Source organism: Electrona antarctica, assembly GCF_951216825.1.
Source record: "Electrona antarctica genome assembly, chromosome: 22".
Lineage (NCBI taxonomy): Eukaryota > Metazoa > Chordata > Actinopteri > Myctophiformes > Myctophidae > Electrona > Electrona antarctica.
In genome coordinates this window covers 33,610,547-33,753,866 of record NC_136805.1, presented here as the reverse complement: position 1 = coordinate 33,753,866, position 143,320 = coordinate 33,610,547, and the positions used below count along the sequence as shown (strand labels likewise).

The window sequence follows — 143,320 nt, the reverse complement described above, 5'->3', positions numbered from 1 at the left end:
GTCAATGGGAATTTTATGTTTGTGTAAGACAATGTTTGTGCACACACACACTAAAAGCTGGACATAGGTGTTATGTGCTCTGTGTTGTTTGTGATGTGGGTGTTGAACTAGCCCTGAAACATGATAATCATCATGACAGCTAGTCATGACGCAACTGCAGCCTGTTTTACGCGATCGCTACATTTACAGTCCAAACGTGTATATAAACATTCCGTTTTCAAATATAAAGTACTCACAATTTGTCCCACGGGTGTTAGACATTTGCTGGTACAGCAATTAGCATTGCTGCATCCCGCGTTGTTTAATAAAAAGCATTATTATCCGAGCGCCCCGGCTACTTTTCTGAAACGGGGTTCGTTTGGGAAATACAAAGTTGCACACCGGGAGCGCACTCGCCTATTAGTCTGTATTGGCAGTGCGGTCAGCGTGCCTATATCGAACACACCGAGTGCCACACTCTTCCCGACCGATAGGGGCGCGTAGTTGAAAGCCAATGGCAAAAAAACAGCTCGGATAAAAATGCTTTTTATTAAACAAAGCGGGATGCAGCAATGCTAATCGCTGTACCAGCAAATTTCTAACACCCGTGGCACATGTGACGAGTACTTTATATTTGAAATCGGAATGTTTATATACACGTTTGGACTGTAAATGTAGCGATCGCGTAAAATAGGAGGCAGTTGCGCCATGACGCTCGTGAAGTACGAGCATCATGTGAACCATGGCTAGTGTTGAACAGACTGTGAAGACGAATATCCTTCGGGACAATAAAGATTATTAGCCCCTCAAAAATATACAAGCATAATAATAAAGACTCACGCCAGTCAACACATCTGGTGGCAATTTATGTAAGATCAGAAATATTAGACTAGAGAGCAGACACACATATCTGAAAAGTGACAATATGTTAGTAACATGTTTGTTAGTAAAATGTAGCTTTAAACACTTAAACCCTACTTCCTTTTAGCCTGATTATTATCAGACTGAAGCTTTCTTGAAGTGCTCAGAGAGTGGGCGGGGTCTTTGGGCTTTATTTACCTCTACACCAAATGTCTTTGCCAATAATAATAATCATCTTTATTGTCCTGCATGAAGGATATTTGTCTTCACAGTCTGTTCAAACACCCACATGAAAAACAACACATAGCACTTAAAAAAACATTTACAATTCACAATTTTTTGCTGAATGTTAACGTATTTTCACAGAATGATAACTGGTTTCCATAAGGTAACATAACCGTTTCCTTTCCATTTTATTTTCACATTCTCTTCGTTTGATTGGTTCGCGGCCGCACATTTGAACCGGAAACTGGTGTCATGTCCAGTTCAAACCTGCTGCTGAAAGGTTTAAGTGTTTGCTTTCAAAATATCCCTTTTAACAACACAACTATACAAGGTATGTGCTATATAGGAGCACGTGGTATAGTTAGTAGCATAGTGCCATGTTTAAGCCTATGTTGGTTTACAACTCCATCTTTGTTTGAAGCCACAGCGTGATGGTGGCCCTTCAACCCCCATTTTCTAGAAGCTTAGACCTCGTTGTTTGATGACGGCTTATCCCCCAGCTGACATATTATCATTGGACAGGCCTCTAGCTGTGCCAAAAGAACAAGCTACGCTAAGGATTAGCCTGCAGACTTGTGCTAATGCAGTCAAACTGTCAGAGAGATCAAAGCCGCTCACTCCAGATTAAGACCAATTAAAGCAGGTGGCCCTCCACAAATTAATAGCCGGAGCACTCACCTGTTTAAAGGGGGATCATGGCACATGGGAAGTGTCTTGGTTCATTCGAACGAAGTGCTGATATGAAGGTGAAAAGGCCTGGCTCACTTTCATTTCTCCCTGATAAAGCTGCCATTACGTCTGTCACTCGCGTATCTATTGTAAGACGCTCGCATACTGTGGTACTCACTAGTCACACAACAAACAATAACAATCATTCAGTGCAAGGTTGTGTATGACTATATTGGTATAATGAAGACACCCCCAAGTGAGTCCCAAGTATCACAAATGTACTGTTAAACCCAAATGATAGAAAAGCTAACATACCTCTATTATGTTATTGCCGTCTTTATTGCAGCAATTTAATATAAATATCACTTTGCTTAGAGGCAACCTTCCCTTTATTAGCCTTTGATGTAGCTTTTACAGGGTAGCACTTTCTGTTAAATAATGTTCATACCCCGTAGAGTTTTGAAAGCTTGCCAAATCCATTATATTTTAGGCTACATTGAGCACATCTCATTCCCTCTTTAACATTTACTCCAAAGTGTAGAGTTATTAAGGCCATATCTCGTGGTCAGACCCAATTTGTGTCGGCACTAGAAAAAGACACTGACAGAGAAAGGAAGTCTTGTTGAGTCTTTAGAGCCGAAGGGGTTAATGGTCTCGGTTATTACAGTAATGCGAATGTCTCTGACTGAGGCATCTGAACCACAGCTGGTCAGATAGACTGCAGGTCATGCGAGGGCCAACGGAGGCTCTGCTGATCAAGGCCTTAGCTCACGACAGGGGGATGAATGATGACTGCAGAGTAAATGCCAAAACTATAAATTTCATCCCACGCTGACCCAAAGCCCCTCTAAAGTTTATTTACATTTTCACATAGCATCCACCCTTGAACGTTGATGTCAAAGTATTTCAAGGCAGGATGAATTAGTGACCCGTTGCATGCTCTCTAAAACACACATTGCTGGGAAAGTTCATTTTGCTGTGACATGTCCGTTGTGTGCGCGCCGCTGAAGAGTAGCCTGAAAGAATCTTTCATTAACTTGTCTTTTTGCGTTACTTCGCCCCGAATCCGGCTTTCGACTTGATCCAGCAAAGCTGAGTAGAACCGGGTGCAGTGTCAAGCGGCTCTTGAAATACAGCCTGGGCCCATAAATTATGACACTAATGAGTGAATGTCTGTAAAAGAAATGAAAAGAGAAGAGGAAAAAAAAAAGGCTGCTGCACCCTGACACATTTTTATATGTGGAAAATAAATAAATAAGCTCAACACCCTGTGGTTAACTTTCCAATGGACTTTGCAGAGTGCCCCTGTTTGATGTGGACGCATAGAGTCAACTGTGTTTGGACAGTCGTGGGGCGGAGCTGCCAGGCTTTTAACTGCTCCAGAGAACATAGACCACCACAGAGCTGCACACAGGGTTCCCTCTATCCCGAGGCGGGACACATTCTATCACCTGAGAGAATGAGAGAGAGCCACAGTGGGACTACTTCCTGTAGACTGTAGAGGCCCCGGGCCGGCGGAGTCTACTTGAAGCAAAGCACCTAAAATGGCGACTCTGTTCAAACATTTCAAACGTCTGAGGAGGCTTCCCAAATGTGGTTCTCTGAAAACAGGTCTGCCGTCTGCAGTAAAACGTTAGGGAGACATGAATATTTACGTATTCTTTTCAAAACATCTAATTTCTCAATACCCGTCTGCCCGGGGTGGGTTATATAACCCGGGCCAAGCAAAGACAGCAGGTGTTATGAAATAAAAATGATTTCAACAGAGAACTGTCAAAGTTGGAAAATATATACTGTAATATATTTTGCAAGGGATGGAAAGAAATCATCACTCCCCATTTTGTGGTGTGGGAGGGGATGCACGGGCTCATTTGAAAGCGGGAACATGCTTAAGTTATTACTGCAGGAAGGCAATCTGTCAAAAGGCGGACGGTTTTGGCATGGCGCATACCGCTGCTGAGATCAGAGAGTCAGATTCTGCTTGCAATTACTGTTGAAGGACCTTGGATGCAGGCGGCCGGCCATTAATTCTGTGTCTGGCCCTGGACACTCTTGACATGTCGGAATTCTCACTGTCCTCGGTGCCACAGCACTGCACTGGGGAAATGGGGCTGCACTGGCCAAAACCGCACCACCACTGTAATTGATACCATCATTAATGTAATTAGTTTCACCAAGTCAGCGGTTTATTATGACTTACTTGGTGCCTTGCTGCGTGGGGGAATTTACAGGGAAGAAGGCGAAACTCTGAAATGTGTGTCCTGACTGGAATTTTTATGTACTGGGGGTACCAGCACATAAAAATAAAAAAATGTTCTATATATTGAAATGGAGCTTAATTAGTAACAGCCGACGATGAAAAATGTTTAGCTGCAGACTACAGTGGCCAGCAATGCACTTTAAAGAATGATGGGTTTTCTCAGTGTATCCCGTGTCCTTTCAATTGATATCTATCAAAAGAAGGCTCTTGTAGCCCCCTGTTCTCTCTTTGTCCCTGTCACAAAGACATGTTGTTTACTGTACAAAGGTTGTGCCTTCATCCAAGTAATAGCAACTCTGTAGCGCTGGAAAAAAGATCATCCTTCAAAGGAAGGGAAACATCATCACGTGTCGCCACGCCCACCTGCGCAAACACCTACGCATGACTTTGATCAGCTCATTTAACTGTTTAATGTGGTATGGCGTTTTATCCTCACCTTAAGCATCTTAAAGCAGCGTGTTATGATGAGCAGAGTCATTTGCGTGTCATCAAATACCTTAAAGATTATTTAACCTTCTGATGGTTTAGACACGAATAAAGAAAGTAATCCTTCCAGAAGAAGTATGAGGAGAGCATTTCCGACCTATAGCACTAAATTGCTTAGCATCAAACATTCAAAGCTTCTTACTAGACGTAAGTTTGTTAGACACATACACTGCAATGATGAGAAGTTAACCATCGGCGGCAAAATGTGCAAACCCAAATACCTAATGAGTCCATGCTGAAAATGTGGAATATGCTAGCAATTGAAAAGGCACTTGACATGCCATAAACTGTGGCAATAAACATTCTGTATTGCATCCAAATATTCTGCACAGAGGCTCATGTTATGCCCCGGCATCTGTGTCCGATGCGAATAACTAGCATGACTCCCGTGCAGATGGTCACAGGATGCGACCATCTCATATCGCCTGTTCCCATCAATCTACCAGTAAATAGCTCCTTTGACACCCAGTGCTTGCTTTTTTGTCCTGGGAGTCTCACATGACCACGGCCATCTCCAAAATACCACAAAGAAGTGCAAACGGGTTGAAGGGCCCTTTTTTTTGTCTTTTTTTCCCCCTGCCCCCGCCGCCGCCAGTTGCAAAACACCACACCACAAATACCTCCCAACCAGAACTTTTGACCCATTCCTGGCAGGTCCGTGAGTCATGAGTTCGTCCTCTTCGCTATCGCTCCTTTGAAATCTTAATGTCCACCTGCCCTTCTGCCTGGCCCCTGCTCAGCAGCTAATCTTAATGTCCACCTGCCCTTCTGCCTGGCCCCTGCTCAGCAGCTAAATCAGATTTATAACTACTGTCACAGGCGGGGATGACAGACAAATTCATCTTCCCTTCATGAGTTTACATCTCGGGCAGCTGGACTGCTGATCTGGCCCCTAACAAGCACAGGGGTCTCAGCGAGCTGTCTTTTAAAGTTGATGTGTTCATGGCTGGAGACGAATGGCTCTGTCATAGGAATCTATTTATACAGCAGCAGCTATAAGACAGTGCCACCAGATCCGGGACATATTGCGCTTTCCATGAGGCCATGCAGCAGCAGCACCGGCATCTGTGTCTGTCTGATGTATACTTGGTTGCACATGCATGTCGCGCACCAAACATATAGCAGATCTACAAAGCTCGCGACTCGTTTGCAATATGCGACACTGTGTGAGCTTGTAGATTGACTATTTTCGGTGAGCGACACGACGTACAACCAAGTATAAATCATTAGAGAGAGTCTGCCTCTCTGACAGTTCTCATGCTGTGGTGTATAGCGGCCATTCGCCATGCGACATGTCACTTACTGTATGATAAAACATTCCCTGAGAGAGAGAGAGAGAGAGAGAGAGAGAGAGAGAGAAAGGGGAAACATAACATGATCTCCTCATTCATCACTGTTGGGGGCTGTACACGCGCGCGCACGCACGCACGCACGCCACGCACGCACGCACGCACGCACGCACGCACGCACGCACGCACGCACGCACACACGCACGCACAAGCACATGCACGCACATGCACGCACATGCACACGCACACACGCATGCACACACATCTCTATTTTATTCATAATAGATAGTCTACAACAGTGGTTCTCAAAGTGGGTGCCGCCCGTGGCACCTAGGCCTAGGGTGCCGTGATGGAAGTCCAGGGGTGCCTCAGAATACGTTGATAATATTTGGAATGTATCAATATGACTTCAGTTTAACCACTTATATACCCTCTATATACTCAGTAAGACGGAACACCAAACCTCGCCAAAAATAGCCGATCTACAAGCTCACAACGTGTCACAACGTTCCGCGTTGTGAGCTTGTAGATCGGCTATTTTTGGCGAATCCCTCAGACTAGGAATGCTGGAGTTCAAGTGGTTAAATGTCAAGTATATGAAGTTATTTTCAGTCTGTCGTAACGGAAATGACTATTTACTGACTATTTACTATTACTATTACGAGTTGTGACACATACTGTATCTTAGGGGGAAAGATTTACAGGTACATACAGTAATATTCAGGGGTGCCGTGGATGAAAACGTTATTTACAAGCGTGACTTGAGACAAAGAAGTTTGAGAACCCCTGGTCTACTCTCCGCACGTCACAAAGTCAGATGAACTTGTGGACATCAAAGTCATTGTAAAGGTGCGGTAGTGGAGAAGAAGAAGACCACCATGGCGGCAGTATTGAAGCATGTCGTTGTTAGACCACCCCCGCTCCACCCCAACCACCCACCTACCACACCGCCGCCTATCCACATCACACGCATCCTCACCACCACCACCCTCCACTGCCTGCTCAACAAAAGAGTGCTTTGAGTGCACACTGCTCTTCATGCACACACAGAGAGGGAACAGCGCCACTCAAGAGGAGAGGCGCTTAACACACGGTGAAAGGATGCATGTCATGAAAGAGACGACAGCCAATTGTGTATGGGACAAAGATTCAATTTACATGTTTTAGAATAGTGGTTTTCAACCTGTGTCATATCAAGGTCCATTATTTATTATTCAGCATTTGAGCCAGAGACCACCATTTGATGAGATTTAGCCTCTCAGACCCAACACTTTGAATACTTTGTTATCCAATTGCTGTATTGATGTGGCAGCATAGGAGTGCTAACAGGCAAATGTTCAAAATAACAATTCTTCTACATTTAGTAATTGTGTAGACTTCTAGTAAATTAAGTAATGCATCCTATTTACTCTCAAGAGTATCTTGAGATCTATTGGGGTGATCTATTGGGGTGCATTATGTTACTACCACCTGGAACCCCCTCAAGGACCACTGTTGGTCCCCGGACCACTGGTTGAGAACCACTGTTTTAGAATATAGTTTTTTGTGAGGTATGTTCAAGATCATTGCAAAATCTTGTGGCTTATGCATTTGTAATAACTTACACTATGACGATTATACAGTATGAACAGTAGTGCCGACTGTTCCTAATAGTTAGGTGAATGCAGACGACAAATTTCCTGTATGTGCAAATGCACAGTGACAAATACAAAGACACAACAAAGACACAACAGTCTTCATTGGTGACAGTGAGTTTCAAGATGTACACACCTTTATAGTCATCATCGCCCCAAGAATCCTCTGTAGGGCTTTAAAACTTCAAACAGTGCCTCATGAAAAAGTCAGGAGGTGTCAGACATGTGTTTCCCCACTGCACTGCACCCCCTCTGGATCTGCAAACACAAAAGGCCAGAATTGATTTTGTGTGAAGCAGGATGGGGCTTCTCCTTCAGGGATCACCTGCCTGAAGCCAGGTTTATACTTCATCGTACGTAGACACCAGTGCCAAAAACAGCCTCACAATGTGTTGCGGATGGGACACGTTGTGAGCGTATAGATCTGCTATTTTCGACGGAGCACAAAATATGCATAACCCCTGCTTGTGGCTGTGATACAGTGAGTGAATGGCACATTATTGAATCTGTCTGATTGCTTATCTTGAGTGTCTTTGCATTGCCGAGTGTGGGTTAATGGTGGCATTTAGGGAGCTGGCTCACACAATATTCAATTGCTTTCGTCTAACCAGTCTGTACATCGCAAATGTTGAAAATGTGAAGAAAATAAAGTGGATGTCCCGCCTCCCCAACACCTTTTTTTTGCCTTCGCTGAGTCAAAGCCTATCTAGCTTACTGTTTAGCAGAAATGGGAATTCAAAAATACATCTTTAAATATATTTCCGTGAACGGAAATTATGAACAGATGGCAGGTTCCTGTCACAACCTTTTGCGAGGTCGGAGTTACAGACTCTCATTCAATTGAGATTGTGGAAGGGTTTTATGGCCTTGGAGACTAAGACGGAGTTGAAATTGTCGAGCAAAGTTAACCTCACTCTTAACTCCATGAAGATGATCCTCATGTATGAGCTAATAAAGTATGGTTTATGGAAGAATCACAATACAGATTACCTGAAGTAAGGCCATTGGCCTGTGACTGAGCAGGCTTTAAAGTTAATCCAGCTGTATGTTTCAAAAACGCAGTGCACAAGGTCAAACAGGAGTCAACCTAGATACAAGTCTGAGGTAGCCCTCTTGTACCCTGATCCAGTTACGATCCCAGTTAAATTAAACATTTTTCCTATTTGTGTTCATGCGCTTGTTTTGCTTTGTAAAAGTGCACAGGTAGTGCTTCTTATTTTCATACTAGATCACCAAGTATACTAGGAGTTGACTTACATTACATTACATTCACCCATTCATACACCGATTGCGGCGGAAGCCATGCAAGGTACCAACCCGCACATCAGGAGCAATTTGGGGTTCAGTGTCTTGCCCAAGGACACTTCGACATGTAGACAGAAGGAGTCGGGATTCGAACCACCGACCCATGGATCATTGGATGACCTGCTCTACCTCCTGAGCCACAGTGTACAGTCATTATATTATCAAGGAAAACGTTACGTACTCATGCGATTATAAAACAAATAGTGCTGGGTAAGAGACTGTATTTAGAATAAATGGTGGGCATTATTTCCATCCCAATTTAGGTGTTAAAAGATGGAGCTTGCCAGGTATGACTATATGTTCTTCACCCGATGCCAACATCACAAATCTAATACTTGTGTCAGTAATTCACACCTTGATAATTGGGCAAAACCCATGTCATAAACACATGACAAAATAAAATCTGAAAATAATAAAACACATTTTCAAAACAACATAACGAGGAACTAATATTTAATTGTGTGTTTTATTCGCTGGGCCACATGCAATTTACTCACCATAATAAAGAGACTCTTAAAACATAGCTTATTGGAGCCGTTTCCACTTTCCAGACTTAAAGCTATGGGAGTTAACGTTAGTTAATGGATTCTACAGGCTTCCATTTTCCATGTAATTGGAAATGTGTCAATTCTGTCAATAATTCCCATGAGAATTCCATGATATATTTGTGTAAATGACATATTAAACCACCCATGAAGCGAAGAGGACAGCGCATGAATGGAGAAATGACAGGAAAATGAGCGGCTGCAAATACGTCTTAGAACAGGGTACAGTTGGGTGCCACCGATATTGTCCCTTATCATTTGACCCATTTAGGCCTGACCTCAAAATTTAAAAAAAATCCTTCTAAATCCTCCAGTTTTCTGAAATAAATATTTTCACGATTTTTCAAAAATAGCAGATCTACAAGCTCGTAGCGCGCCACTCGGTGGCGCGCTATGAGCTTGTAGATCTGCTATTTTTCAATAGCTAAATTATAACATAATGTTTAAAACACCAAAAGGGGTTCCCGCCCAAAATGGGTCAACTGTCCTTTTGCACAGATCACGCAAACCTCAGCAAAAAGAAAAGGACAATATCGATGGCCTCCAACTGTATATGTTTTAAGAGACATTGTATGCTGTAATGCTGTGTGAGACTTTACTTCCTGTTTTCTTTTGTTGAACAGCGGGCACTTCAGCCACTGGCTTGGTGTCAAACATCCTTTCTAATGGACAGCAACAAAGCTGACAGGCACTAAATCACTGCGAGTATAGAAACCCATTAGTCCGGGAATACGCAATAAAAAGAGGTAATGGTCCCATAAAGCCAGCAACACCACGCCAGACATTCTGATTCTATATATATAAAGGGTTGGGCCGCCGAAGCTTTGTTTGACTGAAAATAAGGAAACTGCATTTTCCAATCACATGCGCTATTGTTGTGTGTTTCACGGAATCACGGCCTGTGATCAATGCACAGTAGCCTGTTGCCTCGAGAGCTTATTTAATTACACGGTAATCTAGCTGAGTGAATGTAATGAAGGAACATTGTGATTATGACGCGTTTCTGTTCAGCTACATGTTACAGATGGCCCATTGATGCAGTGACTGAATATTTTGTCGTGAATGCCAGATGTGCTGGATATATGACCGACAATCTAGACTGGCGTTTGCAACAAATTCTGAAAGTCCAGTCACACAAAAAAATGAAGTTAAACAACCTAACACTGAGCTAAAGCCTATTTACGTGTCCTGTTCTCAACACAACAACAGGGAACAGAACAGCAAGGCCTTGAGATGGAATTGGACGAGAACTATGATAAGATTTATTGCTGCAAAGTGGAGGCAACAAATGTGCTGAATCACAAGAATTAAAGCTCACGCCATCTCCCTATGGAAAATAAATCTAATTTGCCTGAAAGAACATTAATCTCTCTGAATCTATGCCAAATTGTTGTAAGCTATTCAAAAAGGGATGACAAATGTCTGAATGATTCAAGCTAGAGAAGATCACATGGCCACCAAATCAAACCTATTCCCCTCTCAAAGGATTAGCAGTCTTATCAAAACCACTTCAACAGGCCTCTCCATAGTTACAGTATAGTGCAGCAGCTGGAACTCGCCCGAAGACAATGACAAGCTCCTCTTGTCTGTTGTCACTTCCCATTTCCAGGCAGACCGCTATCTCCTACTGGCTTCTGCCAATAATAGCTCATCAAAAACAACACAACACTTCTTGGCACCAAAGTAAAGGCAGCGGTCCACGTCTGTGCCACTCAGTTGTCAATTAAGAGTCCCCTCAACACCAACACTTTTGACTTAAAAGAACCAGTCAGGAATGTGATGAATGTGAGCCGACAGTTGGGTACGTTACAAGCTGCATTGCGGAGCCATAATGTGCCTCGGATGCGGATAACAACTGACACTGCTGGCAGGTCGTATGAGGTTTTGATTTCACTTGTCACTCCTGTCAGGACGCGATCCACTTCCGTCTTTTAGTTCCCCCTCTCTCTGTCTCTCTGTCTGTATACTTCCTCCATCATCATAATCAGAATACCTAATTGGCTTGTCTGGATACATTACTATAACAAAACAGCCATTTAAAATGCAAACCCAATGGGTGGGATGCAGGTATGCTCGCTGTCATCAGTATGGAAATTATGAGCGATTCTCTGCTTTATCAAATACAATATCAGATGGTCAAATATATATATACAGATGAATCACCTCAGGCAATCAACATTGCGCTAAGTATAGTAATGACAGCAGCGATGATTGCGGGGGCGATTGTTTATCCCATGTACCCATACTGTAGCCTTATTTATTCAGAAAGACAAATGAGCCTTATTGTCAACAGGGAACTGCCCTGGCAAACAAATGGCAGCACCACTGCTGCCAGGACTGTCCGACGGTCTGGAGAGAGACTTGGTTGAAGATATGGCAGGTGCTGCCGACTGCCTCGCCGTTGCATAGCCATTCTGTGAACTGTCACAGTCTCGCAGGCCAGGTCACGTTTTTTTCTGCTCTGTATTGGTTCCTTCACGCCAGGATAAACTTGTATCTCCTCAGCCGAGACTTTTACCACAACATATGCAGCAAACGAATTTCAGACATGTTTGTCATGGTGAGTTCATTCAGCAGTGAAGTTGCTTTTGGTAACAGTTCACTGTGCAGTGGTACTTTATAGCTTGCGCTGATTGGTCGATTGACATACAGACCTTGGGTTGATACTGTATGTATTTAGCTTAAAAGGCTGATTGGTTATCTGCCGGTACCTGACCAATCGAGCTTATCACCCTCTTGGTCCTTTCATCAACCCGCCATCCAGGGCAAATAAAGGCTGGGCGTAGGATAAAAATATACCCACATATTGTAAGAAGCTTCAAACATTTTTCACAGTATGGAACAACAGTAGACAAAATGCATGTCATCGTCATGAGCCAAATCCGACAAAAACAACAACAACCATCAAGTTACTAGGTATGTGATTAGTAAGAAGAGAAGTATGGCAGCAAGTGTCCAAGGCTGTCTTCCCGAATAGCGTGCCGTGCATGCTTGTCTCCAGCTAGACTACTACGTGACAGTAATTCCTGACTGAAACGCTCCTCATGCATACCCCTAATCCTCACTGTGAAATGTGACAAGATCATTCTTTAGGGCTACTTTAGCCTGAATAATCTGCCCATCACAGGCGCTCATCCCGACCTGCATAGGCCCTGCACGGTGTCATCATAACATGCTACCTGTGTACATTTTCACCCTGGCTTAAGCTCCATAAATTAAATCTAGATGACACCTGTGTGAAGGATCAGCAAAACCGTGTGTACGGTACGTGCGTGCATGTGGTATGTGCTAAATATTGCTTTTATACGTTATGCTAGCAGAATCGGCTCAAAAAGGGCCCGTGTACATGATGTCTTTGTACTCATTCCATAGGGTGACATAGGCGTTCGGCCTACAGTAATATCTCAAACATAGAATATATCAGGGAAGCTAGTCTAGTCAGGTCTGGATCAAAAGGACAGGACTGCCTTCAAACCGTATGCCATGCTTTGATGTCATTAAAAGGAGGAATTGATTCCATTTCCTTATTTCCTAAGGGTATTAGACGAGGAGATGGGTCTTAAAGCAGATTTGTGAAGTTTCCACAAAGTTCTGAGGGCAGTAATATGGCAGCTGTCACGTTGAATCGTGGCAGCTGTGATAGCCATTGGTTCCGGTGCTAACAGGGAGAGAAGGTGAAGTTAACTCCACGCAGCAGCATGACTACATCACACCAAGATCCTCAACCCACCTGGCGGAGAGTGGACGACAGCATAATCTCCATACACTTTACTCCCTAGCAGCTTTAACTAATTGAGGAGACAAAGTGCAAAAGAGCCTTCACTGACACGATCTTGGCCGCAACTCAACTTTTCCACCGCCTGATTTATGCTCCGTCGTACAAAAGTGTTGCGCCCGCCACGCTGACAATAGGAGATCTACAAGCTCACGACGTGTTGCATACACGACGCACGGAGAGCTTGCAGATCTGCTATTGTCTGCATGTGACACTGTCATACGACAAAGTATAAATCAGGCATTACTCTTCTTTGTCATGCTGCTGTACTCTGTAGTCTGACTTCCGGCAAGATAGTGGAAGTATTTCATGTCAAGTTGAAGTTAAAGTCTTTATTTTTTTTAAATGACATCAATGCAACAGTATTTGGAAGAGAGGCAAAAATGCCATAGGTGCAGCCAAGGGGAATGGGGTATGACTTAGTATCTCAAATGTCCTGTCCTAAGAACACAATATCTGAAATACTTCCTGACACATTCCCTGAACCTCTTCTACTCTGACAGCTTCAGTGGGGCTGTTTTCCTCCACGGGCGTATGAAGAAAGCAGCCCCGGTTTCTTGTCAGTTTGGCTGAAAGGCATCGCTCAACTCAGAGTCTAATTTCCTCCACTTAGAGACACAGTCCACATGCAAGGTGCATTTACCATGCTATCAAGGCTATTGGAGCAATTTCAAGCTGTCAGTCAGTCAGTCAGTCACATAGATATTTCAGAGGGCCTTAATGTCTAACTGTGCCCTGGTAAAAAAGCACTCGTAAATCCACGGAGAGCACAATCTGAAGCCTATTCACTCACACTATGTACTAGTAAAAGTATAGTATCCTGTTCTACGTTGGATGGGTTCAGGTTAGGGTGTAAATGATACAATCAGTGAGAACACTTACGTTATACAGTTTCCTTGCAGGCCTCTAGTCTATGGCGTCAACATACAAACCATTTTAAGACATTCCAAGTAACACATACCATGTGACCATGGTGTGAGCACTCATATAAAGTCATGAGTGTATTGCCAAGTAAAACATGATCTCAATAATTAATCATAAAGAAGTCATACAACAATGTTGAGAATGTCAGTATAAACAAGAGCAGCACTAACCTGTTCTACACAGCCGCACATCGCATGCAGACACATAATTATATCATAAAAGCACATGATTAAGCAAACGTTTTGTTATGTCGTTTTGTTTTGTTTTGTACCTCAGATGAACATGCACCATACACACTAGTTAGTTAGGGCTGTTAATTTCCTGATAAGCAGACCACTCTGGCTGACACAACGGGTCACGTTTAACAATTATTAATGTGACAAGCCTCAGTGCCAAGCAAATCAATTAAACGGACAATCACTGTATAGTCTGGTTATACGAGGTGTTTTCATGTGACAAGGAGGAGACTCCATGGTTTTAGCAGGCCTCTATTGGGACCTGACAAGTCACGAAAGAGATATGGAACAATAGAAGCTTTTAACCATCATCTCCCCTTTTCACCTGTCAGATCAAGTTGGCCTGCTTGTCTCCCCGCTGAGCTGGCACACCCTGTGCTGCCTGCCTGCCACAAGGTGAATTTTCATGTCAAGTGGTGGTGCGGGGAGCTTATTCCATTTGCTCTACACTACAATGCCACATTTCCACATTAGCCATCAGACCATTTCTTGAAGCCCAGCATGCAGTGGCAGCATGTTTAGGGCTTCCCTTATACAAAACTGGACACCAATTATGGGAATGTCAATAGGTGAACACAACAATACGTTGCAATTTTTGGCTAAGAGTTCTGGTGTTGAGGGGGAAAAAGGAGGCGACCAACCAAAGTATAGACCGGTGCAGGACCCGGTCAACATATACGTTGGATTGGTGAAACACTTGACTATAAATTATTTCTGTAGATCTTTCACCACAATTACCACATTTACCGCTAAAGAGACCTTCAGAAGACTGCATGAGGAAGACTTTCCAAATGAAATTTGCTGGAATGTGAAAATTGCACGTAGAGAGTGTATTTATAATATATCCATTGTAAGTTTGATCACAGCATTTATTTTACATTTTTAATGAATGAACTGCAAATGACAAATGTTATTTACAGTCAATGTTCCAAATAATCTCAATATTGTTGCTGTCGGACAGAAACTCTTATCTCCATATTTCAACTTTTTTATTTTTTTTTATTTTTTTGAGGGGGACTAGCCCCTCCTATATAGAGCTCACTTCACACGGGTGTGATTTTTTTATTTTATGAATGCCCTACTTCATCATACAAGAGCATGTCGCACAAACGTATAGTGAAAATAGCATCTACATGTAATTGCGGCTTGTAGACAGCTTGTAGAAAGCAGAGATAATGTTTTTGTTCATATTAAGTGAAAAGTAAACTGTTTTGGACATATAATATGAGGTTTCCATCCATAGTCCACCCCACAGAGACATATAGGAAGTAGCCTATACCAGCTATAAGGCTATTATGCCCACAACACTAAATAATATTATAAATAATAATACTATTAATAGTTGCCTATACAGAGAGTTTAGTTTACCCAATTGCCATGTAAAACATTGTATTTTGGGAATTACCAAACAACAAAATGAATTGTATCTAAAGCAGAAATTAAAAAATGTAGGCTATTCACATTATGAATGTGTGAAAAGCCTATAGAAAATAGGTTAGGCTGAGAAGAGAATGACAAAGTAAGTTGTAGTCATGCAGCCACTAGGCCACTAACATGGTGAAATATGTCATTTATAGAGTAAAGAGGACTTGCATGTTGTAAATAATTATATTTGCATGGAATGGGTGATTCATAAACATGTCACCGTGTGAATTATTGAAATTTCTAAACTTTCTGTTTAAACGTAATGAATTATGGCAACGAAAAAATGTGCACCCATTTAAGGATAATGCGGAGTATTTGGTGTCTGGTGCAACGGGCCATCCATCACGTGGACAATAAAGGAGTTTTTGCCTGACGTTTAGAAATGTATGGCCGCCCTTCTCTGCCCTAATAACTCACACACTGTGTCACTGCCTGACAGCCGTTGCCGAAAACAGCACCACTGTTATCAATCAAAAAAGAAAAAACAGTTGCATATGTTTAACTTTTGCCTGATCAGCAAGACATTTATAGGCTATTGAGTAAGAAGTGTATTTGATTGTGTTTGTGTGGGAGATGAGGTGATTAACGACGACAGCGAGGCACACAGGACAGTTTTGAGACATTTCTCGAAAAAGTTGATTTCTGTGACATTTGAGGAAAATATTGACCAAATGTATAGCCTATACAGTATAGCCTATATTTTCATTTCTACCACAATCAATCCTCCCGTTTTCACTGGCTTCCCTTACAGTAGCTGACCCGAATCCATCTGACTGCAGCCAGAGAGAGAGAGAGAGAAGCCTGACAGCTGACAGATAACTGGCACGCAAAACAGAACCGACAGATGACAGGGAGTGTGATTGAGAGGGGAACGGGCCCTAACTTATTCAAAATGTGGAACATGCACGATTATAGCCGAGCACTTTAGGCCTCCGATAGCCTGTGAGAACCTGAATGACCCCATCAATGGTTTAGGTAGGCTATTTACGTGTGTCAAAACAGTGAGTTTACCTATATATGCTACATAATGATGAATCAAAAGGTTAAGTTACCGGTACTCACATTAAGGACACGTCTTGGCAAAAACATTCAATAGGCTATATATCCCATGTCTATGATATTGATATAGCCTATAAGCCCATTTGGTTATACACTCTCGGATTTATTAACTCTGGGGGGATTAAAATGTGGTATATGTTCTAAATGAGTGTCGAAGCCACCCTGCAACTAACTATCATAAATAAACCAGCAGCACGCATGCGTAAAGGCTCGAAATATGCATAAACGCGCGCGTAAAACAGATAAGTTAAAGTGCTAGGAGTGGGCGAAATACACGCCCGTCTGATGTAAGGAGGAGGAGAGGAGGGGGCACGTCACATTCCCTTGACCCTCCAATCACCTCGGGGTCTCATTTGATTGGAAGGCGGCAAAGGCTTTAATCTCGGGACTAATTCAGATGCTGCTGAAGGGAAAGGGAGTGTTTTTTTCCCTCCCTCCCTCTCTCTCTCTCTCTCTCTCTCTCTCTCTATCTCTCTCTCTCCTGCCACAGCACAGCGACACTGTGAGCCGACGTATTAGCGAGGACGCGCTCGGACCCACTGCCACAGTGCACAGCGACACTGACAGAGGATGAAGCCACACTACGGTCGCAGCTGCTACAGCGATATGTGCGGATGTTGTTATTGCTGACACCCCAGGATTATTTAACCAAAAGCTTATACATTTGCTTCCACTGCGTGATAATAAGAAGGAAACAAGGGCTTTATATTCTGTGGGATGCTGTTTGACTCTTCTGGGTCTTTTTTTTTTTTTTTTTTGTAATAATAATTGACTGATCGCATGTCTTTTTCTACAAGCTCAATGAGAATTGGGTCATGATCACATCGCCCGCGGTCTCTTCTGAACTGACAAATAGCACTGCGACTCGAGTGTGGGAGAGGAGCGACGGTTCTTCCACTGGAGAGAAGAGGGACGCGAAAATCAACAAGCTAAAATTCGTTCACTCCGTTTCTCCTTCGGACCCTTCACGGCAAGCTAATCGTCTTCCGATCAAGGTTTTGAAAATGCTCACGGCACGGGGAGGACACATTTTACACCCGGAGTACCTTCAACCCCTTCCGTCAACACCTATCAGTCCCATTGAGGTAAGGAAGCGCTTCTAAAATGTGCCTGACCTGACTAGAGTGACAACATCGGACACATTTGTATAGACGACTGTACCGTATCAGTTTAAAATGTCCTATACACCCCAACATGCAAAATGTAGGCTACTTTACTTTAATGCCTGGCATTTGTTGTATATGGGACAGCCGATGAGTAGCCTAGTAGTGCTGTTTTCGCATTTCAACGTGAGGCAAGTTTATGCGCAATGCGTTAAAACCCCGTGCGTATTAACGCGGAAAACAAATTGTGGATTTCCCAATAATTCATATACAATTAGGCCATACGAGGTATAGGGCTATACAACTAAAACACAACGAGCAGAGTGCTTCAATCAATGGGCCTACTATATGTTATACTAATATTATGTGGCGTTTTATATTTTAACAGCTGGATGCCAAGAAAAGTCCACTGGCTCTTTTGGCTCAGACGTGCTCTCAGATCGGCAAACCAGACCCGCCATCCTCCTCCAAGCTGTCATCTGTAACCGGCTCAAATGGATCTAGTGACAAGGAGACGAAATCCGGACCCCTGAAGATGAGTGATATCGGAGCCGAAGACAAATCGAGCTTCAAACCCTACTCCAAATCATCATCATCATCATCATCATCGTCAGAGAAGAACAAGGACTCTTCCAGCAGCAGAGAGAGCAGAGAGGATAAAACTAGTTTCCGAGTGCCTAGCGCCACCTGCCAGCCGTTCACTCCAAGGACAGGCAGCCCCAGCTCGTGTACCTCCGTGTCCCCGCTGCCGTCAGAGGGCAAGGGGGACAAGGAGGACAAGAAGGATTCTGACAGCAATAAAAACAGTACGACGGAGAGCAATGGCAGCCATAGGATAAGTGGGATTAACTCCGACGCGAGCCAGCACCATGGGGAGAACAACACATCTGGGGGCAAGACGCTCACATCAGACTCGATATCTGTGACCTCGTCATCATCCTCCGTGCTGGGGTCCGGGCTGGTGGCGCCCGTGTCCCCCTATAAGCCCGGCCACACGGTTTTCCCCTTACCCCCTGCTGGGATGTCCTACCCGGGCAGCCTGGCAGGTGCATACGCCGGTTACCACCAACACTTTCTCTCCCCGGCGGGAATGACTTTAGCAGACCACGCCAAATCGAGCAGCCAGCTTTTGAGTGCACATCAGTTCGCCAGTTCACTTGCATGCAGCAAGGCCGGATCGAGTCCCCCTGGCCTAATGTCCGCCAGCCTGTGTCGAGACCCGTACTGTCTGAGCTACCACTGCGCGAGTCACCTGTCCAACGCGGCCAACGCAGCCAACTGCGCCTCGCACGACGCGGCCGCCAACGCTTTAAAAGCTGGATACATGATGTACCAGACGCACCCCGGCATGCACGGCGTGCACTCGTCGTCTTTCGGCGGGCACCCGCTCTATCCGTACGGCTTCATGCTGCCGAACGACCCGCTGCCGCACATTTGCAACTGGGTGTCGGCGAACGGACCCTGCGACAAGCGCTTTTCCTCCTCCGAGGAGCTCCTCGGTCACCTACGGACTCACACGGCGTTCGCCGGGACGGAGAAGTTGATCTCGGGCTACCCGGGCTCGTCGTCGCTGGCCAACGCCGCCGCGGCGGCCGCCATGGCGTGCCACATGCACGGCATGCCACCCAACGGAGGCCCGGGGAGCCCCGGCGGCGCGCTGCAGGCCCTCCGGTCCCAACACCACCCGCTGAGCGGACTGAGCGGCCGCTATCACCCGTACTCAAAGAGCCCCTTGCCCACCGGGGCGCCGGTGCCCGTGCCCCCTGCCACGGGGGCATACTATTCTCCCTATGCCCTGTACGGACAGAGACTCACCACAGCATCGGCGCTTGGATATCAGTAGCAGTAAAAAAGAAAAAAGACAAATTAATTAATTATACGAACGTTTATAAAAAAGGAGATTTAGGCCTAATGAGTTTTATATTGTACTACATTCATGCAGGGCGGGATCCAATGTGGGCTCAATGTATTTATTTGCGATAGCTCCAAGCGTGACAATAATAAAAAATAATTCTAATATAATTTGCAAAGGCCTCGATGTGCATCATTTTATATATGGATCATGTGGTATAATGAGTTTTGTGTGCCACCACTGTGATTTAAAGGCCTTGTTTGTTTTTTCCCTTTCAGATGTTTATGGGCCAGTAGTAGGCCTATTAGGCTATATCAGAATGCTAAAGTTTCACACCAGTTTTAAATTAAGAGCAAAATGCTGCTAGCCAACTACAGGTTTTAGGTGGGTTGTCTATAAAGTATACCGGAATTAGGCTATATGGGAAATTAACAGGCCAATGATGAAAACTGCATCTTCCAAAATAATTGCATTGCCGTGCACGGCTGCACGCCATATATGTGGGACAAGAAAAATGCATTTCATATAAAGTTATTTGCGCTGTTCATATAGGCTGATAACATTTTACTTTTTATATGGGCTAGAAGTGTAAAATATGCCTACACATCCAACATGCCTGAGTCATTAGAACATATAGGCCCTACTGCGCATGTGATCTATAGGTTAGCCTATTATTAGGCCTACAACCATTAATAATATAGCCTCGTCATATGCGAAAAATGTCGGCTTATGAAAACAACTCTTTGTAAGGGAGAAATAGCCTAGCCTAGCCGATAGCCCTATTCCCATTTTCCTCTATTTATTTTATTTGTGGATGCGTTTGTTCCACTGTGCTATTAACACGTTTGTGATGATTAAATTAGACCAAATCTCTGCAAGGACACGCTGACATGCAGGAATGTATAGGCCTATAGGCAGCAAATTACTGAACTAAGTGATGTCGGATTATATTAATTTTATTGTTATTATTCATGCACATATAGACAGTGTAAACGTATGTGGGCTATATTGTAGTATATAGCCTATATGCTACTATAATGCACTAATATGTCTACAAAAAGCGCCCATTAAGGCTAAATAGCCTATTTAGCCTATAGCTAAATTGAGCTAACTGTCATAAAACAACTGATTTTATTAAGGGAATAATATAGCTACAATAACTAAATATTTTAGAAGGGGCTATTTGTGTTGAATAGGCCTATACAGTAGCTGGACTCCTGCAATATCTCTGCAACTCGGTGTGTGTGTGTGTGTGTGTGTGTGTGTGTGTGTGTGTGTGTGTGTGTGTGTGTGTGTGTGTGTGTGTGTGTGTGTGCATGTGTGCGTGTGTGTGTGTGTGTAAGGGCCTGCATATAGTGCACATGCAGCGAAGATGTAGACCTATTAGCCCATATCAAGGTCTAATCAAAGTGTGTTTAATTCTGTCAACCATGAGCTCATGGATGATCAACAAAGACAAATGGGCAACTGATATAAATGGTATGCATGTTGCATGCTAAATAATGATTGAAGATGACACACAATGTGGGACATTTCCACAGCTTTTGTGATTGCTGTAATGATGCTGCAAAGCAAAAACCATGAAATAATGCAATGCACAGCAATTTAATTATCCCCTTAAACAAATCAACTAAATCAAGGCAACATGCAGCGTTCATTACACATTCATGGTAAATCGATAAAATCAAGATCATTAATGTCATTTTCATAAAATGCATCCCCCTTTCTTGTAGATACGCCCTGTAACATAATAACTAAGTGATATATGGTCATAATAATCTCACATTTCACCACTGCAACTAGCCATGAAGTCAGCTTGATGCTTTGATTTATTGATTGATTTATTTGAATACAAACTGCACATTCGTGAGATGTGAGTGAATAAACTGGTATAACACCCCATAGCACATTATTTCATACACCTTATACAACTATTAATTTTAATAGGGCTTGTATCACTTTATAATTATAGGTTATGGGAGGTATTCATATGGGTTTGTTTATATGCTATACATGGTATAGACTTGTGTAATAACAGATTATTAGCCTATATGTTAAGCTATATTTGGAGAAAACCCCAACACAATCTAATACATACACAAGTTAATCTATGAATTTATGCCAATTGTGGACATGGACTGCATGTGTATACCATTCTGCTTATAGTGCATTGCTTCAGCCAGTGGACTCAATGACCTCACAGTGCAATATATTATTTTGTTTATAGCCCATCAATCTCGCAGGAGTTAACAGATCTCTTTTCCACATGCTCAAATGTAAAATACTGGAGGAGCATGAGAGATTGGACTGCTTTGTGACTCCACGCTGAATCGACAGGACTGCCACCTGTTCCGCTTTGAACTTCAGCATGAGGAAGATTTCTGGCCTTTCAAACCAAAGGAGCAGATCAGTGCAGCATGAACGGTCACGGACAAACGTTGACATTAAGAATGCTGTGTGTGTGTGTGTGTGCGTGTGCACGTGCACACTCGCTTTCGTGCACAGGCACGTGCGTGTGTGCGTGCGTGTGCGTGCGTGCGTGTGCGTGCGTGTGTGCTGTGGCATGCCCATCACTTGCACAGCTGCACAACATGTGTTGCACACTCACTGTCTGGGAGGTGCTATTGTTGAAGACACCGGACATCACTGAGCTGAACCCTGACGCTATTCTTTAAAACCCTGGACGCCTTAAAATGGCCACCGAGATGTTCAGCACACAAATGGACTTCTTCTAGAGGCCATGTGCACTTCCACGATGACGTGCTCATACATTCTGAACAACACGTGTCACATATGTTTCCAGAACCGTATACAAGTTGTTCTACATGTTATAGTCTTATAATGGATTTAACGCAATTTTGTCAGATATATTAACGATCCAATCAAGAGATTCCGAGTTGTTACATAAACTTCTGGTGGATTTGAATAAACGCTCCACAATGCTTATGTGACTCTAAGCCAGCCAGTCAGTCTGATCGCTGTTTACGGAGCCGAAGGAAAACACATCATGACCTTTTGCATGTTCAATCAACTGCGAAGCGTGTCTTCCATCATCCAGAGAAAATGCCGTTTATTTTTGCAGGAGAATGGCTTTGCTTCTCCAAACAAGCCCCGTATTTATCGTCGCTCCATCATTTCCTCCCTCTCTGACAAGCAAAGTAAACCGTACAAGTACAAACTTAAAGCTGCTTTTTACATCCCTCGGTTCTGAGCCACTGCATGACCTTTTGAAACACGTGTTTCTTCTGTTGAATTTAAAGTAGAGGTTAAGTGATACTATGCTTAGGCCTGGCAGGAGGATTTGGGGTTTGGTATACTACCATACATCTCTAAAACCCTGACAAATTATCCTGAAACAAGTGTGGTCTCTTAATCACAGTGAGCTTATCTTTTTATTCCACACCGTGAGGACTGAGTAGTGAGTACACAGGGTTATAGAAATAAGCAGTTTACTCTGTCAACACTGCTTGTGTGTGTGTGTGTGTGTGTGTGTGTGTGTGTGTGTGTGTGTGTGTGTGTGTGTGTGTGTGTGTGTGTGTGTGTGTGTGTGTGTGTGTGTACTGCTGCATAGCATTGTGAATATGTGTAGCCGATGCACTTACAAACAAGCAGGTACAGTGTGTCTTCTTGAGAGAGTGGGAAATGGAGAGTGGGGGAATTTTCCCTTGAAGAAAGTCTGTCAACACGGAAAGCTAAGGAAAGAGCAACAGAGAGTCGAACAGTGGGCCCTTGTCTGTCAGCACTCAACGTGCCCTATAATTTACACGCCACTGACAGGGGCCATTTTGAAGTCCGTCATAGGGAGCAAACTTTTTGTCTCCAAACGTCTTGCTCACAGCGAGCTGACTACTGGTAGGGGCTGGGTGATTAATGACTTATGGCCTTATTGTGTAGAGGTGGCTAATTAACTACAGGCTGAGCAAAGACGCACTATGAAAACCTCCTCTGATAACCCACACTTTTTTCCCCCTGCACATACTTGGCATGTGGAAGCTCTTACTGACAAATTCGCAAGAAGCAGACCAAAGTTGAGTAAGATGAATGGCCTCCAAGAACAGTAAACAGCCTCTAATTTAACAGTATTTAAATGTATGACACACTGGCATTGTGCTCCGTAGCTGTTCGTGCTCTCTGGTTGGAAAGAACAGCCAAAAGTTCTCCCTGCTGTTGGTTTAAAATTAGGCTTGGCATATTCATGTAGGGAGTTTCTGGGTACCAGGACTGGCAAGCATGTGTTCTTTTCCTCTCAAAGCTTTCAGCAGCTCCTTCAGTCTGTTTTTATCTGAGACAAAGACAATCAGCTTCTTTAGCATACGAGTCAGAACTACTTTAGCTTACTGAAACAGGCTATCCATGTGGAAGAAACACAGGCACTGATGCAGTCTTAGACACAAGAAAGATACTTTTATACTTTTATGAACAGTGGCACAAAACCCAGAAACAATGTGACCGTATACACTAACCGACAATAAACCAAACTGGAGATGGAAGCCATAAGCTCTATTCTGAAACAACCCCATAGACTTTATCACCCTCTTCCTATAATTAGGTTTGTTAACATATTGCCATGTTTGCAGTCATGTCAAGAGGGTAACTTAATCACGTTACCATCGAACTTGTGTGCTTCGCCCCCAACGTGACAGTTTTAGTGTCAGAATTATAGCCTTGACCTATGAGAGGAAATTAGCTGTGGACACAACTTGGTGACTTTCCTTCCTGGCCGAAAAAATATCTACCAGGCCAGTAGTGACAATGATGGAAAATCGCAGGGAACAAAAACCTTCCTGCAATAATGTAGAAAATGAGAAATGCTGCTCGGACCCAAAGTGCTACAACATGCATAATGCCAGCTGGCAGACCATTACAGGTGATGGACATTTCACTTACCTAAGTCAAATATAACAGACTGCTGTTCATTAATATACGCAGAATCAAGCCTGCCATCTGGTAAAATCGACAGAGTAATCTACGGCTCGTGATTAGGTCTGAGGAGCAGAACTTCTCTTTAATCTTTTTCAGCTTTCAAAAAAATTTCCATCTGCGCCCATGTGGCACATCATTTTTCTTCAAGACGAATGGACTATTTTCTCACGATCCAAAATTAGATCAGCAGAAAACAATCAATCTTGTCGAGAGGTCTCTGGGAGAAGAATTGAGACTCGGATTTCATTTCTCTCCCTCTCATTTCTATAGTGTCAAACCTCACCCAACCCTCTCTCCGTGCCTGGCACAGTGACGATGACTATTACTGCCCCATGGTGCTCTCTGCTTAGCACCATCACATTGCGTACAGGGCCCTGGAATAACCATGAATATCAAAATGTGACTCCATATAGTGATGCGTCCCTCAGTGCTATAATAAAGACCCCCTCCTCTCTCTCCTCTCTCTCTCTTTGGGCATTCCACAACAGATGGTGGCCTGTGTGTGTGTCTATGACACCAGTGCCAAAATCTACACTCAGGCAAAAAAAAGGAGAAAGAATAAGAAAAAGCATTTCAAGTCACCCAGACTGCAAATTAGAGAGATGACACAATTGTCAGGTGCCAGCCTACTGTGACAGTTGTCCCCCCCATTACAGGAGCAGCGATGCTTTCACCGGCGCGACAAAAGGGAAATGGCTCTGTGTGGGTTTTTTTCTTTCATAGGAGACCTGTCTGTCAGCTGGCTCTCAAGTCATAACAAATCACCAGCACTCAGCTGAGGCTGAACATTCAGGGCGTCAGGAGGAAGACGGATGACCCGCAGGCCTTTGAAGTGCTCTGGCAGTTCAGATGGTTCAGCGCCGCTGACAGAGAAATATACACAACAGAGCAACCAATAATGAGGACATTAAACATTCCAGCCACCTGACAGGCTGACAAAAACAGCCTGGCCCCGCATCAATCATCCTCCCGAGACGTAACCTTGACAATTAGTCCCCTCTGATACTCCCGGTAACCCCTGGGCCCCCGCACTACAGTGTGACTCCACTTAAAGACTGCAAGGGGGGGAAGAAAAAGCAAAGGAAAAAGAAAAACAAAACAAAGAGCTTAATCTAATTCCTTAATTCTGATTGATATGGATATGCTACTGACAGACACAGTAATATATTGGCTCAGCAAGATTGATGGACATAAGATCATTTGGCAAGTTCTTTGCAAAAATAATGGGTCTCCCCAGATCTGTCTGCAAACAGAAGGACCCATAATACTGTTAGCTCGATTGCTTATCCGCCTGCCTTTGTAGATGGCATAGTTAAGAACATAAAAATATATCCACCATATGTTTACGGTACAACCTGCAAAGTTATGCGTATTAACGATGCCTCAAAGGCACTTGGAAGCCACATAAATACTTCCAGTGGAGCCAACACTCACGTTTGAGTATAACTAAAGGGCTCGATCAACATAAACAACATGAGTAGTTCCTTAACGTGCCTCTAACAAGGTTTATATGTGCCATGTACATATGTATCAGTAAAAGCATGCGCTAAATGTCAAGTCCGCTATTAAAAGACTCGTAAAATTGTGCTTTTCATAAATTCAACATCATTAATGATCCCAAGAAATGAACCCAACCTCCACAGTTTTTCCCCTGTACACAAACTCCTCATTAACAGTCCTGCCCCCGCACGCGCACGCGCACACGCACACGCACACGCACACACACACACACACACACACACACACACACACACACACACACACACACACACAATAAAGCAGTGCCCAGCCTCTACAGTACACAGTAAAAGCCTTCTTAATTTAACTCAGAGAGTGTGTAAATGGAACCAAATGGCTCCTTATTGGTCTGTAATCCAGAGACCCTCACAGGTCCATTTGGTTCCATTCGTGTACACTCCCAGAGTTAAATGAACACCGAGCACTTCACCGTGTACATTGCAAGGCTCAGGTCTGACGCAGACACGCAGTTGACCCCGGGAAACTGCAAGGGGCCAATGTTGTCAGCGCTCTATTCGCTCCCACCTATACGCTGTTACCATATGACAAATGAGCCATGCGAAATGACATTTCCCTTTTGCCTTCACACCTGTAGAGGGAAAAAAAAAGAAAAGCACAGGTCATGACAGATGGATAGATGGCGTCTAGGCCCCCAAACCTTAAAGCCCATACTGTATCTCCTGACTCCTGCTCATTTGGTGAAGTAGTTAAGTAAAGTAAGCCGGTCCCTGCCTGCCAAAACCACACAGAAAAAAGGACTACCTGAGACCGAGCCACATAGTTTGAAGCCCGGAGGATGATGAATGTCCTTCCTAACCCTTTGGGACTGCAGACTAAATGAGGACGGAGCTAATTGCCGTGCGAAATGCTTTGGCATGAATGGAAAGAAAACGCAGGCGAGCTCTCGCCAAAAAAAAAAAGAAGGGGGGGAAAAAAAAAGAGCGGGCCCAGTTGCCGCTCTGAACTCCGAGTTGGCTTTTGCCTGCGAGAGTTCACTCGGCGTCCATAAATCATGGACTGCTTACAGGCGTAACTGCTCTTAGTCATCAACATGCAATAGTCTGAGTGACAGATCCCATCCTGACTACATTAACCCCCCTAGTTCAAACGAGGCTCCCTTTTTTTTTATTTAACTCTCCTACCATCATGAACCTCACAGGAAATGAAAACCAGATGGCTTAAGATTACTGTGTATAACATAAAGCTGCGCTCGCATGGGAGAAAGAGACACACAAAAGTTAAACAAAAAAAGAAAAGAAAAGCATATACACTGCCGAAGGGAATGACAGGGGTCAATTTGAGGTATCCTAGGCGTTTAATATGATTTAAGTGCTAGTTCCAATATGGCTTCATCCTGAGTCAATCCACCCCCACAGGTGAGCACAAGCTCCAACTTATTGACTTTGTTTCCTATACTATACAATCATGGTCTGCCAGCCTATCCTATTAAAAGAATTGCAGAGAAATTGCAGATCTGCAGGCTCACAGCAATTCGCATCAGAATGCATTGTGAGCTTGTACTGTAGATCTGTTATTTCAGCATTATACCAACCATTTCCGCTTTCTCACATTATTAAAAATCATTTTTAAATTGTTGAAATGTTTTAAAATTCTTTGGCCTAGTGAAAAACAGGGATGCCAGGTTCAAAGTTGTTATGCCCCAAATGACTCAAACTCATAATAAAAATGATGGCATCCTACAATTTGTATACATTACGGATATAATCACTATTGTCAACAACAGAATGTGGAGGGGGGTTGTCCATTGGGGTTTTTCTTTTTTGATTGCTAGTTGTTTTGTTTTTGTTTTTTTGTTTGTTTTTCTTGTCTCTTTCTTTTGTGTAAGTCATGTGTATTTTGTATGCTTTATTGTAAAATCAATAAAAAAACTTGGCATCCTATAAAATCTGTCAAATCTGTCCACATCCTGCTTTTCTGTAGAGGTTCAACCTCCAAAAATGTCCTCACTTCTCAATGTCCAAAGTTCTCAGCTTTGGGTTTTGTGCATACCTAACATTACTTCTCCTTTGTCTTTTGTAGCTGTGGTCAGATTTTTCCTTTTGTTCACTGACCTCTGGTATGTTGAGGGATACATTCCTGGCTTATAGACTTGATGTCCAACCCTTGCGTAACAAATAAACTCCAGTTTATACTAATACAGCCATGCTATAATTTTCATATCGAATTGAATTCAAAAGGAAGATTAGTTGAAAATGACTACTAAATAGAAATCCTGACCTGCATTGACCTGCATTATGCTGAAAATGGTCAAACCTTTTCACTGTTTTCTTACGCTTTTTTCCCCCAAATGGCTCACAACGTGTTGCAATACGCTGTGAGCTTGTACATTGGCTATTTGTAAGAGGGCTTAAGAGGTACATTTATAACGTACAAGCCTGCTAACTTTGCCAAACCTAGTCATTATTAGGTACACAACACATCCATTTGAACCAAAAGTTCTCAATTAGTTGCTTGGCCAATGGCCACATACCGTATGAGCTAAAACTGTAAGAGTGAGTTAACTACAGTTTGGGGGTATAAAACGCCTTGTTAATATTAATTATATTAATTAGAAATGCACCTGGGGTTCAACATATCTTATTCTAGATCCCTCCATTCTTGATATGACAATTATGTCATTTTGATCTTGACCTTGATTGTGAATTTGTGACCTTGAACTCAACTGTCTCAACGGAGACAGTTGAGAGAGACAGGCAACGCAGTGAGAGAGAGGGAGAGTAGTGGAGTGACATGCAGCAAATGGTTGGCTGAATCAAATCGCTGTCAGCGCATCTGAGGCCATGTAGTTATGTGACTTACAGTATTCACTTGGTTATTATGTCACCCTACCATGACCATTGTCAACACAAACGTAATCAGCTCTTCGGTGAAGCCTAGTATTTAACTACCACCAAATTATTGAAAATCTGCCCTTCCGTTCCATGTTGGGGTTTTACTGTGACCTTGACCTTTTTCAACCAAGATTTCTTATTATTCCAAACAAGTTTCACAAGAATCCGGCCATCTATTCTCAACTTATTTTGTTCACAGTCAAACTCTCACACGGACAACCAGGGACAATTACAATATACAATTGTTGTGAGCTTGTAGATATGCCATTTTTGCTCTTCATTACACAACATAATAGGAGCTGCAACCGTAAACAAGCAAGCTAATCTATAGTCCATAAGAAGGCTAGCACTTCTTCGTAATCTTTCATGCAAAGAAGGAGAAAACAACATAACATTATGTCAAGTCTGTCGCACGCACGCACGCACGCACACACGCGCACACGCACACACAATGTAATGCCTGTACGTTTTGGTACATCTACTGTAGAATATGATAGTCGCTCTAATGTAGTAAGTCATTAGAAGATCTGTCGTAGCATACAATCCTTTCCAATAAACAGTTTTTAATTGCAATATTCTTTCAATAAACTATCTCTACATTCCACATACTGCCCCAATATATTTCTGCTGAATCATCAAGACAAAAACTGAAGCAGGCTAATGAAAAACAAATCCACCAGCCCCTTCATGCTATAACTTATTTGTGTTTCATGTGAGAAATGGCTGTCGGAGACTCATTTTAAATTCAACGGTACGAACTGGAACACAATCTGTTTTTGATGTTCTCTGGCACCAGCCGAAAACACCTGCCCTCTTCTCACAGCTAATATATGAAGTGGTAAGTGCCTCAACAGATGTTGCGGGGTCAGCGGGGAGCCCGAGGCCTACGCACACATGACTGGCTGCTTTTAGAGCATGCCATATTTGCCGAAGCAAATCAGAAGCCAATGACATGATCTGTCACCTCCCTCAATAAATCACGCTTTTACACACATAAAAGGTATATTTCTGAGCTAGGTGTGTGCACCACTTGCATAGCAACGACGTCTTTCATTTTGCGGACCTCTATAAATCGTTATGTCGGAATGATCAGGTGGCCTTTATATGATGTTGTCTATATACAGTATACGACGCTAGGCTAGTTATTGGCCTCAACTTGACGATAGTCACAGGTGCTGAATATTCTTATTATTGTGTAATCACATGGATTCTAAACCCATGATACCGGCAAAATAATCCATGAAACATCTACTTTCTGTCCAAGAGGGATATTAGGAGATTATTGGGATATTATATTATGGGATATTATGAGATTCAGGCAGGGCTACTGTGCTACATTCACAGTTCATTGACCTCTGCCCCACTGGGCCATCTGGAAGAGCCCCCACTGTCTCTACCTGGATTTGAACCCAAGTCTCCCACATGGGAAGCGCAACATCTGCCACTCATACTAAATGGAATCCCCTGGTAGCTGTTGGCCAATATATTAGGCTTCTGGGCTACAGGCACACAGTAAAATCCTCTGTATACATTTCATTCAGAGAGTGTACAGTTTGTACAGAGTAAAATGAACTCCGGATTTTAAAGTGCTGATCTACTCGCTGCTATACGTACCATAGTATTAGGAAGAACAAAATCCAATCCAATCACTAAGGGACGTTTTGGGGAGCAACATTCTGACACTTGTACAGTAGGTCTCTTGCACTGAGCAAGCAGATAGGCGAGCGAATGCCCGCCACAAGTAGCCGACAGCCTTGAGCTATGCATGCCGTCTGAGTTGGCAAATGTTAGTGGGCAAGATACTGTAGCTTGCAACCTAATATACCTAATGTAAGTACTGTACCATGGCTTCAAATTTCAATTCCATCCAGCCAAATGGAGGACATTGTAGCCAATGAAAACAATAGGGGCGTGGTTTGTGAAATCTTCTGGTGCAAAAGGCATACATGCCTATCAGACTCAATCTGCTACTTTGTGTTTGCTTTGCTTTGCTTTGTTTTGCTTCACTGATAGAGATCAAAGCCCAGGCTAGGGGCCTTGGTGTCAGCGCAAGACATGTATGACATCTTCCATTCACGCCGTGTCTTTCCCCTCACGTCTCACACGCACTCACTCATCACTTTCCACAACAAAGAACGATGCCCCAAGTTATCATCCATCAAACCAAGCCTTTCATGGCCCCATCAAAAGACAAGGACCTGCCAAAACTGTGTTTGTAACACAATGTGAAAGCAAATACTCCAGACAGAGATTGAACAGTGTTTGAAAGGAAAGGGCAAGGTGATATTTGGGTAATTGGTAAGAATTTGGTGATTATCATTTGCGAAGGGAAGTAGCCTGCCTACGAATAGGTCCCATCCCCTCCTGAGATTTCATACATCTCAATTGAATTTCACTTTGAAGAATTTAGTTATGCTACTCATAACCTGTGATTAATTCCTTTCCAAGCTGTCAAATTACTTCAGTCATTTGTCTACACTGAAACTACACACTGAGAAACAAAAACAGGCACTTCCCCATGGCTTGAATGCATCCCATTTAGTCCAAAACAAGAGGTGTTTGAGAGTTTGGAGTGCTATTGGCTCTGAATGTACAGTAGGTCTACATCTTTGCGTACAATATAGGACATGCAATATAAACCATCAATGGGTCTTTGTGCATCACCTCCCATGGCTTAAAATCCCTCTCAAGTCAACCATCAAACGCTGTTCGCATGCATGGCGGCAATGTATGCACAGTTGTGGGGTGCAGGCCAGCCCCGGTGCACTCCCGCCACGCTGCGTACAGATTTTGCTGAACCACTCGTTTGAGGGGTGAGTGAAACGGGATCCCGCCATGATTATACCGCATCCCGTCTGCTTCTGATTTATTGTGACAGAACGAAACTCCCTGCAGAATCCATGTCGTCAGGTGCTATGACTTGTGCTTCGGTGCGGATATGCAATAGGGTCCTGGGTTTCAGTCATGACCTTCTGGAAGAGTCCCCCGGGAGGCTGGTGAGAACACTCTCTAAACCCTCATTACTAAATATACAGCCACATTACTGCTAATGTGAGACGGAAGAAGGCCATTCACATTCAACTTTGAGAGACCTAACATCTGCAAATTACGCTAATTTCACGTGTTTAGTCTATATACTGGATGTGCTCGCAACCTTGCTCCATGGCACGCCACAAAACATTAAAGGCATTGAAAAGATAAATACCGGTAGTGTCATCAGTAAAATACATTTGAAGGAACTATGCTTTCTGTTGCTTGAAGTATTTCCCTTTGTGTGTATGCCAGTGAAAACCCTGGATCCCCAGAATCACGTAATTAATCAGGGAGTTGAGCTCTGAGTGTAGACATCAGTGATTCACACCGGTCAATCTCTTGTCAGGTCAGGTACAAGGAGGTTGCTGACAGAAATGCCTTAACCATTTAAACCCAATATAGTTGACTGGAGTCCCCCAGGGCTCTGTACCCGGTCCCCTCATCGTTTCCCTCTACTACACCAAATGTCTTTCCCGAAACTAGTAGCCGATCCTCAAGCTCACAATGCGTCGTGTTGTGAACTTGTTGATCTGCTAAATCTGCCCCGTAAAAAACGGATGCATTTTGACAGTGCTACCAGTGCTATGCCCCCTAAATCCTGGCTTTTCAGCTTTAGTTCTCAGGACCCTTGTCGACTCCCAGAGGTGCAGACGATCAGCTGTCAGACCCACTTCTGGAGGCAAGACAGTGTTCCTGATTCATGTGATCTTCTCCCATGTATGGAACATCTCAATCATTGCTTATCACCCCGCTGTCTCACAACGCATGATGTTATGTTATGCACCACTACTGTGAGCTGTTTCAGACGGATTGGATCGGATGCTAGATTGTTTTGGGCATCGTTGCAATTACATCGCTGCATCAGGAGAGGGATACAACGGACACAAAACCTATGGATTGTAGCTTTAAACTGCATTTTTTACATTCCGGTTCTCGATTGCACTTTAGTCAAAATTTCCATAGGAAATACAACTCTAAATCTTTTATTAAACACTTCTCTATCTAATAATATATGTGTTTGCTTGGTGGGTACAGATAAATAAACATTATTGGCAATGGTATGTTGTGAAGTCAGCAGTTTGAAAATGAAGGAAGACATTATTGAGAATAAATGGTTTATCAGGGAGTCGGCATAAATGACTAAATAAAACTATTAAGCAGGCAGCCACTGGTAGCCAACAAGATTAATCGCAGACATTCGAGCTTCACGGTTGGATTTATTTTCTCTTTTATTTCTCCTTTAATGACTAGCCGCGAACACCAGTCTTAATATATAACCCGTGTCCTGAGATTACCAATGACTAATGAACATTCAAAATGGCCGTTATCTACATTAATGTCTTTGTATTTGAAAAGTCAATACCGTCTGAGAGTGGCTGAGAAAGAAATATTCTTGTGTGTGCAACCCTTCCATCGAGGCATCTATTATCAGGCCTTCCAATTAAAAATCCTTTTTGGAAGAACTCCTTTGCTGAACATAAAGGTACACAGGTCATTTCATGTTAGCAGGGTGTGTCTTGTACAATCGTATTAATGAATTTCCCGCACTGTTGACATTACTCATCTAGCTAAGTGCCAGCTTTTGCCATTCCATTCATCACCCTGATCCACTTAACTTTCATCAGTATATTTATTATCCCACCAACTACATCTGAATTATTAAAAGCTTAACAATGTAGGCTCTGAGAATGTGTTGTCGCCTATTTTCTCTACAGAGGATCAATGTTCTACATTAGTGGGATAAATTAAGTAATACTTTAGCCGAGCGCGTTGCTGTTTTCAGTGTGCTTCTCTCTTTTTTTTTCTCTCCGAAGGATGTATATTCTTGGTGGAGGGCTCCCAGAGGCCCTGCCGGAGCAGAGATATAGCTCATTTTAATGAAAGAGTCCGACTTAGTAATGACCGCTGTGATTCATATATTTGTAAAGGAAATCAATCCCACATCAGCTAAGAGCGGAAAACGGGATCTTTCGAAGACTTAAATCTTAGCATTAGGTAATATACACTGAACTGTATATTGCATTAAATCCGAATCGTGTCATTGACATTCAAAATAAGACGAATGGGGTTCATTATTGAGCTGAAAACGGCTATGCTCAGATGCAGACAAAACACCCGACTCCAGTAAATGGCTCTTACAGAGAATGTAAAACGCATGCCTCAGGCGTTGCTTTGTCACTATTCAGACTGGACTGTTGTTCCCCCCATCTGTGATTTAGTACAGCAGAGCATAGCTAGATAGCACCCAGGAGAGGACTTGATTTTCATGTTTGCCAGTCCTCTTTTATACCTGCCCATAGTGGCCATAAATAAACTTTTATGCCTCCCGGAGAAATTATTAAAGGAGCGGTTTATCCAAGACTTGCATGGACCTGGATGGCAATATTCGTGATTAATGACAGAGGCAAAGTTTAGAAGATGCCCCAGAGAGTTTCCGAATCTCATCTATTTGGCATTTGAAACACAATTCCTGCAAGTGTGTTTACGTGGCATTTGGGTGTGTCCTTTGTTCTGGTGGTGTGCTAATGAGCGCGAGCTTCCATGGAACCCGTGGCCTTCACAGAGTCCAGAACACAGGGGGCTGTTGAGTTGTGACTGCCATTACGACGGCGGAGTGGAGTTCAGGTGTGCAAAACAAGGAGAGGAGGACCCTTATACAATCTGCACTGCTGCGTGGGCACACAGTTACCTTCTGGAAACTGTGTCCGTAAGATTTTATATTATTCATGTGCAGTTATCGGGTTTACCTGTTCGATAACACTTTCTATGAAGCCCAAGTTTAAATTATAAACACATTATAATCTGCTTATAACACTGTATCTGCTGTAAATACAGTTAAGCACTCATACATATTCAATAATTCTAAGCACATTATAAAGCACATTATAATGACATAAGGTCAAGTATCATAATACTCATAATAACTGCTAGTCACTAACAGACTGTTTTTGGTAACACATACTTTGAAGCCCATTTCTATTATAATTTATGAACACATGATCCATTATAATCTGCTCATAGAGAGAATAAATACAAAATAAAAAAGGATACATGCGACACCCACAGGTTACTAATCTAAGAGAGGCACTCATGCCAGTGTCCTCTGATCGTAGATGTGCACCTGTCCTGACAGAACTACGGCCAGGGTCTGTCATCAGTCCAATAAATCCATTCAATGAGAGATCCAGTCTGCACATGAATTTGTAGGTCAGATTCCTCAACAGAGCCATGAAGGTGGTGAGACCCAGTGTACAAAAGAGTTCACTGGCTCTAGTGCTCCTGGGTTTCTTTAACAGAATCCTAAAACAGTCATTAGGCTACTGTACTTGCAGCTTGCGTAAGCTCTCCCTCTTGTACTTCACCCACAGCTGGGCTGTATAGAGAGGGGTGCATTATAACAGGTTAATCAGTAGCACAGTGGTGAAATTTCCGTACCAACATATTGGCTTGTACATAGAGCATTCTCCTCTGTCTAGACATATCCTCGTCATCCTCTAGGGTGTCTGTAATAATGTGCCCAAGATATTTTGTACTTTTAAGCCCAAACCACACCAAAGGGTCGGGTTGGGACAAAACGTTTTTTAAGGTCTACCTTAAAAAACGTTTTTTCCCAACCCGACCCTTTGGTGTGGTTTGGGCTTTAGACACACACATGGTTTGACCAGACAGGTAAAAAGCAGGAAACTTGAGTTCAAGGTCATCCTTAGTTCTACAGATCAGGACCATGCTCTTCTTAGCATAGTTAATATCAACGTCAATACCATAATTTGAACAGATATTGAGCAGCTGTTGGAACCCACTGCTACTAGGGGAAAGTATGGTAAGTGTAAGGTCATCTGCATACATAAAATGATTTATTAGGGTTACGGTATCTCCAATCATACAACCTGTTCTGCACCCCCCCCAGCTGCATTGACACTAGGCCGTCCATATATAAATTGAAGTGGGCTGGGGATAAAATCCCCCCCTGTCTACCCACCCGAAAGGGGGTGGATAATGTGCTCCCCCATTTTACCTGCATTTTCTGTACCAGTAGCCTCGATACCCAGGCTTTCATTTTCGTGCGCAAAAAATAAAAGCCTGGAGGAACGCTTTGGCCGCTCTGGGCTAGAAGTGCTCCAAATGTAACGTAGCGCTGCACTAGGGGGGAGGGGAGGGGCCGCAGGTGACTGACAGATCGGTGAGATCCAATCAGGGCTAGAATGCGTATTAAGCAGCTTGGCACACCCCTAAGCTTGATCTTATTAAAAAGCTTGTAATGATGTAGGCGATCAAAAGCTCTGGATGTATCAATGAATCCAACAAGCATATAGTAGAGCCCTGCATTCTATAGTCATAACCACTGTTACAATGTAGTATAGCAGTATAACAGTGGTTTTCAACCAGTGGTCCGGGGACCACCATTGGTCCTTGAGGGGGTACCAGGTGGTCCCAGCTAAATGGAGAGTTGGTAACCAAATGGACCTTTATATATAACTCTTAAGTGTGTAAAATGAAACCAAACGGACCTGTACGGGTCCGTTTGGTTTCATTTTATACTCTCAAGAATTACATTATTGTTAAACATCTGCATTACTTAATTTACAAGAAGTCTACATAATTAGGTAATGTAGAAGAATTGTTATTTTGATCAACGTTTGCCAACAGCATGGAATTGTGTGTCAACAATAACAAAATATTCTTTAGTTTTGGGTCTGAGAGGCTAAATCTCATCAAACGGTGGTCCGTGGATCAATTGCCGAATAAATAATGGGCCTTGATATGAAAAAGGTTGAAAACCACTGTTATAAAGCATGATGAGTATACTGTATACTTGTCAGTGCTTATAAATGTAGGCTAGTTCATGAGTATTGAGAAGGTGACATAGGGCTCCGTTTCCTGTTCCGTAACTATAGGAACAAATTAAAAAGGGACGTAAGTCACGTGACTGGACAGCGGACGCCAGGGATGCGCCATGTTGACACTCATGGGCGGCACATCTCACACTGGAAGTTCCATGAAATACACGATTCATTGTGACCTTTGTCATATAAATCGGTTTAGGGATACAAAAGAAGCAGGTTGTTTTCTAATAACTTGCCTTTCGAAGTGCACAGTACATCATTTTATTGAGGCATTTAAACAGCGACAGGTATCGTTTCTGTCTCGGAGTTATCGCGAGATTTGGTTGCCAGACAGGAAACTGTGGACAGTCTCGCAACACGTGGCATGTTCAGAAACTTCAGAAACGTACTTTGTGCTCTTTAGATAGATACCTCTATAAAATTACACAGTGTACACATCGAAAAGCAACACAGCAGGCAATGATGTGTTATACTGTATGAGTGTATGTCTTCTTTTATTTGCCAGTAGCGATTATTTTACAATGGTCTCAATCATTCAGAAATAGTGTTTGTTCATATGCTTGTCCACTCAGCTCCATTGACTCCGATGTATTCCACCAGAGTTTCGGCTGCAGTTTGCCACAGTGTGTGACGATTCTGACGGCTGAAATTGCAGGGTAGAGAAAATGACGTTGCCGACACTTCCTTCATTCTTTTGTTCCTAGTTCCGTAACAAGTACTGTGTGACACCTTCCTGTCTTTCTGGTTCAAATCTGCTGCTGAGCCAATCAAACGAAGCTATGGGAAAGGAACCAGAACAGTATGTAGGCCGTGCACCTTCTGGAAATCCAGGAATACAGTTATGTATGTAGTGTTATAAAGCATTATAATGCATTCATAACTAACCTTACAAGTCATTATAAAATGCGTTATAATTTACTATGATTGATACAAATCATATGTTGTGTGAGTGGTGCAAGGTCTTATATAGCCTGATCAGCTGTGGTCTGACGTAATGTCAGTGACCATAGTAACCATGCTCATTTTTTGGGTCCCACGTACAGGTACACACACGTACAGGTACACACATACATAGATACAGACAAAGCTGGTTGTTGGAGTGGTTTGCACCACTCAAAAATCCCCAAAGCCAGGGATCAATAAGGTTTTATCATATATTAAACCTTGTGTTGATAATATATCTCAAAATTTGGTAGCTAAGTGTGGTCACTGAACTCAAATAAGCCATAGCTTTAACGGGAACAAATATAAAAACTACAATTTAATTATCAAATGGTATAACTGATTGAGATTAGTTCAAGTAAGTAAGTAATGGTAATGCACTGAAGGTAAAAAGAGGAAAGCCACAATATTGTGTATGTTCTTTCTCAAAAGCTTTTTGCCTTCAACTTGAAATGTGTATATTTGAATGAAGAATACAGATTTAGAGTAAATGACGGATATAAATTGTCAGTGCTGTTAACACCTTGCCACCTGCTTAACCCCCTCTTGCGCTGGACTGGCACTTATTCTGTGGGGTCTTGACTGTAGGATGAAATGAATCCCCGAAATAAAACCCAGTTGAGCTATACATAGAAAGGAAAGTGCCCCTTTGCGTCTTACTGGGGTTGATATATGGTTGTAGCGTGACAAAGTGGACTCCAGTTTAAGCCCTTGGACATGCCCAAATACCTCACACACAGTCATGTCTAAACTAGCAGCCACCCATTCATTGAGTTTCATGGGAGGTTGAGTCAGTAAAGTGATGTTTACGAAGAAACTCTTATCTATCCAAACCATGCTTAACTGTACTTGCAACGTATTTATTCTTAAGACTCTCATCACCAGCCAGATACGCCCGCGTGTCACCACCTTATTCATATATCATTTAAGACACGATGAGATGCTTGGATTCAAGGAAAGCTATTTTTAAACGTGGATTTGAAATCCATAACGACTGTCATCGCTGTAAACCGAGGCCATGCTCAGTGAAATTACACTGTTATTTATTATAGGAACAAAAAAAGCCCACAGAGTAACGATGTCATCCCCGATATGAGTCGGCACAAATCTGCACAAATCCTGTATTAGGGAACATCCTAGACTGGAGTGTAGGATGTCTGAGTGTTAACAAAGTAATCACACAAAGTTTCAGTGTCAGAGTAAAATAAACGGTGGATGAATTCAATATTGCCTTGGTGAATGTCCCAGTGTCACCCAGTCTGTTCTGCCAAGAAGATGTGACAGAGGTATTGACACATACTAGAAGTGCCCCTCAAGCAGGCTCACTGGGTGATGTGCAATAGAAGGTGACATTGGTGCTCTGGGCCAAATGAACGACATTGAGCAGACTGAACAAGTGCCCTTTATCCTCATCCAGATAGATATGCAGTAATGTAACATTTAGAGTCATATTACACAGCCTTACGCTTTCCCGGTCAATAAACGAGATGATTGGCCGGCAGTGGCGTGTGTAGTTAGCAGGACATTGTTGCTCTTGACATTTATCGTAGCTGCAGGGTGGTGAACTTGAAGCTAAACTGCAACCGAATCGTTAAATGTGAGCCACGGCAGTCTCACTGTCTCTCAGAGGAATCGACACAAGTGTTTTCACGTTGAAATGAGTGACTAACTTGTACGCTGAACTAAACACATCTCTGCTTAACCACTGGTCTCGCTTAGTCAGCTGATCAGAGATCTCTGCCTATACTGACAGGTCTGGTGACATTTTAATTCAGTGAAAGGTCTAAAAATGGAAACAATTTGGAAGAGAGAGGGGAAAAAGCATATCATAAGCAATGCAAAGACTTTAGGGTGGCCCTTCATATTGGGACGTATCATCCGTTTCGTTTACAAGTTAGATGTTTTCAGACATATCGGTTGGTGGGGATCTCTGATCGTGCCAGCCTACTTAAGCACTTGCCTGTACACAAGACCTATATACTTTGCCATATGCCGAATAGTGAAAATAGCAGATCCGCAAGGTATCGCATTGCGATGAGTTGTGAAGCATATGGTTGAGAGCATTACAGAGCATAAGGCTCTTAATATGGCTCTCGCTATTTTTAAATATTTTGAAAAGATTCTGAACATTTTTACCCAAAATAGCAACAACAGAACGACAATTAATGACTGGGACATGATATGCTGATAGGGAGACTTCTCTTGCATTGACAAAATGATGGGCACTTGAACAAGCAGATTATTTGGTTGTATCTGATATGAACGCAGTCACAGATAAATATCTTTCCAAGGATGAAGTCAAATATTTTCTCAAAGGAGGCTGAAGGATTCCTATTTTGATTCAATGAATCAAGCACTGCAACACTATTCGGTATTAAGCCTGATGTGCCATTTTTGCGCTAAAAGGATGGCATGTTAATACTCACCCGTCAATTATCAGATAGTTTATTCTGAATGTATATTCTGTAGCTGAATCAAACAACTCAAACTCATTCATTTTCCACTACAAGCTCAAAGAAAACACTATAGGGTGCTCAATAAAAACATGTCTCTTGCCCTCTCTGTTAAAAAAAGAAAAAAAATCAATAGCTAGAGGACAAAGAACCTATAGTCATCACTTAATTCTCTTATCACTGTGATTTAGGGGACAGGGAGGATGTTAAATAACTGTAAATCCTTATCTTTGACTTTGTGGGTGGTTTATGGCAGTTTCAACAGCAGTTCAGAGACAGAATGTCCATACCTTCAGCAGGATACACGATTTATAGCTTTATTACTCATTGTCTAAAAGAGCAGAGAAACATATAATTGAAAGGACAAGATAGCAGCCAGCCACTGGAAAGGCTGGGAGGTGGGGGTCGGCAGTTGGAGGGGAGAGGCTATGGTATGATCATTGCTAGAGACATATCATAGTGACAGTTTTATGGCTAAAGAAGCTGGCCCTCCATTTTTGGGATCCTCTTTATGAAATGAGCAAGATCCAATTTTCTGATTCATCTGCACTTGGTGGTCCAGTTAGAGTTTAATATTCCCAGGCTAGCCGTGCACAGTACCTGCATGAGACCAGAGGTCACTGGGAGGACTATAGGAGTGTTGAAGTCATGGGTTTGTGCTGCTCACACACTGACACGGGTCTGCTCATATTTTTTGCCCTCAGTGACAAGAGGCCTATTGTTCCCACTGATAAGCCCTTCAATGTGCACAGTAATGGGAATTAAGCAGAGCATAAGTCACCGAGAAATTGGGTGACAGCAGATCAATAGATAGTGGCGAACCCTAGGGGACCATTAGTGGAGAGGACCCCTTTGTTTGTCAGATGGTGGAGAAAGTAAGAGGCTGCCCGGGTCAGAATTAATTGTGTAAACTAAAGACACGGCAAGCTCATAACACAGGAACAAAGCGAAGAAGATCCTGAGTCTCTGCTCATACATAGACTTTCAAAATAACAGCAGGTTTTAAATACAGGGTTTTAAAACAAGCCTTCCTGTTTTGCAAGCAAGCAACATGATTTTGTTACATGCTGTAATACCAACAATAAATAGGTGATCAAACTGAGAATCAATTTTCCATGCTAGTAATAATATTGTGTTCAATCTGTACAGTGGGATTATGTACAGTGTGGCATATGCTTTGCGGGACTGTGGGAAAAAGGCTATTCCGCCATTGGAAAAGCCCCCCAAGCCCCTACACTAGGAGCTGGAGGATGGAAATGCATTAGCCCTAATCTTTACAGTGTTCAAAATGATTAGCTAGAGCATGTGACAAGTCCAATAAAACAGATTAGCCATTAAGTTCTTAAGGCAAATGCATATTGTGGCCATCACTGTGAGACTTTCCCCACTTAAATGCACAGATAATTTGTTGTTGCATTGCATTATTCCTACCCCATAACCAGACTCCAGCTGAGTGAGCAATGTGCCAATGATAACGAGAGATATTAATTAGTATATTGTGATGGCGGCACATGCATTTTCACAATTAATAAATTCCAACCCATCGGCTTGTGATTTAATTATGAATTATGTAAATGGTTGCCATGAATCATTTAGGGCTTATGCATTTTATTAGCTAAATGGGAAAATAGAATGCAGGCATATCACAATGATGATGATTTAACCTCTTGAGTGATGACAGCAGAAGTAAGAGAATATTTAGTGCCCAGATCACAACTGCGTGGAAAGCCTCCCGCTAATGGCAAAACACACTTCAGAGATACATTCATTATTGACAAAGGAGCATGTCTAATGGCTGTTATTACAATGTCAGGTTTACCTATAGGTCATTGGTTTTAAACAATATTCAGAGGCAATGTTAAGGTTCTAGTAATATATTATTAAAATATTAACACAAAGACATATGCATTATATATACTGTGTAAGCATATATATATACCATAGGCTTAAACATGAAGTCCGCACTACAGTGTCAGACTGTCGGTAGCTTCCTACAGAATGCCCCTGCGGGACTGTTGTTGCTCCACCAGTTGAGGAAGTGCTTAGAAAGCTTCGATCTTGTGCCCCCTTTCAACTATCAGAGGGCACAAGAAATGATCGGGCAACCAGGTTTTTTGACAGGCACACGTTTAATGTTACAGCGTGAAAGATGGATGCAGGATAGACACATAATGGTTGGACTTGTACAATGGCTACCTTGGTATATATATGGGCCAATTTCATTTCCCCCCCCCTTGCACTGAAATGTGTATTAGAGTACAGAGCTATCTACATCAATTCCCCCCCACCCCCCACCCCCACACTCTCTTCTTGTCAAGTTGATATAGTGCCGGGAACAAGGAGTATATTTAGTTTGAAGAGGACTGTCAAATCAAACTGTCAGGCTGCACTTTTTGATGGAGTCGTATCGCTCGCTCATCTGTCAATCAAGGAGAAAGGCTGCATGCTGCCAAAGTCAAATTCGAGAGTCGAGAGGGAGCAGAGTTACAACACGACTAGTCAACGTTTCACAGTCTGGGAAAGCTGAGCCGTATGAAGGACGCCATTAAAACACAAACATTTTTAGAGCATTTCGTGCTCCACTGTACACACATTGTATTGTTCAAACCCCACGAGTGTATGGTTTTCATTCTGCCCAGACACTTTGCCATCGTTAAATTCTAAATGAACTATAAAAATAAAAAACATACCACGTTGACAGATAATAAAACATCACAGGTAGTGCAATCAAGAGGTGTGAAACGGAATATTGACTCATCACGCAAACAGTACAGGTCTGCTCATTCCAGAATGCATTAATCATACCGGCATACCATAAAACACTGTTCTTATCATGTAGAAATGCCTCGGATAGGCTCATAAAATGTAATCATCAAAACGCTGCCCGGCAGTGTAGCCGGCAACACTTCTGCAACCGACATATCAGACAATTCCCAACACAAGGTGTGTCTATCTCTGCAGGACTCTGTGCACCCCCCCCCCCCCACCCCTCAACCCACCACCACCTTTTTTCCCCCCTCTCTTTTTGTTAGTTATGGTGTTTACTCACACAAGAGGGGTGCCCCCAAGGCGAGCTCCCTCCACACCTCACTGGCCCAGTTGTGAGTTTCCCCAGTCCCCTGGAGAAATACTCTACCCTCCCCTGCTGTCCAGAGTCTGTCGGTAACCAGCGGCAGCTGCAGGCAAGCAGCCAGCCAGCGCTGCATGCCCTGGGAACCGGAGCCCACAGCGGCAACGTGTATATAGACAGCCCAGCAAGCTATTCATCAGATTGAGCGGGGATGAATAGGTGGATAATGCAGACAACAGCACTGCTCCAAGACTTGCCAAGGTGGGTCTTTCTCTAGAGGGGTGAAAGCCACCCTATGTGTGGCTGTCACTGTTCGACAGGGACCTGTAGCGTGTCTAAAGGTGTGACACTGTCTGGGGCAGAGATTATCATAATGGTTGAGCAGCTCAACAATTATGATAATCTCTGCCCCAGATATTCAAAATCTTAGATTTAATGCCTCTCAATGACAGCTCAACTTGAGCGGTCACAGGGTGAGAAGTTCAGTCACACGAGAGAGACTCAGAGTTGATTCGCTGCTTCTTCGCCTGGAAAGGAGCCAGCTTAGGTAGTTTGGGCATCTGGTTAGAATGCCTCTCGGGTGTCTCCCAAGTAGGGAGGTCCTCAAGGCACGTCCCACTGGGAGGAGACTCCGGGGCAGACCAAGGCGCAGTTGGAGGAAACACATCGACTCACTATAGCATTGGAGCGTCTCGGGATCCCCCAGGAGGAAGTCACTAATGTTGCTCTGGAGAGGGAAGTCTGGAGCTCTCTGGTGGAGCTGTTGCCCCCGCGACCCGACTACGGATAAGCGGTTGAAGATGGATGGATGGATTCCTTCGTAGGCTATGACTTGGTTGTTAAAATAGTGATAATAATAATAAAATAAAAGGCTGAAGTTAAAAGGTTAAAAGGTCACTTTACAATCAGACTAAGACAACCATATAGATAGAACAGTGTTTAAGAAATCTTTAAGAAATGCCAAGCAAGTATTCATTCATAGAAACCGTGTTTTGAGGTTATGTTGTGCTGTTGTGCATTATTAACAGACCTAATGACGTTATGACGGCAACTGACAAATACTCATTACACAGAGCCACCCGCAGAATGAGGTAACACGTTAAACGCATGAAGCTTTATATATTCAACATCTGCTTTTGCCCTCTTGGATCATATGCCACGTCGCTGACCTCCCTGAAGTCAATTATCTACACAGCACTCTCCTCTGACTTCATGGTTCATAATGTGAGCTACTCTTGACCTTGTCTGAGGATGAAAGAGATCGACACAGTCCCTTATGACTGGATTAACAGCAGACATGATGATGTATGTCTGGAGCAAATGCATGGTAAAATCCTCCTCAGTGTTCATTCTGTACAGAGTGTAAGAAAAATTACCCCTAAGGGTCCATTTTGGGGTACAATCATGGGAGGATTTGTACCGTGTAGCCGGTGGGTGTGGTGTCTGGTGTGCCATGTGAACACACACACACACACACACACACACACACACACACACACACACACACACACACACACACACACACACACACACACACACACACACACACACACACACACACACACACACACACACACACACACACACACACACACACACACACACACACACACACACACACACACACACACACACACACACACTAATCAACCCCTATCACATGTTTGGCTTGAGGTACTGGCTGCTCTTTCACTTTAGCTCCAGATCAGTGTCACCATACAATGGGTCTGTTCTTCCTCACAAAGGCTGCATTACATTATTTACTAACATCTTAAACATGTCACGTTTTATGCAGCACATTGCTTGAGCCTAGCACTTGATATAACTCAACCGCTGAATTTTGTCAAAGTTCAAATCAACACAAGTTGCCAATTTGAAGGCAGTGCGAAGCCTGGTGACATTTGTAAACAAAGAGATAGTGTGGCTCTAGCCTGGGCAGCGTTCCATTTGGGGTTTATGGTCCGGTCGGGAGTGGATGGTAACTTTCGTCATGTTGTAGTCAATGATTTGTAGTTTTCTTGCAGGAAACCACAAGGCGGAATCAGTACTATGAATGGGTACTTTCTTATTCCGCCTTGTGGTTTCCTGCCTGATGACTACAAATCTGACTACAACAACATTTTACCATCTGCTCCAGACCAGTGCACACAGCAATTTTGGAACACAGACCAGGCTTTCCTCTGAGGTGGAAAAAGCCTGGTGACCGAAGTTAGTGTGGCTCAATCTGGCATCAGTAGATTCAGCAGACAAGTCCGTTTTCAGTTTCATTGCCACAACAACACTGCCCCTCTGTGTATGAAAGGCACTATTACAGCTGTTCACATCTTTTCTACATGTGGTATCATCATGATGTAGATATTCATGATATAAATCTGAAGCTACAGAACATAATACCTATTGTCTATCTACTCTAGAATTAATTCGGAACCGGGCGAGAGGGCACCTGATAATCTGGGCACCATTTTGTGGGGGGCTTTGGGGGGAGGCACATATCTGTCTATATTATTTTTTACATTTAAGGCCTAATATTTCTACAATTTCTACAACACCTGTGGCAATAAACAAGAAGTTAAGGGTAAATTTAGGTCTGATAATAAACTTTTGCATATTTAAAATCATAACTTTACATTATTTCTAGCCATTTCCCATTGAAGTGCCCAATATTTAGGTTCCCAGACTTCCTGTATCCATTAATTCTATCCTTCTATTAAACCTTTTGTATTAGCCTATTACAGGACACTTAAAAAAGGTTTATGATCAAATTAATATGAAATAATCAATATGTGCTCATCATGAGTCACTCACAGACATAGGCGGATCATGATATGAAGAGCACCTGGGCCATCAAGATTGAAAAGGCCTCCGCAGAGCGGACATTTGTTTTGAATTATTATTAGTTTTCCCGATGCGGAGCACACACAATTATGACGGAAGCTTGCAACATTCACCTGCATTTTAGCAGAATTTACAGCAAGGGATTGCTAAAAATAAACAGCCAAATAAACCTGTGTGAACTGAGTGGTGTAAGGTCTTATATAGACTGATCAGCTGTGGTCTGACGTAATGTCTGACGTAATGAAATCACACCCGTGTGAACTGGGTGACCATAGCAACCGTGCTCATTTTTTGGTACGAACAGACAGACAGACAGACACGTAAACTAACAAAGCCAGTCGTAGGAGTGGTTTACACCACTCAAAAATTAGCATACGGTGTTAAGATCTCCCTCGGGCCCTCACTTCACATGGGTGTGATTTTTTAATAAATGATTCATCTCATTTTACTTTATCTGTTATAAATAGGGCAGGCCCTGGTTTCTTGCAAGAGTTGGGCCCAATACATTTGCTAAAAAAAATAGTTTTTAGGTTTATGTAAGCCTTGTAAGGAATCTCACTTGTCCCAGCCAGGTAATTAAGTGACCCGTTGCCGGGAAGGAACCTCCAAAATATTCATTTTTCAGGAAATGAAAAAAAAGAGGAAAAAACAGGAAATGAAGAAAACCTTATATTTTGAGAACAAAGCAATACTGCCTCATCAATGTTGGTGTTGTGACTTATATTGTCAATTACTTGCATGAGAGGGGGAGAGGTGGTGGAGTTAGTTGCTTTAGCACAGGGGTTTTCAATGGATTGTGAACGAGGGACAACCACCCTGACATAAAAAGAAACAACCTGGGAACCACTGTTGTGTTGGGTGGGGACAACATGGGCTAAGATTTTGTAACACTTGCTGATACATCCCACTGTTTCTCAACCAATGGTCCATTGACTACTAATAATAATGACTCAACCAGACAGTCCAGTGCACTTCCCTCTCTTGAGATTGTAACTCCCTTTTTGCCCAAAGAGCTTTTTACTAGGCTACTTTTCATTGGTTCAATATTGTTTTAACCAACACACAGACATAAAGGGTGTTCAATAGCATTGATTATGCAACAAAATCACATTTGTGTGAAGTGAGGGGCGCTCTTATCATCATACATCAATTACATCATCATATCATCACATTCCATGCTCAGCCAATCAAAATCACATTCCGTGCTACAAACACACACAAAGCTGGGCATAGGAGGGGCTCAAAAATAAAATAAAATCCCACCCGTGGGAAGTGAGGGGCGCTAATATAATAAAGTCTAACTCATGTTGATTAGGTGATGTATAAATGGTGATGTAAAAACAAACGGTGCAAACACAAACATTAAACGCCATTAACAATAAAGAGACAATATGATTATGTATGCATGTAAATGTTCTCGTCATTGTCAATGCATTTACAAAAAACAAACATTATGTCACGGGGCAACCCGTGCCCTATATACAAACACATGAAACTGTTTCCTATAACATGCAAGGACTATTGTTTTAAACTTTATTGAAATGGTAATCACTGATTGGTTAGTTGTCTCTCCTGCACTGCCGGTGGCATTTCCCTTGATGAGGAAGGGGCCAAGTGCAATGCAGGAGAGGGGTGTTTCTTCCTATGCTTTGAGTTGAGTAATTGTCTGAGTTTTCATTCTGATTTATACTTGTTTAATTAGTGTGGTTGCCCTAAAGGGCAACCAGACTATTGTAATTAGTGTGGTTGCCCTAAAGGGCAACCAGACTATTGTAATTGTAACACTTTATTTTTTTTATTTTACTGGAGTAACCCTTTTTTTGAAACGCTACTCCTCCCACAGTTTTAACTGTACGCACTTGACCCATATGTCAAATTGACCGGAAAAATCGGAAATGGTGTGCTTGCTCATTGCTAAGAGAAATATTGTATAGTTTAATTGATATGAATTTATTAGTGAATTAAATTTCCCCATTGACATGAATGGGAAAATGCGAAAAATCACGTTCAAGTATTTTTTCCTCGGAGACCGTAAGGGCTATAGTTACAAAACTTGGAGGGATAATTCGTAATACTTACTAAAATTAATGAACTTATAATTATATCGGTCGGCCTCATGGTGGCGCTATAACAGCCCACTTTACGTTTTGGCTTATAAGTCTTGAACCGTAGGTCGTAAATTCAAAATTCCTTTCTCCCTGTATTCCTTGGGCCATGACGCATCTCCCCATATAGGCCACGCCCATTTGCGTCATGATAGATTTTCCGCCATTTTGAATTTTCTCCAAAACACACTTTTTGCTCCTCCTCCTACAGATTTTGTCAAAATCTCACAAGAATTGGTACACATGATCTCTGGACCTTTCCGATGAAGACACCACAGGCGGAATTTTGATAGTGCGTATCGTTCGGCCGTAATCGGCTTCCGAAGTTAGTGGGATGGGCCTATTTTACAAAAAATGCCTAAAATCCCGAACGAAATGTCCGATCCATCCCAAATTTGAATCACATGTCGCGGGTGGTTAAATCAACCAAGTACCAAAAGCAATTCCATTTTCATCCATAGGGGGCGCCGCAAATGCGAGAAATGTAACCGTTTGTCGCAAAAACATGATTTTTGGGGGATAAATCCCCTCCGAATTACTTACGCATGATCGCAGGGGTGACGCAACATTGTAATTGGCTGGCAATATCAGTGGGAGGGGCATATGTGAGCCACTGCGGCAACCACACTTTGCAATTTTTTAAAATTGCGACCTTTCTAGTTGTAACACTTTATTTTTACTGGAGTAACCTTTTTTTTGAAACGCTACTCCACCCACAGTTTTAACTGTACGCACTTGACCCATATGTCAAATTGACCGGCTTCATCGGGAAGGATGTGCTTGTATTTTTTTAAGAGAAATGTTGTATAGTTTAATTGATATGAATTGATTAGTGAATAGAATTTCCCCATTGACATGAATGGGAAAATGCGATTTTTCGCATTTTGTCACATTCAAGTATTTTTTCCTCAGAGACTGTAAGCACTATAGTTACAAAACTTGGAGGGTAGGTTCATAATAATTACTAAAATTAATCAACTTATAATGTTATCGGTCGGCCTCATGGTGGCGCTATAACAGCCCACTTTACATTTTGGCTTATAACTCTTGAACCGTAGGTTGTAAAATCAAAATTATTTTTTCCCTGATTTCCTTGAGTCATGACGCATCTCCTCATATAGGCCACGCCCATTTGCGTCATGATAGATTTTCCGCCATTTTGAATTTTCTCCAAAACACACTTTTTGCTCCTCCTCCTACATATGTTGTCCAAATCTCACAAAAATCGGCACACATGATCTCGGGACCCATCCCATTAAAACACCAACTGCAGAATTTTGGTAGTGCGTATCGTTCGGCCGTAATCGTCGTCCGAAGTTAGTAGGAGGGGCCTATATCACAAAAAATGCCATAAATCACGAACGAAATGTCCAATCCATCCCAAATTTGAATCACATGTCGCGGGTGGTTCAATCAACCAAGTACCAAAAGCATTCTATTTTCATCCATAGGGGGCGCCGCAAATGCGAGAAATGTAACCGTTTGTCGCAAAAACATGATTTTTGGGGGGATAAATCCCCTCCGAATTACTTACGCATGATCGCAGGGGTGACGCGACATTGCAATTGGCTGGCAATATCAGTGGGAGGGGCATATGTAAGCCACTGCGGCAACCACACTTTGCAATTTTTTAAAATTGCGACCTTTCTAGTTGTAACACATTATTGAGAATGTTTAGGTTACTTGTTATTCAAAGTATTTATATTAGTGAAGTATTTGAGGAGAAATGTGCTAATTGAGTCTGTGCCCAGTGGTAGGATCCACTCCTATTTAAAGGAGGCGACAGTGACAGGCTAGTTAGTTAGAAGTGGGCAATGACACAGGTAACATCCCTGAGGGAGAGCTACAGGGCCTTGTATAAGCAAGGTACAGTCTGAAGAGAGCTCTTAGCCAGTTGGGTTTTGTTCAGTAAGTGTGTGCTCAAGTGTTTATTTCATTCTTCAGTATTATTATTATTGTTGTTTTCATACGGTGGAATCTGTACTGGACTTTGGTGGAGGAGTTTTGGGGGAAAATAAAGACCCTTAAACTGCATTTCTGACTGTTCTTGGAGCCTTGGCCGTTCGGGCAACTTCACATGTGGTGGCAGCGGAAAAGTAAGAACAGTTCAGGATGCCTCCCAAGAAACACCACCACCAGCAGCAAGCCACAGCCTCAAAGGAAGAGGGTGCCACAGGGGGAGCCATCGATGGAGAGATGACTTCCAGCCCAAGGTGGACACAACCACTTTCCATGAGGCGGCGTTTGTCAACAGTGCCAAGTGGTTTGAGGCCTTCATGTGGTTCAAGAGGAGTCATGAGGAGAGGCGTGAGCAGCAGCTCAACGTGGTCAACCCCAGCTCAACAGAGTCGACTCCCAAATCAGCCAGCTCCAGTGGACACTGAGGCATCCAGGGCACAGCCAATGGCGCCTACAGAGCAGCAGAACCAGCCGGTGGCAACAACGGGACGGCGGCAGCACTGGTGCCAGGGTGAGGCATGGCGATTTGAGACAAATGGTTACTTTCGTTTGGGTTTACCAACTCTGTGGTCCTACGGAACTGAGCCAGAACTGTGCAGCGGACCTTCTTTGGAGGACGCCACAGGGGGCGTCTTCTCAAGGGGGGGGAAATGTCACGGGGCAACCCGTGCCCTATATACAAACACATGAAACTGTTTCCTATAACATGCAAGGACTATTGTTTTAAACTTTATTGAAATGGTAATCACTGATTGGTTAGTTGTCTCTCCTGCACTGCTGGTGGCATTTCCCTTGATGAGGAAGGGGCCAAGTGCAATGCAGGAGAGGGGTGTTTCTTCCTATGCTTTGAGTTGAGTAATTGTCTGAGTTTTCATTCTGATTTATACTTGTTTAATTGTAACACATTATTGAGAATGTTTAGGTTACTTGTTATTCAAAGTATTTATATTAGTGAAGTATTTGAGGAGAAATGTGCTAATTGAGTCTGTGCCCAGTGGTAGGATCCACTCCTATTTAAAGGAGGCGACAGTGACAGGCTAGTTAGTTAGAAGTGGGCAATGACACAGGTAACATCCCTGAGGGAGAGCTACAGGGCCTTGTATAAGCAAGGTACAGTCTGAAGAGAGCTCTTAGCCAGTTGGGTTTTGTTCAGTAAGTGTGTGCTCAAGTGTTTATTTCATTCTTCAGTATTATTATTATTGTTATTTTCATACGGTGGAATCTGTACTGGACTTTGGTGGAGGAGTTTTGGGGGAAAATAAAGACCCTTAAACTGCATTTCTGACTGTTCTTGGAGCCTTGGCCGTTCGGGCAACTTCACACATTAAACCTGTGTATAGGAGGCGCCCCTCAAAAACACACCATGTTGTCACCATGAAACATCCCCAGATTAGCCTACTTACACGAAGACAATGATTTATTGTATTACATTTTTTTGAGTTTGTTTTTAGTTCAATGTTTGTTTTAAACACGCCATTGACATTAAATGCCATTAACAATAAAGATAATCTAATGTTTGTTTTGTCACCGTTTGTTTTACATCATTACATCACCTAATCATAGCAACATGAGTTAGACTTTAATATATTAGCGCCCCTCACTTCACACGGGTGTGATTTTTAAATATGCAAATTTTGCCCACTCAATTCATATTATCGTTCCAATTTTGGAGCTCTGGCTCAGTCATGGACTATAACCAAAAATAACTGAACCGGTTTGGGAACCAACCAGTGGAAAAGGGGTCTCTGTGTCCTCCCATTCTCACAGATCTGCATAGGCCTATTAAATAAAACTAAATTTCTGTCTGTCAGACCAGTGAGTGAGTCAAATGCAACCAAATAGCCTAACCGTCTCAATTTTAAAAGACTGGAAAATGCACTGTCATACTTTATGTAAGCTTTTTCCTGATCTTAAAATAAAAGCACTGTTGGATGATTTGCTACATTTTGCATGCATCAACGAATTCCTGGTATGAGGAGAGGCGTGAAGCTCCAGCTCGTAGCATAACAGCAGCCAGCAGCCTAGTTAGACGATGGTCACAGGCCGACATTAGTCATAAGTACATGGTAACTTCAACTGCATTCAGTGATTGACCACGCTCCCAAAACCTCCCACATCCAATAGCCATTTTTAGCCAGAAGATCGCAGCGCAAGCGAGGCAGAAGGGTATCAGGTGGCAATCTGAATTTCTTCCATCACGCAAAGTGAGTAGTCCTATATTCTACAGCAAAATGAAGGTAGTTAGTGCACATTGCCATCATTATTAGATATACAATATGTTCATTGTCCTATTTGTCTAGGAATATAGCATATTTAGAAATAAGCTTTTTCCTTATTTGTTTCTACAGGTTCTCTTTAGTTCCTTTGAAATCGAAATATGAACGTGATAACATTTATTGCATTATCGATTAAATAATGTAGTATTTGTCTCATAATTTACTCTTTACCTTATTTTTGTTGTTGTATCATGCTTGCAGTCACATGATTGTACTAAGATGTTTTTTTAACCCGCAAGTTTGTAATATAAGCGCAATGCAATTCGGACTGCTTTGTAATTACCGTTACCACGACGAGACAGCTTCGAGAATACTTCCAACATTACGGTAGCATCATACTCCTCAAACAAGGAAATAATATTGCAACAATTGGTTACAAGGTTAACAAACCAAACGTCAAGTCAAGTCCTTGCTGTGTCAAAGCCACGAGTAGTTGTCAATCATATAAAATCATAATGTATTTTTATAATATTTCTAAAGAGGCATTGATTGGATCCGCCACACTGGGAGTGGTATTTGTCGCTGGTTATTACATTGGTAAGGTAACTTAATCAGTCAAGAGTCAAGACTATTTATTTAACCGCCTCCAGTAATTTGGCAAGTATTTGAACTTTTAAACATTATGGACAAGACAAGACCTTTGTAAATTATGTGGTAAAGGATCCATCCAAAGTAGTAAAGGAGCCGCAGATGTGCTGAATTAGCCTAAGATTTAGACTCGTAGGTGTATTTTTTTATTTTATCGAATTTGACATTTTCAATCAGGCCAATCAACACCGAACATGTACAAATGCAAAATATAAAGGTGCTTACCCTCTTGCCCCAAATGTTAGAGATGCCGCCGGAGTTCTTCTGCAATGTATAGTCTGTAGTTTTCAATAAAGAAGTGTTTTAATCCCAAAGTGGCGAACGCCATTTACCCTCCTCGTTTACTTCCCGTTTACATTGAGCGCAATTCCTGATGCGCCTGCTGCTCACTACCACATTGGGATCCCGACAGAATCGACCACTTACGGAACTAAAACACTTCTTTATCGAATACTACGGACTAATACATTGCACAAGAACTCCGGTAGCCTCGCTAACATTTGGGGCAAGAGGCTAAGCACCTTATATTTTTCATTTGTACATGTTCGGCGTTGCAGGATCTCAGCTGGTGTCTCTGCGGTGTCCACAGGGGGACATTGAAAATGTCAAAATCGGTCAATTTTGGGGTATAAAATAATTGGGGTATTAGATTAAAGTAACAACAACAGACTGAAAAGACAAGATGGAGAGACACACTAATGTATAAAATATGTATTAAATGTTTACTGGTATTAAGCCAACACTATCTTTGAATCAATGACCCAGTGTTTTTCCCTCAACTACCGGTATATGTCAAAGAGCTGACTGTATGAAACCCTGACACAATCAAGCAATGACTCTGTATTTTACAACATCTGCTGAAAGACTACAGATGACTCAGTTCATATAATACATACAGAATATATAATTTCTGGTGCCACCATGTCTACCATGCTACTACATTAAATGATTTTGCATCCTCTTCCAGGGAAAAGGAAATCCACACATTCCAGTATGGACATATTCAAGAGTCATGTTGGGGCAAAAGACAATCCAATCATGCAGTATGTCCTTAATCATTCAATGAGAGAACATCCAGCCCTGAAAAAGCTCAAACTGGTAAGGAAGTCCTGTTATCTTATATACCCATCATTTAATACATTTAGACCTATAATCTTCAAACGTGGGCTGGTACACAAATACAGTAAATAGACTTTAATTGTGTGTGTTTTTATTTATTGTGAAACTAATACAATCTGTCTTCCTTCGCGTCTTTCAGAGGACAATGGAGGATTCGTGGAATTTCATTATGGTTGCCTGCGAGCAGTCACAGCTCATGGCTAATCTGGCTAGACTAATACAAGCCAAGAAAGCAATAGAGATCGGTAATGCCATAAGATAACCATCACATGTCATGTAGTACATCTGACTCCCCACTCCCCTTTCCTCGTATTCCTTCGTGTCTGTCATCTCTATTTGATAGATGCTAAATATGGTGGTTAGTGGTTCCCTCACATAGTCACATATGCTTTTATTGTTTAGACATGTTTTTTCTGAAGCCACAAATGCTAAGAGAATGTTATTTAGATTGTATGTTGTTTACACAGATGATAGGTTTGATGTTTACCTGCTATAGTTTTTTTTTGGAGTGCCAGATAGTTTTTCTTTGCACTCTACACATGTAATTTAGTTGCAGTATGAGTGATTTGTTGACTAGTTACTTATAAAACATTAGGCCCAAGTAAGTTTACTAGGGTTAATGCCATTTACTCCGATCTCACATTTAGAAAGTTGCTCTGGATAAAAGCATCTGCTTTTTTGTTTGCTTAAATTGCTTACATTGTAATTGTTTACGCTTATGGTTATTGATTAGACAACTATCCTCTACTTGGGGCGGTAGTGGTGCAGCAGGTAGAGTAGCCGCCTGGGAATCAACCGGAACTAATCTGGAACTAATCATTATGTGACCATTATGGCTTATGGTGTTTGCAGGCGTTTACACGGGTTACAATGCTCTGAATATAGCACTAGCTCTGCCAGAGGATGGAGTTCTGGTGGGCTGTGATGTCAATGAAGACTACACCAACATTGGAAAACCATTCTGGAAAGAGGTACTGTTGGATGTTTGGTATCGCTACGTCATTAATATTATTATTTTTAAATAAACAGTCATATATTGTGTGTTAATTAAACTCAGCGAATGTACAAAATGTAAACAAACAGACGCTTATTTACATTTGTACACGCTCTGATATACAAATGGATAAGTTAACACTGACTGTGCAAGTAATAATGGGTGTACTTGTACTGTATTATTCCCATCTTGCCAAGTGCTGATCAGTGGAGTTTCATGCACCGTACAGGTAATAGGCATGGCTCTATTTAAAACTAGTCTGCACTTTACATTTGCATTTTATTTACAGACCTGATTGAAACTAAGTGTGTTTCGATGATGGTCAGAGAAACATCCATGCCTTCACTTTTTCCCTGGCCCCTTTTTTCAGTTTGTACATCTATTTTTGCATCTTAAGAGCCTCAACATATTTTTGTTATTGTGCAAGCATTTTCTGTTCTGAACTGTATAATGCTGGCCTCTCTCTCACACCTGGCTCTATCTTTGATAAACCTTGAATCTAGACTAGAGCACAAACCTTTCTAATTGTTTGGCTATTTAATTATGTGGTAAAGCCATGGACTATAAAACATTTAAAACATACCTGTCTAGGTGTCACCAAAGATATATAAAATAAATGTATATCTTTTCTTTTTCTTCTGGAAACTGAGTTCAAGCTAGCCAGATATATCAGTCTTCACTTTCTCAGCCAGCTTGTCCACAAACACATCATAGAATGGTTAATGTCTATAAAGTATGAACAAAGTATTATGATTGTGAAGTGAATATGTATTAATTTAGTCTGCAACAGAGCTGTTACAAGTGCGACATCTAGTGGCTGAATGTCATCTATTGCATATTTAAAGAATGGCCTGATATAGAATGCTACACATTTTATACCATTTGTCATGTTAACAGAGAGTACTTTTTCACTCCTTGTGGCCAATCATCTTTTGCCTGGTTTAACCAGGCTAAATCATCTTAGTAGTATCATGTTTTAATGGTGTTACTCTTCTGTTGGTTTACATTACAGGCGGGTGTCGACCATAAAATCGACCTACGCATACAACCAGCATTGCAAACTCTAGGTACAGTATGGAGGGTTTTCTGAACTCATTTCTTTACAGTTTTACGTGTGAGTTATGGATTGGTATTGTTATTTCGGTTTGCGATGCACTGTGTCATCATCCAAGTAGTTTATCCTAAGACGTAATACTAGACATATGCCACAGTATCTCTAGACATGGTATTCAATATACATTTCAAAACGAGCCTGGAATTGATACAGTAGGCTTTGGGTCCACCCCTAGCCAGCCACTAGGGTTCATTAGACAGAAAGAATCAATTGAAGATCCATAGCAATTTGAGGGTCTGTGATAACCTTTGAAAACCCTACCTTCATGCAAGGGTGGTCTTTATAAACTCGGCCAAGGAACCTTCGACTGCTATGCTGAGTTGGTTTATTATTGGAACAACGGGGTACGCTTAAAGGAAAGAAATAAAAATCCCTATTAATAGATTTTCATCATTCTCAATAACCTATAGTATCTGGATCTTTATTCAGCATAAATGTTCCATTAGATGTATAAACTGAAGGCTGTGGGCCCGTGCCGGGGCCACTGCATGTGGGTTATCCCCATCAGTTTTTAACTCATTTCATGATGAACTAGCCATCAAAATTAAGGCTTTTTCACCAGAAAAGTGCCTTGTTTTCTCTCTCTCATTTGTTATACTTTATGCAGTTTCGTACCTTCCACCACTCATGATTCTCTCCATTTTGAAGCTCCATATCGGCATCAGGCTAAATTACATGTTTTGCACTTTATAGCTTCCTTTTCAAATACATTTTGTATTAAAAAGGAAAACACTGCTCACCCGCCATATGGCTTGAGCGAGACAAAGAATATGAGTTAACTGAGGAAAGACAATCCTCACACAGATCTGTGCAAACCTTTGGTCAGAGGCTTTGTTCAAGGCATACACAGCTGTATAATAGGCTTGATCAACCCTAATGCAGAACACATGTGTGATCTTTGTCAATCACACACACGCATAACATCAATAAAAGAGATGCCCTGGGGAAACATCAGGCTTTAAGAGTTATGATTACCAGAGCCCAATAAACTGCTCGTAATGCTCTCTGAAATACTCTTATTACAATTGATTTATCAAACCCTGTTTTGTTTGTTATAGGTAGTAACCAAAGATCTTGTATGCTTATTTTTCTTCGTTTTTCCTTGCAACAAATGACTAATTTCTCACCGTCCTTCCATTGTTTTCAGATGATCTCATAGCAGCTGGGGAGGCTGGAACATTTGACTTTGTCTTCATTGATGCTGACAAAGCAAATTATGACAACTACTATGAAAAGTCTCTGCAGCTGCTGAGGAAAGGAGGCATCATTGCCATTGATAATGTAAGTACTTTAACAACTACTAAAGCATGTTATATTAAATTTACTCACACTTGTCATCATTCTACGTACATGATCCCACTTGTGATTATCCTCGTTCTTGGTTGTCCTGTAGGTGCTGTGGAGTGGGAAGGTAGTGAATCCAGCACCCGATGACGTGGACACCCTGGCCATAGACAAGCTCAACAAAAAGCTGCACCACGATGTTCGAATCAACCTCAGCATGCTCACTGTGGGCGATGGCCTTACGCTAGCGTTCAAACTGTAGATGGGATAGAAATATTGCACCATTTTGCTTGATGCTGGAGCTCAGGTCAGATGCCAGTGTTAATCTTTCTTATTTGTGTAGTGCACTCGTGTACTGGTAGTAGGCTTTGATTTGACCTCGGCTTCAAACCAATTTCAGTGATGAGTTAAGCTGGGGTTCTTTTAGACAACTTTAGAACTTTAATAGCATTAACATCATTAATACCAATTAAGTATTCATATCCATTATAATGGCTCTGAGTCTTTATCATAATCTACCAAAGACAAGTCTGAAACTATGAACCTGTTAAATTTTAAAATGGGGTTTTGACCAAAATCAACTGAAATGTTAATGTTTACAGTTTATGAAACACATGCAGTTAAACTGATTGTATCAGATATATTCATGATGGAAAATGTCAGTTAAAAAGAATAGTTACTTAGGGTGCCTGGTGCATAGACAATGTGCCCCTTGTCCTCCATGTGAGAGATGTTTCTTGATTTGTTCTTTTTTGTAATCTCAATGATTTCATAGAATCTTAGGTTGAATGAATTTAGCTTGAGAACCTGCACATGGTCTAAAATAAAACAATGGCAAAAACAAATTTGAAACAAAGTTACAAGTTGTGAAATACTTTACCATCCACCACGCTGCTCATATAAAACTGCAAAATAAGCTTAAACATCACACAGACAACGCTAAAGGTGATTTATTTTAAGTCTTTATTGCAAAGGTAGACTTGCATATAAGGTCCCTGGCCCCTGAATAATTTAAACAGCTATGGGAAGGGGAAGTGGAGGAGTCGCTCATATTGTCGACTATACTAGTAACACTAGGGGAAAGAAAATCCATTTGGCATTTCTTGCAACTTCAGGATATTTCATAAACTCAGAAGCAGTAACTCATGACAGCAGAGGTCTGAAAGTAACCAGTGTGGTTAAACATCCCTAAGATAGAAAATAAATACATAAATAAATATAGATCCACCAACTAGTGTGGTGTACTTTAATAAGCATATATTGTAGGAGCATTTGACAGGCAAAGCATCGCTGCAAAATACAAGTGTGCAAATTAAACACGAAAAAGGGTATAAATACAGGTATATGCTACTGTGCAAAATAACATCTTCCTAAGACAAAGACATCACACTTGAATTAAAGGACAACTTTAGTTCTTTTCAACCAAGGTTCATGTTTTAGGTTGTTATTAGAGAAAGTAAAAGATGAGTGTTCATCTTTTTTTCGTTTTAGGGATTTTAGCTGTTTTTGACAGGGGGGCAGGGGCATTCGAGCATGGGGCTAAATATGCATTTTCTTTTACAAAATCTTATAGCGATTTATTTTTCTATTATTTACTATAGTCCTAGACCCCAAGAAATTACATCTGGCCACAAAAGATCACGGGATCTATACTGATTGTCAAACTGACATTGAGCCTATGACACAGTGTGGCTTCCCCCCAGTAGGCTACCTTCATTCAGTAGATGATAAAAAAAGAAATTGCTATAAAATCTTGTAAAAAAAAAAAAATACACATTTAGCACCATGCTCGAATGCCCCCGCCCCCCTCAAAAACAGCTAAAATCCCTAAAACGAAAGAAAGCAGCAAATGAAAAAAAATGAACTCATCTTTTACTTTCTCTAACAACCTAAAACATGACCTTGGTTGTCCTTTAAGTAAATATTTTCTTGGAACAAGTCTTGTGTCTGTCAGACTGAAGTTGCTAAAGTTAAACATACAGGCATCTCTCCCAACCAAAGTAGTGTATATTTTACAGCAGATGCCAGATGGTGAAAGGGGTATTGACTATTGCCTGACCTAATGCTACAGTATATCTGGAAAGAACCAAGTTAAGTACAACCTGAAGGAAAAGAGCAGTAGCAAAGTGTCTGTCCTAACAGCACTTTTAGAGCTGAATCATTTATTGTCGTTTTGGTATCATCTCTTTGAGAGATCCCTTTCCTGGCCATGTAGGAAACACACGCCAGATTATGTGGACATTCCCCAAACTTATGTCATGGCGGTGCAGAATTCTCATGCCTCCAGCTCCAGCCCCAGGCCTAGTTTGTGACCACCGGCATTGATGCTCTTTCCATCCACTAGCGCAGATAGTGTTACTTTCATACCTGTAAGTAATGCATAATACAAATTAGAATAAAGTATTCTCCACACTCTTTGGAAGTTAGTTCAAATTGCATCATGACTGAAGAGGAAATGGTTCTTACCAGGCCGCAGAGTCTGGGTGTAGCCAATTCCCACCAAGCTGGCGTTATTCACTTTAGCCTGGAATAAGGCATCGGTACAATCGAATTAAAATAATTTGACATTTTATCATTGCAAATTCTGCGTTTCTAATTATTCGATCACATGATCCAGCGTCATAATTTCACTATTAGCAGAAGACCCAGAAATACAGTGGAAGACACACGGTAAATCCTCAGTATTATTAAAAAATAAGTATACAAATCATGGAACCAAATGGATCCTTACAGATGTGTAACTCACAGCGTATACATACCGAAATGGAAGCACTGGGGTCTAGCTGGTACTTGGCAGCGATGCCAAAACGGGTGGTGTTGCTGCCTGCTGTCCAGGCCAGGTTCACAGCCGTCTCCAGATCGTCATTCACCTTCTGGTAGATTGAGCCACCAACCTCTGAACCGTCATTACTGGAAGAAAAAAAAAAAGCATTCTCATTCAATTTTAATACATAGAATTAATAATCACTAGAGCGGTGCCCGTTGGGCACTGGCCTACTTGGAACGATGCAAGTTGGAAATGCATGCCCCACCCAGATATTATGCGTTGGAGCCTCTACAGCGGTGCCCGTTGGGCACTGGCCTACTTGGAACGATGCAAGTTGGAAAAGCATGCCCCACCCAGATATTACTTGCGCAAGCAGAGCACGCAAGTATTGTGGCTGCTTCGAATGTTATCAACCGATAATCACCAATATGTTTTTATCAAGCCCATGCATGCAATGGAGGCAATATGGACATTTCCACATACTGCCTACCGCGAGTAGGCGACTAGGAAACACGGAAGTGAAATTACTGCCGCCGAAGCAAAAACGTCATGAAACTGCACTATACAACAACTTCGCTTTACGTTTACTTATGTAGCCGGTTAAGACTGAGGTTAGGGTTAGTAATATAGGATTAGTAGTCAGACAACGCACCAAACGTGACGTCGGACAATGGCTGACAACAACGTCAATATAAGATATTATTGATTACTTTTAAAGCCCTACATGGTCTAGCTCCCAGTTATATAACAGACTTGCTGGAACCCCATAAGCCTGTGTGCACCCTCAGATCGGGCCCTCCTAGTTCCTCCAGTAACTCGCCTTGTCACTTGAGGGGACCGGGCCTTTGAGGCTCGGGAACCTCTGCTCTGGAACTCCCTGCCCTTGGGCTAGCAGAGTCAGTGTCTTCTTTTAAAAACACATTTTAGCTGGGTCTGAATTCGTTATAATCGTGCACTTGGTGACAAGTCTTTGATTTTTGGTATGGTGGTAGGTATGGTTATAAGGTTTTCAAAACCCATCGCAAACAAGTTGGGAGCGCCCCCTAGTGGTCTGTTTGCAATGAATCTAATATTAATCGTTTACCCGCCAGGAACATAGGAATATTAACACGTAGAATCTTGTAGCCTGCCACAAATGGAAAAGCCGTTTTAACAGCGATGTATTCATTAATGCATGTTTTAATACGATCGTATCGAAATCTACCGTCCGTTAGCTTTGTTATGCTTCTGACACAATGGGCGCGGCCATTTTGAAAATGCGCGCGCATCCACTAACATTGCCGGCTCTGTTTTCAGACGGCTTTATCTCACAGAAGCGACATTGCAGAGGACGCTTTGTCCCAGACAAGCGTTTTCAACGGCCTGTAGCAGGCGCTGTGATACTCGCGGTCCACTTTTTCCACCACCGACCGAGAGAACGAGCACCAGCTTCGTCAACACACACGGAATGGTTTCATAGTAAAATGCGATACGGATATTTGGCTCTTCAAAGTAAGTGTCACGCGTGATTAAACCATGGCAATACGCAATCGAGGGATTAATTAATGGCGGCAGGCTAAGAGTTAAATGGGTCAGTCTATGGTTAAAAACCATAATAATTGATAAGAGATTTTTCAATGGATTCTATTAGTATTGGGTGTGCTAAATAACATACTAAAAAATTAGGAAAAAATAACTTCTGGAAAGGCATCATTTTCAAGATGGCGTCCACGATGGCTGCCGGGGGCTTAAAATGCCTATAAACTGGGATTTAATACATACAAAATCATAACAATTATGCACTTGGTGACAAGTTTTTGATTTTTGGCATGATGTTAGGTATGGGTATAAGGTTTTCAAAAACCATCGCAAACAAGTCGGGCTCGCCCCCTAGTGGTCTGTTTGCAATGAATCTAATATCAAATGGGCCAGTCTATGGTTAAAAACCATAATAATTGATAAAAGAGATTTTTCAATGGATTCTATTAGTATTGGGTCCCTGCATGGGCAGCCTTTCCTGAAGTCACAGAAACCCTCATTGCAATCACCCAAGACCCGACCAGCCTCACACTGGAATCAGTCTACATGCAATGTCTTGAACACTGGACTGTACTCATGTACAGTAAGAATTGCAGTGCAGTCTCAGTGAATGAAGCAAGGAAGCTCCTGTTCACTCATAGCCTCAAATCCCTGGATGTGATACCCCCAACCCAGCACGCTTTATTCGAGCATGGGAAACGTGCACTGCATACTGCAGCTTTTGTCTGGAAGCAGTCCCTCTGCAAAGATCCCAAGATCCCAGACCCCAGTAAATGGGGTTGGGAATGGAATGCCATAACCAAAGTGTGGGTACCATATTGGACAGATATGGTACCCACACCTGGAAGATGTTCATTCATTCAATATGTAGGAAATGTCCATACTGGCTCCATTTCATGGTCTTGATTAAGGGCTGATGACGGAGATTAAATCGTACGATACACCCGATACCGCTACTTCAAATTGCCCCTTGCTTAGTCTGAAGTAAGACACCCAGACAGAGCTCCAGGAAGAAGATGTTGTTAAATGGCCCGGCTACTGCTGTCGAGGGTGGAGGTCGGATGTTGTGCACTACCATCAGAAATTATGTTATGGAAACAAGATGCGTGTTGCGCTCTAGGCAGTGCTTTTTCTTTCTAACAGCCGGGCAGGGTGAACACGACCTTAGCGGTTACTTTCACAGTCAACATTTTATTGGGTAGATAAAGGTTAAGGGGTCACCATAATAAACAATAGGTTACTTCCTTGCGGGAGCATGATGAATGTGTGCACAGCCAATTTCATGGCAATCTGGCCATTACTTTACATTAGGAGATAAGTTAGTCATACAAACAAACAGACCCACACATGATGGGATCCTCTGACATTAAATTAAAGCTCAGTCTCATCCTGCTTGGATCCTGTAGTAGGCTGCATTTATACTTGTACTAGGGCAATTCATCGAAAATACTGTATGCCATATATATAACATTTAGCACCAATAACTGACTTTCTTCCTCGTGTTCTTCCAGAAGCTGATAGTGTGGGGGGCTATTTCAGTAAAAGCATTGGATATTGGAAATACTCAAGTAAAGTACAAATACCTCAGTCAAAACTGTACTCAAGTACAGTACTTTCCACCACTGCATTTACACTTACACGTTAGTGAGCAGCTGGAAGTCTCCAGTCCTGTAGCCAACGGCGATGTTGCTCTGGGTCATTTTGGATCTGGCCGTGTCAAAGGTCATCTGGTATCCCGCTAACCAGCCCTCGTAGCCAGCCACCACCGCTCCGTGGATTGTAGGGCCGGCGAAGTCGAAGTCTACATCGACGCCCGCATTCAAGAATTCACGCTTATAGGCGGTCTTGACTTTGCCGCTCTTCTTGCTGTGAGATGAAGAAAATGAATTGCGAATATTCAGATCAATGCCATCATATATATATATATATATATATATATATATATATATATATATATATATATATGCAAAAACATTACTTTCAGCTTGGACAGGCTGACTGCAACGTACCCTGTGTTTGGTGAAAATGTAGTTTCAAATTGAAGTTTCAGTCCCTTGGTAATCTAAAAAAAAAAGAAGAGGGTAAACATTTAGCCAAACTAGTTTAACCACAATAATAACCACAATATTAATCACTGAACCCATTAAGGCTGATTCTACAAATGCCTTCTAAATCAGTAGTTCTTACACATTTTACCAGCAAAATCTAAAAAATGGCAGATGCTTTCCCAGATTTAATGAGTTCAGAGTTAACCAATATGAACAAAAGGTTTCTACATTATTTTGAAAATAGCCAATCTGCGAGCTCACAAAGTATTTCATATTGGGCATTTTCAAATGTTTTGGACTATAATGAATGACATTACCAACAATGCAAGGGCAGGGTTATTCATTACCTGATCTTCAACACAGATCTCTGTGCCCAGTGTATTGTCCGTGGTCCACTTCTCTGTGAACACCAGGCCATATTCTGACCACTTGTACTTGGTTTCCAGGGCGCCATTGACCTTGCTGGTATCAGTGTTGGATGAGCCAGTGGTTTTAAATTCCTACAAATGGAATTCGAGAGGGTTAGGCTTACATTAGCCTGGCCCAGCCTGTGTGATTTCTGGTCTAGAGGGGCGGGTGCCGGTCGAAAACAGGCGGTGGATCCTATTGGTTCACCAATCTGAGCGCCCGCCCCCGCCTCCCCGGTAGAAAACATAGGAGTTTCACCAAACTCCTATGTTTGATTTCACCAAATTTGGAGCAACGTGCATCTGCACTGCTATTGGTTAGCGAAATATACAAGTGGGCTTCCTATGCCAAATCTTCCAATGGGTTTCCCCAGGCTTTTCTTATTGAGCCGAATGCGAACAAAATTAAAAGCCTGGGTACAGTATATGTAATGTTTATTTTGTTTTATGTGTTGGTTTAGTGTCTAACTAACATACTATTTTTTTCCATTCTTTGCTATCCTAGAATGATGTATGTGTTGCCCAAGGGGCATTGTTAAATAAGACTATACAGTTTTTATTATTGTGCAGAAAGACATTTCCTATGTAAACTTTCAAAGAAACGCAAAACTAATAAATATGATACAAATCAAGCCAAATCATGTGTCGGTAGCCCTTTTTTTAAAAAGGGTGCATAATCGTGCATATATTTTGCAACTTCCTGCATATTTTACCACATAAAACGCCACATATTACAACATTGCAACTTTTCGCTACCTGCAATTTCACCGCATAAAAAAAAAAACACATTTTATCACAAGGGTCTAGATTATGACATTTTACTTGATTAATTGTCACATGATTTAATTGTGTAGCTTTTAAGCCCTAACCACACTAAAGGGTCAAGACGGTTTTAGCGTTGTCCTTGTCCCTGCGGTGTGATATGTCTTGTTGCACGCTGACCCAGGTTGACACATGGAATTCAACGGTCCAAACCACACCAAAGGGTCGAGACGGTTTTAGCGTTAACTCCTGGCAACCGTTTTGACCCAAGGAGTTGCAGGGTGACCCTTTGGTGTGGTTAGGGCTTTAGGGCTTTGAAAACAAAACTTGCATGGGGGCAGAAATAATTCAGTATTTAAGTCAGACGTCATTTTGTAGTGCTACGTTACGTCCGGGTCCAAGTGGCACCAGCTCCCGTCCGCATCTCATTGTAAATAGAATATCTAAACGCGTGCATCTTTTTACAATTACGTTATTTTTCAGAAAGGAAGCCATTGAGGGTTAAAATGGGTCTTAATGCTTCCAACTCGAGTAGAATTATTAATGTTTTGTACAAGTTTCCATGACAAAAAAAAATATGATGTGGAGACAATAAAGACTATTATCATCATTATTATTGAAGGTGGTAACAGTCCATTTGCTCAGTAAAATATTTCGGGGGCATATTTAGAATGTTTGCAGGCTTGAGTATGTTGAATCTAGTTTGCATTAATGAGGATTTAGTTGACACAATGAAATAAAATGGCGATAGTATTCCGTGTGGGGCAGACGGACTGTCACAGCCAGATTTGGGAGAGCAGCGCAGCTTTGTTGTTGCGAGGAAAGCGGTAAAATGAGACTTTCGTGGTAGTTTTCGTCTCAGATTTAGTCCGACGGAGCGTCACAGTATAACTCTATGGGGACACAAAAGCGAGACAAAAGTAGGACCCGGAAGTATCTCACGTGCTCGCGCTCACGTCACAGCTAAAATACTGAATTGCAATTATCTCTAATAATTACGATTATCTCTAATAATTGCGATCAGGCAATTATGTAATAATAATTGTGACAGGCCTAGGTGTCTCTATGACAACTTGCATGCATAAATTGTGTATAATAACTCACCACACCACTTGAAGATTTGGTCTTTACATCAAGTTTCACAAGTCCAAAACCTGAAAGGATATTCAGTGAGGATTGGGGAAACAATTAGGCTTTCAGCCAACATTATAGTCATTAGTCAATATAGGTTCTTATCAAAACTGTCTGCTTTATCTTGGATTTTCTTACCATATCCTTTGTTGAATATGTCCTTGGCAGATTTCCCAAGGTCAACATATGATGGTGGGACTGCCATTGTTCCTGTGATTAAAAATAAATTGTGGGAAGTTTACAAAATGATAAATATTTGACAGCTATGTGCAACAGTGCAATGTGTTTCACTTCAAATCATTAAACTTCTAGGGATAAGGATCCTTGACTAAAGAAATGCTTGGTCAACTAATAGGAATTTGACGACTAATTGGTCATTTGCTGAACAAATACTGTATATAAATTGCTTGTGCAGAGAGTAGACCAGCCTTTGCTGGTTGGCGAGGTTGGGAATGGGAACTGAAAATACCAATGTTGATTTCACTAGAGCTGTGCTAAACTACAAACTGGTAGAAACGTTTCTGCATGGCATTTATAAGAGATGTACTCATAATTTTTCCAAGCTATCCATTCAGCAAGCAATAATGGAATAAAATAAAGGAATCAAAACGACTAATCAACTTAAGAGTCCTCACATCAAACTAAGACCAAAGGGACACATTTACCAATATTTCGACTATGAGGGAGGGGGGACCGATGGAATTTGGTTTGATTTTAATCGTTCCCTTCATGTAGCCTAAGATTTATACCACACAACTATAACTCGTAGTCACTGAGGTTAGCTTGTCAACTGCTTTCCAACCTTAAAGCTGTCAACATTGTGCTGCTATTGTTGACATGTTAGCTTCTTAAGCTAATAAGCTACAGGCCACAGAGGCTACTGGGCTAACAGCACACCAGATGCTTGTTTAATAAGCTTATACTCCACCGATTGTACAAAAACACTGTGCACGCTTTGCGCGGCGTCCCGTTAAGCAATGTACCCTATGCAGTCAAATATTCACTTTACTTACCGAGTTATACTTGACGTTATAGCCAACTTAATTGAACGCAAAACGAGCGTTGTGTAATATGCAGTGAAACACAGCTGGAGGGCGATGAAGGATAATAGGAGATCAGTGTTGCCAGGTTTTACGAGAGAATCAAGCAACCCGGTCTATGAAAACAAGCCCAAAAGCCCTTTACCTTTAAAGTTAAACATTGTAATTGTACATAACATACTTTACATATGCCATTTGAAAACAACATTTTACAAAATCTTGTATGGGGGGGGTCATTCCAGGGTCACTCCCTGGCATAAAATGTTTTTAGGCATTTCTTATATATCTATGGGTCTGCTCTAACCTGACTCCGCCAGATGGGGCAGCAGAGAGTACACTGGGTTCCCCCCTCCTGCTCCCAGTGTACTGTGTTAGGTCTGCTCCGCAGACAAATATATATTAATTTGGGGGTCCAAACAACTAATAATATTTCCAACTTTCCAAGTAGCTTTGGTCCATACACAGCTCTAATGCTTGAGTAAATTTACAAGCATCTTTAAAGAAAAACAAGGCCAAGGTCGCTTATATTAAGCGGACATGGCAACATTGGAACATCCCTTCTGACCTCGACGCCGCAGGACCCCAGCTTATAGCAGTCCGTTCTGTGCCCGTTTAAAATACTATACTCGATGTGCATTTATCATGCATTTTGATTGTTTTTTTTGTTTTTTATAATGTGGGGCTCGTTACGATGAACACGGTGTAATTGATGTCGATCCCAAAGTTTACGCATTTTGTATGTCTTCAAAATGTCGTGCATTTCCCACAGGGCAATCGGAAGCCCTTCCGTGTCACCATGGTAACTCTGACGCCAGGCAGGCCTAAACACATTCGCGACGCGTTGTGTGCATTTGGGGTGTGGGAGCTTAGAGTATACTCTTAAGTGTGGGACGGGAGTCGGACTCGATTATATATTATCACTGGATTTGACTTGGCATTATGGTAACTCTTTCTTTCTTTCACACACACACACACTAGTACCCATTGTTTGACTTCAACCTTTTAATGTTGGAAAAGTGACTATGCAAGAGACACACTATTGTCACAGTCGGTCACAATGGGTGGATGGATGGTTTTGTATAATTTAATAAAATTGCAAACATGCCATTTAGACGAACACCATCAGTAACATTATCCTGACATATACCTGCAATTAAAACAGAAGAGCAAAAAGTCAGTAGCTTTTTTCCTTTTTTTGAATTTGGGTGGACATGATTATGTCATCACTAGAGAAATGGTATCTGTAAAAAATAACAATAAAAAAAGAACTGAAGAAAATAAGTTTGACTTGTTTTTATTTCATAGTTTTTTCCCCCGTGTTGAAATGCAAAGTACCATATTTGGCGGTTTTAGTCTAAATTTGACTAAATCTACTGAGGTTAATCTGAAATCAGTTTAAACTTAAAAAGCACATTGTGTTTCAAAGAAATCCATAGTTATGAGCAACTGTAAACATCTTCCTGTCTATGTGCATGTTGCGATAACCTTGTATATGAAATATAAAAATACCTATCAACATTTACAAAATAAAATAAATTAATACAATTGTATAATAACGTGTGTATACACACATACATATGTATGTGCACATAAGAAATACCACAGAAATATAAATGGTAAATGAACTGCATTCATATAGCGCCTTCATTCTAGTCGACCACTGTAGACCATTCAATGCGCTTTACAATGTACTTCACATTCACCCATTCAGAGATAGACACACATACTCACTCTCACACACACACACACACACACAGTGAAGTTAGCCCTGCTCATTGGGAGCAGTTAATGCCTATTCATAGTTTTCGGTGAAGAGGTGACCACCAGTCACAGTTAGTGTAGAGATGTGTTGTGTGAGCGGTGACCACCGCGGCGTGACATGTAGTTTTCGGTGGGCACCTCTTCACCGGAAACTGGACTATGAATTGGCCTTTAGGCGTTCAGTGTCTTGTTCAAAGACACTACGACATTGAAGCCAGGAGCAGCCGGGGATCAAACTGGTTCCAAGACGGCCGCTCTACCTCCTGAGCCACTGCCGCCGTTGTTGAGGGTTCTATTGCCAAGATTGATATCCTGATATGTTCTAACTGGACTGAAGTCATTTACAAAAAAAAAACACACCACCACAGCTACCCAATACTGAACAATACTGGAATATTTACTAAGCAGACAAACTTGGTGTAACATTTCAGTTAGCCTGATTGGCAAAAGGAATGATATTTAAGACAATAGTACCTTTGTCATTCCATATTTTTGGCTGATTCTTCTCACATTTTCATGGTGATACCTGGTCTTTGCTAGGTCTAACAAAGAAAAAGCAGGACAACCTAAAAATACAAATAAAATCAAGAGCTGCTGTTTAGCTTGCAATGAGCCATTAGTTACTCATTTAGTATTTAGTGACACTGTCAAAAAGCAAAGAAGTTCTAAGGAATACAGTCATTTTTGCACTACTTAATGTGAAGCAATTGAAAACAATTAACAATATTATACATGTAATATTGCTATACAGAAGTCAATAGTATAAAGTAAATCATTTGTATATTGCTTCTTCTGTGGTCCACGGTAGATCGATTTGGTGATGAATTATAAAAGGCAAAAATAACCTTTACAATCCAAAATTATATTTTCATTAGTAAACGGCAGAATAGGACTTGGTAAGATAATGCCTGAGAATTTGACTCTTGTGGTTTCCCTAAACCAGATTAACCAGAAAATTGACAGGGCCTGAAAATAGCAGTAGCTCCTCTAACACTGTATGTATCAATACGACGATGGGAAACATCTTTCTTTTATTTCCCTTTTTTGGGGTTGGTGGTGAATTCCACTGCATTCACTTTTCAAGTGATGCAAGGGGAACTGATAAGGTGTCTAACAAAACTAGAGGTTTGTGGGTTTTCTCGTTTATTTCCCCTCAATCAATATACTGACGGGGGAAGGGCACAAGCAGCGTAAGTCCCAGAACATGAGGAGTTATGGCTCTGTGTGTGTACCCACTAAGACCATGGCACTGATAGGATCACATAAGTCATCTTCGTTGCTCTGGAGGAGCCACATTAACGAAGATATCACATACCGCCACCACGGTTGGCAACTTGAGTGTATTCGAAACAGCACAGGTGCCGTATATCTGTGACTGTTGTCGTGCCCTCTACGCAATCAGCCTCCTGATCGTAGCAGGTGTGGAGAAGGGCCAGCAGTACTCGTTGGGGACGGGCCCGTTGACGTTGCATTCAAAGAAGGAGAACATGGGGAACCAGATGCGAGCCCGGCGACTCTGCTGGTAGGCCCGGGTGTTGGCCAGAGTGTGGTAGTAAAGGAAGAGCCTGGTCGTGATGTAGAAGGCGATGAAGACATCGATGGAGTAGTGTTCGTGGGCGGCCAGGATGAAGAAGATGCCGAACAGGTTCAGGACCCACGACAAGGTGTGAATGAAGTGCCAGTTCCTTGGAGTGTCTGTTAAAAAAAGGGGACAGACATGTGGGACAAGTTTTGGACATACATTGAAAACCGGTCCCATTGCAAAAACAATATACAACAAAGCACCTTATTTTTGTTGTAGTGCTGATATGTGACACTGGAGGGCAGTAAAGGTACAATATTTGAGGTACAAAATGTAAAAAAAATGAGTAAATACTGGTGCATAATAGTATATAGACCACTCACACTCTGTGACAAAAAAGTTGAGCATGGTTATGACCACAGTGTGACCACTAAACATGTAGTCACCGCATGTGTGAACTCCCGTCAGTGTCATTCCAAAGCCACTCCATATGGCCACCGCTCGGTGCAGTTTGGCCCACATGTCGCCATACATCTGGAGTTGAGAGAAGAGGGAAATGAGAAATGATAGGGATGAGACGATAATCGTTATGATCCTTTATCGTGATAAAAAACAACACTCAATAGTATCGCAGAGATTTATCGTGAACTTTTCCTGTCATACACTAGGATGAATTAGCTTCTGTTGACCTGCAAATTCACTTAATTCAGTACCACTTAAACCCTCCACTACTTGATAAAACTGACCTGTAAAGAGTGAAATAAGAGTACACTCTTATTTCACTAGACAAATCGATTCGCTAAATATAGCAGAGCTACTTGTAGATCTGCTTTTTCTTTTTTTTGGCAAATGTTAGCCTCAGAAAGGGCTATATGCACACATAATAACTCGTCCTACTTCCAGGCCCCTTCTCCTACTTCCTGGTGTTACCAATGATACAGTACTAATTAAGGCTCTATTGTATTTAGTGTACAGTGGTTCTTAAACGTTTTAATTTCAAGGACCCCCTGAGTGTACAAATGGAACCATTTGTACCATGGTTCCATTTGTACACTCTCAGAGTTACACACCCGTATTTGCTTTTGCCTTTAGTTCCGAACATACTAACAGTCCGAGTCATTAGACTGACAACCTACCCCAAACCCTAACATAACCCTAACTGCAAGCACGACGCAACGCATATAGGACCCACGCATGTCGGGAGCGACGGGTGATTTCAGCATGTCGGACCTTTGGTGTGTCGGATAAGCGTGCGCATCCCCACAACAGCAACACCCTGACTCTGTTTGACCTGAACGGAACAGAGCCTTCATTGGTATCATCGGTAACACCTGTGAAGGAAGTAGGGAAGGGGCCCCAAGTTCTTTCCAAAATGGCGTGTGTGCAGCCATAGAGCCTATTGGGATGTTGAAGAGAAAGCCAACGTTACCTTTCCTGAGCACTGCAGATGCTGTCCGGGTACAGACAGCGAGGTGACGAACATGGTGATGCAACGCAGCATGAACACCGTTCCCATGAGGCTGCACAGGCGCCGTAACAGGATCGACCTGCAAGTGACCCACACGTGACCTCAGTTATTCATTTAACCAAATGATAAATCTTATCTTATATACTTTCTCTTGTGCAACAAACAGCCAAAAGCGCTGCTCTACGCTTTTGGTGTGATAGGAGAGAGTTTGTAGATCTGCTTATTTTTTTCACCTATGCACATTCTATTTACATGCCAGAAATAGGAATGCCAGGTTGAAAGTAGTAAAGTGATATCATACACATCTGGCAGCTTAATCCTTTCCGGTGGCAAGTGATATGCTGCGTTCACACTGGCAGATGCAAAGATCACAGCATAATTTGTCGCGTTCTCGCTTTGTAAAATCTGTTGCTCACACGCTCGCTGGCGTCATCAAGCGTGCGTCCGTAGTGACGTGGGTCATTGCAGCTACAGTCGTAGCTTTGTATCTGGAAGTTGAACTCAGCTGAGTCAGCTCCCCTTCAATTTGTAGCTTTTGCAGCAGCTACAAACGCATCTTTGTATCTTCATGTCACTGGCTTCCATTGACAATGAATGGTAAATTGTATCTTTGCATTTTCCCGTGTGAACGCAGCAATACGGTGAAGTGAAATTGAAAAACAGAAATGCCTGGTGATTTATAATGTTTTTTTGGCACTGTGACTGGATGTTACTCCACCTGTGTTTATGCAGCAGCAGAACCAGCAGCCATATATTGCAGAGAATCACTCCACATGCCTCGGCCATGGCAAAGGCCCACGGTATTCTAGGCACACTGTTAACAGAAATGAGTGGTTTAGGTCCGTTGATGCATGGATGGTAAAATGGTCTGCATTTCATTGCATTTTTCATCCAAAGCGCATTACATTCACCCATTCACACAACGACAACGGCGGCAACCATGCAAGGTACCACCCTCGTCGGGAGCAGTTAAGAGGTTCAGTGTCTCGCTCAAGGACACTTCGATATGAAGCCAGGAGGAGAAGCCGGGATCTGAACCGGGCTGACGCCAAACAGCCACTCTACCTCCTGAGCCACAGCCGCCCACACCATTGGCAAGCTACTGTAAGTAGACTTGGCAACCAGCTGATTTCTTAATGAGCAACAATTAAAAAATGTCAAACAAACCTACAGTACCAAATTAAATATCTTAATTAAAAAATAACCCCCCTTGGTTGGAACGCCACGGAGAACAGTGTCCAGTTTCACCAAAATGGATGGGAAAATATCCATTTAGGTGTTAAGATTAGTATCACACAATTAATGCATGATCTACAAGCAAAACTATTTACCTCAATTTAAATAAACGGTCAACTTCTATGAACTCCGGTGGTGTAATCAGGCCACTTGACATTGTCCAGCTGCCCTGGACAATGTGACTTATGACATCTTGCTAAAAGCTATCTGGCATTTTCTTGCAATCAGCAACAAAACTTCGTGAATACTGGCCATAAATAAGTCACAGCTGTAACTCAAACTAGACCAGTCAGAACGAACAATACAAAAACAATAACAGACGCTTGGATTATAGAAACAAAGTAGGACTATAATAATGATGACAAATATGATTAGAAATGCAAAGCTTCTATTTGTTGCTGCACTAAGAAAACATTTCATTGTGCCATTTGAGAGCTTTCTCATATCATGAAATGAAAGGTAATGTGTGTGCCGTTCGTTAGATTTTAGAGAGCTTTTGGAGTCTTCACACCAAAAGTGATAACCCACCTGTCTAAGAAAATATCTGGCAGGGGAGGGTACGTGCGCATGTCAGGCACCCTCTCGTGCACAATGACCATGACAAAGGACGTGAACCCAAAGACGAACATCACATAGACGGAGCTGAGCGCAGTCTTCCAGCACTCCGGATCCAGGCGCCTCGTCTGCTGTTTATTATATTTCCCATTGGCGTACTGGTGGTACTCCTCCCCGACCGGCGCCGTGTTGGTGTCGGTGTCGTCACAGTCTCTGCTGCCCTGCTCGCCGTTGCACAGCCAGTCCATATTACCGCTGCCGGGGCCCGTGGGGCTCTGGCCGTCGAAGGGCAGGCCCAGCTCCTCCAGCACGTCAACGTTCTGCTTCTGGAGCTTGCGGACCGCCATCATGATCCGCTTGATGTCGCCCAGCACCTTGAGCTCCAGGGGCGGCGAGCGGAGGTCATACTCGCTGAGGGTCAGTAGGCTTGTGCCGTCCAGGCGATGCTTGTTGCACAGCAGGTCCACGTAGTCGCAGAAGCCCTCGTCCTTCAGCCACTTGGCCACGTGCTTGGTGGTCCACCGGCAGACGCTCAGCTGGGTCATTTCCTCCTCCGCACACTGGAAAAGAAGAAACAATTAAGATATCATTCCAGTCGTAGGTATTGTATGTCAAACATTGTGATTCATCAGTCATGTCAGTATCACTGATTTGATTTGCTGACAGGAGAAGGCTAGAGGGAAGTAGGCTCTTTTTAGTCACATTCTTTCCAATGAATCAGCAATACTGTATGCAGTCAGTGTGATTGGAGCAAGTCTGCAACAGACAGACAGAAAATAAACTCTTACACAGAAGAAGTCAAGACGACAAGACGTGCTGACCAACAGCAGTCAGGCTGAGGATTAGGAAACACAGATTGGGAAATGGAATGTGCGCAAGGGTTGTTGTTGACACAATGAAGACAGACCACACCCTCTATTCACCATTGACACCAATGTTGTAGGCGAGAGAGCAGAGGCAGAGAAGGAGGATGCCGTGTTGCCAACCCGGCCATTACATAAAGAGGCTCTAAGTGGACTTATTGGTCTGGTAGACTAGCCTTGGCCCAAATCCTATTACTAACCTGAACTTGAGCCAAGCAGCTCAACAAACCTATTGGTGGGTGGGTGGCATTTAGATATGAAACCTACATCTCGTTATGTCAACTATTAGCAACATGCACTAGTGTGTCTCAAGTCTGTCTATATATCATGATAAGGACATCATTGTCACCACAGAGCACAGATTAAAAACCACACCATGTCATTTGAAAGATGGGAGGCTTGCTTGAGTCAATGTTCCAGTATAAGCCTCGTCATGACTCATGATAAGTGCCGAAAACTGTCATCAAATTAGTTACTGTGTAAAGGCACGTTACTATCAGAGAGCAGTGGTTTTCAACCAGTGGTCCTTGAATTGAAGGGGTTCCGGGTGCTCCCCAGCTAAATGATGGGGAATTGTTGGTAACCAAATGGACCCTTTAGTTTAGAGTTTAGGCTATAGATATTTTGAGAGCTATAGAACTCTTGAGAGCATTACATTAAACCAAATTGGTTTCATTTTATGCTCTCAAGAGTTAAATTATTGTTAAACATCTGCATCAGTTAATTTACAAGAAGTCTACACAATTAGAGAATGTAGAAGAATTGTTAACATTTGCCTGTTTGTCTCTCCTAATGGTACCAACATCAATACAGCATGGAATTGTGGACCAAATCTTTTGGGCCCGAGGCAAAATCTCATCAAATGGTGGTCGGGGTAACCGGTCAGGTCGCCCCAATTCCATCTCGCCCCGTGGCTCAAATGCAGAATAAACAATAAAGGACCTTGATATGAAAAGGGTTGAAGACCACTGTCATAGAGGGATGGAACTATTGTATCACACAGGCTAACAAGCTCACTAGCAGGCCATGTATTCGTCTATAATCTGACACATGGGGGTATGATGATCCAACACCACCGTGCATGAAGCCCATAGGTCCGACTGAGCTCCCTACCCCACCCACCACAAAACCAAACATCATCTCACCACATTGGCCTACTAACTAAAGGCTAATTTAGCATGCTAACGCTACAAGTTGCTAATCTATTCGCGGAATATAAAAGGTGGTGGACTCACTCACCTCACCGCAATTCAGATTAACCGGAGCTGATGCACTCGTTTCGTTCGCTAGCTATATGGCATCTCACTGGGGTCTGACGAAATCCTATTGAAATGTGTTAGAATGATTAGTGGAGATTTGTTGGAATTGGAAATCATTTCGCCTCCTTCGCCTCTACTCTGGTTAGCATTGGCATTATACTGTTGACAACACCATCGTAATACCTCGAAGTGATGCGCAGAACGTTTTTTCAGCAAGGTGGTCACAGTCTATGCCTATGGGCAGTACGTTGGGATACAGTGACGTCTAGTGGTCAGAAGGATGTACTACTACATCAGATGTGCTATAACTGTTCTGCAGTGGATCGATTGAATTAAATTCATAGAACATTGTATTAACGCAACAGTTTGCAGAATGGGTACAGTTCAAGAAAAGTACAGGTCATTACAAAATCTGCTAAGAGGGTAAAACCAGAAAAAGCACTAAAACTGGTTTACATAAGGGCCCTCCATTTTCAATTCATCAGAACATATAAAGACACAAATATACACTTCTATGCAAAAAAAGAAAGAAATCATCATATACACAGTTAGAATGATGAAATGGTTTAAAGATTGTGGGAAATAAATTACAAAGATTGTGGCTCTGGTAGTACAGTGAGTAGTCTGGGTCACGCTTTTAAATTTAGACTGGGCTAAGGACACCTGTCCTTGTCACTACCAACATGGTTGTAGTAAAGCCCCAAAGGTCTTTTTGTAAATAGTGGCTAGAGAAATCTCACAAGACTCACAAATAGGTCGCTTTTATTGTATCTAAAGTGTTCTGCAGGGTACACAGTGAGAGTGGTCAGTCTGTCATAATGAGTGTCCAGAAAAAGAATCATATCTCCCCTGACACTCCTTCTGTCAAGGACTTGGAGAAAGTTTTACATAGTGGGAAAAGATTTGGCAATCATGTGGATGAAGTCTGGCCTAACCTGTTCATTGGAGACATGTAAGTTTTGAAATCAGTCGTTCTTAAAATCCAAGTTAATTCATTTTAATTTTCCATTGCTACAGAAGAAACCCTGAAAGTGCTCTTCATGATGCTGACAGCTCTTTTGTTCCCAAACCTTTTAGCTTGAGACCCAAAAGAGCAATGAGATGTTTGCCCGGGACCCAAACTAGTGAAAATAGCAGATCTACAAGCTCACAACGCGCCACTTCCCACCACATTATGAACTTGTAGATCGGCTATTTTCCCTACTTTATTTGTTTTCTAATTTATGGAATTTCTTGAAGTTTTATTTTATTTCTTTATGAAATTACTAAAAACTTGAATTCATGAAAATCTTTGCTTTAAAATAATAATAATATATATATTGAAATTGTATTTCATTTAGAGGATAGCCCCTTGAGATGCATCATCTCGTTTTAGAGGGGGTCCTCTATAATAATAAAATGTGGGGAAACAAAAAAATAAAGTGTCCCGACCCAGTGTTTCGGAACCAGTGTTTAGACGATTTGGGCCGCTCATATTTCAACAGATACAGATAATAGGTTTTCCAGCCAGGTGTCATTCTGCTCACCAGAGGCTGTTGTTGTTTCCTGTACAAACAGGTCGGTCGCTAATGACCGCTACAGCCTATGGAAGCTGGGGATCACTCATGTTCTGAACGCTGCTCATGGGAGGATGCACTGTCAGGGCAGTCATGACTTTTACGGATCCACCGTGGACTACCACGGGGTGCCTGCTGACGACTCGCCAGCCTTTGACCTATCACCTTATTTCTTCCCCTCTGCCGAGTACATACACGATGCACTTGACACGCCTGGAGGTAAATAGCCCACCCCATACTAATACTATATTATTATTATTATTATTATTATTATTATTATTATTAGGTTCATATTTAATGATCAATTGATGCTTCATTCTTGTTCACCAGCTAGGATCGTTGTCCACTGTGCTGTTGGAGTGAGCAGGTCTGCTTCCCTGGTGCTGGCGTACCTAATGATCCACTATCGTTACTCCCTCCTGGATGCCATCAAGAAGATCAAAGAGCACAGGTGGATCTTTCCAAACAGAGGATTTCTGAAACAGCTTCTCGCTTTGGACATGAAATTAAGCACCATGCCTCGAGAAGAAGACACGGGCAAATCTGACAGCACACAAACGACACTGTGTTAATGTATGTAATCTTGAGGATGTCTTACTGCTGGATGCAGCTGATAGCATAACCTTTTCTCTGCATGCATCTACAAGTGCTCAATATTCCTTGAGCAGTCAGAGCAGAGGGACAGCTACACGAGCAATCATAGTCTGTTATATAACAGAACACTGTCAGCAATCCAGTACAAGCAGTGCACTTTAACATTTTGTCCATAATTGCATCCAATTATCAGTGCTTATCCGATGATTCATCTGTTTGAGGTTTATTACTAAATTAGAGTCCCAGAGTGGTGTGAAAAACCCAGGCACGGGCTGTGTGTTGTGTGCCCTCTCTGCATGAGTAACGTTACACGCTAGGTTAAGCACTAAATTGGGTAACTGTCCGGTGACAGCAGAAAAACACCTGCTCACTCGAATCATTCTGCACTGGAGTTGACGACAGTGGGCTGCTTTATTCCAACATTGGGACTAGTAATTGATTTCTGCTGCGGATTTTTGAATAAAAATGGCAACCCGGAGACGAGACAAGAGGAAAGAGTACCTAACTGTGAAGGACTTGCAAAAGGTTTTGGACTCTTGCCCACTACAGCTCAATCCAATTGATGAGGTCTGGCCCAATATATACATAGGGAATGTGTAAGTATTCATTTTCTCCTAGATTTATGCCACTTACAGCACTTTGCATGTCAAGCACGTGGAAATCCATGCATGCAAATGTTATTGAAATCTAATCCAAAAGCTCTTATTACATAATGGTTCTTCTACTGTACTTTAGGTAATAGTCCATTGACAAAAACATTATTTTGACATGAAAAGAATATACTGTCAGCATTCAGCCATTCACAACAGAATCTTTTCTCTCCTTGTCTTGTTAGGGCAATAGCCCACAACAAGGCAGCCTTGCAGAACTTAGGTATCACTCATGTATTAAACGCTGCTCACTCCAAGAAAGGCAGCATAGGGGACCAAAGGTTTTATGGCAACGACTTTGTTTATTGTGGCATTCCAGCAGATGACTCCACTCACTTTGACCTGGACGTATACTTCAAACCTGCTGCCGAGTTCATTCACAAAGCACTGAAATCACCCCATGGTAGGACTCCTCAAGACATCCTTCTAATATGCAATATGTAGATTATTTCAATGACCATATACAGCTTTGTGTCACCCATTGGACAATTCAATTATTATGCAGTCCAACAGTTGTAAAGCAGTCTGACAGAGACATCTGATGCAAAATGTGACCTTTTTCCCCTTCGATTTCCCGCACATCACTTTTATCCTTTATGTCACTTTATGAATCTTAAATAAAGCCATTCATTCGATATCCTGGCATCTCATACTGTCTTTTCAAAGTCACCTGTCATTACGGCACCCGGAACAACTTCTAATGGCCACGGTGTGACAGGAATACCTTATTTTCAGCCAGCAGTAATAATAAGGGTCTTACCTTGCAGAATGTAAGTCTATAATGTAACCATGGCTCCTTTCAGAGTAGCTTTCAAGCAGAGGACAGGATGGGGATTAATGTGACAGCCAGACCCAGTCTGCAAAGGGACCTTAAATGAACAAAGGCAATGAATTGTGGACTCTATTTTTAGCTCACAGTGGGGGGGAAAGAAAGGCCACAGTTTTGAAGCGGGCAGTCATGTATGATATTAATAAGACGGAGCTTTCTTTGCTAATCTGTCCTTCACATATCCCTCTCATCGTCTCTGTACCGCAGGAAAGGTTCTGGTGCACTGCATTGTGGGAATGAGCCGGTCGTCCACCTTGGTGCTGGCGTACCTGATAATCTACCAGCACATGTCCCTTAAGCGGGCCCTCCAGAAACTGGTCCAAAAGAGGCCCATCTATCCCAATAAGAATTTCCTGGCTTTGCTGCTGGACCTTGACCTTCAGCTGACGAGAAAAAAGAAAATGTGCTGTCTCCTGTCTTAGGAAACGCAGAACGGACACCACAAATCAAGAAGGGTGAACAATATGGATACTAAGGGACTATTACTTATTATTCTTACTTACTAGCACGGTCAGGACCTGGACGAATTAGTGACGTCTTGATTGTGGCCAGACCAAGACTAGTCAGATCTGGCGGCAAAATATCACCTGATTTCAACCAACATAAATTCTGCCCACTAAGACGGACGTCCCTGGATGAATCAGAGAGAGTCCACCGAACAAGGCTAGATCATAACTAGTCAGATCTGGCCAAGAATAAGCTATATTATTACAACTGCAGTGAAGACGTCCTGGAAATGACGGAAAGATCATCACCATATGGGCTGCGATCTGGCCTTGTCCTGAACGTCACCGGAGTATAGAACGGCTTACACCCATTTTCTACCTATTTTCATATAATTGGTGCTCACAAATGCTCATGATAAAATGGTGAAAACAAATCTACTCCGTCTGTCACAGGTGGGTTTCTGAACTGTCCACAGCCGCCCTCTGAGACACAGACCAAGTAGACAAACATGGTTGTTTCACATTATAATGAGCATCAGTGAGGACCAATTATATGAAGATAGTTGTCCTTCAAGTGTTGAAACATCCATGCATTGTGCTTGTGAGATGGACTATTATTCAGCAACTCATTACTGTGTTACAGCTAAACTGACCAAAGGAAATGCTTGACATTGCATTAGTAGTCTGTAGATGGCACCTTCTTGGAAATGTAGTGATAATGTGCAACGGAAACTAGAAATACTGCGTCACGGTCGTATGCCTTCGACCAACCAGTTGCAGTTTACATTCATGGCTGTCCAGACTGATATAATAATATACGTATGTGTGTTAGTCTTCGAAGGAATTTAATAAAAGGTATTAAGTGTATTGTTGGGCATCATGGCAAAGCTTCAAAAGACATTTGAAGCACTGTATCCATATTCTGGATGTTGCTGAACAGAAGCTATTCATTCTAAAATGTCGATGCTTCAACGCAGCACCACGGCATATCTATTCAATCACCACAGTAATAAGGTGGCCATCCAAGATTAGTGTCACCAATTCAGCAACTGACCAATTGTGAAATACGGTCACAATCTGCCCTTTTGTTCCCGAGTTATGGTTTTAAATAATGCCCGGAAATGTGTTTTTGCAAAATGTCATAGTGAAGTTGACCTTTGAGATATTGCATTCACTGGAATGGGGCGTCTGTACGGACGGACAGACAGACAGAGACAGACAGGGTGTACACTGCATGTACAATCAACCCAAAATCATAACAACAAATTGGGACAACGAAAATCGAATACTATGATTAGCCTTTTTGAGGAACAGCAATCAATGTCTGTATCTCACCTTTTGAATTTCATAGGATTATTAAGGAAATTACTTTCATTACATTTCTACGTATGTTGATTGACGAAGTGATCCTAACAGTTAAAGTAGACCTGTATGTCTGTCTGTCCTTCTGTATTCTCTCACGGAAAAAAATCAATTCACAGACAGAGTGAGATCACAACATTAGTTCACTGATGTCATTAAGTGCACAAACGTGGATTGCAGCATTTCCCTGTGGAGAGCAATGTGTGTGTATGGCAAGCACCAGCACAAGTAGCACCTCTCTGATCTAATTCTCCTGCTTTTGAACAAGCAGTGTGCCACGCAGCCCACTCCTTCCCTCTCTCTCTCTCCCTGTGCTGGTGGTGGCTGAGTGGCTCAGATAACGGGTGAGGAATGCAGAGGATGATGCCAGGATTATTTTGAGCCTAGATTCAGATGTTTAAAAAAGGAAAAAAGGTTATGGTGGTAGATTACCGAGGAGGAGAGGGCTTGACAGCACTGCTGTCAACCGGCACATTGCTGCTCTTTGCCAGGGAGAGACCCACCCTGACAGACACCATTTCAGTCCAAGGCAAGTGTGGTCTACTAACAATGTTATACTTAGGAGAGGTGTTGGGAGATATAGGCCTATAGGCCTGCGTTGTTGTTTTCGGGAGGAAACCGCCTAACTCCATTTTTGAGGTTTTTGAACACCCTTAACGTTCAACAATATTGAACCAATGAAAAGTATTAAAAAGCATTTCAGAAAAACACTCAACTCCATTGAACCCTCAAACTGTCTGCTAAAGCAGCTAACTCCACTACCTCTCCCCCTCTCATGCAAGTAATTGACAATATATAGTCACAATAGCAACTTTGACGAGGCAGTGCATTGTTTTAAAAATATAAAGTTTTCTTAATTTCCTGAAAAATGTATATTTTTCATTTCCTGAAAAATTAACATTTTGGAGTTCGGTGGTTTCTTCCCGACAGCAGATATAGTACTGTATGTAAAACACGATGTATAGATTTACATATTTCCTTCATTTGCAAGTTAAACATGTTTGTAAAAAAAAGAGAAAAAAAAAAAAAGAGAAAAAAAAAAACATTTTTTTACACAAGTATGTCTTTTGATTGTGCTGAAATGCATGATGGATCATCTGCACTCTTCTTTTATTAATTCTGCCCCACAAATCTAGACGAGAGCCGCATCCCTAAGGCAAAAAGAGTGTAATACATAAACCCGGCAGAGGAGAAGGCCTGGAGGAGGTGGGGAAAAAATGGGGGGGGGGAAAAAAAGACATTTTTATTTGCCCTCCATGTTAACCGTAGGCACTTTCCCCATACGTAGCATCTTTAATTACACACAACCAGAGCAGGAAGGACAGGTTAGCCTAAGGGGGGTGTGTGGGGGGTAGGGGTATGAAAGCGGAGCTGCAGCTCAACATGTGCACGAGGGAAATCAGTTGTGTGCCCTGACCGTGGGAGGAGAGGGTTGTACTTATAGATCAATGAAGAGAAAGAGAAAGTGCCTCCAGGTACTCCCGGCATGCACACACGCACACACACACACACACACACACACACACACACACACACACACACACACACACACACACGCCTTCACCTTTTAAGATTCATACTCACACATGCCAAGTGCACATGTTTATTTATTTATTTATTTAACCACTTCAGCTGTATTTTAAAAAAAAGTAGCAAAGAGATATGTGATTTACAAGCTCTCAAAGCGTTTGAATGCATTGTGAGCATGTAGATTTTATTTGTGACAATTTGGGGGAAATGTTCGCCTACAACGATATGCTCCAAATAGGGACAGCAGGTTAAAACTTGAAAGTAATTAGCCAGGGGTCAGTTTCTTAGCAAATAGGCCTACACATGTTCTTAATGTGCACAGGCAAAGACTCCCGTCCAGTATGGGCATGAGTGACCCCTCCCTCCTGAGTCTGCACGTGTGTGTGTGTGTGTGTGTGTGTGTGTGTGTGTGTGTGTGTGTGTGTGTGCGCAGTTCAAAGCCATTCAGGGCGATACAGAGACGGATAAAGCCATCAAGATGTTTGAGTGCAGCGCCATATGCCACAGTAGCTTTTACGAAAGGTCACTGAAACAGATTCATTCTCAGTGACTCATCTCTATGGACATGACAGTAAGTCTCAAAACCGCACTCCTCCTGCGCAGTACATTATAGACCCACTGTTTCCCAAACAGAGGGGCGAGGCCCATTTGAGGGGCACGGACCAATTCTTATGGGTCACGACTAGAGTGAAAATCCCATTTCTTTTCCTACTTTAAAAAAAAAAAATTTGGAAGAATGTTATACATTTTTACAAAACAAACATATCATTGCAGATCCATTTATAGCTACTTCATCACACGTCAGTGTCGCACGCTAAAAAGCCATTAGGGATGTTCCGATCCGATCACGTGATCGGAAATGGGGGCCAATCAGATCATTTTCAAATGATTGGAATAGGATCAGGAGCTTTGTTGTTTGTTTTGTCCTTGTTTATGTATGCATGAATGCATTTGTTGTATTGTTCTGTATTTGCTGTATGTTGTTGGACCCCCTCGAAAACGAGATGATACATCTCAAGGGGATATCCTTGAGATGAGGAGCAAAAAAACGTGATCGGAACATCCTTATTATATCCATATCATGATATTTGACCGGATATTGGCTGTGATATCGTACTATTGTGATATGGCGTTCTATAGAAATATAAATATCGGTTCGGAAAAAGATCTGTATTGACATATACTCAAAAACAAATGATCGGGAGCACAAAAAAAAACACGATCGGTACAGCCCTAATACCCATAATACAGTAAGTCTGTGTACACGCTAGCTGAATGAGACCAGGCAAAGACGAGCTGCCTTGGGTTTCTTTACAGTGACAGTGCACACAACATTTGTATGATCTCAGCCCCGGAGCAGAATTGCACTAAAGCTGCCCTAAATGAATGCAAATGTATACAATATGCATATAGCAAATGAAAGCCGATGCCCAGTGTATATCAATTGAAAATGCACAGGTCGTGCTTGCCTGGAGGAAATGAAAAGCTGAAGTTTATAGGCATTGAATACCAATCTATACTTCATTGCAGGAAAAGAGGGAGGTTTGCCATGCATTTACTTACTGCACTGAAGCAGCTCAATGAGAACCACATACTGTAACACCATGTATGCCTTTGAGATGATCTTCACTGTAACTAGCGCCAATTAAAGCCTGGCTGTCGTTCAATGACAGATTCGGATGGCGTCTGAATAAATAAATGTAATAATACAATTAGGGATGCACCGATATGGATATGGATATTCAATACAAGAAATAAATATTCAGAATCTACAGCTTGGTGGGCTGCAGATAACCAACACACCATAACATAACCATTGCTAAATGTATGCTTATAACAACAGATTAATATCGGCTACTGCCATCAGTTAATGTCCGTTTTATTTTTATTTTATGTATAACAATACATCGGTGCATCCCTAAATAGAATACTTTATAATGCAGCCTTATACATATTATTCATCGTACTCTCTGCGTTAGTTGTGTAAAGCATGAACTAAAAGTACCTTTTAAAGCAGTAATAACATGTATTGCCAATTTGTAACTAATTATTAACCACCCAGCCAAATTTGAACGATTAAAATAATTGCCAAGTATATAAATGTATAAATGTAATAATAAAATGCATACATTTAGTTAGTGTAACAGAGTAGTTCTACATTGCAGTATTGATACTTTTACTTAAGTAAAACATTTGAGTACTTTGTCCACCGCTGCTCCATAACGTGCGGTCATGGCGGTGCCTCTCTGTGCCAGCAGGTCAAGCCAGAAGCTGGAAGGAACATCCAGACAATGTCCAGAGGTATCATCAGCTGTCTGGCATGCAGCCCTGCGGGGGAAGGCGGCGGCAGGTACGAGACGCCCTCGGCTTCAGAGCTTCGGAGGCTCATGTGGACAAAGCAAGGGACCAGTGGCCACCTGGATGAGGTCCAGCACCGGATCTATATAGGAAACATGTGAGGCAGTGTGCAGTAAAGTGAACATTACCATAGGATCTATATAGCAGGGGTTCTCAACGTTTTTGGCCGGGGACCCCCGAAAATGCTTTGGCAACGTCTCGGGACCCCCGCCCCGCCCCCTCCCGACCCCCAATATAAATTGACTGCTACAATAACCTTAAACCATTTTGGGCGGGAACCCCTTTTGGTGTTTTAAGCATTGTTATAATTTAGCTATTGAAAAATAGCAGATCTACAAGCTCATAGCGCGCCACCGAGTGGCGCGCTACGAGCTTGTAGGTCTGCTATTTTTGAAAAATCGTGAAAATAAAATTTAAAAAAAAATCTTTTTTTTTTTTTTTTTTTGGAAAATAATTTGGGGACCCCCTAAAATAATTTGGCGACACCCCGAGGGGTCGCGACCCACGGGTTGAGAACCCCTGCTATATAGGAAACATGTGAGGCAGTGTGCAGTAATGTGGACATTACCATAGGATCTATATAGGAGACATGTGAGGCAGTGTGCAGTAATGTGGACATTACCATAGGATCTATATAGGGGACATGTGAGGCAGTGTGCAGTAATGTGGACATTACCATAGGATCTATATAGGAGACATGTGAGGCAGTGTGCAGTAATGTGAACGTTACCATAGGATCTATATAGGAGACATGTGAGGCAGTGTGCAGTAAAGTGAACATTACCATAGGATCTATATAGGAAACATGTGAGGCAGTGTGCAGTAAAGTGAACATTACCATAGGATCTATATAGGAGACATGTGAGGCAGTGTGCAGTAAAGTGAACATTACCATAGGATCTATATAGGAGACATGTGAGGCAGTGTGCAGTAATGTGAACATTACCATAGGATCTATATAGGAAACATGTGAGGCAGTGTGCAGTAAAGTGAACATTACCATAGGATCTATATAGGAAACATGTGAGGCAGTGTGCAGTAAAGTGAACATTACCATAGGATCTATATAGGAGACATGTGAGGCAGTGTGCAGTAATGTGGACATTACCATAGGATCTATATAGGAGACATGTGAGGCAGTGTGCAGTAATGTGAACATTACCATAGGATCTATATAGGAGACATGTGAGGCAGTGTGCAGTAAAGTGAACATTACCATAGGATCTATATAGGAAACATGTGAGGCAGTGTGCAGTAAAGTGAACATTACCATAGGATCTATATAGGAAACATGTGAGGCAGTGTGCAGTAAAGTGAACATTACCATAGGATCTATATAGGAGACATGTGAGGCAGTGTGCAGTAAAGTGAACATTACCATAGGATCTATATAGGAAACATGTGAGGCAGTGTGCAGTAATGTGAACATTACCATAGGATCTATATAGGAAACATGTGAGGCAGTGTGCAGTAAAGTGAACATTACCATAGGATCTATATAGGAGTCATGTGAGGTAGTGTGCAGTAAAGTGAACATTACCATAGGATCTATATAGGAGACATGTGAGGCAGTGTGCAGTAATGTGAACGTTACCATAGGATCTATATAGGAAACATGTGAGGCAGTGTGCAGTAATGTGAACATTACCATAGGATCTATATAGGAAACATGTGAGGCAGTGTGCAGTAATGTGAACATTACCATAGGATCTATATAGGAAACATGTGAGGCAGTGTGCAGTAATGTGAACGTTACCATAGGATCTATATAGGAGACATGTGAGGCAGTGTGCAGTAATGTGAACGTTACCATAGGATCTATATAGGAGACATGTGAGGCAGTGTGCAGTAATGTGGACATTACCATAGGATCTATATAGGAGACATGTGAGGCAGTGTGCAGTAATGTGGACATTACCATAGGATCTATATAGGAGACATGTGAGGCAGTGTGCAGTAATGTGGACATTACCATAGGAGACATGTGAGGCAGTGTGCGGTAATGTGAACGTTACCATAGGATCTATATAGGAGACATGTGAGGCAGTGTGCAGTAATGTGAACGTTACCATAGGATCTATATAGGAAACATGTGAGGCAGTGTGCAGTAATGTGAACATTACCATAGGATCTATATAGGAAACATGTGAGGCAGTGTGCAGTAATGTGAACGTTACCATAGGATCTATATAGGAGACATGTGAGGCAGTGTGCAGTAATGTGGACATTACCATAGGATCTATATAGGAGACATGTGAGGCAGTGTGCAGTAATGTGAACGTTACCATAGGATCTATATAGGAGACATGTGAGGCAGTGTGCAGTAATGTGGACATTACCATAGGAGACATGTGAGGCAGTGTGCGGTAATGTGAACGTTACCATAGGATCTATATAGGAGACATGTGAGGCAGTGTGCAGTAATGTGGACATTACCATAGGAGACATGTGAGGCAGTGTGCGGTAATGTGAACGTTACCATAGGATCTATATAGGAGACATGTGAGGCAGTGTGCAGTAATGTGAACGTTACCATAGGACAGGGTTCCCCAATAGGCGGCCCGCGGGCCATTTGCGGCCCGCGGAGCGCCCCCTTGCGGCCCGCGGAAGAATAAAAATAATAAAAATTAAAAAAAATCTTTTGGGGTCCCAGATATAAATGGCATTAAATGGGGGTCAGTAGCCTATGCATGTCAAACTGGGCATCCTTTTCAAAGACCTCGACCTCACGCGTGCGGACTCGGCCCCCAGCCTGGTACCCTAGTCAAAATATGGCCCTCGAGGAAAATGTATTGGGGAACCCTGCCATAGGATCTATATAGGAGACATGTGAGGCAGTGTGCAGTAATGTGAACATTACCATAGGATCTATATAGGAGACATGTGAGGCAGTGTGCAGTAATGTGAACGTTACCATAGGATCTATATAGGAGACATGTGAGGCAGTGTGCAGTAATGTGAACATTACCATGAAACAACATCGTTTCAATGTCTATAAGACGTTTAAAAGACTGCTAATCAAACATTCATTTTTAGCCGACTATTGCTCAGTGGGTTTACTTAGTTACTTTCCACACTGCTTTGATGCCATCGTGCCCTGATCTGAGCTGCCATAATGATGATGCATTCTCATTAGGTATGCAGCCAAAGACAAGAGGACGCTCCTGGCTCACCACATCACCCATGTACTGAACGCCGCAGATGGCAAGTTCAATGTCAAAACCGGGGCGAGCTTCTACCGAGACACAAATATCACTTATCATGGAGTGGAGGCTTTTGACATGGCGACCTTCAAATTGAGTCCCTTCTTCTACCTGGCGGCCAATTTCATCAAGAATGCCCTGAGCTCGCCCACAGGCAAGCAAGGATGGAGAGACCATCATGTCTCATCTTTTTTTCCCTCCCTTTTCTCTCTCTTAACCCATTCAGGCCTGACGTCGAAATTTAAAAAAAATGAAAATGTTCGGAAAGATTTGAGGCACATTTTAACGATTTTTCAAAAATAGCAGACCTACAAGCTCATAGCGCGCCACTCGGTGGCGCGCTATGAGCTTGTAGATCTGCTATTTTTCAATAGCTAAATTATAACATAATGTATGTAACCACCAAAAGGGGTTCCCACTCAAAATGGGTTAATGAACTTTGCGAAGACATAATTCCTGCACAGATAATTTCAGTTAACATTTGTCAGTCAACTCCCATTACAGCAGCCCCCGTCGTAACAGTCGTTAAAATGCAAATCAAACTCAAAACATAGCCTAATAATATCAAGCTAATATCTTTCCCTCCACGGTAATCTCCTCATAAGCTGAGACCTTGCGGACAGGAAAATTGGTTTTAAATGGATTGCCCCGGTCATTTGTAAGCAACACTTTCATTGGACATGGAAATTACACAATTATGTTTGTGGCCCATGCTGCCATTGCTGTTATGCAGAGTAGTGCCAGGCGGTATCAGACATGACAGTAATAAGACGGGGCCACCTCCTGCTCCTTCACATGCTGGCTGATCGGGAGCTCCAGTGTGTGGCGGGGCCTACAATAATCCCCCCCCCCCAGTAGAAATACACAGGCAACCAAGACAGTTCAATTACGCGCTCCTGTGGGCCCTAATCCTTAAGGCCATGATAAGGAGCCAGGGAGGATTACCATGTGTTGAAACATTTATTGCAACATTGTTGCAAACTTTTAGGCTGGTACTAGTTAAAAGTACACCACTCTGTGATGTGAATGGCCTTTAATCCACAAAGGAGTACGGAATTAGACAGTTGTGGGGGAGGGGGGAACGAACAACAATAGTCCATTGGTTGTTCCTTAACCTGGAAACTGGCAGAAAACGAGAGACGGATCCACCAGGGGATCGGCTGAGCTCCGAGCCGAGGCATAAGGAAGACACACAGCGGTGGAAAAAGTACTCGCTTTTTTTTTTACTTAGGTAAAAGTATCAATACTGCAGATGTAGAAATACTTACAAGTAAAAGTCCGGAATTCAGTACAGTATAAAAGTAAAGTAGGCCTACGTACTGTAAAGTACCAAAAGTAGTACGCATTATGCATAATGTCTCATTTAAAGTTTTCAAATATTTTGAAAATAGCAGATATAGAAGCTCACAATGCGACGCATTCTGAGCTTGTAGATCGGCCATTTTCAAATGGCCAAAATGTATATAGGGCTGAAGTGGTGTGTTTTGTTATAACAATCAAAATCTATAAAGTAATTGGTAAGTAGAAGGTGGAGTAGAAGTACAAGTGTTGGAAATTGTAAATACTCAAGTACAGTACAAATACCTCAAAATTGTACTCAAAGTACAGTACGTAAGTACATGTACTTGGTTACTTTCCACCACTGCAAGACACGGAATACAACATAAAGCGTGCCGTTGTGTTTTGTCTCCGCCAGGTAAAGTGTTGGTGCACTGTGCGATGGGAATGAGCCGCTCGTCCACGCTGGTACTGGCCTACCTGCTGATCCATGAGAACATGACCCTGGGGGAGGCCATCAGTGCCGTCAGCGCCAACAGAAACATATCCCCCAACGAGGGCTTCCTGGAGCAACTACGGGAGCTCGACAAAAACCTCCACCACTGCCGGGGACGATGACAGGGGTTTACTAAGAGCAGTGGTTTTCAACCAGTGGTCCGGGGACCAGCGCTTGGTCCTCGAGAGGGTTCCAGGTGGTCCCCAGCTAAATGATGGAGAGTTGGTAACCAAATGGACCCTAATAGATCTTTAACTCTTGAGAGCGTGACATGAAACCAAATGGGTCCATTTGGTTTCATGTTACGCTCTCAAGAGTTAAATTATTGTTAAACTGCATTACTTAATTTACATGAAGTCTACACAATTTGAGAATGTAGAAGAATTGTTATTTCTTTCTCATGGTTATCTCTCCTAATCGTACCAACATCAATACAGCATGGAAATGCTGTATTGCATCCCGACGACCTTTACTGCATGTCTTCCCCCCCATCTCTCTCCCCATTTCCTGTCAGCCTACTGTCTGTCCCTCCATAAAAAATATAAAATAAAGGCGAAAGCCACAAAAAAAAACATTAAAAAAAAAAAGAAAAAAAAGAAGTTGATACTATATAGAGGCATACTGTATAATGAAGATGTTCAGAATCCAACGATTTTTATATACTAATTTGTAGTATATTTTATTGCATTGTATTTTTTTTCATTAAAACCTTTAAGAACACTGATTAAAACAATGAATACCACAATGATGCATCGATTCCCATGCTTGCTGTATTTACAGTACAGTGTCACTGACTTTGAATGGACTCCACAAATGAGATGAGCAGTAATTACAAATCAAATTCTGTGGAATGGTGCGATGCAATTATAAACCATCTACGGTCGGTGCAGTTCTGTGATACAACTTGTCACAACACATGGCTTCTGTCAAACTCACAGGAGGCAAAAAATAGCCTGTATGCTCCTCCCGCTCAGGTCCAGACATACTCAGCTGTCCCTTTTCAACATGCAGAGAAATGCCAACCATGTATTATACCAACACGGTGGCATTTACTACCTCGGGAGTGAATCAGAGCAAAGCTCACCCAATGAAGACATATCATTGACTGCAGTTCCCCTTCTAATGCCAGGCTAACTACAAGTAAAACAAACTACAGTGGAGGAAATGGATACATAATAAAAGAAAGTAGAAACACAGTGAATCAAGCTCTCTCTCTCCCTCTCTTCGTAAGTATACTCCAGTTATTCAGCCTTTGCAGTGTTTGTTTGGAGATAATGGCTTGCTACTGTTACACGACTTAAAGAGTCGCCTCTCTGAAGAAATCAAGTTATGAGCCATGATGTGGAGGAGACGGGCTACCAGACACCTCTCACAGTCTGTGATCTGCTCAGCCTTCTGCTGAGAAACAGACAACCCACAGGCGCCGTCAACCAGGTTTGGCCCCATCTCTACATTGGAGATGCGTAAGTGGCACTCTCACTTCCGGAATTGAATTACGATTTGAATGAGTGCAAAGGCAATTCACATTAATTAACATGATAGATCTAAAATCATTCGTTTTTGAGCGGTGCCTCCGACTGGCCGTGTGTCTGCCTGTATGTAATGCATGTCTGGGGTACGAACATCTGCAATTACCGCTGGGTGACCTAAAGTGGCACTGTTGAGCAGCCTAAAAGGGCCATTCACACTGAGCACTATCATCATCATCATCATCATCATACTATAATCATCATCATCATCATACTATAATTAACCAAATGTCTGAATGTGTGTCTGTCTGTGTGTCAGAAACACTGCTGTAGCTCCTCACTGCCTGCACCAATCACTCCCACTTTCCACACCGGCATTGACCATAATAATATGGAGGTCTTAACGAAGCCCTTTTTCCAATTTAACAAATTATAGATTAATAATGAATTTATTAGTTAATTAAAAATGCGCTCAGGGCGCAGTACCCCCCTGCGGGGGGGGGGGGCAATATCTCACAACGGGTAAGGGCTAGTAACTATAACTCCAGCCGGCCAGCGGTGTTGTTGAGCAACCTGCACCGCTCAGTTCACATGGGTGTGATTCTTTTACATTTTCACTAGGCTTGCCACCGCCAAATGCATTCATATCATTTGTTTAACCCGACATTGCATGCCCACTGTGTGTCATTTGCAGGGCTACTGCTCAGGATAAATCCCTTTTAGTGAGTTTGGGAGTAACCCACGTACTGAATGCTGCGGACGGGCCAGAGCACATTGACACGGGGCAACATTTCTATGCAGACACTGACATACTTTATCATGGCGTGGAGGCACCAGACCACAGAGACTTTGACCTGAGCCCATTCTTCTCACCAGCTGCTGATTTCATTCACAATGCTCTGGTGCAAAAAGGTATGAAACCGCCCTTTTGCCATCATGCAACGATGCCACAATTTTGGGCCAATGTTTTGGACAAAATACCAGAGTGGTACAAACCCTTTTTTTTGTCTTTGGCCCCTGCAGGTAAGGTACTGGTCCACTGTGCCAGGGGAATCAGCCGCTCTGCTACTCTTGTGCTGGCTTTCCTCATGATTAAACAAGGACTGACCCTCGTTGAGGCTATCAAGGTCGTCCGCAGGCACAGAAATATCCTCCCGAATGCTGGATTTCTGAAACAGCTCTGTGAATTGGGCCAATCTTTGGCGCTGACCAGCATAAAATGATACCATGCCAAAGTGATGTCATGTGACTGATTTAGACTGTATAAAACACAATCAACAGCACATTAAATCCCCAAATGTTTGTTTGTTTGAATCATACCAGAAATTATGCACACTACACGCAGTGCGCTTCTAACCTTGAACGACACACATATCTATAAATAAACAATGCTCCATTTCGCAGTGGCACTTACTTATTCACTCAAAATACTGTCTAAAACCACTGGAATCTAGTATTAAAACTGGGATGTCTTGTCTTAAGAGAGGTATATGGTATGAGATGACAGAAATATGCCAGGGTGGTTCAGAGCATGTATACAGATTCAGGTCAGACTTTGAGACTTTTTCAAGAGATGAAACGGTGAAGCCATCTTAATCAGAAATGCTATGCGCGCGCACGCACGCACGCACGCACGCACGCACACATGCACGCGCACACACACACACATACACACACAGACAGCGGAGAGAGAGAGAGAGAGAGAGAGAGAGAGGTGCTGTCAAAATAAAAGGAATTGGATATCATAGGTCTAATGATTTCACTGTCAGAATGAATGATGGCAGAGCATGAAGATATGAGGGAAAAATAAAGGATTTTGATGGTGTGAAAACTCAGTCTGACATGTTACCAGCTTCATCCAGTCGTTCAGCAATACAGTCATCATCACACTCTCACTTTGGGGGCTTGCATGCGTTTAGATCAGCGAATGGACCATGCATATCAGATAACAGAGAATCAAAGGCATGTGCCGTCTTGTGCAAGAAATCTCATCCGTCTAACAATCTGACACATTCACAGTCCCTCTTTACCCCCGAGAGCCCCAAGAAAAGCGCAGAGCATCCTCAAAGACCATTGTGAGGCAGTGTCTTTCTCACAGCACGATGCATACTTTCTCCTTCAGCCTGAGATATTATGCAGAAAGGGGCTGCAAGAAACTGACACAATTTCAAAGAATCACTCATATGGCTGAGCAGAGGCTTGCTATGCCCCGTTCGTTCACTCCAGACTCCAGTGAATATGGGCATCCTTTGGCAACTGCAACGTCTGGATAAGCACACAGCTTCCTGCCAGTGCCAGCAGCAGAGATTAACCAATTTTGGGCGGGAACCCCTTTTGGTGTTTTGAACATTGTTATAATTTAGCTATTAAAAAATAGCAGATCTACAAGCTCATAGCGCGCCACCGTGCTTGTAGGTCTGCTATTTTTGAAAAATCGTGAAAATGTGGCACAAATTTGGAATATATTTTTTTTCAGAGCGAATGTTTTTAACTAAAATCTTTGCTTCTGAGGGGTCCCTGGAACAACATATTTTCAGATGGGGGTCGGAGGCCAATTACATATAATTTTTGGGGTCCTTGATATGAAATATTGAGCATCACTGAAACATGGGTACTTCAGAAAACTGGAGGATTTAGACAAGACATTTTTTTTAATTTTGACGTCAGGGCCTAAATGGGTTAAAGTTGTGTGTGTGTTTAGATGTTGATGGCAGGGACCGGGTGGAAGGTTTCCCTACAGGCAGCGAGCGCGGCAGCCAAGGTCAGAGACCTGCCACATCACAGCCCTAAAAATATCCCCTCCACTCCATGCCCGTCACAGACCAGTTATACAATCTCTGCCCCAGCTCAAGCCTGCCCGAATTAACTTGGTCCATGTTTCCCAAGGACCGCTTGACAACACGCTGTCAAAACTCAATAAAAACGAATTCCCTGCACCCAGAAGGGAAAAAAATAAAGGTGAGTTGTTATACATTGTGATGTAGCCTATACTTGCAGTTAGAAAGCTGAAAGTTAAAACTTGAATCAATGTATGCCATTTTATTAAATAAAAAAAATGAAAACAAAAATGGAGGGACTGGGGGTAAAAGGTTCTGTGGCAAATTAAATCAGCATTTTCTTTCGCCCCTCAAGATGATGCATCATGTGTGAAAGTGTCAAGGAATATTCCTTATAAAAGTAAGTATGTATGTGATGTATTGCCATGCTTTTTGTTCTTGATTATTGTAAATCGCTCTGGATTAAGAGCGTCTGCTAAATGCCTAAATTGTAAGCAAGTTATTTTTAGTAGTGAGCTGTATTCTATGAGTTTGCCCCAAAGGAAGTAATTTATAGGACTTTGGAACTGCATCTTTAGTGAGGACTCGCATGATTATTATGTAATCTACTTTGCTTCCTTTGTTTGCTCAGTTATGCCTAGTCTGTCCTAAGACAGTAGTGACTGTTTCTTACTTTCTTCAGCTCTTTATCCGACCTAATCAATCAACAGACCCTCATGTGACATGCAACATGTCTGTCAGCCTGAGTTGTAGCTGTGGGCAGGTATATAACCCCTGTTGTTCAATGAGCCAGACAGGGACTTCCCATTGCATTTCTCTGCTCCATTGAATTGTAAGTCTGACGTCTATTTTGGCACCAAAATATAATCACTCGTGCATTAAAACTGAATTTTTGTCTCTGCCTTATTGTCTGTTCATTCTGACCATGCCCATTCAGATTGCCACCACAAATGAAAGCTATTGTGAGGAGAAATGGCTTCTCGCAGTTCAAAGACAGGCGTGAAGATAAATGTGGCAAAGGCAGCAGAGTCACTGGCTCCTCGGGATGAATATGTCACACCTGGGGGCTACGAGCTGGAGAAGATTCTGACCCGTGGCAGCGTGGCATACACTCATGTCAACGAGGTCTGGCCTAACGTCTACATTGGGGATGAGTAAGTACATCTACACTACTAACTTTGGCTACGTTTGCCATTAGAGTATTACACTATTAATTACAGTGAATGTTTTTTTTACAAGCTCACAACATGCTTGTAGATCTGCCGTGTTTCCTATATTTTAGTTTTGAAAACATTTGCAAATGACGTGCTGAAAAATAGTAGCTGAGCACCAGTGCCCTGCACATAGAAACACACAAGGGAGCTGACCAGTACAACCAATCTTAGTGGCCACTAAGCAGCTCCAGTGGAGTTCAGTGTCTTGCTCAAGGGCACTTCAACGGTGTTGGGTGGGTGGTGACTTTTCACTTCCCCACCCAGATTTTCCTGCCGGTCCAGGGAATCGAACAGGCAACCTTCCGGCAACAAGGGCGGTCCTCGAGTCTAACCTTTAGGCCACCACTGGCCATAAATGTGCTTAATGTGTTTCAATATTTTAAATGTTAATACTCACATTATTTGTTTCGCAGACAGACGGCAAAGGACAAGTGCCACCTGAAGAGTCTTGGCGTGACCCACATCCTGAACGCGGCCGAGGGGACGTGGAACAACGTGGACACGGGAGCCGCGTACTACAGCGACATGGACATTGTCTACCGCGGCTTGGTGGCCGAAGACATCACCACCTTCGACCTCAGCCAGTACTTCTTCACTGCCGCCCGGTTCATCGATGACACCCTGAGCAACCCGCATAGTAAGAAAAACACTCTTTAACAGCATGACCGGTAATATTTTATTTTTATTTTTGTTGACATAAACAAGTCAAATTGAACCATGTTGTGGATCTTGAGATCCAACCGTGTGGCCAGTCATCTACATATGACATATCTATGATGGAGGCTATAGAAAATGAAAGATAAATGTTTCAAAAAGTGAAAAAACGAATACATGGAAAGAAGTTGGACTTGCAGGCACATTGTCTACTGGCAGCGTGCACAAGAAATCGCTCCACCGGTTTGCGAGATTAGCTCCAGACACACAATCAGCCACACAGACTGATGATCCACACTTATAGTCGGCTAGACTCCCGAGTGTCCCAAATGTCAGTTTAAACTAAATGTAATTTATGCATTGACAGATAAACTGTTGGTGCACTGGGTGATGGGACTTTTAAACTACATGTAATTTATGCGTTGATAACCTGTTGGTGCACTGAGTGATGGGACTTAAAACTACATGTAATTTATGCGTCGTTAGATAAACTGTTGGTGCAGTGCTTGATTGGACTTTAACCCATTTTGGGCGGGAACCCCTTTTGGTGTTTTAAACATCGTTATAATTTAGCTATTGAAAAATAGCAGATCTACAAGCTCATAGCGCGCCACTGAGTGGCACGCTACAAGCTTGTAGGTCTGCTATTTTTGAAAAATCGTGAAAATATTTATGGGATTTAGAAGATTTTTTTTTTATTTCAAGGTCAGGCCTAAATGGGTTAAACTACATGTAATTTATGTGTTGATAGATAAACTGTTGGAGCAGACAGTGCTTGATGGGACTTTAAACTACATTTAATTATTAATGTAATTTATGTGTTGATAGATAAACTCCTGGTGCACTGCGTGATGGGACGAAGCCGCTCAGCCACCATCTTCCTGGCCTACCTGATGATCTGCAAAGACATGACCGTGGCGGAGGCCATGGATCACGTGAAGAGACGGCGGCACATCATACCCAACTGGGGCTTTATAAAACAACTCAGAGCCCTGGACACTCACCTCTCGGAGCAAAGGGCAGAGGCCGCGCCGCGCAGGGACATGGACGTGGTGACGGGGTGAAGGATGACCATGACAGCAGCAGCTCACCCCCAAGTCCCATAGGACGCATTTCATTTGGATCGGATGTTGGATGTTGGACAGAGATGACGGAGACTAACGTATAGTAGCCTGACATTTATTAGGCTATACTTCAAAGTATTTTCCTGTTCTTCATGAAAGAGCAGGCGACATGAGGACTATATAATCCAAAGTCTACCATGATTGTGAACCACTTAAATACCGTATTGTACCGAATATAAGACGACTCTGATATAAGACCACCCCAATTTTCTCATTTGTGGAAAAAGAACATTTAATGTCAAATAGTCTCGTCCCCGATTATAATACATCCCCGTTTTTTTTTGGATATTTCCATTGGAAAAAAACAGTCTTATATTCAGGCCAATAGGGTACTTCATTCGTATGACGAATAGTGAAAATAGCCCATCTGTAAGCTCACAATGCACTCACTGCATCGAGATGCACTTTGAGCTTGTAGATCTACTATTTTCGGCTATGACTTGCCCAAACAGTGATGCCAGATTGAAAGTGGTTTAAATAGCAGCACAGAACTATGGAGGATAAAGGCTGCCAGCATTAGTTGCTGTATTATCCATTTCAACTAGTCTCTTCTGCACCGTGTCTCATCTTGGGACCAGGTGATGTTTTAAAATCATAAAAAAGCAGAATCATTTACATGGTCAATCATAATTTATTCTTATGCTAAAATGTACAGCATTTTAAGTGACTGACAAAAGGAGAAAAGTCATAAATACAAGAATGTCATTCTGTCCAATTGTTTGTGCACATAGCCAGGTATTTCCCCCCTGTGTTCCTACCAGCAACTCTGTACAGGTACAAAGGCTACAAAAAGAGCAATATAAACAATAACACAAGTACAAGTTGCGTTTTACATGCAATCCCATTAGCTTAGTTTGGTCTATTCACAGGCTCTACTCTTCTACACTTCGGTAAAATATAAATCCAACATTTTATAAAGATAGAAAACAAATCTACAGATGGAATGAAAATGTAACTTTTAAAGGCATTATGTAAAATATCAACTTTGGACTAAAACTTTATATTTCTTTATTGTTATTCGTCGTTATAATCATTTAGTCATTTTTAAACTCCGCCACACTTCCAGACATTTTGAAATGTTTTAGATTTGTCAGGGTACAAACACTGAGATATGCTTTTTTGTTGGTTTGTTTTTTTGTATTTGACAGAAATCAGTCTGCTTTTATAAAACAGAAAGCTGCCTCGAGATCTGTTACAAAAGACTTCAGAATTATACATACATAGCAATAAAACCTCTCAAACAGAACAGGAAAACAGAACTAAGTTTACAGTTTTTTTTACATTATTAGAATTAACAAAATATAGTTTCATCTTTCTCCCAGTTTAAGGGAAACCTAATAAAGGCCAGATATCTTTCAAATGGCTTGCTATTAAGCACAACACTTGTACAGTACTACTCAATGCACTGTCACTAACAGAGACTGAAGCATGCTAGGTGTCACTTTACAAAATAAGTACAATAATTTAAATATACAAAGGCATGAGTATAGTACAAACTAATTGTCAGCACTGTTAGACAGATACACTGAACAGGTTCAAATAGCCACCGACTCCACTTGTAGCAGGCACATTAAATGGCTTCATTTGAGGCTGCTACACAACTGCAATACCACTTATGAGAGATCTCTCTACATCCGCGCTCCGAACCCCACCTGCTCTAAAGAGACATCAGAGAGACTAACACTAATTAAATAGATTTTCATCTTAACGATGTAAGGCTTCCCATCTGAAGGAACACAAACAAAAAAAAATACTTACACATAAGCTTCAAAGTTTTACTCGTTGATGAAACTTTTTGCATTCTTGCCAAGTGCTGCTGGTTTTTAAGTAATAACAAAAAACAAACAAAAAAAAGACGTCAGCACAAATAAAACGAAATTAAACGAAAGGCCAAATCTGCGCATTAAAAAACCCCACAAAGTCAAAAGCAGCCCCCGGTGCAACAGAGCTATCGTCTGATAAAAGACCCTTTGAGGGACTGTTTGGACATGCCCGTGTTCATGTAGCCATGGTGACCAGCTGGAGTGTACACCATGTTGCCATGTGGCGGCGGCGCCTGCATGGGCTGCTGGGGGTATGGCTGCGTTCCCATCATGCCCATCTGCATAGGGTACTGGGGCGACTGGTTCATGTAGGCAGCGTGGTTGCCATGGTAGCCGCTGTTCATCATGGACTGGCTCATGCCGTAGCCGTTCATGGCGTTGAGTGAGGACATGTTCATGGAGTTGACGTGGTTGTAGGCGGGTGCCGGCATGATGTTCACGCCCATGTTCATGCCCCGCGGCATGGCCGCCAGCGTCCGGGAGGGCGCCTGCATGGGCGTCGGGCGCGGGCCGTACATCTGCTGCTGGTGGTGGGACAGCGGGGCCGACTTGGAGCTCCGCATGGCGATGGAGTGGCTCTTGGACGCCGCCATCTGAGTCTGGACTAGGCTGCGCTGCGAGGGCGTCGGGATGCCGCCCATGTTGCGCTGCAGCATCATGGAGGGGGGAGGCGAGCCGAGGCTGGGCGGGGGAGGGGTCATGGTGGCCTGCACCTGGGGGTTGGGGGGGACGCCGCGGGAGTGGGCCGACTGGGACAGGGACACAAGGCCCGAGTGGTGCTGCGACGACAGCGCCGCCGGGCTGTTTGCATACGACGTGATGGAGTGCGAGGCGGCGTGGTTGAAAGGCAGCGAGTGAGGGTGTTCCATGAGCGTGTTGGTGAGCTGCTGCAGCTTGGCCAGGCTGAAGGTGGCCGAGGGCTGCGGGTAGTGCCCGCCACTGTAGTGCTCCCCCTGGTGGTTCATCCTCTCGTAGAGGGCCAGGTTGTGGTTGCCCGACTCGGGGATGTCGGCCAGCTGCATGGGGGCGGCGAAGTTGGTGGCCATGCCGCACTGTGCCAGGCTCTGCTGCTGCTGTTGCTGCTGCTGCTGGGCGTGCTGTTGTTGTTGTTGTTGTTGATGTTGTTGTTGAGCGTGTTGATTGTGGTGGCTGTGCTGCGCGTGCTGATTGTGCTGGCTGAGCTGATTGTGCTGGAGGTGGTGATTGTGGTGATGGCTGACATGGCTGATGTTATGCTGGCTGTGGGGATTGTGTTGAGCGTGCGGCGGGCCGAGCTGATTGTGCGGACCGAGCTGATTGTGTTGGCTGTGATTGTGTGGGACGTGCCTGCCGTGCGGGTTGTGTTGGCCGCGCTGCTGCTGGCTGTGTTGGCCGTTGCCGCTGGGCGGCCGCTCCACCACCACCACGCAGCCCTGCGGCGACTTGACGTTGTTGCAGTGCTGCGGCGAGCTCAGGCTGTTGGGCTGGATGAGGCCGCAGCCGCCCGGGTTGACGCCGCCGGTGCCCATTTGCTGGCTCACGGCGCAGCTGCTCTGGGCCAGGCCGCTGGGCGCCATGCTGCCGTAGGAGCAGCTGTTCTGGGAGGCGCCCGCGCCGCATATGCTGCCGCCCAGCGTGGAGTCGTAGCTGCTGGGGTTCTCGTAGTTCTCCGTGGTGCTCTCGATGCTGCCCAGGTCACTGAAGCCGCTGTCCACCACCTGCTGCGAGTGGTCCGACACCGACGGCACGTCCATCATGGGGCTGGTCTCCATGTTGTGCAGCGAGGCCACCGAGATGGCGCCGTGGTGGTCGGGGCTGATCTGGGTGTAGCCGCTGTCCATGATGGAGACAGCCGGGCTGTTGACGGAGCGCACCGACTGGCTGGGGTGGGAGTGGGCGGAGGAGAGTGGGCTGCTGTGGTCCGACTGGGGACAGTCGTCCAGGGAGGTGAGTTGGGGGCTCGGGGCCATGTGGGTGTAGGTCTGGAGGTTCCTGCACGCCTCCTGGGTCTCCACGCAGTCTTGGAACACGCTCTCGCGCTCAGTCTCCTGAGTGAGGGACTGAACAGCCTGCGCCGTTTCGGAGTCGACCTCGGGCGCGACGGGCAGGTCCTCTCTCAGCACAGGGCTAAGTGGCCTCTCCAATGGCTGGGTGGGCGGCTGATCAGTAACAGGACTCGGGGAGCTCTCCTCCTCCTCCTCCTCCTCTTCCTCCTCCTCCTCCTCCTCCGACTCAGAATCCACAGGATGGTCAGAGTCTATGGCTGCTACTGATGCAACTGCTACTGCCGATGTTTCTGCTACAGGCATTTCCGTCACGGTGTCGTGGACGCTCTCTGCCGTGGTGTCCGATAGCTCTTCACCGTGGAGCGCGGTAGAAACCTGCTGACTCAGCTCAGAGTCGTTGTCTGCCTTGGGGTCTAAAAAAGGCGGGGTGCATTGGGGCGGTTCCGTGGGGGCTGGCTCCACGTCCGCCTCACTCGGCTGTGCCTCCGTCGGTTCCGCCGGCGCCACGAGGAGACTCTCGTCCTCGTCGTCGGCGTCCTGGTCCTCTACTTGTGTAGCGGAGTCTTCGTCCTCATACTCTTCCTCCTCCTCCTCTTCCACGTTTCCACGCGACACAGTACTCTCCGCACTGCACTCCACTTCTTCGGTGGGGAAGTCCCGCTCCAGCTCGCTCTCTGGCGGCTCGTCCTCGGGCGGCTCTTCTTCGGGCGCCTCCGGGGACCCGCGTTCGTCGTCGTCGTCGTCCTCCTCCTCCTCCTCCTCTCGGGTCGGGGACACGGCGGCGGCAGGGGAGCACACGGGCGAAAAGACAGGGGACGCGGCGGGAGGGGAGCACGCAGGCGAAAACACAGGGGACGCGGCAGGGGATTCCTCCTCGGGGGAGCTCATCTTGTCCGAGGCGTTGTCGGCGGGACTCGGGGGCTCGGAGGGGAGCCTCTCCTCCGCCTCCACGTATGGACTGGGCGCTGCCGCCGCCGCCGCCATCTCGCAGCTGGGTTTGGCTTCCTCCTCGGCGATGACGTCGTCGTCCAGCTCCGGCTCCTCCTTGGCCTCCTCGGTCTGGATGTGGTGCTGCTCAGCCTCCATGGGCGTTTCGGGGGGAGTGTACAGGTTGAGCTTGAAGCCCATTTTGCGCTCGTTCTTTAGCCTCCATTTAGGCGGTCCCCGTTTCACTCCCTTGGGCCAGCCCTTCTTCCGTTTCATCGGTCGCGGTCTGCCGGGCCTCTTCGACAGCAAGTCCATTCCTACAGTGGGAACACAAGAAGGTGATGCTTAGTTTTGAACATTTGGAACGATTTCAATACATTTCTAGAACAATATGAGAGTGGCACGTACCCGCATTCCAGCGGTCGAGATTGTCTTTCTGGATGTTTTTCTCCAGCCTCGGGCGGCCTCTCCGCCGCTTCAGCGGCATAATCGGCGTCTTGACTTCTTCCTCGTCTTCGTCCTCGCCCACTTCGCCGCCTCTGCAGGTGCGCTCGAGCAGGGGCATCGGTCGCTCGTCTTCGGAGTTGTCAAAGGGCTCGTTCAGAACCTCCGTCGTCTCAGAGATGGTCTCCGTTGTCACGCTGCTGTTTATCCTTTTCCTCTTACGCCCCCTCTTCTTGAGCACAATGGTTCTCTGAAATACATTAAAAAAAACATGGACAAAAAGAAAACAACAGGCATGAGAACAAACAATGGCTGTAGAGCGAAAAACCTCCATCAAAATCAATTTACTTTTATAAAAAATGATGAGTGGGAACGAGGTCAATGTGCTCTGCGAGAACACAGGGAATCCATTCAAGATTTTTTTGTGCTAGATGTAGAACGGTAAAAAAGAAAAAAAGAAAAAAAATAACATTTGAGTGCAAATGTTAGAGCGCTGCATTCCCACAGACGAGTGAAGCCTGGTATGGAAAACCACAAATGAGACATGGAGAGTAAACTAAAACCACAGTCCAACATTCTACATTCTCCAGAGTTTCCCCACCGACTGACTGACTGACTGCCTATTACGGATATTCATCGTTCGCCTCATCGACGAGTACTTAACAGGAAAAGCGCAAAACCAATACCGACACTAATGGCTTAAATAAAGTGCAACAACTGTTGGCATCCCATCCCACTGGATTCCATACCATCACTGGTGACATATTGGGACTAGTATCAAATGTAAAAAAAAAAAAAAACGATAACGTGCAATATTATCTCCAGCACAAGGGGGCAGTGCCATATAGACAGTACGAATGAGAATGAGAGCAGCAGCACAGTGGAGGGCAGTAAATTAACCATGACCATTGACAACGCTACAAGGTTTAGCCTGCCCTGCACAGCCTCGACGACACCAGCAGTGAAAAACACAATCTATTCTCTACAGCTGCAGGCCCACAGGGAGCCTCCAAATGACACGCAAAGAGGGGTGGGGGAATTCATGAATATGTATCGAATCCTTCAATCTCGCCAAGTACACAAGGTGTTGTTGGCTAATGTTGGCAAAATATCCAATAATGCAGATTCAATTCCGGTTTTCTTCCTCTTATCTCAGACAAGTCGATTACCTAATCCAATTCACCTGATTGGTCCCTGACTGACTAACAAGTAGGCTTTTTCTGCCTTGTTTATGTTGAATTTGCTAAAACATCATTTTTGGAAAAAACTCAAAACAAACCCGCGGTGTTCCTTTTTTACTGACACTAAGTTTAAAATAAGAATTCAATGCACAGAATATCAATATGAAGCAACTGAAAAACACCTTATTTCAATAGTAGCGGATGGAGAGAAAGGATTTTTGTCCAACCACGAAACGGCAACCAATGGGTGCGAAGAGGGGCACAACCACGGGCGGGACTTGACAAAGGGTGAATTGGCGGCGGCAGGCACTCGCCAGGTATGCGATTCATTAAGCGCTCACCTTGGCTCGCTTGGCCGCCAGCATGGCGTGGGCTTTCGTCAGAATGGGTGGCGAGCCATCGGAGGAGTCGTCGTTATCCTCGTCATCGTCCTCGCTCCCGTCGTCGGAGACCGCCGGACGGCCCCTGTTGTCCCAGGAGGGCGTCGTAGTGGCACGGCGCTCGTACGTCCTGTACGGCGCTTTGCGATGGACCTTGGTGGGTGGATGTTGTCTGCCGCCGTGGTGACTCGTCATCACGTAGCCCTCCCCCCGCTCCTCCTCCTCCTTCTCCCAACAACTGGCCTGCTCCTTCAGCCGCTCCGCCTGGAGATTAAACAGACAGGACACGTTGATATTATCTCTGGGAGAGATGCACGCCACGCGCGCCGCCAGCCCGGCATCCTTCCGAGCTGCGGCGACGGCAACAAGGCTAACCCATTGAAACCGGAAGACTGGATTCCACAAATGTCTTCTTTCTGAAAAGACCCCAAAATGTAATCGGCCGCCCGTCGACCCCCATCTGAATATATGTTGTTCCAGGGACCTCCCAGAAGCAAAGATACGAGTTAAAAACGTTTGCTGTGAAAGAATATATATTCAAAGATTTGCACACGTTTTTCACGATAAAAAATAAATAGCAGATCCACAAGCTCATAGCCCTGCACTTAATGCTGCGCTATGAGCTTGTAGATCTGCTATTTTTCAACAACTAAAGTATAACATAATGCTTAAAGTGGTTAAAAGCTAAAGTGACAAAGGTGCGTTCTTCCAGGTCTTAATGGACTAACAAGAGATTGGAATTAACATCATGACAAATGGATCGCCACAGGTCTCTCTCTCCTGATAATAAGAACACGCTCTTGATTGGGCAATCACCGGGCCGCCGCCGCCAAGGAGGAAAAACACTTCCCCCCCGTTAAGCAACCGTGGTACGATTGCATTTCATGGAATATTTAGTGCCATCAATTATGCAGTGAAACTGATTTAGGGCAATTTTGCACAACATTAAATGCCTACTGACGGTGGGAACGCTGTGCCCATTATGAACAGCCTCTATTGGAGCTCCCCGGCCGGCCCAATCAAAACAATCGCATAATATTTATAATAGCAACAGCAGCATCACTGGCTGTCGTTTACACGAAAGCCAGTGACACGGCATCATACCGCGCCTTGACGTAAACACTTAGAACCATAGATAGAACTACAAGCTCACAACGAGTCACGTTGTGAGCTTGTAGATCAGCAATTTTTTGGCTAAAATATAAATTATAGCCGATGGGAATACAGCCAACTTTGTAGAGGTCCCATGGGAATACGGTAATCTTTGTAGAGGTCCCATGGGAATACAGCCAACTTGTAGAGGTCCCATGGGAATACAGCCAACTTTGTAGAGGTCCCATGGGGATACGGTAATCTTTGTAGAGGTCCCATGGGAATATGGTCATCTTTGTATAGGTCCCATGGGAATACGGACCACTTTTTATAGGTTCTATGGGGTCAACATCAAGTACAGGGATTATTTAAGTGGTTATCGACAGGCAGTAGCAGCCACTGATTACAGGGGGTTGTTGAGGGGGTGTGTGTACATACATCCATCTCCGCCTCCCTCTCCTCTTCGGACAGGGCAGCATTGAGAGCGGTAGCGGGGGTCCAGCGGAGGGCGTCCGGGTCCACCTCGTTGGGACGCGGCCTGGCCCTCAGCTTCTCCATGTGCCTCTGGATCAACCGGTCCCGTCGGATCACCACCACCCTGGAGGAGACGGAGGAGGAGGAGGTCAATTACACAATATTACACGAGGGGGAGCGTGTGCTTTACCGTCATCAATGGCACGCCTGCGTTGCTGCGACATACTAGCGTCATGTCCAGGGGGTGTTACTCGGACATCAAGCGGCCTCACGCTACAGAAACAGGAGATAGGCTCCTGTCCTATACAACAAGAGATAGGCTCCCGTCCTATGCAACAGGATAGGCTCCTGTCCTATGCAACAGGAGATAGGCCCTTGTCCTATACAACAGGAGATAGGCTCCTGTCCTATGCAACAGGAGATAGGCTCCTGTCCTATGCAACAGGAGATAGGCCCCTATCCTATGCAACAGGATAGGCTCCTGTCCTATGCAACAGGATAGGCTCCTGTCCTATACAACAAGATAGGCTCCCGTCCTATGCAACAGGAGATAGGCTCCTGTCCTATGCAACAGGAGATAGGCTCCTGTCCTATACAACAAGATAGGCTCCTGTCCTATACAACAAGATAGGCTCCTGTCCTATACAACAGGAGATAGGCTCCTGTCCTATACAACAAGATAGGCTCCTGTCCTATACAACAAGATAGGCTCCCGTCCTATGCAACAGGAGATAGGCTCCCGTCCTATGCAACAAGATAGGCTCCTGTCCTATGCAACAAGATAGGCTCCCGTCCTATGCAACAGGAGATAGGCTCCCGTCCTATGCAACAGGAGATAGGCTCCTGTCCTATGCAACAGGAGACAGGCTCCTGTCCTATGCAACAGGAGATAGGCTCCTGTCCTATACAACAGGAGACAGGCTCCTGTCCTATGCAACAGGAGATAGGCTCCTGCCCTATGCAACAGGAGATAGGCTCCTGTCCTATGCAACAGGAGATAGGCTCCTGCCCTATGCAACAGGAGATAGGCTCCTGCCCTATGCAACAGGAGATAGGCTCCTGTCCTATGCAACAGGAGATAGGCTCCCGCCCTATGCAACAGGAGATAGGCTCCGGCCCCTATGGGCCTCATGGCTCTGCAAGGCTTACTTACTGCATTGCTGCAGGAACGAGCCCATAGGCGAGTTCCGTAGGCAGCGCAGAAGTGCCAATAATGAAGGTAAATCACGACACTCAAGTGTAATATTGCTATTATACAACAGTTACAGTCGTCAACTCAATTTCATTATTAAGATATCCGCAAAAAAAACAACATTCTTTTTATGACAGATGTAGCCACTACGGCAGAAGATTTCCCTAGAAAATCGCTAGCCTAGCAACCCTCTCTGGGAGAGCAGCGACACTCGGCACAGCTGATTTTTTACGTTTTGATTAGGCGTTCCATCATGCTCGTTTGAGGCACGTCTAGATGGCTGTTTCAACTCAATTAGATTGCTTCCTCGAAACGACCCGTTGTGTAATACACAGCCTGCCTCCATGAGCCAGTCAGTGCACACACACACACACACACACACACACACACACACACACACACACACACACACACACACACACACACACACACACACACACACACACACACACACACACACACACACACACACACACACACACACACACACACACACACACACACACACACACACACACACACACACACACACACACACACACACACACGAGGGTGGGTGGGTGGTACTCGGTTAAATTCGACCGTCAAGAAAAACTCTCTTTGGGAGAGAGCAGGTGGCTCCATGTCCTTGGGGTGCTTAACCTGACTTACTTCTGTCAATATTCAGCGGCATTAATGGATATGCTGTTAAAAATACCCGCTGGCCTGGATAAGTCAGACGGCACGTGTCATGGAGGCAGCCCAGCCCAGCCCAGCCCAGCGCAGGGCTGGTAGTGGTGGGGAGGGGGACGACGACGATGACAGCGGTTTCAGAACAAGACTGACCTGCCATCCTGTCTGTCAATCATGCCGAGCTGTTGGAGGGTAGCGGCGATGTCGTGCGGACACATCCCAGTGGCCCTGCTTATTCCTTTCACGCTGATGTGTTTATCTGCATCGTGCGTATGAAGGTACTCCACGATGACACTTTTCCAATACGCCAGGTAGGATAAGCGACCCAGATCTGACAGCGGCTTCTCCGGGGAGCCCGCTTGTCCTTCATGTCTGGTGAGGAGGTAACCTAAAATAGATAAATAAATAAAAACGCATTTAAAAAAAACAAAAAACAAAACACGCTTCAGTCAAGCCCCAAGGCCGCTGCGTTAGTTGAGAGTGTGATTCAATTTTCCCTCATTCCGTTGAATGAATTACATATTCATATGAAGAGGTGACATGGAAGGAAGACTGGGAGCTTTGCTCCATTTTCACCTTCAAATTGTATAAAAAGGGAGGTGAGGCAATCACTTCCCCTGTCCTTCAACCTCTGTCAGATGCTAAGATACACGCTGGCAAGGGCAACAAAAGAGGTTGAGTGAGTGTGTGTGTGTGTGTGTGAGTGAGTGTGTGTGTCTGTTTGGGGGGGGGGTTAGGAAACAAAGCTACAGAACAAAATGATGGTGAGTAGCAGCTGGATGTCACTGTTCACAAGAGGCAGTACTTAGGAGAGATAATGAAGGGGAGGCGGGGGGTGTAGAGGAGAAACTAATAGTAAAAAGGTATCTGTGTAATTAGTTTTATAGCGGTCCTGTCAAGGGTCATCCATTATGAGCAGCATGAAATTAATTAATGCATTTTAATGTGCACCCGCTGCAGAGAAAACCAAACAAGCAAATCTAATCACCAAACACTGAATGCGTAATATTTCAGTAATCATGACAATATTCATTACCAAAAGCTGCGGAGAGGAGCCAATAATAACATAACACTAGCGCGATAAAATATTCAAATGTTTTAGTCACAAAAGAAGTTGCATTTACGCGCCGCTTCACGCACGTATTACGACTACCTAGCAAACAACACCATAAGAGCCACACTGTGAATTACAATTGAAAAAGGGAGGAACGTCACTCCACAATGCCAACAGCTAATGCTCTCCTGTTGTGGCTACCTGAGACAAAAAGTGTTCCTCTAATGCAATCCAATAGAACAGAAAATCTTAATCTAAACAACTTCCAGCTCCAAAGCTACATTTTCCAATAAAGCCTTTCGAGGAGCTCAGAACTCAGCTGTGTTCAATCTCCCTTAATCCCTTGTCTTTGTTATCAGCACACTCTCAATATCGCAGATCCTCGCGCATCTCTGTCTCAATGGCTCCCAAAGTGAACAGGAAATCAAATGCTCCATTACAGCTCGCCCTCCCCTCGCTCTTTTTTTTGTATCTCTCTCTCTCTCTCTCTCTCGCTCTCTCACACAGCCTTGGCAAAGAGAAAAACCCTTGAACTAATACAAAGTGCTATGATAACAAAACTGGTCAAATCCACTGCCTAAACACAGAAACCCACTCAAGGCAGCGCTTGTTTTCATAAGTGACCACAAGGTCTTAAATATTACATGGGTTGCATTTTGCACGACTAAAACACCGAAACCAGAACCAACCTCAAAGCCTCATCGGGATGCAGGGGGGGAGGGGTCTTTTCAATAAGAGACCCCTCGAGGCTGCACCGAGGCCAATACTTATGGCCATCAAACACTAATGTATGCATAAAGAGCCTAATGCGTCTTCATTCTTAATCATACTTGATTGCTTAACCCATTTTGGGCGGGAACCCCTTTTGGTGTTAGCATTATGTTATGCTTTAGCTATTGAAAAATAGCAGATCTACAAGCTCATAGCGCGCCACCGAGTGGCGCGCTACGAGCTTGTAGGTCTGCTATTTTTTGAAAAATCGAAGAACGACTGACATAGAAACATAGCTTTTTTCAGAAAACTGTCAGGATGTAGAAGACATTTTTAGAATCTGATCTCAGGTCAAAATGGGTTAAGCGTTGTACATAAACGCTCTTGATTTAGCCATTTCAAAGCCCCAACCGCATAAAAGCACCTTGCCACGAGGCATAAATTCACCCCCTTAATCTGGAATTCCTTCTCAACAGTGGAAAAGATCAAGCAGGAGAGAGAAAAGAAGAAATCAGTTTGGGGTGTTCTTTAAATGCATTAAGGAACTTACTGAAATCAATAAGGAACCTTCCAAATCCCTGCCTTTGGTACTGAGGCATGATCATTATGCACGAGACATTGTACTTCTGCTGGCAAAGCTTTTCCTGGGGGAATGGAGAAACAGATCAAGTATGTCAGAGTTCTGCTGAAGCTGGCAATTTATTGCACCTGCCATTGTCCTTGTCTAAAGCACACACACATAAGTACAAGTGAGCACACACACACACCCCCCCCCCCCCCCCCCCCCATTGTGAAAGCATTCAAATCAGGATCCCAAAAAACAAATACAAAATATAAAATGGGAGAAAAAGGCGAATTACAGCAAGGCTTCTCTGTATCACTATCAGCGTTTCACAAATTATGAGCGGGCATTTTCTACATTTCCCCATATAATCGCTCTGTCATTTCATCCTTACCTTGGAGAAGTAACCCACAAGATGACAGCCCTTCTCGTCATTCTTTGTAAGTATGTAGAAGAGGAAAGGCTCCACGTCATAATACAAGGTCTTGTGATCCAGGAAAAGCTTGGCTAACAGGCAGAGGTTTTGGCAGAAGAGCTTGCTGACATTTCCATCAACCTAAACGCGGGATGAGAAAGCGCAAAGACGACATCGTTAAAAAACTAAACTGTTGTATATTTTCGACCGCCTCCCCGGTACCGATTCAGTGGCCTCTCATGCAGCGGACAGTTATTGCTTTATTGCCGTGAAGGGCGGCTGACCTCAAACACGGAGAGGTCATCCTTTCGGTAGATCTCGTTGGCCGGCGGGTGGAACCAGCCGCACTTCTTCGCGTGTCTCTGGAGGATGTTCTTGCTCCTCATGTACTTCAGACAGAACTCGCACAGATAAAGCTTTTGCAATCTGACAAGAGACGAGACAGACATTTGTGAGATTCCCCCGACCACCTCAACGCAGTATAAAACGTTCCACCCCAAAAAAAACAACACACTATACAAAACAAAAGAGATATAAAGACACAGTATATTTTTTTATAAGCGGTCTTTAACTTAGAACTCTTTACCTTGAATATTCGGGTGGGTAAGGGGAAGAGTACCACGTCTGAATCTCGTATTTTCCAAACTCGATGACTGAAGGGTATCGCGTCGAGTCACCGTTGTTCATCTGAGATCCCGTTCTCTGCAAAAGGGATTGGACCAAAGCAAAAGGATCAACATCCAGGCCGGCCTCTTCGGGCAGACTCCTCATCAGTGGCAGTGATGAGCAGTGGTATAAAGTAACAAAGTACATTTAAAGCTGCTATAAGCAATAATATGTCAAAATATTAATGACCTTTTTATTCTTTTGGTATTCAGACAGCCAGCAATGGGTAGAACGCTCCCAAAAAGAATGTAGTCTCTGTGACACATCTAGGGGCCGCAATCTGCATTCAAAGATGTTCCTAGAAGCTTTGTCATTGGTCGAAAAAAACCCGGTCGCAGTGACTAACCAATCAGGAAGCAGACAGGCAAATCGACCAATGACAAAGCTTCTAGGAAAATCTTTGAATGCAGATTGCGGCCCCTAGATGTGTCACAGAGACTACATTTTTTTGGGAGCGTTCTACCCATTGCTGGCTGTCTGAATACCAAAAAAATAAAAAATAAAAAGGTCATTCAAATTTTGAATGTATTTCCAATTTAATACTTTTACTTCTACTCCACTACACCTCAGAGGCAAATATTGTACTTTTTTACTCCACAAACCTCCCAAAACAAACTAATTCAACTACTTCCCGGCCCATGACCCATCTTTTTGGAACCCATTTTCTTTTGATAGTCTAGGTTGGCTCCGGGTAGAAAACAGCATACCTGACTATAACTACCTAAAAAGGAGTGAGCGTCACCCACAGCCACAATACCAGAGGAAACGAGAACGACGATCTGGTACCTCCTCCCTCAAACAAATGCAAATCACTGGCATCCTTTAAAACAGGCCTGAAAATCCACCTTTCAGCAGGCCAAAGGGAGAGGAAAAGGTTGCTCCTCCCTTAGTCAAGTGACTACCCCCCACCTCTTTATTATAACCCTTCTTTTTTTGCCCCAACCTGTACATAATCTTATTATTACTTTTGACGATTTGAATTTTTAGGTTATTTTTCCATGTCATGATTATGAATTGAATACCCAGGACCTGAAAGGAAACAAGACCACAAGGACTTTTTTCTGTGATATTCTTTTGGACCAAGTGTTTGACTGTACTGTACTGTGCGGTTTACATTTCTGCCAATAAAAGTATTCAATCAATCAATCAAACGTCTTCACATCCACCCCCCCCCCCCCCCCACTAGGTGGAGCTTCTCTCTCACCTGTGCAGAAAGCGCCTGGACACGCGTGAACGTCTTGACATCTTCGTCCATGACGTGCTCCCTGGACATGGCCACGAAGCCAGCCTGGGCCTCCTGCTTCACGCAGTGCAGCTCTCCGCCACAGCCTGTGACACACAGACACACACACACACAACATCGACGTCAAAACAACACTAACACCAAGCTGGAACAAATCCGTCATGACGGACAGAATACACAAGCTAAGTTCCCCCCCAAAAAATGTGGATGCCATTCCTGGCAGTGCTTGACAGTATAGTTGAGTATTATGTTCTGTATATCTGGCTGCTATGGTGCAACCGTGCATCTTTCACTGATACTCATAACTATGCCTGCTTTATTCTGTTGGTCATCCGTCCCAACCATGTGTCTCCTTGCTTTTTCTTTTTGTAAGTAGTGTTAAGCTTACTTTTCATGTCATTTGATTTGTTGTATTGTGTCTTGTATTTGACAAAACATAAAAATAAAGCAAAAACAAAAAACAAAATAAAAACAGTAAAGCAGACACAGCAGCATCAACAGCATTCTGTTTGAGCTCACTCTAGCTGAAGGAACCCCGTTTAACCCATTAAGACCTGAGGCCAAGAAAATAAAAGTCTTCTAAATCCTTCTGAAAAGTGTATGTCGCTATATCAGTGCTTCTCAAACTTTTTCATGTAAAGGACCGACAAAATTAGGCTATTATGTGCTTAAAAATGTTTACTATATATATTCAAATTTTCATGGTTTTTCAAAAATATCAGATCTACAAGCTCATAGCGATGCACAAAGTTGCATGCTATGAGCTTGTATATCTGCTATTATTTTTTATAACCAAAGTATAAAATAATGATCGAGATGCTTTCCCGGTTTTAGCGGGTTAAATTGATTCTATGCTAATGTGGCGCGTTCGTACAGTACATAGGCGGCGAGTATTGTTGCTGCCGAGTCGGTTTGAGGCCGTGTCTCGGAGGAATCTCATAATGTATCATCTTTGCATGTTTATGTGAGAATCCCTAATGCAATGAAGTGAAACTAAATCACTCTAATTGCATAACCGCTTCCATGTGCTTAGTCATCCACCAAGACAGTTTCCCATAAATTAAAAACAAGGTGTGCTGAAAGGGGAAAAAGCTGGTGTAGACATGAGAAGCAGCCGATGTTTGGAAGGCAAGCAGTTGTTTCATGAAATGCATCGACACCGCAACTTTACACATCACCCAAATAAAAAACAAAACGGAGGAAATAAACAAAGCCATTACATGTAGAAGTGATGAGTCATTAAAATATTTATGGAAATGTGCCACTTGACCTATATCGTTAGTGGTACCTAATGCACAGTGTTGCTCAAACAGAATCGCTTTAAAACATGGATAACATTTTTGATTTCGACAGGACTGTGTGAGTAGTGTACCCTGTGAAAGTCAGCCAAATGAAAGGGTTATTATTGGGTTCGTGTGGCTATAATCATGGCGACTCAACCCTGGTGGGTGAGTCACTGGGCTGCGTGTGTCCTAATGACCGTTGGAGGTGATGCCGAGTGGTGATGCTGCTTGTGAGAGAGAGAGAGAGGGGGTGGAATGGGTGGAAGAGTGCTGATGTGACTACGGTCGCTACTAGGCGGGGTTCACAATGGGCGTAGAACTGCAGCGGGGGGTCAAGGACAGAGCAAGGAGCAGCATGAGGGGGGTGGGGTTGGGGGGGGGGGGGGGGGGGGTGTTAGTGGGCCATGCACTATGACAAAAGCCGACGGGCAGGAGGATGGAAGCCACGTGGATTCCGCAGCCAAGTCAAAAACAAAAAAAAAAAGAAGACGCCAACGAAATATCGTTGTTAAGGAAGCTATAAATGAATTCAAAAAGGAGGTGGCATAAGATTAGTAAGAAGAACTGTTAAAATGCTGAGGGTGCCAACAATGAGCTTCTCTCAAAAGAAAACATTAGCTCGAATCTGGGAGTAAGAACACAAAAAAAAATTGCGATCGGCAAGCCTTGGGTTAAAAATTAAAAAAAGAAAAAAAAAAGATTACAACTGTGGAGACGCAGGTTTTGCTTGGAGCTCGGAGCCGTGCTTACCATGGTCGTGCTCTGGCTTAATTCGTCCGTCTGTCAAGAGTCCCTTTCCTGTCGAGGGGGGGGCTGCCTTCTGAGGGCTCACTCTATACCTCAGCCTGCCTAGCGTCCTGTGATTTCTAAGGAAGGGGTTACGTTTGAAATGGCTGGCCGCCTTAAAGGGATGTCCTCTGGGTCGCCCCGGCCCGGGAGATGTCGAGCGAGACAGTAACCTATTTTTATTAACATCTTTGCTTCCAAGGCGCTGGGGGCACATTTTGGACACGCAGGACGACGAGTCCTGCTTGCGGTGCGCACGCTTGGGCGGAGCGTAGCAAGGCAGGCCCTTTTTCCGCGATTGTCCCTGAGTGGTGAATATGTGGGAGAGTCCATCAAAGAGTCCCTTTAGCTGGTTGCTATTGCAGAGACTACTCAGGGAGGGAACACTAGACTGGCTGGAAGAGCTCTGGGGGGAGTTAGCAGAAGTAGAGCCGTTGGACACCTGCGAGGGGGGGCTAAGTCCCGGCAACGTGGGAGGGGGTGGAAGTGCACAGGGAGGGGCAGGGATGGCGGCGGCTAGCGCCTGAGCGTCTTCCGTATCGGAGGCGACCGACGGCGGACCCTTGGACTGTTTCGGCAGGTCGTCGTCCCCGGAGCACGGCTGCCCGGAGGAGGGCGACTCTAAGGAAACGGCTCGCGACCTACGGCCGACAGGGGAGGGGGTAAAGAATTTGGAAAGCCCGTCGATTAGCCCTTTGGTTTTCTTGTTAACGGCGAGTGTAGCTGGGGTGGTGGAGGAGGTGGGCGTGAGGGGGGGAGTGGAGGTGGGGGTGGTGGAGGTGGTGGTGTCAGCCAACACTCTGTCTCTGGCGTCCTTCACAGATGCAGCATGACCAGATGAAGGTGTGGAACAGACGGTAATCTTTTGACCCCTACCAGGTGACCCCCTTCCTCCAAGTGCTAGCATGGAGCCGCCATCGCCGCTTACACACCTGCGGAGAAGAAGGGGCGCGCGATTAATTCTGTCCCATGAGAAGGAAACGAGGAATTCAAATACACACACACATATATATATATATATATATATATATATATATATATATATATATATATTTCTTTATAAATAAAAAAATAAAAAAGTGGCAGAACTGCTGGCCACGACACTGGGAGGTTGTTCGTAATAAACATTCATTAATTATCATAAATAAGCCAAGTCATCATTTTTGATTGGTGGCAAGCTTACATTCTTTGTTTGAGCTTATTCCTGGGCCTTCCAATAGGCCTTGCATATCGTCGTTTGATTTCATCGGCCTTCCTGTGCAGCAATTTCTTCCCGTTCTCCTTCGGCCTGCAGACTTGGCAGATCCAGGTTCCTGGAGGGCGTCCAAGTTAACAGGAAGCATCGGTTAGGCGGGTTCATCAATTCCGAGGACATATATTCATTTGAGACATTTCCTTCTATACCACAGGCTGGCAAGAATACCTCCCACTCACAATGACAATCAATTACTCAGCACAAAAGGAAAATCCATAAGAAAAACATTGGGTCAATTCACTGTCCACTGAAATAGACTTCGTGTCAGCTTGTTTCGAGCAAAGCTATGTGACTTGTATGAATTGCCTGCCAAATGTTACTACACTGATTCTCAACCAGTGGGTCCACAGACCACTAGTGGCCCATGGGGGCTGGCAATATTATTTTATCAATTTGAAAATGATTTAAAATGTTTACAAATCTATATTTCACCCTTTGTTAAATGTATCAAAAATCCAAATAACATTTTAGGAACTCTTAGTGTGGGAAATAAGCTTGAAATGAAATAATGACGGGCGACCGAAAGTTCAGAACTCACTGCACTGTGAACTTCATCAGCAATGTTTGGTATGAGACACGGGCACACAACTTTGCTGCTTTAAAATCATGTGAAATATTGTTATTTCAATAAGGTAGAAAGAACGTTATATATGCTGTTGTATATATGTTGTTGGGAGGTGAGGATTGTTCGGAAATACGCTGGTGGTCCAGAGCTCAAAAGAGGTTGAAAACCACTGTCCTACTCTGTGTGCAATCATTACAAGCCTAGCTGTGGGGCCTGTACTGTAATCCTGAGATAGCAGACCTCCCTAGGGATACTGGAATAATTTGATATGCATGCAAAGCTCCTAATAAGCCATTGCTGCCTCATTGTGCTGAGTGACAGCCCCAAAAGGCCTTCTATAAAGAGAAAAAAAAAAAAGGGCTTTGAATTGACAGGAGGGAGGGAACACTCCGGAGTCAGACAGTGTAAACACCTCACCTTTTGGCATTCTTGAAAGTGGTGGGTCACAGCATTCCATGTGAAAGCCCCGATCACACGAATCACAGAACAGCATCTCATCCTGAAAGGGAAGAGCAGGCGAGTGTTGGGAATATCCCTGATGTATACATGCATACAACACCCTCTGTTTCATTGAATGTCTTTAGAGGGAAAAGAAAAGAAAAGACACCCAATTGTACACAAGAGAACCTTTACAAATCTGAGGAATAATCGACAACTCCTTCGGGACTCACACCGGGGGGGGGGCTCTGCCTTCAAGCAAACAGCAAACTTGGCAGCAGAAAATACAGAAAATAAAACACAACTTTTTTAAAAGAATACAATACAATACTTACTGCATTTTTGCCCTGTATTCGACAGGAGCTGCAGGTTTTGCATTCAATACACTGCCATCGTAATCTCTTCACATTTGAGGTTAGCTCAGGGGAGAACTTCAGACATGACGGATGCCCTTCAGGAGCAATTAAAAAGGCACATTAGCGATACACGTTCATAGCATCTCTTAAAGAGTACCACAGTCACAGAGAGAGCAGAGACAGACGGCCTTCCCGTTAGGTTCGCACATGAAGGTTAAATATTAACATATTGCATCATCAACAGCAGTAGGCCTGTGTGTCCGGGACACACACACACACACTCTTTTTTTGGGGGTTCCACAAGCTGTGTCTAAAAACAGTATGATCAAACATCTGAGCGGCTAATTACAGATAATTTGATCTTAATGAGGCAGAAACAGTAGCGGCACTCAGTCTAATGGAAGCCGATCCATGAAAGTCATGTAAAAGCTCGCCTTCTCCCTCACCCGGCTCCCTCTCATGGTTGTAAAACAGCTGTTTTACAGTGAGAGCACAATTTGTGTACACTACGAGCGGTTAATGAAAACCACCTCACCGCTACTTAGTCAAATTTGAGCTATAAAAATGTCACCGGGAGAACAATTCCTTACGGCATTTAAAAATAATTGTTCACAACACAAATGACTCCATAGGAGAGGTAATTTTACGGGGGGTTAGCAATTCTGTCTGGAACAAAAGGAACAGAGAGAGAAATGCCACAAATCTGTGGCTGCAAATGGTTGATCTTTGATCCACTCTGGGTGGTAGGATCCATAAGACCAATTGGATGAAATTGACGTGGGGGATTTTAACATTCTAAATAGCCACTTAGGTAGCATCTGCCTTTCTTTAGCCAATCGTAGATTGTGAGCAATTTGGGGGGGCCCCCTCCACTACTCAATTTCAACAATGTCCTTTCCATAAATCCCACAAGGAGAAAACTTTACACCCAAGAACAAAATAATATGCATCAAGGATATGGCATCTGGCCCAGCACCACGGAGAGTTGCTACTTCTATTCCCGAGGTGCAGTGCCACACTATGTTTAAACCGTACATTCACACATTCCAGTTTGACCTTGTACCGGGGCGGTTTAAGACCTCCTTTCCTGAGCCTCGCAAACATATTCCCAACCTTGTTTGGGCTGGAGTACATTGTTATGTAGAGGGCTGGGCTCAGGAGGACTTCCCTGTCATTGTATCTGGTGCAGCCATACTCCAGGCAAACTTACCACTGCTCCCACAGTCTGCACAGGACAGCAGCTCCTCCGGACGTTTGTCCCGATTTGACTCTTTTGTTCCCAGACAGAAAGTGAAACTGCATATCGGGATGGGGTCGACTCGTAACTGAGGCGGGAACACAAACAAAGAGGAAAACATTTTAGAAAACTGTCGACGGATCCTGGCCTGGTCTTGTACTGCTACGAGCAATGTCTGTTTTAGGCCACTGCGGTTGTCAGTGAACTGTGGTTTGGACTGGAGATCACTGCAGGCATGTTGGTGGTTGAGATACTGAAGCAGGAGACAGACAGCCCTAGGAACATAAGCCCAGTCAATGACAAGATGGTTTGACTCGAGTTCTCACACAGATTACAGATGAATAGTTAAACATGCCTCGTCCGTAGTGCGTAGCAGATCCTCCTTCTATCCATTACATCTGAATGGGGAAGTGATCTTAGTAATCATACTTTAACCCATTCAGGCCTGACGTCGAAATTTAAAAAAAAAAAGTTTTCTAAATCATGACAATTTTCGGAAAGATTTGAGGCACATTTTAACGATTTTTCAAAAATAGCAGACCTACAAGTTCATAGCGCGCCACTCGGTGGCGCGCTATGAGCTTGTAGATCTGCTATTTTTCAATAGCTAAATTATAACATAATGTTTAAAACGCTAACGCTAACGTGACATGGATGCGTTCCAGGTATCAATGGATTAAGGACTTAATCCAATTCTTAAAGCTCAGACTGCAGTTTGGAAGGATTAACCAGCACGTAATCAAATTACCTCCATAAGAAAACATGTTCTCGTTGTCAATGCACGGATTCACCCATAGTAGATCATCCGCTTCGTATCTCAAAACCAGCATCCGTTTAAAAGGTTTAAGAGTTAAGTTCAAAAGTAGTCAAAATATAAGCTCGGGGTTTAAATAGGATTTCCCCCATTGATCACTAGGAACCAAGAGAGGCAGGCTTTAGGAAAAACAGTAGGCAAGAATGTGCACTGGGTAATATACACCAATATACTAGCCCATCAAATCCCAGGCAATCTCCGACTGGAATCACCGTGAGACAGCGCTTCGTCTTAAGCAAATGGCTTTCATATGAAGCACCTCTAAACCTAATAAGAGGCCTCTTGAGGAGCATCAAGCAGAGCGGCCACCTCCTCCTCCAATAACGCCAGGAGGAAACAAACATTCACAGCGATTGAGAATGTGACCATAAATAAACCCACCTCATCATCATCGGTTTATGCACAGAGGACTCATCAATTGACCGGGGGGGGGGGGGGGGGGGGGGGGGGTGGAAAGCCACTCTGGGGAAAGCCCACATAATTAGTCTCCGGTTTCTACGAGGCAGATCAACATCCTGACTCACCGCAAACAAATGTTTGACCTCCGAATCTCTCCACTGGCCCTGACCGACCCCTGACCCGCGAGATGCAATCAGAGAGGTCCTTTGTTTTTACTCCGTCAAGCGGGGACGTGACAACAAGGGGGCCAACGTTTCAACCTGTCACACCGTCCCAAATCCCTGGTTCCCAACACTGGGTCGGGACCCATCTGTGGGTTGCTTGGACACATTGTTATGGGTCCCCTAATTTTTGGTTTCCTACACTTGGGTTTTAGTTATGATTATGAAGAAATAAATAAGAGAAAAATCTAAGAAATTCCATAAATTAGAAGAAAAGAGGTAGTGAAAATAGCCGATCTACAAGCTCACAACACATTGCGAATTTGCGAGCTTGTAGATCTGCTATTTTCACTAGTTTGGGTCCTGGGCTAAAAAGCCGCTGGTCCAAATAACCCCCCCCCACCCTTGTAGAAAACATACAGCCAAGGATACAGCGGGAATTTGGTCACTGTTCCCGGCGGTTGTATCAATTGATTGATACGGTGAGAGAACGAATGCAGTTTACTGCCACATCAATGATTACTCTATTTTCCAACCTGCTAGGTCAATATTTGAGAGTGGGTAGAAGCATTAGGAGCTGCGCTGTGAAATGCAGAGTGTTCGTTTAACCCGGGAGCTAAACGGTGTGTACAAATGGACCCTTTCGGGTCCATTTTGAACGGACACAGAGTTAAAAACGAACCCTCAGGAATGGATTTTACTGTGTGATTACTGCTCTTGCAGCCATGAATAGGTATACCGTCCGACATAAAAAACATTGCCTAAGTGCTGCTGTGATGGGAGTTGGGACCTGTTGGATTCAACACACATGTGCATCTCAAAATATGTTGATGTGATTTTCAACAATGACAATCCCTGCTTACTACTGGATTCCATCGCATTTGGAACCATTTCTGGAACCGAATTTGAATCACACTGCCAGAGCTGGTTTGTGGGCGTCTGCTATACAGTTATTATACCAGTGGCTCTCAAGTGTTTTAATTTCACTCTGAAAGAGTACAAATGTGTTTTCCAGGGCTGTATACCTGAATCAAACTCTGGCTCCCTCTCTCTCTCTCTCTGCTGATCTGGCTGTGAGTGCATAAGCCAATCTGGGTTTTTTTTTGCTCTTGATTGCACACCATTTGATTTAATTGCCGATATAATCCAAATCCAATTGCAAATTTGACATGAAAGACCAAATTGAGATTAATTCAAATATGTCCAATAATGCTGCACTGAGGCAGCAGAATAATACAGGGCCCCCTCACTGTTATGGTTACGATATTGCAGTGGAGTCATTCCGATAACCGATAGAAGTATCGGAAAAGCTGCCGATACTACCTAAAACGCTGGCTTCGGTATATCAGTAATATGCCATTCCGATGAAATTTATTTGGGATACATCACTGAGGATACGTCCCAGGTGCATCCATGCAATGTTTTTTTAGTTCTAGTTATTCTATTTATAGTGACTCATAGGAATAGACTACGTGACAACCAGGAATAGTCTGGTGACCACCGGAGAGACGGGTGAGAGCCGGAATGTAGACGGCACCCGGGAGCAGTATGGGTTGGCACCCCAGCCTGTGTCTGCCATGAGGAGGAAACCCAACAAACCCTCAGTGAGGCCTTTATGAGGGCCAATCAAGCCGCAAGCGGCGCCTGCAGGACCACCATTGCTCAGGTGGAGCCTGCGGAACCATTGCGGCTGAGAATCCACCACTCCTGAATGTGTCTGGCGCTGGGACTCTGGTGCAACGCACAGGTCCTGGACCTGGTGAGAGCAGGAATTGGTGAGGCGTAGGAGGGGCCCGGACAGGAGTAAAACCACAGAGCCTAGTCCTTCCACGCGCCAGAAACGTACCTCCCAGTCCCGGCAGAGTAGTTCCGGAGTAGTTCCAACGGATTGTGGGCCGCCTGAGTGAGGGGTATGATGTTTCGACAGACCCGAAACCCCAATGACCTTGGGATACATCACTGAGGATACGTCCCAGGTGCATCCATGCGATGTATTTTAGTTCTATCACATGATTACACGTCATTTAAAGTCAATTATTTTGTTGCACTACCGTTTTATACCCTTACTGTACCTTTTACATTATTGTTTTATTACCTTGTAGCGACAACTATTAATGGAATTCTTATTTATTCCTAGATGTGGTGGTTCTCAAACATTTTACATTTCAAGGACCCCCATAACAGTCTGTCTCTCTCTCTCTCTCTCGGCCTTGTGTGCTCCCTGTGACGTCAAGCGACTCTTGTGGCAGCCAAGTCTATGGACTTTTTACTATGGCGAATTGTGCGTGCCCCCTCCGTGACGCCATATTGTGCGTAGGATTGGGTACTCGGTTCCAAGTAGGAACCGATAACAACATGGTGACTAACAGGTACCCATACAAATATCGGTTCCTAGACACGCAGTTACACTCAGCCGTTGGCGCCCTGCTACCAGGGCTCTGCAAAAAAACAGCGTTTCTGATTCTGACTTGATTTGCGGGATATTGTTCTGTTTGTGTGGGACAGTCATGCAGGACAGAGGTTCTAATTTCGCGACTGGGTGGTCACCATAGACACACTGGGACTCGCCAGTCAACCCCAGCAGCAAGTGCTACTAGTAGCAACATTAGCACCTGTCTGTCTGTCTACTAGGGAAGTCCTGTCCACACGGCGTCAGTTTATCTCGCTGTGTGTGTGTGTGTGTGTGTGTGCACGCATGCACGCGCGCGTGTGCGCGCGCTCGCTCAAGTAAATACCGTAAATAAATAAAACGTTTGATACTAGAAAACGTATAGGCCTACATGTAAATACAGAATACATATTAAAAAAAAGAAAACATGCAGCGCACTGTATTATACACTAATGGCTCAACTGTTGAAAAAATTAGATGATGTTACTCTATTCATTACATGTCTTAAATATTGACTAAGGCTTAAAAAAATGTTGTTAAATAAACATTTGACCTCAGTTATTTTATACCATTTTGGAACCGAAATAGGGAACCGGAATCGATAAACAGAACCGGAATCGGTATCGGACACATACAAATCACACCCTTGTGAAGTGAGGGGTGCTCTTATCATTCATACATCATCTCATTCTGGCCAATCACAATTTGCGTCCTCACTTTTATCTTGTACTTTGCTCAGCCAATAAAGTCATCGCTATGGGATGATCAGCCAATCACAAGCCAATGTTTTACACAAACCCGGAAAGCTGGGCATAGGAGGGGCTAGCGGCGCCCCTCAAAAATGCTAACAAGGCCCCCTCACTTCACACAAGTGTGATTTTTGAGGGGCCCCTTCAACATCTGGCTTTCAGACAGGACGTTTGCCTTATTCATGCGGCCCTCAAATTAAAACAAATCACACTTGTGTGAAGTGAGGGGCGCTCTTATCATCATACATCATCACATTCCGTGCTCAACCAATCAAATCATCACATTCCGTGGTACACACACACACACACACACAAAGTGTCTGTGTGCGCCCCTCAAAAAACAGGCCCCCACTCGTGACGTCATGATGGCAACCAGAGCCTTTGAAGGAGTTACGAGAATCTCCGTTCACTTCATGGGGCCAGTCCAATGGCGGCTCCGTGCGGCTATCAGGGTGGCCATGGGGAGCAGAATAGTTACAAAGTCCTGGACAGAATGCACTGGACTCAGGCAACAGCCATACACGTCCAAAAACAGTTAATAAAACTCCACACTCTTATGCCATCCGCGCGTTTGAACGTTTAACAGTCATACTGTACTTAGGCCTCCCGTATACGGGCCCCGACGACAAGGGGACCGGCCACCATGTTGGAACGGTCGAGAACCAAAAGTAATGAAAATCCGTGCTCCATAGAATCCCATACTGGCTGCGATCTTCAGCATGGTTTATCTCGGAATTGACCCTCAGATTTGGTGACATGAGAAAAAGTATGAATTTAGGATGCCACTAAAAGGCTGCCGCAAAGCTCCGGTTAGCATGTTGTGATCTGTTATGCTAGTCGATCCCCCGATGTAGCTACAGACAGGTCGTGCTCTTACTTCCGGATTTAAAATGGCCGGTCAAGGACCCGCAAAATGATGTAGTTTTTGCCTGGAAAAGGTCTACTGAGGTGCCTGAAAACATGCCGGCACGAAAAGTAATGATCTTAAATCCCTTTATTTTAGATCATTTTTTAGAAATAGTACAACATAAATATTACAGAGACTTTAGTTGTCACTGTACAATACATTAAACAGTTGTCACGTTGCACATGCCTAAAATTACTGATATCTGCTCCGCTCTCATCATTTAAAACTCCACCTTGTCACTCTCCAGCACTGCATGACCTGCACTTGAGCGCTGTTTTCTGCCCCCTCAATGAGGCTGCACTCTCATCGACCAGAGGTTCCCAAACACTGGTACGCGAGACATGTCCCACTGGTACGCGTGATGGCAATCCCAAGTTTTCTCGACCGTGAATCTATAACCGTGCATCACCAGGATCAATGATATCTGCGGGTGTCCGGTGACACGACACAGACTTGCCCTCCCAAAATGTAATTCCAAGAAACACCACTGGTCATGTGGCAGCCACAGTGGGTGCCGCTCACTTCACACAAGTGTGATTTAAAATTACACAATGGCAGTGGTATCGGATCGGTACTCTGTATGGACCTATACGCAAGCTATGGCTATCGGAACCGGTATTGGGAAGGCCGAAGAAATGCTAACCGGTACATCTCTATTCTGCAGGAGATGAAGCGGTTCAGCTCACTGCCAGACAGACTCTTGATCTGGGATTTATTGACCCAAGGCACTGTGGGAATTCCTACTAGGAGAAATGTGTCACTGCGGATTGCCATTCATCAAGTTGTGTGCTTGTACCTCATATTTGTATGTCATATTTAATACGACAAGAATGAACTGAACTCACCAGAGAGAATATTGCTGTGAGCCAACCTACACCACGTACAGTTAACAGATACAAAAGAACTAATTCTGTGCAGAGAGTTTGAACAGAAGCTGAAATTGCTGCTAGCAAGTGCTGTGCGTGCACAGTACAGATTAAATGCTCACGGTTGATAGGCACATTTTTATAATATAGGTCTAGATGACAGTGATGTCTAATCCAAAAAGTCCACAAGGGGATTTCCTTCCACCAGGGGGTAAATTAGTCTGAACTGGTGATTAAATTGCTGGAAATATGAATTGAAAACGTTAAAAGTATTGATGGGCAATTGGGCACAGTAAAATCCTCAATGTTATTTAACTCAGAGAGTGAGAAAACGTCCCCAAATGGATCCTTTTTTTTTTTTTACACACACTCTGGGATAAATTAACAGAGGATGTCACTGTGGTATGAGTATCCATCTTTCCCCACCTCCCCCCAAAAAAGTTACGTTCGTTAAAGTGAAACAAACACAGCTGAGATGTTACTGATTCACTTAGAGAATTCCAAATGAAGGACATTACAGGAAATTACACTCTGCCTGAAAGGAGCAGACTGTCCTGAGTGAGGGGGTGGGGTCCTGTTCAGTTAGAACACTGCTGTTAGAGAACGCATGGAGAGAGAGAGCAAGTGAGAGAGAGAGAGAGAGAGAGAGAGAGAGAGAGAGAGAGAGAGAGAGAGAGAGAGAGAGAGAGAGAGAGAGCGCATGTGAGAGAGAGCAAGTGAGAGAGCAAGAGCAAGTGAGAGAGAGAGAGAGATGAAGTGGTTGCATAACACAGGCAAGGAAGGAAAAAAAACTCATTCCTTGCCTTTGTTCCTGCCAGACTCTCTTCAGAATCTAATAAACTCTGTACCAAGACAGCACCCCACCAAACCCCTACCCCCCTGCAAAGTATGTCTAATTCTCGACACACACACACAAGTTTATGCTCTGAGAACCGCGTGAAGAAGACATGAGACGTCTCATCCTCCGAGGTCAACCGCAGACCTGAACTAGGCTTGGTGACGTCATCAAGCAGAGTGCAAAAAAGAAAATCAAAAAAATCAAAACATTTGCACCGAATGGAAACATTGGGGCCTCTGCTGCTTCAGTGCTGAGAACCATTGCAGGAGGACACTGCGTCTCTACTGCACTTCTCAGTTTCAGTGTTGGTCCTGACCGCAGGACACAGTCACAGTTGTGGCTGCAGTGTCAAGGTGTCATTTCCTGATTATTCACAGTGAAACCGGAGGGTTTGTCGAGCGACGGCTGATCTGTACCGCTCTGTACGCACCCACAGCGTTTTTCAGATGCATCATTTATTTCCAAACACCAAAACTATTAGGCGACCACGCTTTTACCTCCACAATCTACAAAAGATTTAACAACAAAACAAGCTAGTGTCTGTTCGACACGTGATTTATACTTAAGTTACACGCCAGTGTCGCAAACCGAAAATAGAAGATCTACAAGCTCACAACACGTCGCAGCACAACGCGCTGTATGTGGGGCTTGTATACACACCATTTTTGGTGTGCGAGATCATGGTCGGGAACCAAGTATATAATTCAGGCAGCATGTTCTCTCCAAGTCACATTTTAAGGCCACAGGGGGAAGATTCTTGCCCCACAACACTTCCCCTGCACACTTAATAGTAGCCTTCAAATTGTCAAGCCAAGTACAAAACTGCCGTCATTGTGGAGATGATTACCGTGGAGTACCGGTGATGGAGACACAATCTCTGCAAAGCAAAATGCTCTTTAAGTACAAATGTCAGCAGAAAACAATGCAGATGAAGTTTCTTGCCACTTTCTTTTCTCCCCCCTCTCTGGCATCTGAGTCACAGGCAGCATAAGTGTGTATGTGGCCTCAACTGAAGATCTAGGCCTGGGTATTGACACCTTAATGATACATAATATGCCAATACAGAGAGTCACAATGTGATACGTATCATGATACGATACGATTATTGATACAATGCATACAACCAAACTACAGCAAGTTAAGCCAAAGAAATCGTCCCAATGTGGGCTTTGAGAGTGGCAGGGGGCTAGCTTTAGTTTCACTACCATCTCTCTGCTCTCCTCTTCCTGGGACTTACCAGTGTGTGTGTGTGCGCGTGCGAGTGGGTGCGTGCGTGTGTATATATATATCTATCTATATATCGATCGATGGAGGCAGCCTTTACTGATATCCTGATAGTCGATATTTTGAACTAGCTTAAATGTTAGAATAGACCGTTTAGGGATTTTTGGGTCAATGTTTGTAAACTCAGGATTAAATTAACCTGCAGCAGGTGTTTGCACTGCGTGCGTAGTAGTAGGCATGTAGCCTAAACTGACTGCAACCCATCTTCTGCTTGACTTCTGGCCTATTTCGGACTCATTATCAATACATGAAACTACAGTAGTGGAAAAAACAGCTGCAGTAACATGATGAGGAGACCCGGTAATGTGGATATGAGAATGCAGAGTGCCATCACCAAACATGACGACGTAAACTGCGTAAGTGCAAAATTGCCACCATGTGAATATAGCCAATGGGCTCTATGCACATAGAATAACTCTTCCTACTTCCTCTAATAGGCTCTATGCACACATAATAACTCTTCCTACTTCCTCTAATAGGCTATATGCACACAGAATAACTCTTCCTACTTCCTCTAATAGACTCTATGCACACATAATAACTCTTCCTACTTCCTCTAATAGGCTATATGGACACAGAATAACTCTTCCTACTTCCTCTAATAGACTCTATGCACACAGAATAACTCTTCCTACTTCCTCCAATAGGCTCTATGCACACAGAATAACTCTTCCTACTTCCTCCAATAGGCTCTATGCACACAGAATAACTCTTCCTACTTCCTCCAATAGGCTCTATGCACACAGAATAACTCTTCCTACTTCCGGGCCGCTTTTTGCTAGGTGTTACCGATGATACCAATTTATGGCTCTGTTCCATTTAGTGGGCAGTGGTTCTCAAACTTTATTTTCAAGGACCCCCATAACTCTTAAGATTGCACAAATGGAACCAAATGGGACCTGTACACACCCATACGGGGCCATTTGGAACCCACTCAAGGACACTTTGAGACCCACTGGTGTAGCAGAGTGTTTCCAGTGAGCCAACATGCACCATAGCAGCACCCTGACTCTGTTTGACCAGAATGGAACAGAGCCTTCACCTGTGAAGTAGGGAAGGGGCTCACGTTGTTTCCAAAACGGTGTTGTGTGCATATAGCCCAGGGGATTTCAACCCTGTTTGTATCAAGGCCCATTATTTAGTCAGCATTTGAGCCACGGACCACCACTTGATGAGATTTTGCCTCTCGGACCCAAAACGTTGAATATTTTCTTGTCGTTGGATAACATTTTGTCAATTAGCCCTTCACTAAATCCCACCCCAAAAAGCAATTGTCCAATGCCAATCCAAATAGTTTAGCAACGGTTGCTATGCAGGTCAAGCTTTCTTCACTGCTAACGTGCCTATTGGACAAGGATGGGTTGGGGAGGGACTTAGTGAAGGGCTAATTCCATGCTGTATTGATGTTGGTACCATTAGGAGAGATTAGGTAATGCAGAAGTTTAACAATAATTGAACTCTTGAGAGTGTAAAATGAGACCAGTCTCATTTTACACTAGAGTGTAAGAGAGTGTTTACACTTAGAGTTAAAGATCTCTAAGGGTCCATTTGGTGGCCCGGACGGTTAGCTCAACCGTCTGGGCACCTAGGCTGCTGCGCCAGCCTCACGGCGTGTCGCGGGTTCGACTCCCGACGGCCTTTGCCGCGTGTCTTCCCCCTCCCCCCCCCCCCCATCTCTCTCCTTATTTCCTGTCAGTCCATTTGGTTACCAACTCTCCATCATTTAGCTGGGGACCACGTGGATCACCCTCAGGGACCACTGGTGGTCCCCGGACCACTGGTTGAAAACCACTGATATAGCCCATTGCCACCATGTGAATATAGTCACGTTAATTCAACTGTGAAGTCTACCTGGTCTCTCTCGTGGGGTAGCAGCGTCACAGACGACAGGACCAACGGGGAAGCACTTGGACACCTAGAGCACCTTCCCTCCATACTTCCATGGTTGAGCTTGTACCGAGGGCCGTTCTTTAGCAGCCGGCCGTTGTTCACGGACCGCTTGGCGGCGAGCCGCAACCTCTGCCGAAAGGCAGGGTTCTCCACGACGTCCGAGAGGTCCACCTGGTTCCTCAGGTACCTCTCGATGTTCTTCAGCGACGAGCCGTGGTTGTCGTCCAGGCCCTCGATGGCCCTTTTTAGGAGTTTATTCCAATCGATATGGCGCAGATCGCTTGAATTCCACATAGATCCCTTCGATGATGGCACACTAGGCAGGTTAGCGGGCGGGAGCGAACCTCCGCACCTCCCCGGATTCCCCGGGTCTTTGTACGACGCGCTCCCCTTGTTGGAGACTTTGAGAATAGAGCCATCGTGAACGCTTAATTCCAACTGTTCCAGGACGGTCCTCTTGTCCAGGCCATGTGACGTGGACACGGCATGGCAGATCCTCTCCTCCGAGGGCCTCTGCTTTTGCCTCTTGATCTTCTGTATTGCTTCGAGAATCCACTCCGTGTACAGAGGGTTTGCAAGTTTTACCATGGTTGAACAATTAGACTCACGAAAAGGTGATCCATACAGATTCTCCTTTTCTGTTGTTGTTGAACAAGAGGTACATCCACATCTTCGGCGACGAGGTCAAAAAGTTATGTTCCAACCCTGCGTTCCAGCGAGGAGCTCTCTCTCTCTCTCTCTCTTCGATCCTGGCCAGCTAGGTCACATATGGAGCTTCACAAAACCGCAGCACTGGTAAAATCCACAACGATAGTCACCAAATCACCTGGAGCATGATTTATTCAGGTTCCAAATTTACCTACAAAAAAAAGGGGAGAAAAAGGAAAGAAAACGGTCAAAGAAATAAACACATGTCCACATGTTTTCACTTAGCCAGTGTTGTTGTGCACATCAGAAGTAAACAGTAACAGTACTAGTACTGGCTGGGTGGGTGTTTATCTTAATAATTTGTGATCCTGGATTGATTCTGCTCTGCTGTGATTCCTTAAACTAGCCTAGAAGTGCATATGGGTGGCTAACCTAATGGATGGAATCCAGTGCTTTGTTTTGATTAGGCCCAAACATGAGAAACAGATGGATAGAAGCAGATGCAGGTGTAGTAGACTTGGGTGCTATTAAAAGGAAATTAGAGTGACTTAATCCATAGTCGGATACCAGGCATAATCCACCCACAGACTAAACATGCCTGACGTGACGTCTTATTTCGAATACAATGTTTTGTGAAAGAAGTAGGCTACTACTAGTACCAACTGTGACAGTTAACTGGGTACTTTAAGAGCGTTGTAACACTGTAAACTGTCTTTTAGGAGCATAATCACTGTAAATGGTCTTTTAGTAGCATGATCCACAAGATGAGTGGTCTTAGTTTGCACACGTAACAGCATGATCTTAAAATGTAACATCATTCGCAACAACACATGAGCTAATGTCACCGTCAGGTAAATCTCTCATAGATAGGCTTATGTTGTTTTAAGATTTATACATCGTCTAAAAATACAACAACAGACAGACATTGATCGGGCTATAATAATAATAATAAAGTTTAGAGTTGTTAGTTTAGCGGGCGACTTGTCTTTGACAGCTCGGGGGTCTGCTATAGTAATGACAACATGATCAGCGCCACGGCGCTAATGACAGCTGCATATTACGATCAATGCTCACTTTTCTGACAGCTGCCGAAGAGGCATGTTTATGTCCTGTACTAGTGACACTGTCGACACGAACCCTTCTCCGCCTCAACGGCGGACACCGCGACCAACCGACCAACCAAGCAGCAAATACATCAACAACTAAAACTACGGAGCTACCGACCTATAGAGTTGTTGAATAATCCGTTGAGTTGCCACAGGACAGGATCAATGACACAATGTTGCACGGTCGGTCACAGTCAGTGCAACATTGCAACGGAGTGAGTGTTACTGATGTCACCTAAACACAGTCGCCATTTTGTTACAATGTTGCAGTTTACATGAAATCCGACATGACGCTGATTACAATCCAATGGAGTCTCATTAAACCGTACCTCTGCGCTAATGTGCCCTCCCCCCAGCAACTTCAATATTGGCTGTAAAAGACCAGATCCGATCGCTGGTTTGATGGAGCACATGTCAATCTCTAGGCATGAGCATCACGCACTCTGGAAGGCACCGCACTGGCTGGCTGCGAGATCTGTCACTTCAACTCCATCGACCCGCCCTCTTAAGGTGCCTCGGTATAATGAATTGATATCATTTACCTTTTTATCGCTGCTCTCTCTGGATGTTTGGACTCGCGTGCACGCACGGCGCGCAACGCCCCGGGGGGGACTATTACCAAGTTATTATGGAACATAACTATGGTGGAATTCGTTAGTGTAATAGCACTTGCTTGATTTCTTTGGGAAAAGCCACCGATCTTGCGTTTGGGCAAGGCGTTATTGACGCCAGCCCACCTTTACTAGGAGAATTCCTCCTTGAAACAGTTGGTTACACTTGAAAGTGATTCGGATCGTTTTAGACTTTAATTGGTTGTTTGTTAAATCCATCATTTTGTTTGCATAAAACCCTGCAAAAAGGCTGGTACCGCTGATTTAAAGCAGCGGCACGTTATTTCCAATTTACCACCCCACATTCACAAGCACAATTTATTTCTACTACTACTACTGTCAAATCATAATGTGAATAAGCTTTCTTCTCGATCGTAGCATTCCCGTTGTAGCCTATTTGCCACCATGCAGTCCAGCACCGCTGAGACTAGCGGTTCTACACTTCAGCATGTTAACATTTATATACACGCTAGTCGCTACAGCACCACCCGGGATAAAATGGCACGATACAAAAAAGACACCTTGCCTCTGTAGTAGAGTAGTGTTAAGAAAAAGTGGGCTCTCTTTCTGCACACTGACTCAATGCTTGCAGAAACGATCATTCAAAACCCATTGGAATTGGTAAAAAAAAGGCAATGCAATAATAAGAATGATGACATGACCCCCACCCCCCGATCTATCAGCATTAATAACTACCAAATATGTCCGATGAGAAAATAATGAACACCGGAGGGGAAAATGGGGACATGATCAGACTATAGGGGGGGAAAGAAGTTCCATGACTATTTGGGGAGAGTAGCCTTCTCCCCGTGTCCCTCAATAATGCATCGCTACAGTTTTCTTGCTCTATATTTCTCAGCTCGGATCCATGATTCTCGTTTTGCAGATTCGATTAGGAAACATCGTTTGCATTAAGATGTAGTGCTGTGTACGTGCGTGCCGCTGCCGTGGGCGATGATGATCGAGGAGGCAAAACAAATTACGCAAGTTTCACATGCAAGGATGAACATGGAACTAGTAAGTGTTGGAGAGAAGAGGGAGAGAGCGAGAAAAAAAAGGCACACGCTACCGTAAATATTTGCTGGTTTAGTTTCTTTCTTTTCTTTTTTTTACCTCTTCAAGTTTTTTTTCCCCCCGCGGATACTCCTTCTTCATTATTTAGGTTGATGATTGAAACACGTCGACGATCATTGAACACATATCCATTCCGATTTGGGTTTTGTATTTGATCCCTAAAAAAACGAAACGCTGAAAGCTCTCTACGCCGGAGACAGAGGGGACCTGATAACAACTAATTGAAAGGTTAATCTACATAGCAGCCTGTGACAAAGTGGTACCCTCCCCCTTCTTCTTCTTCTTCTCTTCACTGTAGACATCCCTACTTCACTGGAGCGGAGAGGACCGTCGCCCCTTTTAGTGCGCTTTTTACAATCATCATACTGTCAATTTCACTTTTTCCTTTCTCCCCCTCAAATGATCAACATATCAACATGTCCCAATGGTCAACTTGGAAATGACACCGGTTATTTTTTTTTCCTATTTATTTTTTTCGTTTGCACTTTATGCTGTGAATATATATATCATGGCTAGTGGTTATCTTATAAAATTGCACTCATTTTAATGTGATAACCCGATAACCCTATAATGTGTAAACTATAGCCTACAGTGACATTTCTTGGATCCATGGATAAGGATTACATATACTTTCAGTATAGCCACGAGTTAAAACTCCTACTGTGGTCATATATAATTTAATTGGATCCCCCCTACAAGTTGTTGTGGACACATACATAATGTTTTTATTCAGACTTAATCATCCATGTAGTGAAGTCTATTTTGTCAGTCAAACATGATTTGTTGTGGCAGTAGGTAATGTAAATATACAACTCGTATCATTCACCTATGAGTCATAGCCTATCATCTAGTAATAACACCATGGTAACTCATTGAGCATGCAAGAAAGAAAAGGGTAGTTTTCACTGACTGAGGAAGCTATAAACCTATGTATTTTTCATGACGTCAAGCATAAGTACCTTTAATGCTCATTTTACATGCACCAATAGGCTATAGTGTGTAATCTGAGACAGCTTCCTGTATAGGATTATTATGAACCCGGAGCCAACTTCGAACAAATCATGTAAGCTACACAATTATGCACAAAAGAAAAACATCCAACACATTTTAAGTATATAATGACATGTAATAAATATGCATTTCTGCCAACTACAAGAGATGCGTCAATTAATTTAACATAAATTGCCATTTTGTACAGTTTATTGCTGTACGTCACAGATGTGATATACTCTGCCTGCACATTACCTTTGGTGACCTCGTTTTTCCACCTGGCTTTGTCCCCACGTTAACCGTTTCTTCTTGGGACGGTATTTTTTCCTACAGTACTATGCAGGTATAACTTAATTTCTTCCACTCTATTATTTGCGTTTAGTGACAAATGATCCGATCAAGTCTTCTTTAACATCTGATGAATTACATCATAAGTAAATCAGTATAGGGGCACGACCTGAGTAAAATATTGTGATGAGACGTGGCGTGGATGGATGTACCATGTATATGTTGGGAGGCGATGACCAGACAAGCTTATATATCCCATTTTGGGTGGGAACCCCTTTTGGTGTTAGCATTATGTTATGCTTTAGCTATTCAAAAATAGCAGATCTACAAGCTCATAGCGCGCCACCGAGTGGCGCGCTACAAGCTTGTAGGTCTGCTATTTTTGAAAAATCCAAGAACGACTGACATAGAAACATAGCTTTTTCAGAAAACTGTCAGGATGTAGAAGACATTTTTAGAATCCGATCTCAGGTCAAAATGGTATATGCATATAATGAATACCACCCTGGACCCCAGCAGGTCCTCCTAGTGCCTGCTGCATGGGTCCAGGCAGGGATAATTTGAATTGGAGCATGTGCCATCGCCGGTCTGCCCATCCCCCTATACGCTATCAATGCCAAGTGCCACACTGGCGTTCGCAAACACTGCTGCCCATCTGTGGGGCAAAAAAAAAAACACTGGCCGCCGGGTCCCTAGTTACTCCCTTGTCTGCGTTGAAAAGAAGAAATGGCTGGTCATGAACCCATATGATGCCAGACAGACACACCACAGCAGATATACCCACCCAGTCATCACAATTGTTATGTGTGAATGGGTGAATGTAATGCACAATCTATGTAAAGCGCCTTGGATAAAGGCACTATATAAATGCACCATTTACCATTTACCATGGCACTGTATGTTATAATGTTGATACTACTCAGTCAATCACAATACTGTGTAAATGTTCATTTACCTCTGGGTGTAAAAAAAAAATGGAACCGCCAAGGTCCATTTATAGGATCCATATTCTACAGCTCCATTCTGGTCCATTTTTACACTGAGGACGTCCCTTACATTGCAGTTACTTTTTGAGATAAAATGTTTTCAAAGAGTGCCGTTTGGACTCTCGCTTGCGGTTTTATAGCAGTCGTGCTTGTACGAAATGTGTGAAGTTTATTGTTTTATTTTCCCACCTCCTCTTGCGAGCTTACAAGGAGAAAAGTGTGAAAAGTATGTGTTGTAGGCAGCTTCCTTATTGTGGTGAGCGTTCTCATTACTTAATCATGGCTCCCTCTCTTTTTGTTTGTGTTTTACCATCTGTCATCTTGAGAAGCAAATGAACCAGCTGCCACAGAGTGTGATCTTGCCCAATCAGAAATGTGGTCCTTTTCAAAGCGCATCTGTGTGAAAACCTTAAAAAACGCTGATGAAAAAAAGAGTGTCTCAAAGTTGTTAATAACATTTTGGCTGGAGAATGTTTTCACCTAGATGCCCCTTATTAGCATAAACGCATAAACCATTCCTCATTACCGGAAAACGGAGCCCTTGTGCGGGGAGCGTGCAAATGGGATTCTTTCTTGACATTTTAGCAATGGTCATAAAACAAGGGGAGAAAAATATGATGAAACAGGTTGATTTGTGGGGAGACACAAGACTGATCACCTTCAAACACATTTGTTTCCCCCCCTCCCAAAATGGACAAGGATTGTTTTTTTTGCTCAAACCACGTTTGTTGGCCAGTGGCCAGTGCTCCGAGTTGGGTAAAGTTACCCAAAACACAAGTCTGACCATGCAGTGCCTCAGTGGGAGCTAGGGGGAGGGGCAGGATCTCCAAACAACCCCCAGTCACAGCAGCACAGCTGGGTACCAAGGAGCAGCCTAATGTGCAGGTCCCTAATAATCACCATGAAGAGGACCTCTAATCCCCTCGACTGAGGAAAAATGACCTCCTGTTGCCATGCAATGGAGAACCAGGGTCTGTCTACTCTGTGTGTTTCCAGTTAGATGTCCCGGCGGAACCAAGACACTGAACCTTACCGGCACTGGGCAGTGGTGGGAAACGGTAGCGAATACCAGAATGTAGTACAAATCCTGTATTAAACATTTTACTTTGAGTAAAAGTATTGGCATCAAAATGTTTATAGTACCAACGTAAAAGCCCAAAAAGTTAAAACATTTCGAAAAAATAAAAAATAAATAAAATAAATTACAAGCTCACAAAGCGGTTGCGATGCAACGCGTTGTGATGCGGAAAAATGTAAATACTCAGGTAAAGTAAAAGCACCTAAAAATGTACTCAAGTGCAGTATTTGAATGATGTTACTTTCCACCACTGACCCTGGTACACTAATGGTTACTGGGGGTCCATGCATGGTGTGAGCAGGACCCCCAAAATGATTGGCATGATGAACAGTAGCCTTTCCTTGGTGAAATACTACTAATGGGTAGCAAAAAAACACAAACGTTGTTTGTTCATTTGCAACATTGCTTTTAAGACTGGTTTTCCATGTTTTTCAATGGACTGGGGGAATATGGACAGATGGTGCTTCTTCCCTTGCAAAGTTTTAACATTCTCGCAGACAACTTGGGAGACAAACTGCATATGTTGGCATGATGTTAATTATGGATATTATAATATATATTTTTATTTAGGAACATCACAAAAATAATAATCTTCTCTTTTTTGTCCAATTCAAAGTCGACGTTGAAAACAATATTGTTGGACAATTGAAGGCATCAATATGTCCAGTTCAAAAGTTCTGCAATATGACAGCTTGTGGCTTAAATAAAACCATGTTATGCAAACACAGAGGAAATAAATACACAGTTTAAACTAAAGGACGACGCCAGCCTGTTTGACATGAGGGTCCTTTGTCACTAATCTGTCATAAAGTAAGTCACATAATTGTATGTCTAATGCATAGTGAAGGGGCACGGTTGGTGATTAGCCTGTGGCACAATGGACCTAAATTACGATATCTAAGAGAGAACACCAACATCAGAATAGCATTTGATGAAGTGTGATACGTTTCGTGTGATTTGTTTAAAATAGATTTTTGAGCTTCAATAAACAATCACGAACAAGCCGACATATCTGGTGTGACAAAAGGTCCGGGCCCTCATGTCCAAAAGGCTAGTATGATTCTTTAAACAGTAGCTATAGGCATCGGAGTGGCTTAGGTTTGAAACAGGACGCCGACAACGGACGACACACATTCAGGTTGCAAATCTGACTCACTCCCATGGAGTTAAAGCAATAATACAAAACCTTGACACAGTCTGAGGCAGACATACAAGTAGTATCGTAGAAAAACAACAGAGAAGTGCTGCACAGCGTTTGTTTGGGACGCCTCATTTGAACTCAGGCTTCTCCGGGAAGGTGCATCCCACCCGCCTGATGATGACGTTGGCCGCGTAGTGTCCAGCCCGGATGCATTCCTCCAGCGGCCTCTCCTGAACCAACTCGGACAGGAATCCTGGACGGACACAAACGCCATTCTACGGTTAGCGAGATTCTAACAACGTTTTGAATTAACCACTTCAGCTCTATATTGTATGTCGTTGCTGTTCGGGAGGAAGCCACCTAACTCCATTTTTGAGGTTTTAGATTTTTTTTTTGCATAAATCAGTGCTATTGAACACCCTTTACGTCTGTGTGTTGTTTTAAAAATATTGAACCAATGGAAAGTAATACAAAACGCTTTGGACAAAACCTCTTAACTCCATTGGACGCTCAAACTATCTGCTAAACATTTTGGAGTTAGGTGGTTTTCTTCCCGACAGCAGAGATATATTCACTCTATGACAAATAGCAGAAATAGATGTCTAAAAGCTCACAACGCGTTGCATCGCGGCGAGCTGTGAGCTTGTAAGTCTGCGATTCTTGCGATTTCTTGAAAATTGTTTAAAAGCTTTATCTATGACAAGCCCAAAAAAGGGATGCCAGGTTCAAAGATGCCTGAAGTATAGAAGGTCTATTGACCAAAACGTTGACCTAAATAAAGTTGTCCTTATAGAGCGTCGCAGTCCCGCCTCCTACCCTGGACCAGGAAATGAAACCCAATGCATTATTCTCATAGACATTTCTTAAAGTATTTATTTAAAGACGGTTACGCCGCGGACAAAGCCAACTCGAGTCGTGACAACTCATGACAACACAAACAATATTTTGGACCAAACAAATAATTAGAAAGAAGAAAAAAACGGCAGGTTACAACACTTTTTTTGTTGTTTTTCTTCTTTGTAATTATTTGTTTGGTCCAAAATATTGTTTGTGTTGTCATGAGTTGTCACGACTCGAGTTGGCTTTGTCCGCGGCGTAACCGTCTTTAAATAAATACTTTAAGAAATGTCTATGAGAATAATGCATTGGGTTTAATTTCCTGGTCCATGGTAGGGGGCGGGACTGCGACGCTCTATTGTGCAAGTGTAGACGGCGTGGATTTATTCTATACATCTGATCCCTGCCTATGCATGCACCCGTCTCTGAGCTGATCAGGTGTGCATGAGACCTTTCAACGGGAATACAATTATTACCACTATGTGGTGGGGGTGGTGTGATCCGTTTGTGCAGAGGAAAAATGCAATGTCATGTTCATTATAATCTACAGACAGAACTGTGTCACACACTTAGCCAATTGACAATGGTTAATGGGCAGTGGATGTGGAAATCAAGCTACGCTTTGAATAATTTGTGGAGGTTTTGGATCATGCCGTACCCCCCACGAAGGCATCTCCTGCTCCGTTCGTGTCCACAATATCATTCTGGTCGATGTCCAAAACCGGGAACATGGTCACCTTCTCACCTAGGGTAGGGACAAACACAAAAAGGACATGTTTATTCCAATGCATGACACATTTATTTGGGTTTTGTCTGCATGTTTGTGTTGTAGACATTTTTTATCTCAAGTCTATTGTCTTAGTAGAAGGGTAGTTTAATTTGCTATTATTTATAATCTTCTTATTCTTAGGTAATTTGCTGTGATTAAACCTGAGTCGTTTTTAAAAAAAAATTATGTAATGCTTGATCTTGATCAAACATCTAATAAACATAACATCCAGGATGGATAAGATAGGATTTTGTCTGATGCATAGTACAGTATGTTTAAAATAGATTACCGCTATCAGCTCTAACACGAGCTATATTGTTCCTGCTGAGTGGATTGATTTAAACCCTAATGAGGAACTAAAAGAGCGTTATTCTGTGAATAGCAATCTGGTTTCAATGCTTTCGCCTGAGTAGAACCAGTGATGTATATCTATGAATATAGCACAAACTGCTCAGGTTGCATTGTTAAATTATGCTTTCCAATGAAACAAAGATGTCTGAAAATTACTTAGCGGGAGATTTAGACAATGGGGAAGTAAAAAATATATCTAAATGTGTAATAGACAGGGCGATACAGGCGAGACAGGGTAATAGACAGGGTAATAGACAGGGCGATACATCTGGTTTTCAGGCTAGAAATATATATGTGAGCTGAAAGCAACCACTAAAAACGAAAATATAAGTACATATTACGGTACACAAACACAATACACAAACATGCAATCCACCACCGACAATGCAAGAACAGCTTCCCTGTCTAAAAAATGGATTCCATCAAACAAGTGCTCTTTATTATCTTCTGTAGATTATATTGCTTCAATTATCAGTAGCATATGCACTTCAAAGAAACTTCCACTTAAAAGAAGGGAACAGGGAGAGAGGGGAGTGGGGGCAGGGGGGAAAAAAGAGAAGCAAAAATCTACCAGATGACTAAGTCTTGAGGTGTAGAATGACATTAAATCAGCAACTTATGTCAGAACAAGACGTGCGCGCGCACGCAGCACACACGCGCACACGCACACACACACACACACACACACACACACACACACACACACACACACACACACACACACACACACACTCTTCAAACGAGCCAAGGTTCCTGGTGCCGATGTGAACCTTGAGAAAGGTGTGAGAGACAAAAGACTGACGTGTGGATGAAAGGAACAAGAGGAGGCAGACAGCGCTCTTATTGAGGAAATAAAGTCGAGGAGTTTAAGCAGATGTGGAAGGGGAAAAAAAGAAGCCAAAAAATGACACAAAAAGTAGTTTAATGAGGCCCCCCGCTAATCTAACCGTGGCTCACTGATTCACGTTTGAGTCGCAGACAAGACACTCTGCCTTTATCAATTTGAACGCGCCCCAGTCCTCCTGTAATATCAGGCATGCAACCAGGGGCGCCTAATGTATGCTCAATACCTGATATCAATGACATGAATTATGCATTGTGGAAGACAACAGCGGGTTGTTCATAACTAACATATCTCATACACTGAGGAACGTGACTTGATTATAGGCCAGATACTACTGACACTGCTTGATGAATGGAACCTCCATAGAGTGTAAATACTTATACTGTCTGTACATAGACAACAAGTGGATATGAATAGGGCTGGGCGATGTGACTTCACATCATTATCACGATTATTTCAAACGTCTGCCTCGATTATAATTAATGAACGATTATTATTTTTTTTAAAAGGTGAAAATAGCAGATCTACATGTTCACAACAGGTCACATAGCGGTGCTTATAATAATTCTCCATTTTTCGACTAACCTACATGAGCAAGGTTAAGTCGGTTATTGGTTCTAAATATCGGTTTTGATCCCAGCCATACTGACAGCTTGACGTATGGAAGTTCCACAGAGAGTGTAATACTTTGTGCCTCCATAGACATGTGAACATATGGCTTTTATCAAAGAGCATTTTTCCCGCAGCTGATTGCCACTTTGATCATAAATTACAATAGAGCAACATCCTTTTAGGATCAGCTAATTAGTAGCGTAACGACTATACTTAATTAATGTTGCACATGAAGCCTGAGAATCCTCCCTCTTGAAATGATTAAGCGCACATCTATCTAATAATAAATTATACTTTGTCAATTATTCCGCAGTTAAGAGTTTGAAATTATTAATTGCGAACCTGCTTATGCAGAGGGGAATTTAATTTAGGACATCAATAATGACGGCAGGTGCTAAATGGATGGCAGAGACAATAAGAAACATGAGTAATTTGCTTTTGTGAATGGATTCCGCTTTTCAGTACATCTAAGGATATCAAATGGTATTCAGAAGATACATTTGTTTAAATACAGGATACTTTTAGTCCCTAGTCATTTTCCTTGATTTTTTCTATCTAGCTTGTATGACAAATCATTTCATCCACTTTTCTCCATAGATCCATAGATAATTTTCCATTGTAGCGCCCCCACGCTGTGGAACCATTTTCCACCTCATGTTAAGAACTCCCCGGTGGCACAGTCGGTAGTGCTGTCGCCTCACAGCTAGAAGGTCCTGGGTTCGATTCCCGCTGGGACGCTGTGGGCGTGTTCCCTCCTCTGCATCATCAGTGCCCATACCTGAGATGGGGTTGGCGAAAGGGCCTTTCTGTGTAGAGTTTGCATGTTCTCCCCGTGTCCCCTAGGGTAGATACCCTCACAAAAAACATGCAGTAATCCTGGTCTCTAAACTACCTCCCCCTGGCCAGCCGGGGCACCTGATGGAGGGGAAAGGAACTACGTGTTCCTATAACGTGTTCCTTCCACGCACTACATCTGGCCGGGGAAATTCCCCCGTCAGGTGAAAAGAAGCAGCTTGGAATAGAAGGAAGCATGAGGTCAGTCCGCTGCCCCCCCAGGTTGGCAGAGGAAGTGTAGTGCCCAGGATTACATTAGATAATTGACACTGCATGGGTGAAAAAAATGGGTTGCAAAATCGTGGGATAAAAACTATATAAAAAAATAAAACTCCCCAAACCTTGTTTGTGTTTAAATTACGTTTGAAAACTCACTTGTACTTCTTGGCGTTATATTTCCCCTTAAAAATCTTACCAACATTGTTAATGTAGAATATTTTGTTTATGCTTATTTATTTAAATTGTGACAATCTCTAGTTCATTTGGAGGAGCTCTGGTGGTCTCAGACAGACAGGGGACCAAACCTGAAGTTATACCTGGGGAGAAGGCATCATAGATCGGACAGAGGGGGCTTAGTGACTGGCAGGAATGACTGGGTACACCACGGATCGTCTGACTCTTCAACAACGCAACAGTTACTCTTAAAAAAAACTCAATCAACTCAGTGTCATTGTAACTATGATATTCGATCGAAATTCATAATTTTGTAATGCCGCATTTAGCTATTACGAGTGCAAATGTCCGATGCTAAGTGCTAGTACTAGCAGGCAAGCCAGGTGGGGCGTTACCCAGGGCGGGTCTTGGGTTTTTTTGGGGGTAGGAACAGCTGCAATACCGTGCACTAAAGTGGCACTGTTGAGCAGCCTAAAAGGGCCATTCACACTGAGCACTACAACTGCAGGCAGCCAGCGGTGTTGTTGAGCAGACTGCACCGCTCAGTTCACACAGGTGTGGTTTTTCTTATTGTCTTATCGCTGCTTTTTTGAGGGGCGCTATGTCCAGCTTTGAGGGTTTGTGTATGACGGCAGGGAATGTGTAACTGTTACAAGTCATATATAATTTCTGTATAATGAATTGTGAAAATAACTGATTTATAAACTTGTAGATCTGCTATTTTTGATTAAACAAGTTTGATAATATTTCAAAAATAGCCAATCTACAAACTAACAAAGTGTTGCCGTGCGAAGCGTTGCGAGCCATTTTTTTTAAACAGTTTAGAATTGTTTTGTAGTTAAGTGGTTAGTGCTCACTCAGTGCTTAAACGGTATTTCCCCAAGTGGTTCATCTGCATTAATTGAATGTGGCCTACGTTGCACCGTACTATGCTGGTCATTTACAGTAAGCTCTGAAACATCACTACCATAACCATATGCACCCCTTTCCTCTCCCTTCAATCATCCTTGCCAATACTTGCACTTTGCCGCTCCGGAAAGTTCACATAACCTCCTTTGAGGGAAATTATTAGAAGTGACTGACATGTTAGCTCAGGTTACAGTCCACCAGTTCTCTGGTCTATGTGTAACAAAGAGCTCATTGGCAAAGGTCTGTCATGGAAACGCTCGTAAAAAAAACGAAAAACCCTCCTGCCAAAAACTCAGTGTCTCTGTTGTTATTGGCTTGTACCGACGTCTGAAAACATCGCCCTGCTGAAATCATTTCCACAGTAATGAGGGCAACGCCATTATTCGCAGGCAATAAAAAAATGCACTATAGCTTCTTTCAGTATCCTGATCCTCATAACACCAAAACGACATTTCTAGATTATTATTATTTTTTGTTCGTTCTTTTCTTTTTGAAAAGCTGTCACAGTAGATGGCAAGTGTGTGTGTGTGTTTGGGGGTGGTGATGGTGGGAGGGTTACAGTAACAATGTGTTTTACGAGTTAACCTCCGACAAACGGTATACTGCGACAGCGCGAGAATGCACTCTACAGGTTTAAATAGTTTATCCCAATAAGCTGTAATTGTGCGCTTTTGTTAATTCATAACTCGCTCGTTACAACCAGCTTGAATGGAAGTGATTAAGCTCAGGAAATTCTCTGAACAAGCCACTCTCTTTGAAATCAGTATCAATTAAGCCCTTTGTTATTGGTTGTTCTTCTAACAATGCCAATCGACTCCCCTGCGGGGACGGAGAAGAACATGCACTGCTGGAAGAAAGACCCAGCAATGTGAGGCAACCTTCACATTTATCCCATTCAGGCCTGACGTCGAAATTTAAAAAAAAAAGTTTTCTAAATCATGACAATTTTCGGAAAGATTTGAGGCACATTTTAACGATTTTTCAAAAATAGCAGACCTACAAGTTCATAGCGCGCCACTCGGTGGCGCGCTATGAGCTTGTAGATCTGCTATTTTTCAATAGCTAAATTATAACATAATGTTTAAAACACCAAAAGGGGTTCCCGCCCCAAAATGGGTTAATGGTTAATGTGGTTAAACGCTAACGTGACATGGATGCGTTCCAGGTCTCAATGGATTATTGGAAGATTAGCGCATTGGAGTTTTGATACGGCAATTACTACATGTTTTCACTTGGTTCTCCTCCAATAAGGCTCAAAGATCAATAAAGATATGTCATTTTGACAGATAGGTAGAGCGAATGTTCGTTGGGTCATAAAAATTAACTACGCCAAATGTAACATTTTACTATCCAGACAAATTCAACCATTAACCACATCATGATAAATTTAGGCCTGTC

At 43.3% G+C, this 143,320-nt stretch overlaps 11 protein-coding genes across 23 annotated transcripts in view; 7 read left to right on the top strand and 4 right to left on the bottom strand.

Moving 5' to 3' along the window:
• Positions 1-17,142: 17,142 nt before the first annotated feature.
• On the top strand, positions 17,143-19,795 carry LOC306915437 (zinc finger protein 503-like). Its single transcript, XM_079492761.1, has 2 exons — positions 17,143-17,757; positions 18,164-19,795. The coding sequence occupies exons 1-2, from the start codon at positions 17,488-17,490 to the stop codon at positions 19,616-19,618; spliced, it is 1,725 nt and encodes a 574-aa protein (XP_079348887.1). The 5' UTR covers positions 17,143-17,487; the 3' UTR covers positions 19,619-19,795.
• A 32,314-nt stretch (positions 19,796-52,109) lies between these two features.
• LOC306915676 (catechol O-methyltransferase domain-containing protein 1-like) lies at positions 52,110-58,614 on the top strand. Of its 3 annotated transcripts, none has more exons than XM_079493181.1 (7): positions 52,110-52,334; positions 53,993-54,123; positions 54,284-54,389; positions 54,997-55,115; positions 56,151-56,205; positions 57,400-57,533; positions 57,646-58,614. In XM_079493181.1, exons 2-7 carry the CDS (start codon positions 54,019-54,021, stop codon positions 57,796-57,798), a joined length of 672 nt encoding a protein of 223 aa, XP_079349307.1. In that variant the 5' UTR covers positions 52,110-52,334; positions 53,993-54,018; the 3' UTR covers positions 57,799-58,614. The 3 variants fall into 3 exon arrangements, with proteins under 3 accessions (XP_079349307.1, XP_079349306.1, XP_079349305.1); XM_079493180.1 differs by having other exon boundaries at positions 52,111-52,365; XM_079493179.1 differs by lacking the exon at positions 52,110-52,334 and adding an exon at positions 52,812-52,974.
• On the bottom strand, positions 58,483-67,329 carry LOC306915675 (non-selective voltage-gated ion channel VDAC2-like). Its single transcript, XM_079493178.1, has 9 exons — positions 67,183-67,329; positions 66,308-66,379; positions 66,143-66,192; positions 64,217-64,369; positions 63,831-63,883; positions 63,460-63,687; positions 60,296-60,446; positions 60,003-60,060; positions 58,483-59,903 (listed from the first exon to the last, which is right to left on the bottom strand). Exons 2-9 carry the CDS (start codon positions 66,372-66,374, stop codon positions 59,812-59,814), a joined length of 852 nt encoding a protein of 283 aa, XP_079349304.1. The 5' UTR covers positions 66,375-66,379; positions 67,183-67,329; the 3' UTR covers positions 58,483-59,811.
• An 895-nt stretch (positions 67,330-68,224) lies between these two features.
• On the bottom strand, positions 68,225-76,057 carry samd8 (sterile alpha motif domain containing 8). Of its 2 annotated transcripts, none has more exons than XM_079493176.1 (6): positions 75,854-76,057; positions 73,725-74,311; positions 72,679-72,774; positions 71,922-72,039; positions 70,876-71,026; positions 68,225-70,665 (listed from the first exon to the last, which is right to left on the bottom strand). In XM_079493176.1, the coding sequence occupies exons 2-6, from the start codon at positions 74,294-74,296 to the stop codon at positions 70,361-70,363; spliced, it is 1,242 nt and encodes a 413-aa protein (XP_079349302.1). In that variant the 5' UTR covers positions 74,297-74,311; positions 75,854-76,057; the 3' UTR covers positions 68,225-70,360. The 2 variants fall into 2 exon arrangements, with proteins under 2 accessions (XP_079349302.1, XP_079349303.1); XM_079493177.1 differs by having other exon boundaries at positions 75,859-76,057.
• Positions 76,058-76,795: 738 nt separating this feature from the next.
• Positions 76,796-78,172, top strand: LOC306914691 (dual specificity protein phosphatase 13A-like). Its single transcript, XM_079491858.1, has 3 exons — positions 76,796-76,825; positions 77,431-77,648; positions 77,760-78,172. Coding segments are annotated over exons 1-3 (462 nt in total). The 5' UTR covers positions 76,796-76,823; the 3' UTR covers positions 78,002-78,172.
• Positions 78,173-78,349: 177 nt separating this feature from the next.
• LOC306914690 (dual specificity protein phosphatase 13A-like) lies at positions 78,350-80,266 on the top strand. The gene is made up of 3 exons (XM_079491857.1): positions 78,350-78,619; positions 78,859-79,076; positions 79,710-80,266. Exons 1-3 carry the CDS (start codon positions 78,489-78,491, stop codon positions 79,922-79,924), a joined length of 564 nt encoding a protein of 187 aa, XP_079347983.1. The 5' UTR covers positions 78,350-78,488; the 3' UTR covers positions 79,925-80,266.
• Positions 80,267-81,190: 924 nt separating this feature from the next.
• Positions 81,191-90,503, top strand: LOC306914688 (dual specificity protein phosphatase 13B-like). 6 transcript variants are annotated; one of them, XM_079491854.1, is made up of 5 exons: positions 81,191-81,839; positions 83,274-83,411; positions 85,099-85,295; positions 88,335-88,555; positions 90,098-90,502. In XM_079491854.1, exons 2-5 carry the CDS (start codon positions 83,400-83,402, stop codon positions 90,295-90,297), a joined length of 630 nt encoding a protein of 209 aa, XP_079347980.1. In that variant the 5' UTR covers positions 81,191-81,839; positions 83,274-83,399; the 3' UTR covers positions 90,298-90,502. The 6 variants fall into 6 exon arrangements, with proteins under 6 accessions (XP_079347980.1, XP_079347978.1, XP_079347981.1 ...); XM_079491852.1 differs by having other exon boundaries at positions 85,096-85,295; XM_079491853.1 differs by lacking the exon at positions 81,191-81,839 and adding an exon at positions 82,753-82,785 and having other exon boundaries at positions 85,096-85,295.
• A 1,001-nt stretch (positions 90,504-91,504) lies between these two features.
• On the top strand, positions 91,505-92,867 carry LOC306915106 (dual specificity protein phosphatase 13B-like; the record flags this gene model as incomplete). The annotated part of the gene is made up of 3 exons (XM_079492352.1): positions 91,505-91,638; positions 92,339-92,556; positions 92,668-92,867. 3 exons carry the CDS (start codon positions 91,505-91,507, stop codon positions 92,865-92,867), a joined length of 552 nt encoding a protein of 183 aa, XP_079348478.1.
• A 1,906-nt stretch (positions 92,868-94,773) lies between these two features.
• Positions 94,774-97,410, top strand: LOC306914689 (dual specificity phosphatase 29-like). The gene is made up of 5 exons (XM_079491856.1): positions 94,774-94,821; positions 95,104-95,253; positions 95,359-95,575; positions 96,049-96,272; positions 97,118-97,410. Exons 3-5 carry the CDS (start codon positions 95,394-95,396, stop codon positions 97,351-97,353), a joined length of 642 nt encoding a protein of 213 aa, XP_079347982.1. The 5' UTR covers positions 94,774-94,821; positions 95,104-95,253; positions 95,359-95,393; the 3' UTR covers positions 97,354-97,410.
• Positions 97,411-98,024: 614 nt separating this feature from the next.
• On the bottom strand, positions 98,025-132,153 carry kat6b (K(lysine) acetyltransferase 6B). 4 transcript variants are annotated; one of them, XM_079491842.1, is made up of 17 exons: positions 131,886-132,153; positions 128,413-129,310; positions 118,128-118,242; positions 116,897-117,012; positions 116,541-116,622; positions 115,487-115,616; positions 114,268-115,235; positions 112,196-112,320; positions 110,912-111,027; positions 110,610-110,751; positions 110,305-110,466; positions 109,899-109,992; positions 107,737-107,971; positions 105,684-105,843; positions 104,115-104,417; positions 102,557-102,842; positions 98,025-102,465 (listed from the first exon to the last, which is right to left on the bottom strand). In XM_079491842.1, exons 2-17 carry the CDS (start codon positions 129,037-129,039, stop codon positions 99,362-99,364), a joined length of 6,765 nt encoding a protein of 2,254 aa, XP_079347968.1. In that variant the 5' UTR covers positions 129,040-129,310; positions 131,886-132,153; the 3' UTR covers positions 98,025-99,361. The 4 variants fall into 4 exon arrangements, with proteins under 4 accessions (XP_079347968.1, XP_079347966.1, XP_079347969.1 ...); XM_079491840.1 differs by having other exon boundaries at positions 131,930-132,153; XM_079491843.1 differs by having other exon boundaries at positions 115,180-115,235; positions 131,930-132,150.
• Positions 132,154-135,766: 3,613 nt separating this feature from the next.
• The window catches only part of adkb (adenosine kinase b), a 94,103-nt gene continuing 86,549 nt past the window's right edge, over positions 135,767-143,320 (bottom strand). For both annotated transcript variants that reach the window (XM_079491848.1, XM_079491849.1), the window contains 2 exons: positions 137,869-137,955; positions 135,767-136,626 (listed from right to left, as the gene is read on the bottom strand). In XM_079491848.1, coding sequence (XP_079347974.1) covers positions 136,502-136,626; positions 137,869-137,955 — 212 coding nt within the window. In that variant the 3' untranslated portion in view covers positions 135,767-136,501. The remainder of the gene's footprint in view (positions 136,627-137,868; positions 137,956-143,320) is intronic.

Coding starts and splice junctions, on each gene's coding strand:
- LOC306914689 (XM_079491856.1), top strand. CDS start 95,394: ATGGCTTCTCGCAGTTCAAAGACAGGCGTGAAGATAAATGTGGCAAAG. Junction 95,576..96,048: donor AACGTCTACATTGGGGATGA/GTAAGTACATCT, acceptor TTTGTTTCGCAG/ACAGACGGCAAAGGACAAGT. Junction 96,273..97,117: donor CACCCTGAGCAACCCGCATA/GTAAGAAAAACA, acceptor ATGTGTTGATAG/ATAAACTCCTGGTGCACTGC.
- LOC306914688 (XM_079491850.1), top strand. CDS start 82,759: ATGAAGAGAAAGAGAAAGTGCCTCCAG. Junction 85,296..88,334: donor CGGATCTATATAGGAAACAT/GTGAGGCAGTGT, acceptor CATTCTCATTAG/GTATGCAGCCAAAGACAAGA. Junction 88,556..90,097: donor TGCCCTGAGCTCGCCCACAG/GCAAGCAAGGAT, acceptor TGTCTCCGCCAG/GTAAAGTGTTGGTGCACTGT.
- LOC306914691 (XM_079491858.1), top strand. Junction 77,649..77,759: donor TGCACTTGACACGCCTGGAG/GTAAATAGCCCA, acceptor CTTGTTCACCAG/CTAGGATCGTTGTCCACTGT.
- LOC306914690 (XM_079491857.1), top strand. CDS start 78,489: ATGGCAACCCGGAGACGAGACAAGAGGAAAGAGTACCTAACTGTGAAG. Junction 78,620..78,858: donor AATATATACATAGGGAATGT/GTAAGTATTCAT, acceptor TTGTCTTGTTAG/GGCAATAGCCCACAACAAGG. Junction 79,077..79,709: donor AGCACTGAAATCACCCCATG/GTAGGACTCCTC, acceptor TCTGTACCGCAG/GAAAGGTTCTGGTGCACTGC.
- LOC306915676 (XM_079493179.1), top strand. CDS start 52,893: ATGTATTTTTATAATATTTCTAAAGAGGCATTGATTGGATCCGCCACA. Junction 54,124..54,283: donor CCCTGAAAAAGCTCAAACTG/GTAAGGAAGTCC, acceptor CGCGTCTTTCAG/AGGACAATGGAGGATTCGTG. Junction 57,534..57,645: donor GCATCATTGCCATTGATAAT/GTAAGTACTTTA, acceptor GTTGTCCTGTAG/GTGCTGTGGAGTGGGAAGGT.
- LOC306915437 (XM_079492761.1), top strand. CDS start 17,488: ATGATCACATCGCCCGCGGTCTCTTCTGAACTGACAAATAGCACTGCG. Junction 17,758..18,163: donor CACCTATCAGTCCCATTGAG/GTAAGGAAGCGC, acceptor ATATTTTAACAG/CTGGATGCCAAGAAAAGTCC.
- samd8 (XM_079493176.1), bottom strand. CDS start 74,296: ATGACCCAGCTGAGCGTCTGCCGGTGGACCACCAAGCACGTGGCCAAG. Junction 71,027..71,921: donor ATCTGCAGTGCTCAGGAAAG/GTAACGTTGGCT, acceptor TCTCAACTCCAG/ATGTATGGCGACATGTGGGC. Junction 70,666..70,875: donor CAACTTTTTTGTCACAGAGT/GTGAGTGGTCTA, acceptor TTTTTTTAACAG/ACACTCCAAGGAACTGGCAC.
- LOC306915675 (XM_079493178.1), bottom strand. CDS start 66,374: ATGGCAGTCCCACCATCATATGTTGACCTTGGGAAATCTGCCAAGGAC. Junction 63,884..64,216: donor AGATCTGTGTTGAAGATCAG/GTAATGAATAAC, acceptor TTTTTTTTTTAG/ATTACCAAGGGACTGAAACT. Junction 59,904..60,002: donor CACCCAGACTCTGCGGCCTG/GTAAGAACCATT, acceptor CATTACTTACAG/GTATGAAAGTAACACTATCT.
- kat6b (XM_079491842.1), bottom strand. CDS start 129,039: ATGGTAAAACTTGCAAACCCTCTGTACACGGAGTGGATTCTCGAAGCA. Junction 105,844..107,736: donor ATTGACAGACAGGATGGCAG/GTCAGTCTTGTT, acceptor CGTCTCCTCCAG/GGTGGTGGTGATCCGACGGG. Junction 104,418..105,683: donor AGAGGGAGGCGGAGATGGAT/GTATGTACACAC, acceptor TTTAATCTCCAG/GCGGAGCGGCTGAAGGAGCA.